We start from the raw sequence: 112,708 nt of genomic DNA, 5'->3' as shown, positions 1-112,708 counted from the left end.
AATTAGTGGTGCTAGAGATATGGTTACAAATACCTACATAAATGCTACTTCGTAAAGCCTATTTTAAAACTGTAGTTGCTCTGTAATTACTTACAATCAAGTCTTTGGCAATTATCCAGTATTTAATTAGAGATATAATGATAATTAGTGTAAATTTAGTAAAAGTATCTGGAATTGAAAAGAGATATATACGTTTGGTATATTACCGGCCTTTTTTTCGCATCGAAAATAGTATCTACGGCTATTGTGTACTAAACGAATACATGCTATACCTATAAAAGGATATTCTTAATCAGTTCTGTACTTTCAGAGATTACTCCCAACAAACTCACAAACATATCTATGCATAGACTAAGTACTTACATTTCACTAATATTGACACCAATATTCGCTCATGGTTTGTTTAAAACTGAGTATTAAACATGTTAGAGCCTATATCATGCTTGAATAAACATTATGGGTTACGGGCATGAGCGACGCGGACGTGTTCGCGATTTTACTATAGAAGTTGTTTAAAAATGATTCTTTGTGTGTTGGTTTGGTTATAAACACTTAAATGAGGATTTATATATTAACGACATACAAAAACAGAATACTAATGACATTTAAAGGGAAACATTACAATTAGAGTAATGAATGACTACAATAAGAATAAACGACAATTACGAAATTAAATATGGTTTCTGAAGGAATATATTTCTTCTTTGCAATTATTATTCATGACAAAATGGATCTGTCTCGCATGTACTGAAAGATTGGTTTACTGCAGATACAGATCTGTTTAGAAGAGTATTACACATTACAAAAAAGGACTGGTTCTTGTGTTCATCTTCAAGAAACACATCACTGTATTGTATTTGACGGCGCCACTATCAATGTTTTGTAAAACAACGTGCAACGGGCGATTAGTCGAACGATCGTACGATGTGTCACTCGATCCCCACTACGGAACCAATATAAAGCAGCGCGCGCGCACAACTCAGGCAGTAGCCCTCTATGCCGATGACACCGCTCTCTATACCACTCACAAAGATGGAGGTGTCATCGTGGACAGACTCCAGACCGCTACCACGTCGTTAGGCGAATGGTTTCGGAAATGGGGCTTCCAAATAAATCCCGAGAAAAGCGTAGCAGTTCTCTTTGCCAGGGGCAACCCCGGTGCTAACGCTAGGGATAAATTTCACCTCAAGACAGAGGTAACCCTATACGGGCAAGCCATCCCATGGCAAAAGTCCGTTAAATATCTAGGAGTCACGCTCGATAGCGGCATGTCTTTCCGTAAGCACATAGCCGCCGTTCGCAAGAAGGTCTATTTTGTCCTCTCTCGCCTCCATTTCCTTCTAAATAAAAGGAGTCACATGTCTCTCAGACACAAGGTGACCCTGTACAAGGCCTGCATCCGACCGTGCATGACATACGCTAGCGTAGTCTTTGCGCATTGTGCCCCTTCCTATATTCACCGGCTACAGATGCTTCAGTCGCGATTCAAGAGAATCGCGCACCGACCGCCGCACGACCGGTGCGCCCTTCTATGTGAGAAACATCGATCTCCACCACGACCAGGAGCTCCCTACAATAGCCCAATGGATGAAGTTGGCGTCCACACGCCACTTTGACAAGGCTAAACACCATCCCAATCCGCTGGTGCGTAATAGCATCAACTATTACCCCTTCCCGACAAAAAGGGCTCGTAGGAGACCCCGACACATTCTAACGGTTCCGGACGATCCAATTACTGTAGCAAACAATAAATTAAATGCCGCCCGCGCGGCTAATAATAAAAATAGAAATTCACAGATTAGGGTAAAAAACCGCCTTCACCGGGGAAGGCGAGGACCTTTACTTCGCACTTCGCTCACTCCAGTGAGCTTCCGTCCTGCCCTTCAGGCGATTGACCACCCCGCGACGGCCCAAGCCGAGGTTCGAGTCTCACAGGAGACGCCCTTGCGCTAGCCGCGGCATAAAACGCCATTCTGGCCGAGCTACGCTCGCCAAAACAGCCCGAGCTGAGCTGTAAAGGCCCTTAAGGCCAACAGCGAGATTCCATTAAAAAAAAAAAACTCAGGCAGTCGTTCATCGACCATTGCCCGGTGCACACGTTACGTAATTACCGAGTAGCCTTTATTGAATTAAGAGACTGAAATTAGAATTGGAATAAATCAAGTGATTGGGAGAAAACTTTGTGTTTGTTATCTTAACAATGTCGGGGCCTGACGCTACATATTCAACAATTTAGTCTACGACTACGATTCATATTTGTGCACCTTTATCTTGTGACAAAAAGAAATACATTATATATAAAAATACAACTAGTAGCCATACAAATAGTAAGTCAAGTTTTAGGAATAGTATTCATACCTTAAAGACCGATCACAGCCGTAAACTCTCTAGCGTTACAAATATCGATGAGCAGTGATTAGCATTTTATTTTAAGCATATGGCCATCCAATTTGGTTACTGTCCTAATATCTCTAATTTTCGCGTCCCATATTTGTTTGATGTGCATCTATATTCTCTCAATTAAGACAAAATAAAAATGTAGAAAATAAAAATGTCAGAGAATGAACTCGCCCACTAACGTGTCTGTTTCCTTAATAAAGGATCGTATGGGTGTTCAATGGTGCATGTACCCGGTGAGGCGGACATGTGTGACCTACTTGTTGGGGTCTGGACTCATGATAAGATTTTATTTATTCACAGGTCATAAGCTATGAAAGACTCAATCCGACCTCCGGAGATACATAGGTTTCTTTATCATCATATCAATTAACGATTTTATAATTTCTTATGCGATGTTCCAACAGGTACAAGCGAAATGCTGCACGACGAAGACACTTTTCTCCTTAACTCTCATTACAAAATTTTCAGAACGTAATTAAAGTTCTCTGGCCTCGGCTAAGAGTAGAATTAGGACAAAGTACCTATAATTCAGTTCTTGATTGAAATAGTTTTAAATTAATTTTGTAGTTTTTTTTTATTACTGTTGTTTGTGCTTGGTTTCGCTTGTCGTGTCCGCATGTTGTAAGGACTCACCACTTTCATATTTTTGTATGTAAGTCAATTTGTTTATTTGTCCTGATTTTGAAGTCCAAATAAAAAATAACCTTCTGTGTAAAATATGTCGTCTGTTAGGATCTAGACCGTGCCGTATACGTCACGTTTTTCCACCGTGCGTTAACAAAAATATCCAAAAGTTTTCAAAACATACAAAGAAACTTGCCTTTATATACCGAGGGATGCAACACTACTGTTGTTCCGTGCATGCTCCACCGCGATGTATACAAAAAATTGTTACGCCCTGGCTATAAAACTGTTTAATCACCTTCCTAGAAGTTATAGATCCCTGCTATGTAATTCTTTTAATTTAACTTTGATATTATAATATGTTCTTAATTGTGAAAATTGATATGACATTTGCATGCCTGTTTATATATGGCTGATTGTGCGATGTAACCACTGTACCACTATCTTGGCAAATAAACGATTATTATTACTATTATGGGGTGTGGTTCTCAACTCCAGCACGCATTTCTGAATCTAAGCCCCGCAGAGCATGTCACGATGCGTGTGACTCAGCAGTCATAGGTCATCTGCATAATTCAAATCTTCTAAGATGTTGGTTAATCCCCACTCCTGTGCGATGGAAAATCCATTCGAGAACAACCAGGAGTGGTGATTAACACAAATATTTTGTACTTATTTCATAACGCATTTCGAACATGCTCAAAGCGGAAAATATCCAATCTCAAATTCCGTAATTATGCAACTGAAAATTAAATATTTATTTTTGTATAGTTATGTGATGGTAATACGCCCCCATATTACCATATTACGTGATCAGAAAGTTGTTGTGTGATGTGCGAAATGCCAAATTTGAACAACCTACAATCCGGGCAAGATTTGTTTGTACGTTGTAGGCATGTTGCGTCATAAAGAATAACAAGCGTTTCTAGGCCTCGGGTATACTTTTTTCTTTTTATAGAACAGGAAGCAAACGGGCAGCAGGCTCATCTGATGTTAAGTCATACTAGATACTAGAGATATTTTGCCTTTAAAGAATTGGTACACTCTTTTCTTGTCTTGTCTTCACCTTCCTTCCATCTCGTCGAATTAGTCCGGAAATACTTACACCGTTTAAAATTCTCAAATCAACAATTATGTAAACATTTTTAGAACAATACATGCTTTGAAACCATGAGGTCCACTGCAATTTCTGAGAAAAACAAGACATTTTCCGATATTTCATTTAAACCGCAAATTTCTCACGTATTTGACACGAATATTGTATGAGAAATTAATAGTTATGACCTTATTTACGTTCAGAAGTCTTGTTTATATGCTTTTACTAGCTTGTGAACGGTGAACATTGTTTAATCAACTATGGTTATTCATAGGATTATTTTTTAATACGAAATCAGAATTGTTAGGTATGGTAGGTTAAGAACCAAGTATACGACTTACTCTCCTAGCCTATGTTGTGTACACATTTTTTTAAAATAAAAATCGGTCATTCTGTGACAGAGGAGTTTTAACACTGTGACACGAGAATTGTATATTGATAGTTTCATTATTCAGATAAATAAATTCTGTTTTTATTCATGATAGGTAAAACAAAGATTTCTTGATTTATCTAGCAACATTATGGCCAAGTTAACTCTGTATATTTTAAGCTATTGAACGATTTTAATGTAATAAATGGTAATGGACATATTAAGAGGAAAGGCTTATGACAAAAAAATCTGTTCGACATCAATTTTCCGACATATTTTATGTGTACTAACATAATTTCACCTAACCTAACCGAATCTAACCTACCTAACCAGGATCTTTGCTGACACGTACATTGTACAATCGATCCACTTGAGCAACGAAGTAGCGTGTAGGTAAATATCATTATAATGTCAACCGTGTAAATTACTCAGCCAATATACGTAAAACTTTCACTCTCAAGGCCATAGGGCGGCTTTCACTTTGAGATGAGTAGGGTGAGTATCTTGGCGAGGTCAAGTGGACGACCTTTTAGGTTTATGGACTCATACAATACAATCTAGAATTTTTTTTATAAGAATATTTATTAGAAGAAACAGAGACAGAGAGCAGGCGGAAAATAATAAATAACTCAAATATAAAAATATTTCCTCCAACTTTGATGTTGATCCCTTTGGACTAGAGATTCTTGGGCCGTGTTCAAGTGCTAATCAACAGCTAATTAAAGATTGTAACGCCTGGTAGATAGTTAAGGTGACCCCAGAGCTGGTGCTTTCTTCGCTGAACAAATTAGTATTTACGGAATACAGCGAGGAAATCCTGCCAGAGTTAAAGATACACTGCCACAGGAACCAAACTATTAAATTTTTGTTTTAAATTTTCTTTTTAATGTTTCTTAATAATTTTTATTTTTACTTTATATAAAATTTCATTTTTGTATCACGTATAGCTTAAAAAGTTTCATGAAGGTCAAATCAAAAGGTGCAAATTATAGTAACTAGACAAGGAGTTTTAAAAGAATTAAAATGCTGCTCTGTTCATTATATCTTTTTTCTATTTCGTTAGTCCAGAAGAGATGAAAAGTTAAAAGAGAGCTTGGTGTTAAAATATTAGATTTGAAGCTTAGAGAATAATTTACTAATTTAATATATAAATCGTTTGTAATTTTTACTAAAATAACTTTATCAATTACAAAAGTCTTAGTTTCTGAGAGATAATATAATCTTCTGGATCCCATGGTCACACTACTATTGCATAAGCACATTCCAAACTTATGAGCTCGTTATATTCTCTCATCTTTGACAAAAATCAACAATTCTTCTAAAATTCTTTGCGTTATCTGTGTCGACAAAGACCTTTTCTGCTCTCGAAATTATATAATCGAAAGTTCTTGTACCACTGAATTGATAAATGAAATTGTGTTTATTTTATTAATTTTATGTGTCCATACAAATATTATGAAATACATTATTATTTCTGGTATTAAATTTAATTATAACCCTTAGACAATACTATTATAAACCTTTTCAAACTTATCTATTTCAAAAATTCACTTAAGTATACAATTTTTACCAGGGATTTAAAAGAATCTTCACGACACAAAGAGTTAAACGTATTTCTTCCTTAGGACATGGTTCACATAAGAGATGCCATTGTGGGTTTGATTACGGAAAATAAAATTTGTTGGCAAGACAGTGACTACTCATTGCTTGGGCCTTGAATCAATATTTATTTTATATAGATAAAATATAATTGTACATGTTAGTCTGAAGTGCTAAACATTTCCTTTACTAAAGACGTGAGTAGTGTTATTGGACACTTTCTTACGTTAAATATCCTTTTTAGTAAATTAGGTTAGATTTAAATTACGTGTTACTTAAGTTAGGCGAGATAGATATTAGATTCCTTTATCATTCCTTTCTTGATATATCAAATTCGAGTTTGCAGGTTAAGAAAAACAAGTTAGTTACGTTGAAAATGCATTTGCGCCTGCAGTAACGTACATAATTGACTGATTCGTAATTTCAATAGTCAATATATTAAATACGTACCCAATCATATGTGTAGCACACGCCTCGCCAGTTTCAGTGATCATCAAAAACACATATTTGTTAAAACGTGTTCTTTGAAAGTTGACAAATACTTTCCCTCGGTGACATCATTCAATATTTAAATAATTAAAATCGATATAACATTTTTGTGGAAAGTCGTGTAATTAGTATGTTTCGTATATAATCAAAAATAGCACTGTTTTGTGTCGAACGTAAAAACCTGAACTACGTGGTATCTTAATATAATTGATGTACTACAAAATTGTATTTAGTGATAGTGTTAAGTGTTTTTAAAAAAGCTCTGTTACCTTGACAAAATATTTTAAATCGTAAATGCTTAGCTGGGCAGGCCCTAGCGGCCTATAATTTATCTCGAAGAAGGCTGGAACAACTCAAATATTTTTTTATTTAAGTCCAAGAAGTAGTAGCATAGCAAAAATGGTAGGATACTAAATTAAGTCGAATAAAAATTCTCGGGGCAGCAAGTTCTCAATAAATGTAATTTTTACCTATATAGCAATAAACAGAATGATATTTGCGGGTTGAATTCAGCACTACTGATTGTCTCGTTAAACCAAATAAACGAAGAACAGCTGTGTGTACACCTGACTCGCATAAGTTTCGCTAATTTCTAATTATTGAAAAAAATTGAAACAACGTTGCACCAGAGCTCTAGCAAACGATAAGGCAGATCTGTCTATGAACTTAATAAAAATTAAAAATACGTCAAATTCTGCACATAAACATTTACGGCGAAAGAATGAAGAGTGCATAAAGAAATAGAGAAGAATAGCTAACACTAAGAAAGGGTTCTGGTTGGGTGTGATTATGAAGATGATTTCTATGAAGGAAAAGAGAAAACTTATCGTATTTTGTCGTGCTGCACAGGTCAGATATCCAAGACATTGACAAACAACTGGGAAGTGGAATAAAAATAATCAAACCAGTATTGTGTAACAGTAAAAACGAAATACAAAAGAAAATTAAGGGATATTCAAATATAAAAATTTAAAATGCATACATAATCCGTTCCACGACTGAGCGTTTTTCAAGGCAATTTTTGCCGCGCACCACCGCTATGTGGAACCAGCTGCCCACTGAAGTATTTCCGAACCAATTCGACTTAGGGTCCTTCAAGAAAAGAGCGTACAAATTCTTAAAAAGCCGGCAACGCACTCGCGAGCCCTCTGGCATTGAGAGTGTCCATGGGCGGCGGTATCACTTAACATCAGGTGAGCCTCCTGCCCGTTTGCCCCCTATTTTATAAAAAAAAAAAACAATTGAAGAGGACATGGATATGGTGAGAGAGAAGAAAAATGAAACAATAGTAACTGGGTGGTACCCACGAAATGAGGAACGAAAGAGAGGCAGGCTAGTAGATGGGAGATATAAAGAGTCAAGCTTTGCATCGCTAGAGAACACCAAGATTGGAAGTCTTTACCAACAATGATGAACAATGATGTTTTATTTTTTAAGGAATATTACCGTACATATTTGCTTTGTATGTTTGATGTAACCTGCATTCTCTCCACGGTCGGTAGCTCATGTCTGAGCGTAGTGATAAGTAAGGAAACCTCTGGAGCTGACCATCTGTTTCTATCCAGCGCCTCTCATATTATGTAATGTATAGTTTTGAGAAGATACAATGTGCAGAGGCGATGGGAACTTGGAAAAACTGATCGTGGTTGGTAACACCGACACCAACCAAATGGATGATGAAGCGAATGACTCATCGTGCTCAAAACAGAATCAAAAGCTTATTTATTTATTTTATTTTAGATGAACCCTATATATATATAAAACAAGATTTTTGCTAGATTAATAATTATCTACGTACTATGTGTTAACTTAGGTTTTATTTAATTTGTTTGTTAGTCTGTGGATAAGTCATTTACATTTTTATTCGACGTTTTCTGTTAGAACATTTTGGATTATAAAAGAAATAGTGATTGTTTTCAATTAAAATAACAAACTCTAAATGTCTTTTCTTAAAATACATATTCAGCAACATATTTGAGTTAGATTAGAATAACTGTACACTCACGTGTTAGAAAAAAACTATGACGCAAGCGCTAAGATGTTCATTATATTTCAGTGAGCGCTTTCTTCAATTATGTAAATGGACACGCCTTTACATCCTGCTGACACACTTGTGTGTGTGTCATACTTTAAATTATTGTTTTTTCGTATTCTCATAACGATAATAGTGATAAAGATATCAATAAAAATCACTGAATCACAGAAGTCTGCCAAATTTAAACAATAACTCATTAACCCATTTAGTTTAGATATAAATCGAATTGTAAATAACCTCTTCCGGTTTTTTTTAACAGTTCACGCACATACAATGCCAGCTAGCTATGTATATGTCACTAATTAATACATTGATAAATCATTGAGATTAGCTCTTTAGTTTTTAATTGTATTATTTTCGATTAAGGTCGGTGATTCCATATTTTTTTACAAGTTTTAATTTTTGCACTTTCCCCATCAATTGCCCTTTTTAGTGCTTGCTTGCTTTCCTTACAATTGTTATTATTTTGTTTTTTTTTCTATTAATATAACTAAGTGTCCACAAAAAACCTAAATAGTACAGTCACATAACACACGACTCCTCGCCAATCATAACATGAATTAAATTCATCTAGAAAAATTAAATTAATTCTAAATTCATTTATAACTCCAAGAAAGTAAACCAAAAACCTCTGAACGCATATAATATACCACCAAAGACAGATTATAGTGTAGTGTATACCGTATTGTAGTGTAGTACTGTTTTTCTGTAATCTCTTACACAAAAAGAGATAATTTAAAAAAAAAGTTAAAAGAAACAAGAGTCGAATATCATATTTCTCTTTTTTTATTTGAACCGATTTTCGAAGATTCCCCTCGATTTGGGATGCCATCATCAGATATTGTTTCCTTATCATCGAATAAAAATCTGTTCCAAAACGACGAAATTAGGCTAGTCAACTTCTCGACACCTCGCCTAGTGAGAAGATTGAAATGGACGAAATTGAATTAGTGTTAGTGGTACGTGAAAAAATAGTACACATGCACAAAGTGTCATCCCCATAAATAATAAATAAGTATTGAACACTTTTCTATGTTAAACAGCCTTTTTAGTAAATTAGATAAGTTTGAAATTACTTATTAGTCTAAAGTAGATCGTAACAATATTGTGTCTCAATGAAGAAACTATATGTTACGCTCTTCCAATAGATGTTTATTGGAAGTTGTATCCCACAGCTCATCCTTCATAGGAAACTCATTTAGGATCTCCGTCATTAAGTTGTGGAGTAGGCCGCCCGACTCCATACGATTGGCTACCTCTCTATCATCTTTTAAAACTCTTCTGTATAAATATTTCTTAACCTTATCCCATCCTCCATCCATCAATCGTGACTTGTGTAATTCTTGTGTTTCCTTTTCTTTTGTATTGCATTTGCATCGCTATCCGCTGTTCATGCTGTTCATGAATCTGTAAGATTAGCTTTTTAATTTTTGGTTTTTTATTAATATTTTGTTTTGTATTACGTTAGATTAAGGATTTAGGAATATTTTACATTTTACATTACATTTGGTTCTGCACTTAACAAGTTCTTTTTTAGTTTTTCTCTTACTAGGGTTGCCTGGAAGAGATCGCTTATTAGCGATAAGGCCGGATAATTGAAATTTTTATGTATTGTGTTACTTTTTTTTGCAACGAACTGTGAATAAATAAAATATAGAGACAATGTATAAAAAAAATATACGTCAAAGTTTTCCGTCGTCGAATACGAAGCCGGCTTAAAAGACTTCTTAAATCGCAGAGAATGTTGTCTTATTTTAATTTAAACTAATAATTTAGTGGTGAAACAATTAAAGATATTTCTCGTGACGCCAGCGACCGATATTCGAATCGATAAGATAAACAAAGTTTCTAACAATAAATGATGTAACTGAATTTATATCGCGAATTGCAAAATATCTTCCATAAGTTTAAAAAGCTTATTCCAACTTTTCACCTCAACCTGTTCCGCGGCGCCACTTTCTATCACAGTCGAAGACGTACACTCATGCAGACAACACGTGAACATATATTAAGTTTCTTTATTTTGTGTTGTGATAGTGTTGTGTTGTGCTAATTGGATTTGCTGATATAATGGTATGTTTTTCTGTTCACGAAAAAAGAACTTAGTTTCGAGATACCAAATATATACACAATCAATATAAATAATAAAAATATGTTTATTTATTACAAAATATAAGATTTAAGAACCCTTTTAAGTAAATACCTGTGTCAGGATAACCAGCTCTTCCAAAGCTACCAAGCTTAACAAACTTAATAGTTATTGCCATGGTTTTTTGTGTTTTCAATTACATTTTTAGCTGCTTACAACACGCGTGAGTGAGGAGAAAAAGTCAATTAGCTATAAGCCTTAATTTCATTTATTTACGTTTGTGATTAGCTTTTTGAATGTAAAAATAATAATTTAATTACTACGCTTTACAATTATTTTATTTTAACAATTAATTTGAATTATATAGTAATTCTAACTCGCCATTTTACGTTTTAATAAACTTTTATATGAAATTTTCAAGATATATTTATCAGAGCGTGGAGATTCTAAAACATAGTTAGAATTTACTTTTATTTTTCTAGAGGCCTAATTAAAAAAATAGTGTGTTTTTTAATATCGATTTTCTAGATAATGCATGATATGTACTTTGCGTATAGTTGCGCAGGCGAATTCAGACTTCTCAAGAAAAACTAACTAACTTATCAAATTGCCTCTTAAGAAAATAAAGTCCCTTTTTAGGAAAGGGGAGATTTTTAGTTTGCCCTGCTGCTTAACTTCTCAGCCACATCTGCCTGATCGCGTGCCTGATAGGCTACTATTAGGGAGCCTATAAATTTAAAAAAAAACAATTTCAACTGCTTAGATGTCATGAAAATATAAATACACTTATAGCTGTATAAAAATACTGTTATTATTATATATTGATATATATATTTCAGTTTACAGACCTTAAGTAACCTTAAGTGCTTAAGAATAATGTATATATCTTAATGTATATATCATAAATCGTTTTTTGCTTCAGATAGATTGATTATAAAAATATGCAAATGACATATTAATTATCATAATGTCATAATAATAAGAACAGTTACATATAATTGTTGTCAAACTTATGGTCTAAATACTCACCCACACTATAAAGGCACTTTGCCTTGAAATTTCATTCCACGGCAGTCTATAACTTCTGGGACAGTATTAAAATAGTTTGATAATCATAGGGTAACAATTTTTTAAATACATAGTGGTGCAATAACACATGAGTTTATGTAAAAATAAGAATAAGGTAAACAGGGGCAAGTGACTTGTATATGAACAATTTGGTGAAAGTTAAATTCTCACTTACGCATTATATTAATAACTTGTCTTATTAATTACACCGTAAATTTTGGTCTCAGTGAATGCCTGTGTATAGTGTAGTGTTGATTCAATTTCCGCTTAGACGCTCATTTGGTCAGTTGTGCATTAAGTCAGCTATTTCCACAAGCTCTGAAGTTTCCTGGGCACTTCGCAGGCTCCACAGCTCCGAAGATTTCTGTTCTTTGGAAAGCATTAGCCACGCATTCCAGGACAATTCATCACCTCAATTAAACTATGAGTCACGGCTTTTACGGATATGGGAACTGGCAATTAGTTAAATGTATGCATTGACACGGAATTAAGTTTCGAATCTTTTAACATAATGGACTTTCAAATCGCGAGATTAGTTTTAGAATGAGTGCGAATTTATTACTATCCAATCTAGAGTATCGAATCACCAATGTGCATCAATATTATTGACTTTTCTTGCATATATGAGATACATCATGAGGCATGTCTTGTGCCACACGGGCGAGCTGGCACCTTTTAAGGAAGTAATCAAAAATACAGATAAAATAACCTTATTCTTTTGTTAAATATTTATGGGTATAAATGCCGGGAATCGACTTAGTTATATGGATACACTTGACACTTGATATTTTAAAGTCCTGAAGTTTTAAGTACTCACAGTAATTGGACAGGGACTCGGTTTTTGCAAGTCAAGTTTCAGATGGAAGCTTATATTTATTACAGATTAACTTTTCGAAAGTAAACTTGCCAAATTGAAAGTATTCACTATCTGCACAATTATAATTACTATAATTTATTATATTGCATTGAGCTTCACTGATTAACCGGCGGTTAAATGAACAAGGTTTAACTGTCACTTTGCAGAATAAGATATATGTATTTAAGTATATTTATGCATTGACTATGAAATTATATAGTTTATGTGTAATTGTGTATAATATATGAAATAAGGCACTTACATTGTAATTAGTATGTAAAAGGCTCATTCCGGAGTCCTAGCTACTGCTAGGGTTTAAAAAAGGTATTTCGCTGTTTCAGCTTCAAATATTGCTTGCGTAAAGCACTATTACGACTGTTTATTATTTTTGACTTCCTTAGGTGATGTACTTCAAGTATAATTTATGCAAATTATACGAAAATACGACTTTTTGAGCAAAATGTTAGTAATACATATATATGAACGAAAACCGTTTCATAATTTCAAATCAGCCACATATTGATAGATTTTAATTCAGTTTTTTAAGTAGGCTTTAAATGTTAGTCAGGTTTTTAGGTAATATTCAGAGACAAGATCGTGACCTATGACTGCCGAATCCGAAATTTTGTTCCGTTTCCAGTCGAACAAAGTGACATGACAAGGTTTTAATATTTCTTTTTCACTGGCACTATGTACTTAAATAAACATTCGGAAGTTTAGTTTTAAATCAGACAAAATTATTAAAACTAAAAATGTACGCATTTCACCTTTAGTTTAAGCACTGTTCAAATCGTTAGTGAGACTCAAAGATCAACGCACAGCTCACAACACTCATATAACTTGAAAATTACTTTCGATTTTTTGTGGTTTAAAGGTTGCTCACCTAAAGGTTAACAGTCTTTAGTTAATATACGGGAGAAAGGCTTCGTGTAGATCTATGTTTTAGGAACATTTGGAACAACTGTTTCTGTTCGATGTCGTCATAAATCGGACCAAAATTATCGACCACGTGATTTGTACAGAAGCTATTTTCTAATAAAATACTTTTTCAATTTTAGCATTGTGCTCTACTATTGTCAAAGGGTAAGAGACTTTCCTCTAGCTCCGATTTTGTTTGCTTTGGAGTGAAGACTCTTGGGCCGTGGGGTTCAAGTACACAGGCGCTAATTAAATTGGCGTCTGGTAGATAGTACCGGTGAACCCACATGTAAGCATTGGTGCAAATCCGGGGATAAAAAAATAGGGAAGTCATTTATGATTATTTTTTAATCGTCAATTGTTTTCGACTAACAGCTCGGTATTTTAAAAGTTGTTAATGAGTTTGTATTTGAAACCTTCAGTGTATCCCGCTGTGCCAGACTTTGAACTATATACCTGTCATAAATTACTTTCTGTGTTTTTTTCCATGAGTTTGACATGAAACATTAACGAAATAATGCTATGAAAAAACTTATTTCTTCGCGTACTTACGGTTTGCACACCGCATTTATTAATATTTGACGTTTACTTGATAAATATATGCTAGAGCGACCTTGACTATAACGTAAACACAAGCATTTACCTTACCGAAAGTCGAACTCAGAACTCTTGGGCTAGTTAACAAATTTTATTTAAATATTTTTTTATATTTTCGTTAAATACTTAAAAAACTACTTGGTTTCCCAATAAATTATTGATTGAAAATCTCGACTGAAAAAAATGTTCTTTTATTTGAAAAATGATTTGTAGCCACCACCACTCCTTTGTTGCCCCAAGGCCTCCAGAACTCTAAAACTAACGACGTTTAAATAGTTAAGCTACAAAGTATATACATTTAATACAAAGACGTTGTACGTACCTGGATTACGAAAATTATTGAATTTTCGTAATCCAGGATGTTAACTGAACATCTTATTAACTAGTCAAAGACAAACTTAAAAAACAGTCCGTGAACTTGCCTATAAAAAACAAATGGGATTAATCTAATTATACTTATTATAAAGATGAGAAGCGTATATTTTTGTATGTTTATACTGAAGGATTCTTTCCCTGAATGCCACATATTTCCTGATACCGATATAGTCAAAATGTCTGTGCAAAGCCGTGTTTTTAAATCAAAACTTTAATTTTTTACATAGTATGTGATTGCCGTAGAACCAATTTCAGCTTTCAATCGCCTGACTTAAAACCATTTAAATTAATTGATATTTTGACAACTTAATAAGAAGATTACGTAACAAATGTTTTGTATGAAACCACAATTTTCCCAATAACCGAGTTTCGAGTCCCAGTGACTTTCTACCATCTTCAATTACAGCATCTTAAGGAGAAAGGTACGTTTTAAAATTATTTAACTAGAAAAATCATCCATTCATTTCGAATCTCACAACAAAATGCATGAGGCTAGCAGTTACCAAAAATATATTATATCGCCGTTGAATCAGAAGGCTTCTGAGGACGTCTACACAAAAATGATTAATAATAATATATTTATTAAAGCAGACATATGGTTACTATTGTGTTAGTTTCAATATAGTCCTATATTAGTAGGTTAGCTTTAAGGTATATTCAATCATATTTTTCAAAATTAAATATAAAATTATCACATCTCACCGCAAAACAGAACACACAGTTTTTTCCCATGTAAAAAATTTAAAAGTCTCTTAAATCATATAGAGTTTGCGGTATTTTTATACTTTTTAGTTATGTAATAAAACATTTATTTTATTATATGTGACGAAGCAATAGCGCTGGTATCAGCTGCAATTGTCATTGTAATTTATTAACATCAAAGTCAAATAAGTTCAAAACCGTTAATACGAATGGTTTATTTGATTTATCCATGTCGATAGAATTACGACTACTCAATGGTCGATTTTAATATTGACTCTATAGTCCTTATTAATATTAAAAGTAATTTATCATAACTTTATAACAATTGAAACAATATAATATAACAATATAATGACAATGACAGATGACACTAACACCATTGCTACAACATTAATAATGAAACTAGAACAGACTATCAAATAGACGTTTATTTGCAGATCTATTAATATTGGCAAGTCAAATAAACAATATAACAGTTTTAAACTAATAATAATAATAATTGAGATTGATGTTATTAAATTACAATGACAATGACAACGCTCCGACATACAAATTATTTTATACTTTAAATCTTCTATTAATTTTAATTCTTTTATTAATTTTATTAAAAAAATTCTCACTAAATGGCCGAATCTTACTTATTATAACTGTGTTCTCTACTAATAAATTCTCAGATGATTATTATTTAATGAAATTCTTTTCATTTAAATTTGTGAGATTCGAAAATAAAAGTCGAAAACTAAATATTAAGTTACCTATACTATGTTCACACATCTCTGAGTATAGAAAGTGGGGAAAGTGACCTGACACCTACCGGTTCTTATCTCAATAGTTCGAATCCCGAGATTTACATTATACGTAAAGCAAGCATAGGCTTGACATCCGGGAAAAAATCGTTATACGACACTGTATATCGAAATTCATTCCTTTATAAAGATGGCTCTTGGAGGAGGCTTTTGCACCTTCCCTATAAATATAAATGCAAGATTTTTATTTTTATGACTTAATGTTAATGTTGTTTTTGTATGGAATTATTATAACGAAATTTTTGATATTTATTACATTTAAAACAATAAAACTACTCCGACTTTTAGCGTGATTTACATAATGCCACGTGAAAAGCTTACACAAAAGCTAATTAAATAAATTTCATCACAGTCCTGACTGACTTAAGTAGTTTAGAATTAAAAAAAACATGAAAATTGATCACAAAAATATCGAGACGAGAAATTTTTGCTTTTAGATATACATTTTAAATTAATAAGTAGGGGTGGTATTAATATTGCTTTTCGCATGTTCGGGATAGTTAAATGTGTAATAGACGTGATGTAAAAGACATAAACGCGGTAACATTTTACCACAAACACACAAGACTAAAAGAAAATCCAACTACAACCTTTATTTTCTTTCGTCCGCTTCATAAGACATTTTCTTTTGCGAATTAGCAAATTGTGGATTCGTGGACTCCCAGTGGCTCTCTTTTTTCAGGAGATACGACCTCAAATGTCGTCCTCTAATGTTTAAAAAAAGAGCATACTTCTCCCTCAAAGGCCGGCAACGCTCCCAATAATGTGTGTTCATGGTTTGCGATGACTGCCATTTTTGGTCTTGTTGACTCGTATCCTAGAAAATACAATTAAAATAATATTTACAATTATAAAAAAATATGATTATAAAAGTCACGTTTGAAATGAAAACGATAGACTCAAGTATGTAGAATTTAAAAACAAAAAATCAAAACTGATTTTGAATTGTCTCTAAGATGTCGATTTCCTCACAATCTTTTCCTTTACCATAATAATAATTAAGCCCTGTACAAATGCACGTTACACCACGATGTATTCAAAAAATTGTTACGCCGTGTCTATCAAAGTATTGAATCACCTTCCTAGAAGTTATTGAACACGGTCGGGTGATGCTTTCAAGGGGAAGGTGATGGAATTTCAAGGCAAAATACCTTTACAGCGAGATTATTTAGACAATAAGTTTTGACAACAATAAAATTTTACCGTTCTTATTATTATAATAATTATGTGACATTTGCATATCTATTTTTATTGTGCGTTTTTCTATAATAAATCAATCTAAATGTACAGTACAATTTAGAACATACATTTTATTCTCTTTTTATGCTAATATATTAACTTTCTTCAGCGCCATTGAGTGGAATCCCTTCACGTGTAAAGACTTCCTCCTTCCAAAAGAACGTGTTAATTGCATTTCACTGTTAAATATTATCTTAATTTTCTCTTTAAAATGGCGAAATATTAAAATACGCCATCTGTATATTCGAAATCGCTTGTGAATACCAAATATAATGTGTTCCGGTCATCTCGCAAGTGAAAGTTACAACTTGTCGTCTCACTTACGTAAGGTAATGTAGTGGGTTATTATAAACTAGCATATGTTTTCATGTTTAAAAAAAAGGTTTTAGTTCTGTGTAGCCTCAGAATTCTGAATAACAGTTACATGTTATGTCAAACAAATAGGCAAGTGATCGAACTCCTGTTCTCATACACGCCGATTTTTTGAGTCTAAGGCAAGCCAACTAGTTTCCTCACGATTTTTCTTCACAATTTGAGCAAATTTTCTAACACATTGACATAAAGTCCATTGGTGCATAGCCGGGGATAGAACCTAAAAGATGAGAGTCGCACGCTGAAGCTACTAGACCAACTGCTCCCAATATTACGTAATTTACATTCTTCTGAAAATAGAATAATGTAAATTTATCAATAAAAATTGACGAAAAATATTTATTCGAACTCGAGAACGGCTGGACCGTTCATCGTTTTTTTTTTGTATCAGTCTCTCTCCTGAATAACTAACAGAATATTAAAAACATTGGAAAATTTACAAAAAATAAAAAGTTCACCTTATTGATTTATTTTTTATTACCACTTTGTTGTATTACAATATAAAAATTGAACATAATTAAATGATAGGACAGGGTGCAACTGGCGGCCTTTCGTTCGACCTCTTCCCGGGAACCGCTGTAAAAAAGCCGGTTTTAGTGGTAATGAAACATGGCGGAAGTGTCACAAATATATTTCCCAAAAGGAAGGAAAGAATAAATAAATAAAGGAAATACATTCTAATACCTAAACCACTTTTACTATATTAAGTAGTCAAAAAAACTGTCAAAATGTCTGAGCGTCGCGGTGGTCATCAAGGAAACATCTGGAGCGGACAATCTGCTTCCGCCGGCTTCTATCCAGCGCCAATCTTACGCAGTTTTGAGGACGATTAGTCTTTCTCTTGATCGGTCAATCTGGTTGGTGAATCTTCGGTGTGATTAACCACGATTAGATTATCCAAGTTCACATCGCTTCTGCGTATTGTACGGCCGAAATAAGATATAATTCGCAGTCAGCTTATTTAATTCAGCGATTTAAATAGTTCGCAATAATTGTTGCCAACATACAAAATACTTCGAAAAATGTGCAGGCGTCGCTGATTAGATTTAAGGCAAAAATTATCACAAAAAGCCTTTTCATCTTGACCCAGTGCGAGCGGAAGCAAGTAGTTCCGCATATTGTACCGGAAAGATGGCCGACCTCAATCAATGGAAAGCCAACCGGTTTTCAGCTAATGGCCGTTAATTGACAACCTCTCGACAAACATTAAACATAAATAGTCTTAGTAGTTAGTAGAATAGATACCATGTTTTATCGTCTTAGGAATTAGATACCGGCCGGCAGAATATGATAAAGCCGGCAACGCACTTGCAATCCGGCATTACTTAACATCATGTGAGCCTCCTATTACATAAAAAATACCACTATGAGTGTACCTGGATTGGAACCTACTCAACAAAATAACTAGTCTAGCCATAAATACTGTTACATAAAAACTTCTTTTCTTTGCTTCAACTTTTTAATTATTTTGAACTTGGAACACGTATATTATTTTAAAAACCTTCTTTCGTTTTCCCGCCATTTAACATATTTTTTCGTGTTCGTTACCAAATTACAATATGGAATGTGGTGTTAAAGAAAATAGGATTCCAGTGATCGCCTTTCCCTAAGTGGGTCATATTCGAGACACTTCAAAAGTTTAGTGTCAGCCGTATGTACGTATATCGTACTACGAGATCAACAGATACAAGAACACTTCGGCTGTCGAAAACCAGAAAAGATCGGGGTGGCCATTCGCATTTACTTCTGGTGAAGCGAGTGTTACAATGCCGAATGACACAGATGAAAGTGAATATTTTCTTCAATATTTTACCAAAATAGTGATCGTCCATTTACGGAATTAACGCGAAAATATTTACAATTTTACTAGTGCAAATCATGATACACAGTACCTTAGACTAGAAACAAGATAAAAGAAAGTTCCCATTGACACAGAACGTAGTAAGTAGGACTTAATTACTGGTACTTAGATTATATATTATTGTATATTTCTGCGTTATACGAATTTATATTTTATTTTTTTTTCATAAATAGCTACATATACCTTTTATATACACTCCTTACCTGTTTTCTGTGTTATTCAATTTAATGTTGTGGGGTTTAATAGGGTGATTCTTTCGCTTCCTTGCAAAGTGTAGAAGACTACTCTAAGCCCGTAATTATCGTGGTGAGCCTGCCCGATAGCTTTGAGATAATCCCACCACCTCGAACCTTTGATCCTACCCGTAGGGCTCCGTCTGTTACCTTGGGTCTCTTAGTGCAGACATCCCGTACTTATTTATATACTCACTATTTAGGTGTTAGGGTACGTCATTAGAGCATAGAGATCCGTTGTTAAGTTCTTACATATCACCCTCTCGTATATTTAGTTATCTAGTGTAGCTTGCTTATACAAACTCTACATATACTATACAGATACTCTTGACATTCAATATATATAAATTTAAAGTCACATCTCACAGCTCACTGGCTAGCAAGCTGTACAATAGGCAAGTAGGTGATCAGTCTCCTGTTCTTGACACACGCCGTCGACTTTTTGGGTCTAAGGCAAGCCGGTTTCCACACGGCTATTTCCTTCACTGTTCGAGCGAATGTTAAATGCGCACATAGAGAAAGTATATTGATCCACCTATGATCTCAGGGATGGGAGTGGCACGCTGAAACCACTTGGCCAACTATTATATCAAAATTAATTCAATTAACATGAGAGCCAAGTTCAATATTGTAAGTGCGAAGTGCTGTATTCACTTGACTGTCAAACTCAAATTTTGAGTACAAATCCATCGGTGATAGGTAATATTAGCGCGACCAAATCTTTATCCAACTCCTGCAAGTTTAACAGCTAAAATTCAGTCATTATTTCCATTCCTTAGAAGCCTTACACATCCGTACCAAAATCGTCGTCTTTGGTTTATTTGAGTTATGATTATTTTATTATTTATTATTAGGAAGTATTTAAATATCTTCTACAGTTATAAAATCGAGTTCGTTACATTATTTAATACTCGATATTAAAGTGATTTTCAGCATCATTTAAAGGAAATACATGTTTTAGAAGTTAATGTCTTGGTAAGCGATAGTTTTTCTATGAAGTTTCATCAGGCAAGTTGCCAAAACAGATCGAACAGGTTTGATTAAAGCAACCGTCATCATGAAACGGGTTGTCTAAGTAAGTCACATAACACTAAACCTTCCCGTCTATTATACAATCTTCAAGCAACGACTACGTTTTTAGTAGGTCGAAAAAGCATGTGCTATTTTCGCACAATGATGCAACTACTTAACATTTTGTTTAGAACAAGGGCAGTTGGGCAGGAGGCTCACCAGATGGTTAGTGATACCCATAGACACTCTCAACGCCAAAAGGCTCGCGGATGCGTTGGCGGCGCTTTAAGAATTGGTATGCACTTTTTCCTAAGTCGAATTGCTCCGGAAATACTTCAGTGGATGGTTTCACATAGTGGTCGTGCGCGACGGACGTTAGAATTACGGATAGAATTCGTATACTGCCTCGACGTCGGATGATGAAACTAAGCTGCAAGAGTGCTCCCACATCTCAAAGGATCAAGTCATACCCCTTTTGTCCCTCTTTTGTGAATGTTCGTTATAACACACTTTTGTATATGTCATATCCGGTTAAATGTCAATGAGCTTCCGTTGAACTTTCCAAGCACCTGCTACTTTCACGGCAAGAATGTGATCAGACGAGCTTTGTTACGTCATAGTGTATATTGCGTCACTGGTTTATAAATTTTGATGGGCTATAGGTGAAGGTAAATTAAAATAACTGAAGCAATACTATTCTCAGAGAAGCGCATTTTAGGCGTGTCTTGCGCATCCTGAATATTGTTGCATGTGACGGATATGTATAGTTGTGTAGCTGAATTCATAACAATCGCATTATTTATAATTAGTTATAAAGACTGATTTATTTATTTACACTTCGTTACACTACAATATAAAAAAATATCTCTTCTCTGAGCTCTTTAATCGAGTTGATATCCTATCGAAACGGTTTTGTTTGAGAGGTTTAAATATTAAATGTAATTTCTAAAGAAATATACAAATTCCCGCCGTGTCATAGTTATAGCCGGTAAATGCATTATTTATTCAAGTAAAATTTAAAATTCGACTACAAATTAAATTATATAATAATAATAAAGCCTTATTTTATTTCCATTTACAAATGTTGTTAGTACTTATAGGTAAATTCTAGTTGCCTGTGGTTATACATCCCTCTTGGGAAAACCACCTCTAACACTTTCCAGATGACTCTAAACTAATATACTGCCAGTCTTTTCCAGCTATTTCTATAACGACATCAGCGCATCGCCTTTATGGCATGGCCATCTGTTGTCATGCATATCTGTTGTCCAGGTATCTTGTTACATGATCAGCCCATGGCTATTATAATTACATAGCTTCAAACCATTATACATTAAGATTATTTTTGCCCTTAATTTTAATAAATTTGAAGTTGGTAATTTTTTCAGTAAATTCTAAGCAAATGTAGGCTTTATTTTATTTAATCACTCGATACTGCAAAACATAATTTAACTAATTGTTGTTTTTAAGGTATAGTAAGATTAATATTATCTTTTTTGTTTCAGTTTATGAAGTGGCGGGCGGTATGTACTTTTTACTATTTGTTTTTTTTTATAGAAGAGGGGGGCAAATGAGCCTATGGGACAGCCAAAAAGGGGCAGTCTTCGCAGCCCATGGACCATTTTTAATAGGTTCGTTGCTGGCCTTAGAGGGAGAAGTGCCAGCCATCAAAGTGATGTTGATGAAATTTGAAGTTTACAGCTTTACCCTATTGGATTAGTTATTACTGCATGTGGGATGCATAAATGTACTATAAGTTGAAGAAGCAGTTCTAGTCTAGTGGTTACAGCATGCTACTCTCATGCCTGAAATCGTAGTCGTCGTGCGCCTGGTCTTTCGCTCGCTCATTCGGTGAAGGAAAACATGTGTGTGGAAACCAACATGCTTTAGACCCATAAAGTCGATGGCATGTGTAAGACACAGAAGGCTTACTTGTTGTCAGAAAAATAAATTATCACGAAATAGATCCAGAAATCTGAGGCCTAGTAGGTTGTAGCGTCACTTGTTATAAGCCTAAGGACATGCTATGGTCTCAGAAAAACCGAGGAACCACGCAGCTGTCTTTCCGAGGGTTACCTATGTAAACTATTGGACAGTTGAACAATCAAAAAAGCAATAAAATAATATAAAGCACCGGATAGAGGAGATTTACAACCCTTGGTTTTGGCCTCATACCTCGTGCCTTGTTTCACAATGTTTTCTTTTACCGTATTAAATGCATTAAAGCAAAGAAGACGAATAAGTTAAAGAATTAACACAACAAGCCTCATATTCCAAAACAACAGTAAATAAGTAAACCGACATTAAGAATTAGCTAAAATCTCCATTGCTGTAATGCCTGGGTTAAGTCTTCCGCCTGCACAGAGTATCTTAACAAAAATTTTAAAAAGGTTTTACGTGTAAAAAAGCCGCTTTCCTCCACTCTGCATACAATGAGTGACCCGAAGTGGAATGAACGAAAAAACCCGGCACACTTCCTACTTCAGTTCCCATTGATATAAAAACTATGTGAACGTATGGTAATTGTTACGGCTGACCTGCGAATGCAACAATGAATCTTAATAACCTGGGAAGTTTAGTGATGTGCTTTAACGACATCGTTAATCTGAAGCATTATTAATCAAAAAAATTAATTAACCGACTGAAAAACTCAGCTTTGTATCGCGCCATACATCGATCACTATTTAAGCCTCGACTTGTTTAAGCTATCGCGGAATATACTTACAATAATACTCCTTGTATTGTATGTAGACGTAAATAACCAATAAAGCTTTTTGTAAATTTGACGAATACTTAAATGATGATGAATGAGGATCCTTGGGATTGATTTGCTCCAGTTCAAACAATTTATATGACTCAATACTTTGCGATTAAAATGTTAATTTACAATTAATTTAACTTCTTTTTGACCTTCATAAGTGTATCACTCATCATCATAAGTGTTCATAAGTGTATCGGTCATTGTTTACCTAAATGAATAAACATATTTTGAGTTTGAATATCCATAACGCTAAATGACCTGCATCATGAGCACACCCCACATACACACCATGGCTTTCACACCATCATACAACACAGTCAAATTAGGTATTAAATATTTTTGATTGATATTTCCCTTTTGTAAATGTTTGAACCACTTAGTAAATATGATGTATCCCATCTTTGGCTATATCTATAGCATAATTGTTTTTAATTATTATATAATTTATATTAGCCAGGATTATGAAATAAATATATAAATTAATTAATCAACTAGTAGGAAATATACTTACGTACTTTAGTGATTAATTTAATTAAAAAAATGATATTTTAATTTTCTTCATTGTTATTTTGGATTCTCGCGAATTGTAATGGATGTATTGGTTACTATTTATTATTAATATTTCTTTAAATTTAATTTATACCTACCAACTAAGGGTAAAATACAACACCTGTCTACATGCTTAACTGTTATTATGTTTTTAAGTTCTTAACTGATATAAATTGAAGACGTGTTCATTTTAATATAATTCGGTAAATTTAACGACAGAGACAATAAAATTTTACTGCACTTAAATCTAGCCCTCGTCAATACCAAATCTAAAGTGAAATTTATTAATTAAAATTAAAATGTTAACCAATCAGTACCCAAAAAGAAGTCTAGAAAATCCTGTCTTGCCAAAATAATGATAATGATGTATTTTTACCAGTAATATTAATGGTCGATATCGCATATATTTATCGATAATTTTTATAGCAGCACTAATTGGTTCACTCGGAAGTGATGAGAGTGACATCGTTAGAATGTCAGACACGCTAAAACTCGGTTTAAATGTTAGAAAACAAATAATATAAAAAATACTTTTTACGCGATTAATAACATTTGATTTAAAGGATATATGATGATGACTTAAACTAATTTAAGTTGAACTATTTAATATTGTAATTGTTTAACTTGAGAAATGGTTTTTAAAAAAACTCTTTAAAAACGGAGTTTGAGGCTATATCACTAATATGGCACTACTCACTGTCAACTGTAAATGTCTAACGCACACTAAGCACTGAGTAGGGAGGATCATTAAATAATGAACCTAATCCACATTCCTATAGGGACATAACCATTTCATACTCATTTTACCCGGTCAGGTATTCTTTATTCATAATAGGTATTTTGGACTGAACTTGGTGTGCGCCGAGAAATTGCGCTTACCATGTATCTAATAAAGTTGTTGCGTGGAAAGGAAAATAATCCGGCAATGCTCCAGTGCCTAGGCTTCAGGGTGCTGATGGTTATGTTAGGAGGTACCACTGTTACTATTCATACCCTCGTTGAAAACTAACCTCTCGAAGAGGGCACACATATACAATGTATGGAAATAATGAAAGTACTGTGAACTGACAAAAGGTTTGATTCTTATAAGTTCCTATATACTGTAAGAAAGAGTCCAATACTGTTCAATGTTGTATTGTTTTGTATATAATATAAATGTTATATAATGGAGTAGTCAGTAAGGGTAGCTTATCTATAAATATAAAAAGGAATCCCTATTTCCCTTGGTCACGGCATCACACAAACGGCTGGACCGATGTCGCTGATTCCTTTTTTGTTGTGTTTGTTATTGTCAAGAAAATTTCACGGAAAATTAGACTTTTAATTTAGAAATTAGAAAATGTCATGTAGTTATTATATCAATTAAAAATTAATATTCATTGTTAAGGCAGGACAACGTCTGTCGGGTCCGCTAGTTTGCTATAAAATAAATATATTTTTTGGATATATAATTAAAGTGTCCACAGATGTATTTTTTTTTTTTGGAATATTTTTAATAAAATCAAGAAACATGCATTTTGAGGCAAAGAATATATCTATCTATTAGTTTATAAAAAAATATGTGTTTTATTGTTATTCTTTTATTTCAATATATGAAGTAAATATTTGTTCATAGTTGGTGGTGCTGTGGCTGGTGGCAGTAGCTGCGGAGGACACGCCAGAGGTTTCTAAAGATGAACAGGATCTTGTAGCTGAAGGTTCCCAAAAAAGTGAGACAATTGGACATTTGGCAATTTAGCATCTGAAATATAGTAAAATGTTGAACAACATCTCACAACAGCAGAAGCAGAAGTTCTACGTTCGATTCCCAGTTAGACAATCATAGTTAAAAAACAATATATGTATGGTTAAGATATGTTTATAGCGTAATTAAGGTAACCCTGCAACTTCTCTTTGTTTCTCAGGCCCCCAAGCGCAAAATAGAGAGGGACTTTCAAACTCCTATGGCGAACCTCTACCTCCCGATGCATATGGACCTCCGAGGGATATTATTAATAGTAGTAAGTATGATATCTTTTGAAATAATGAATTAAACTTTATTTTTTTTAGAATGATTGTGTTATCGGAAGTATCACAATTCAGTCTCGTTTTAAGCTCTGTAAAATTTGCCTAATTCGGATTTGTTTAAGAAAGTGGTATAACAGTACTAGAATTAGATTGATGGACGTTCTTGAACATGTATCTTAGAGTCACTTTCTTAATGTGATTTTATTAAGCTTAATAATTTTGCAGTTCCAGACTCGCCTGTACCAGTCCCGGTCTATGGAGTACCGGAAACGATATTCTTAGACACGCCTCCGGGTGCATACGGCCCTCCTGCCCCGGTGGTATTCCCCAACCAAAACTACGAAGGACCGCCGCCACCGATCAAGCCAAAACCCATTTATGGCCCACCAAAATTTCATCCACCAAAGATCAGTTATGGACCACCGAAACCAGTTTACGGCCCTCCAAAGAAGAGTTATGGACCCCCGAAACATAGTCTCCCAAAGATAAACTATGGGACACCATTCAAACCACCAAAAATCTCTTACCCCAAACTAGTGTATGGAGCCCCTAAGCCTATTTACGGACCTCCTAAACCCGTGTACGGTCCCCCGAAAGTTACATACGGAGCGCCACTCGATGTCCAAAACGTACAATTTCCTTTACCCCAAAGCTTTGGTACTATTGGCATTGGCGCAAACGTTGGTTCAACGTTCAGTACTGTTGAGACCAGTATTGGGACAAACTTTGGTTCAGTCGACCTACCGGCGCCGATATATGGAACTCCCTTCCCTAATCTCCCTGTAAACTTAAAACCGAACTTCCCCGTACCTTCTGATTCCTACGGCCCTCCCGGTCTACCATTAGGATCAATCGGACAGAACGACCAAGTCGTAGTACAAGACTTTGGAAGCATCGGTCATTATGGACCTCCACAACCGGATCCCAATCCTAGACCTCCACATCCAGGTATTCCAGCGCCGCCAACACCCCCTCATGTCTTGTACGATGGATGGAGACCAATCCCTGGAGTATCAAAACCTATAATTGACAACTTAGATCATTCCGTAAATATCCAAGGTCATATCGATCTAGACCAGTACGGACCACCGCCACCACCCCCACCAGTTATTCAATCGTTAGAAGTTCAGTCACTGCCTAGTATTCAATCAGTTCCGCAATTCTCTGGAGCTCAGATATCATCAGGGTACTCTACAGTGCATCAAGACGCTCTATCAAATATTGACTTAAACGCAATTGTGGGAGGGGATTCAAATCACATTGACCAATCTAAAACGGTATTTGAAGCTCATTACACCGAGAAAAATCCACAAGATGTCTCTTTCATTCAAAATCTACCGAACCTGAAAGCAACAGACGCTTACGGCCCACCAGAACCACTATCGTTCCCCGTGTCCATACGTCAGCAAGGAGCTAAAGGTTTAATTCCACCATCTGGTGTATATGGTGTACCACCAGGTAGCCAATATGGAGCCCCACCGCGTCCACTTCCCTCTAACCTACCAATTCCATACGGTTCAGTCTCTGGTGGTGGTCATTCATTAAACACAGGAGGAAATGGCCCCAGACATCCCATTAAATTCAGAGAGTCAGTACCAGAAGGTCTGATTCAGCAAATAGGACAAATATCACAACATAAAGACCATCACAGCATCGATCATTTAAAGGTGGGACCGGCATACTTACCTCCACCAGTAAGAGAAGTCAAAGATATTAATCAGCAGACTGGGAATTTCGGAGTCAATAATCTAGCTTTATCAATAGAGCCCACGAACCTCTACAGCCTTCCTCATGCTGGTAATCCTGTGAACTTCCAAGTACAGCCGAGCAACTTATATGGGTCCCCCATAGATTCATATTCCGTACCACTACATACTGTAGGTGATAATACAGCCTCTGGTTCCAGTACAAATGCTGTAACAGCAAGTCTGGATGGTAATATACTAGCAAATTTGAGCAATTTAGAAGCAGCCGCGATTTTGAAGCACTGTCCATATCATGAAGCCATATTAAAAGCTGCTCAATCAGGAGAAAAGATTCCAGCTGACTTAGCATCGAAATACGTAGCTAGTTTAAGCTCGCTAGGTGCAACATTATTAAAAAATAAACAAGTGCTTCTATCACCACAAAATGCATTTAACACTCCAGCACCTGGTGCTGAATCAGTTTCCTACAACAGTAAAGACTTGTCCACAGCATCCCATTCACTGGTGCAAACAATATTACCCAGTAATCATATAGACAGTGAAAAAACTGTAAGATCCACAGTTCAAAACGGAAAGTCTTTAGACGAGAAACAACACTTCAAACAAAACTCCATACAATCAGTTTCTGATCAAATCTATCAAACGTCTGAGAAAATTAAGAACTTAAGTGAAGAAACAAAGCAATTACAGCAGAAAATATTTACATCAAGCCAGAGTTTAAATCATGACACATTTAATATACCCATTGATAGCAATTCTCCATCATTCTCCGTACAAATCCAGTCATCTCAGGGAAAAGGTAAACCAATTATTCCTCACGAGCAGTTACTTTCCGAAGGTCTTCTTCAGAGCATCCTTCAAGCAATAGAACAACCGCAAATACCAAATCAACAAGTAAATCAGAAACAAGTGTTTCAAATTCAGAATTATCAACCGAATTTCAACCAAGACGGTTTAGTTCTTCCCGCCGGATACGAACCGATAGACCGAACAAAAAGCAAGGATCTTGATACACAAAGCTCGAATAAAGTACACATTAAAAGTGATCACACAGAGTGCGATTTAAGAACAGATAACTCCATACGTCATGAAATAGTCGTACCACCACCGGGCGTGAGTTTGGATAAGGTTGACGATGTCGATAATGATGTAGCAATATATTTTGATCAGAAGGACAGAGAGACAGTGACGGAAATATCAGTAGCAACGAGTATAAGTGAAGATAAAAACGAGAAAAAGTCATGAAAAGCGGTGTATAAGTCTCTAGTCCTATTTACCAGTGAGCTTTAATTGAACATACTAAACATAAAATAAATCTAGGTCTTTAAAACTACTTTTAAAACATTATGGCATCTGATTTCTCTAAAGCTATTTCACACATCATTATGAAAATGAAGAACATAAACGAACAGGAAAAGACAATATTTGCTCACTGCCGCCATTTCACTGTTAAATATCTTCACTTAATATTTAATTTTAGTTAAGTTCATATTTAATTATTGTAATCAACGCCATCTATTGATTTGAATCCCATTCACACTATCTTCTTGTATTTTAAGAATTTGTTGATTGGGCTTCAAATAAACTAGATTAATATTATTTATTTAATCCTAATTCTAAGTAGTATTGGATTTGGTATTAATTTATTTCGAATAAATAAGCTAAGAATATAAAATACCGTATTTTCATTTTCTAGGCCTACACTGCTGTGTCCAATTTTAAGGTTAGGCTTTTCAATATCTTTAGAGTATTCAACAGAATAACTTTCTCTTATTGGGGCAGGTTTTAGTATAAAAATACAAGTCTTCTACTGTAAAATAAACTCATCCCGCTTCAAGTTTTCTTATACCCACTAAGTGTATATGTTTGAAAGTTATTTTGACAAGCTGTAAACTGTCAGACATCAACGGCAAATGACAAACGACAAACCAACAAACAACAACAAACTATGTTTTAACTTTTACTGCCAACTGCCTAGTTATAGTGCCAAGTTTTTGCATAAAATCTTCGAAATAATAATTCTTGTTTCCTTTATAAGATTTTTAGTTAATATGAATGAAAACTCCTTTATAAGAAATATATGTGATGGATGTTTAAGTAAAGATCGTGTCCTAAAAAGTTTTAGCTATGAATTTTTGTATTTATACTCCCAACTACTTGGAACTCAGGTAATTTCCAAAACTTGTTTTTAATAAACCAAAATGGAACACATAGTAAAAAGACTGAAGGCTTAAACTCCCACAATTCTAATAATTTGGTGAGGTAAAAGATGATTCTAAAGGCAAAGAAAGCAAGTTTTTTTTTTTAAATTTAATATATTTATACATTAAAACTGAAATAATGATTATTTTGCTGGCAACGGAAACCCTTCAATACTAAGCCCATGAATGTATACTTGACTAATTAAATATTATTTTCTTAATCCCAGTTGTTGAAATTATAGATTGATGTGAAGACCATAAAGATGTGTTGGGAATGTTGTGCTGTGTTAAGAAAGGTAGAGGAGTTTAAAAAACAAATTATAAAAGCACAGAAGTGTATGCTAGATTTGGTTAGTTTATATATGTTTCTCTTTGCTATCATAATATCTATTATCTATTATGTAAATAGTATTGTTTAAATTGCAAGACTAATTTTAGTATCACAAGTATTTCCAAATCCATTTTTTTACATATAGAAAACATAGTAAGTCTTATTTCTGAATCTTACCCTTAGTCTTGCCTTTGAATACAATTTTGAATAGAGGGATTATACTTTAATGCATTCATTTTTAGACCTATAATTCTCAGTTCTGTATGACTCTCAAAATTATTTTAACTTTACATAGATTATATATAGTGTTCTCAGTGCAATGATGTCAATATATTAAATATTTTTTTAATAACAATAATTATACTATTATAGATGGAAAACCACTCACTATCAAAACTAAAGCAAACTAAATGCCTCATAATTGATTATTCAAGTCATGAAATAGAGAACAAAGATGTTAAAACTGAAGATGAATCTCTGTATAAGTCACTAGGAATGCAAGATATTTCAAAACAGGATATTTCTCATAATTTTTATAACAATAGTGAAACTGATTTACATAAAAATAATGATGTAAAGTGTGAATTATTTAGCCATAATTACGAGACTGAATTTGATTATGTTGATACAGAGTGTATTGATGTTTTAAGTGTAAGTATCATTCTTCTCTGATTTTTAAATATAAAAAAGCTGGTTATTAAAACAAAATTTTTTATAAGTTCAGGGGAGTATAGTTCAGTTATATAATTCCTAAAGCTTCATTTTGTCATCGAAAATTGAGACATAGCACTGAATTCCACATGTACCATTAATGACACTGTTAGCCACTATGATGAACCAGCTGTCTATTAAACTTACAATCCTCAAATAAAGAAAGCTAATTTGCTTTAAAATTAAGGCTACTTAGGGTCTTTATAAATATTTCTCACTCACTCACTATATCATGAAATATTGTTAATCTACATATCTCTCACAACCTTCATTTTCAGGTAGATGAAAATATTGTTAAGACTCTTGAAGAGTTTGATGAATCAGATGAGGAACCCCTGCGGAATAAAAAGATAAAGACAAAGGAGAAAATCAAGAAAGAGAGTGAGTCAGTTTTGGCTTAGTAACAAGTCTTAGATTAGTGATTTGGGGTACAATTTCCAACACTGTTTTTATTATACTTTATAACTTGTGGTAACTAAGTAACCATAGTGAGGAAAACTAATATTTTCTTTTTATGCTATAATAAATTCCTCAGGCAAAGGTAACTTTTTACTAAATTAAAGAATAATCATTTTATCATAATATTTGCCTTCTAATAGATTTATTGGTTGACCACTCAAAGCGAAATGACACTCTTTAGGTTTAAACAGATTTTTTTGTTAAAAGTTAAATGTACATGTTGCCATTTGTGGTACGCGAATATTTTTATTTTTGTATAAATTGTAGAATAAGAATAGATTTATATTATAGCCAAGAAACGAGAGAAAGCATCTGGTGTTGTGATAAATTCCCGAGTGATGAAAAAGCTTCAACAACTGAATGTCAATAGTGATCACCTCGAAATGGTGTTGCTAAGTTGGGAAGAGGTATATTTATTGCTTTTACCACACAATTGGTGTTGTCATTTCATAAAAATTCAGAAAGTTCAGAATGTACATTTCTGAACACCAATAAAAGGAGGCTTTTAAAAAATGCTTCTAAATATTAAAGGACGAAAACACAATTAGGAGCCTTTTTTTATAGAGCTAACCTAACCTCAATGCCAAAGAGCTTGTCGCCTTTTTAAGACTTTGTACAATCTTTTCTTGAAGGACCTAAGTCGAATTGACCCTGCTGGCAGTATAGTGTTCATGAGCGGAGGTATAACTTCACATCCTACTGTATTATAAATAATAAATAAAAATACAACAAAATTATCCAAATCGACAAAAATGTAAGAAAAATAGAAATTGTTTTTTATTACTACATCTATATTGTATGTATGTATAGCTATATCTATATATACATCTGAAAAGTTTGTTTAGTCAGAGCGTTTGATTTTTCTTTTAATACACCATGTAAGGCAGACCTGATTTTGTTCTATATATTATTTATTATATAACTGACTCTAAAATGGACTAACAATAATTAATAATATTAATTGTTCATGTCTTGTCTGCGCAAATTAAAATTTGCCGAATGAATTTGATGAAGTCGGTTAAAAACGGTTGTACGCTTTCAGGTGGAAAGTGAGCGTCAAGCGACGTTACAGAATCCGAAATTCGTGCGTCACGCCCACAAATGCCACCAATGTGCACTTGGCTTTAACCATGCTTGTAAACTAGATGAACATATGAAGAAACATCAACCGGTGAGTATTGCGTGCATTCAATTTCTTAACTGTCACAGTGACATTTGACATTCGTCGCCAATTGGTAAATTGGTATTACCGTCGCCATTTAAAAAATCTGGTATTTAGAGTGTCCATAAAAGGCGGTATCCCTTAACTAATAAATATAAATAAATTACAATCTACCATGAACCAACTGTTTTTCTATTATGCAAAGTCGTAATGAAAAGGTAATAATAGTTTAATAACAGAGGGTACTTTAAAATATTAAATTTTCAGTCCGTGGGTAGTGTGGAATGTGACTCGTGTCATATTCAATGTAAAGACAAACAGGCGCTGGCCTCACATCGGCGAAGACATCGAGTAAGGTAGGATTTAATATCCGTGGTAACAATTATATACCGGGTTTATGAGGTGATAAAAAAGATAGCCTATTTTATTGATGTCAAAATCGAATACATATTTAACATGCGGAAGTGATAAACGCGCTGAATGCCAAGCTAAATGTCAACTGACAAAATGACCAAATACTTATCGCACTTGTCAAAGAAATCAAATACTATATGTACATTCTGTCCTGTTTTATCGGATTTGATTTTGTATAAATAGATGGCGTTGCGTTGTATGCGGTGGTAGTTGGTCCCGTGCAAGCGTAGCCGCGGATCACGTGCACAGACATCACGCGGGACCGACGCCAACCCACACGTGTAATATGTGCGGACATCGGGACACGTGAGTCTGTTCTATTGTCTCTGGTTTACGCGAGTTTTTAAATAATACTTTTAGAGTAATAATTATTATTTCAGGTAACACTTACAGTTATGCCGATGAAACTAGTGTTTTTACATTAACACTAATTCGTATTAGCAATACTGTCTAATAGATAAGGGAGCATTCAAGTATTACGTAACGAATTTGGCAGGGGGGTCCCTCTTGTAAAACGTTACGATGCGGGGCGGGGATTGAATTACGCGTTATTGTTAATATTATTTTCCACTTTCCAGTACTTTATACCACATAATGGTAAGCTTTAGGTATAAAGAATCACTGGGGATGGTCACGAAACGTTTTACTATTGGATACATAAAACTTGAACGGTCCCTTAGTTAATTTTCATTACAATCACTAGATGGCGGTTGGCGCATTTAAAATGCGGTATTTATCTACCTAGCGGATTGTATATACCGGGTTGAAGGAATAGTATTACCAAATGGAGGATCTTCGACGACTAACCTTTGACTGGCCCAAAGCCTTCGCGGCAAAGCATAGATTAGGATTATAAATCCCTTCGTAGTGAAGTACCCTTTCCTCCCCGGTGGAAAGGGTCCTTCACTACGTACTTCGCTCACTGCAGTGAGCTGAGCTTCCGTCCAGGCCTCCAGGCGATCACCACCCAGCGACGGCCCGTGTCAAGGTCCGAGTCTCCTAAAAGACGCCCTTGCGCCAGTGGCGGGAAAAGCCTATTCCGGGTAGCTCAAAACAGCCCGTGCTGAACTGCAAACCCTTCAATTTAAAAAAAAGCATTGTTTTTTCCTATCTGATACCTAATCCGCTGTTTTACTAGGAATTTTTCTTCTATTTTTATTTTTTAATTGTTGGTAACATTTATGTTGACCATATTATTATTGTCATGTATTTAAAAAAAGATAGCGTGTAATACTTTAGATTCATTATATATCTAGATTTTTTAATTTCATTTTTATATATTTAATGTTACGTGTTACCAAGCAACAAAAACGAATATTTACAGGACATTAGGCAAACTACGAAATCACATCAAAAAGGTCCACTCCGGTCAGCATAAATGCGAACTTTGTGATAAAGTATTTCGGGATAAGACATCTCTCAGAAAACATTTGTTGTGAGTTCTGATATATTTTACGGATTTGAATCAAATTAATTAAACCTGTTTGTATTTCTCAACTATACTGCTTGACAAGTATATGAAATTACAGAAATATATTGATAGTTTTTTTTTAAAATCTATCAATATTTTTTTTCACACAATTTTTATTGTTTTTTAGTATCCACAGTGGTGTAAAAGAATATTCGTGTAGTGAGTGTGGGAAGCAGTTTTTATTTAAGAAGGCGATGGAAATACACCTAGTGACGCATCAGTCGCCGGCCTATATGTATTGCTATCAGGTATAGAAACCGCTATAGAAATTATGTGTTCTGTTATTAATATGTCCAGTGTACTTTATGTAGGCAAACAATTTCCGGGTGGACTAACTTTGATATTTTAAAAATAAAATTATTTTTCCTTAGTCATGAGAACTAAATCAGCGTAAAGTAACGGAAAAAGCTTGCAATAAGCTATTTGACAGTCCGATGACACTTATATCTTTATAAATAAATAAAAAAAATCTTATTGTCTAAACATTTATGACAGTCACTTGACACGAAACGATCACAGATTAGTCGCATCGACGATGACGTACTCTAAATAATTTGTCTTAGTCTGTCTAATCCTCACTCTGTCCTGGAGTTTGATTTCGATCATCACTTCTCCATAAGTCACAAAAACTAAATCTAAACTCAAAAAAGGGGGTTTTTGGGTTCTTTTATCTCAAAGATTTTAGACAATTTAATATCGTACTCCTAAATCAAAGATCAAACATTAACAACAGTTTAAGGTGTTGAATTAATTGTGGAATAATATTCCAGTGCGACATGACGTTCAAAAATCAAATGTCATACAACCAACATATGAAGTACAATCTCAAGCATATAGATCCAGATAAGCTCAAGTAAGTTTACTAGGTATAATATTGTGTAAACTGAAGTATTTCGGAACCTATTTGACTTAGGGTCCTTTAAGAAAAGAGCGTACCAATTCCTAATAGACCTACGTACTCCCGAGCCCTCTGGGATTGACAGTGTCCATGGGCGGTATAACTTACATCAGATAAGCCTGAAAAAATAATACTATATATAAAGCCAGTTCATATCCAATCTATATAATTGTTTGCAATATAGTTAAATTATTTTGTTATATTATTTTTGTTACGCCTTTTTAGAACTTCTTCACGGGTTCTCTATCCATTGCTTTTCTTTATTCGCTTCCCGTTAACGCCACTATATATTCTTATAAATTCAAATTTCTATGTGAAACTATGAGTATTTTTTAACGATTTCAAAACCAGGTTTATGTGTAGTCATGTATATATTTTTTTTAGGTACGCTTGCAAATTGTGCGATAAAAAATTTGTAAAGGCAAAGCGACTTGAAGAACACAACATGGCGGTGCATTTAAAGATAACACATATACAATGTCCCGTCACTGGGTGCACTTTTGTAAGTGAAACTATCAAATTAAAGAAAGGGCTACAAAAATATCACAAGGATTGTTATGATTCTTAAACTTGTGTGCCACCGGTGAATGAAGTCAAACAATAAATAGATTTGTTAAAAAGTAAAACCTTAACAAAATGACCTTAAACTCATACATGTTTCCAGAGGGTTAAATGGAATCCGAAATCAATAAATAGATTTTAATGAATTTGTATCGAATAAATGTGTGACCATATACAGTTTAAAATCGATATAACCATATCGATTTTCAAATTCTCTGAATCGTCAAAATGTTACTCGATTTTTTCTGGTTTCTTCCCTTATTACGCCAACTATAGCGGGATGTACAGCCCCTTCATTCGTCATAAAGTTATTAATGTATTTAACAGGCGTGTTCGTCCCGTGCCGTGCTAAGGTCCCACCGTCGAGCGATACACGCGCAACACGTGACGTCACGGAATCACGTGTGTGATATGTGCGGGAAGGCTTATACTGTGAGTAAAACTCAATATATACCTATATATATATCTATGGGTAAGGTATAAAAGAAGGTCAAAAGCTGAACGACCATGACAATACCCGTAGTTATAGTCCCTAATCAGCTAGTAGTTCTATACATACCTCATGATTATGAAATAATCAAATTTAACAGAAAAGGAACAATATAGTGAGATTTAAAAAAAATACTTTTACCCAGTTAATATGTGTTGGATATTTTAATGCGTTTTTATCTTGTAAAAGTGTATTTTAAATAATCACTAGGTAGTCAAAAGTATTTATTCGTTATTATACTTTTTAGACAAAGAAAAGTCTAGAAGGCCACTTGCGCATGCACAGCGGTGAGCGTCCGTTCCGTTGTACGAAATGTCCCGCCGCATTTGGCTACGAGAGCGCCCTCTATAACCACAATAAGCTCGTACATTTAAAGCATAAGGTAAGAAATATATTTTGATTAAAGAAAAAATCGCAATTTATGTAGTGTGGTAGGGCTACTGTAACATAACATAACTAATTATTTATCGTGAACATTAATAAATATTTTTTCATTCTATCTGATACGCCCGTAATGAAAAAATTCAAGTTCAAACATTACGTAAGCAAATTCACTACAATTATTTAAGAATAATCTAATAGATTGGATTTATTCTTATCTTTAATTCTTTTGACTGACAGTGTGTTTTCATATTTGTAAAAAATAAATAATTACTTCTGACGTAATCTAGATGTCATCATAACCCCCACACCCCATGTCATCAAAAATAAGAAAATCAAGGACCCTCCCTGCCCCCCTATAACGCTAACGATATAAAGTAACGGCCCCATGCAAGTTTTACCAATCCTTTAATTCCTGCTTTATTTTCAGCTAAACCGTAGCCGAGCCCAGGCAAACTCAAACTGGATCGAAGTTCCTACAGATTAAAACTTTATTTTAACATTGCGTTTTATTTAAAACTAAAATCCAAAATAATGAGATAATATGGTTCGGCAGATAATCTATGTAGAATTATTAACGTTTGTCAATATTTGACAATGATACTTTATGTTAGTGACAGCCAGGCGACACTGGCAACAATTTCTCAGTCAAAACAAACCTAACCCCAAAAATGTATTTTAGACTTAAAAATGAGTCTATCATTTGTTTTACGCCACTTAAAATTATCAACGAAACAAATTCGCAATTACTGCGATTACCAACCCAAAGCTTTACGTAGTTTGAAGCCAAAGTCAACTCGGGCAACAGTGCAATTTTATGTAGATTCGTGTAGAGTACGAGCTGTAGCGGGTAAGGGTGGCGATGGTTGCATATCTTTCTTGTCTTCATGGTGCAAGGAATATGCTGGGCCTAATGGCGGAGATGGTGGGCATGGAGGACACGTTATATTTCAGGTAGGGATACAAAGGAAGTATACATAAAACATTCAACAACTTTTTCAGATTTAAACAAATACTTTTCGTATAATTAATTTACCCCTTGGTAATAATGTTCCGCATTTTCAGGCAACTCATACAAAGAAAAGTTTAAATCATTGTTCTTCAGTTATAACAGCTAAAGACGGAGAAAAGGGCTATGATAAAGACTGCAGTGGCAAGAATGCTCAACATGTTATCATAAGTGTACCTCTAGGTAAGATTGAGTAGTGCTGCTCTCTACTACAGTGTAAGCAATATCCCAGTTAGGAGACATTTCAATGTATGTAACTTTATTTTTAGCAAAAATTTAAGTTGTATTTATTGTGCTCTTCATAATTGTTTTTTATTAGGACAAAGTGACAATGTAAGCCTAATTTATCTATCATAAATGTTCTGTTATGATTTACAAATATAGTTTGTTTTATATGTTTAATTTTTTTGTAAAATTTAATTACAGGTACTCTAATAAGAGATAGCAATGGGTCTGTGGTTTGTGACTTGGAACAAGAAGGAGCAATGTTTATTGCTGCTAGAGGTGGAGCTGGAGGTAGAGGAAATAAGTTCTTTTTGACAGATACAGAACAGGTATTCTTAGTTTTGTTTTGTTTAAGTGCCCATCTTCAGCATAACTTAATATTTCCAGTTACCAGATACTCCACACTCCAAACTGCCCACAGAGTAACAATTATTATTTAACATTTTAAAAACTTTTGTTTGTGTATTTAAAATATAAACAGTATTAACAAAAGATTACCTTAAATTAACAGGCTCCAAATGTAGCTGAATATGGAGCCATCGGTGAGACTGTCCAATATTTCCTCGAAGTACGATCAATGGCCCATGTGGGCCTTATAGGCTTCCCAAATGCTGGAAAGAGTACTTTATTACGAGCAGTGACAAGAGCTAGACCCACTGTAGCACCATACCCGTTTACTACACTAAGACCACACATTGGTAAGAGGAAGATTCACCATGTCTTTCAAATAGACTTCTGGATATAGGCAAAGGCTACACAATTAAAAACTTATGTAGTGGACCCATATTTATCACATCCAAAAAATTATATATGAATGTTATTTCTAATTCTGTTCCTGTATTTTTTTCACTGTTTAGTGGTGTAAAGTGCTCATATTATGAATACTTACCAGGTAATTAAACAAAGAATAGTTTCAGCTATGTAAGCATTCCAAGTGTGTGTATCACAACGAAAACTACTGTATAGTTTATCACCGCAGAACAGATTCTTATATAAAATTCTACCAAAGGAATAAATAAAATTTATGTGTTTGGTCAGAATTAAATATCTAATTATTTATATCACAGGAATGATACCATATGATGATTACGAACAAGTAGCAATCGCAGATTTACCTGGACTCATTCCCGGTTCTCATAAAAATAAGGGATTAGGTATGTCATTATGTTATGTCTGATATTATAATTTATTATTTAATTTGGATATATTATGTCCAATGGGACATATACAATTTCTTTTTATAACTGTTTTGCAGGTATACAATTCTTACAACACATTGAAAGATGCAAGGGTCTAATTTTTCTCCTAGATGGAAGCAACGATCCACTAGAACAATATCAAGCATTGAACTATGAGCTTACTCAATATAACGTCAGTTTGAACGAAAGACAACGGTGTGTTGTCATCAACAAAATAGACCTCCCTGAAGTTAAAAAATCTCTCCCCAAAATTAGGGAGAAATTCAATGTCATTGGAATTTCAGCGAAAACTGGGTTAAATTTACAAGAATTGTTAGGAATCATCAGGAAAATGTATGATTCGGTATAAATAAATTGATTGTATGTAGGAAATGAGTGGTTTTATTGAGCACATTTACTAACTTGAATTATGTATTTACTGGTTTATATAAGGCGCTTATTGTAGGAACTCTGGCAAAAAATGTTCTTATAAGCAACTTACAATTAGACGATCAGCCATCTGCGCCTGACAGTTGTCGAATTTTGAAATTTAGTTTTAACAGTTGCACTATCACACTCAAACACTAAAAAACCGATGTTAGGCAAAGGACCATAGATTATATAGAAAAAGTATATATTTCTTTAAACATCACAGGTTAAAATGAGGACAACAATCAAATACTCATAGGTCCACCAATCGTCCGCAAATATACAAAGTAAAATAAACAGGGCAAAAGAAAATTATAATATTAGCAAATAACACAGCAAGGTTGTTAAACCGACTCGGCGAAAGGACTTTATAGAGTTTATCTTCACAGTTGTAAACCAGTGCCGGAATAAGCCAGCGCGTGGCCTGTAGCAAATTCTGTCAAGGGACCCTTGGTTTCCTTTAGGTCCTCAAGTTTAGGGTATTAAAAAACAAAACCGTTACAAATATTTTTTTCTGGATTTAATATCGGCAAAGTAACACTTTCAATATAGCCCTCGTTAATCAAAACATGCTCTATATTCATCAACAAAGTAACATGATTAAGACGTTCTTATAGAGAAAAAAATCTGGCCGCTTGAAATGTCGATTATAATTAAACATTTCCGTAAAAAGATTGTAAAATGCCTACTTATTTTTGGATTAACGTGACGAAATCGAGTTTTAGATTTTTAAGTGGAGGTGATGTTTACTTGCGGTTAGGTTAGGTTGGCCCGTACCATTTGCTACAGTTTCTACGTGGTAAATTCGGCACTGTTGTAACCCCGACACAATCAGTTAACAGGACTATTAAACGATGAGGAATAACGTAGGGCAGGCGTGTTAAATGGATATTTGTTTCTAGTCAACCGTGCACTGCAGTGGATAAGGATTTTAGCAAACAATTCCGTATGAATACTATAGTTTAGAATATTAGAATGTATTATTATTATTGTCGCTTAAACAACGCAATATGTTTTACTGTTACATTTGTAAAAAAATGGCTCTATCAAGGTTTTAAGCAGACTTGACTTTCAATGATGAGGTCGTTCATGGCACTGCAGATGTTGTAACAAACAAAATTAATTAAGAGATTTAGAAAATGCTGATTGTTTAATATATGTAAAGGCAATACTTTTTCTGCATACAAAATAATACTAGTTTTGTAATCAAAAATCAAAATGTCTTTTGAACAGGAATTGCAACAGACTAGCGGACGGAGGCAAAGGAACTAAGGTCCCGGGGCTTCCGAGGGTAGCGGAATCAATTCTTGCAACTGTAATTTTTTATCCTTCTTACTTTTCTTTGCTTGAATTTTCATCTGAAAATATATTGAAACATGAGTAATGTAACCTAACATTAGTTAAGTCACATATATATTTTAGAAGGGCAAACCAAATGTTAGCAATGATCGCACGCTTGAAGCCAAAACGAGCCTTTTAGTTTTTTCCACACTCATAAATAACGTCCTCGTTTCCGGTAATGTACATATTAAGTCTCACTTAGATTCACGAACTTTTCAAGAAGTCAAATTAGTCTTTGTTAACGTCGCAACCCCACAACCGCCCAATCGTATATTAGTATAAGGTCATATTTTACAAGATTAAAGTCAGTTGTATTCCAGCTTCAAACAATTTGTTTCATTTCACATATATTTGAACATCCCTTCAATATTCGACACCGAACTTAACTCATGTCAAATTTGATTTTTTAATGATTACCTTGTTCGGGTCTTGGATTCAAATTCGAGTATAAAAACAGGTGACATTTTCTTCAAGATGTATTTAATGATGTCGAATTTTTTTTGGAAACATTGGGAATCGTGATTTCAAACCGGATGCAACGGAAAAAAAGAGACAGACACATAAATTCATAATATTTAACAGGGGAGAAAATGAGATTTATGAGTATAAGCAACTTTATCAGTGTGCTTTTCATAATTTTTTGAATTAAAAAAACATACATGTGCAAAAAATTAAATAAGTAAGTCAACTTAGTAGTATAATTATAAAATTAGATGAAATTTATTGTTTCTAATAATTAATTACAGTAACTTTTTGATGTGGAAACTTCTTACTAGACTTCATTAAGTTTACTTAATTTAAAGTTACGTTCAATCTTATGAATTTGTGTCTGTCTCTTTTTACTGTCGCTTTTTCATTTCATCGAAAAGCTTAATGTTAAGCTTAATTAAAGGAAAAGCTTAATTCTACATTTAGATAGTGAAAAAAGCCTAATTTACATATTATTAATTATAAACACTTTGTTGTTTCCTTGTATTTGCCCCGAACCCACCTTGTAATGCACTTCTCGTATGTGCCGGTACAACGAGGAGTACCACCCAAAGGCGGCGTCGCAGTCCGCGCACTGATATGGCGTCTCACTCGTGTGCATCGCCACTATGTGGTATTTTAATTTTGCTGCATTCTGTATTAAAATTATATTTTCTGTTTATCAGACGAGTAACGTTAAAATTATGGATTGTCAATAGGAGAGCGCTGGAGACACGCTAGTTATTGTATTAACAAAAACCAGTGACGCTACAACCTATGACCTCAGCGATGAGAGTCGCACGATAAAGCTACTAAGCCAACCAAACCGTACCAAATATCCGACTTACATACACCTGAAGTCTAATGAGACTATCCTCCATACTTTGATCCTCTCTATAAAGTAAATGTGCCCGTGGGTTAGTTACAATTTGAAGTTCTAGGTTTTTGATACAAGAATGCATAGACCAGAGAAATCAATAGTAATAATCATGTTCTGTGCCTAAGCACAGACTATCATTAATTCTATAGATTGACAGTAGTCAGAGGAAATATCATTTTCAGTCTGTGGTGTATTCTAGATAGAAATAAATATGAATAAAACTGATTTAAAAATTATTATTGATTAGTTGTTTAAAGCACTTATATGTTTTGAGACATACAGAAAATCATTTATATAATCAAAATGTATTTATTATTATTTTATTTTATTTATCAATTGTGTTAAATTTTTTAATATGTTTTAATTCAATTGTAATGTGTTTATACAAGTTATGTTAAATGATACAGTTATAAATAAAATTAACGAGGAAGAGATGGAGGAGATGGAAAAGGCTACCGGGGAAAAGAGAGGTGATGTGTTTTAAGAAGTCAAAAAAGAAAAATGCCCAAGATAGGGGAGCATTCAAGTATTACGTCACGCAATTTTTAGAGGTTCTTGCCCCTCCTCCCCCCAACGAAACGCGCCGTAACGCGCTGTGAGTACAGAAAGTACTCAATAGTGAAACGTGACCACCCCCAATCGAAACGTTTTACAAGAGGGAAACCCCCCCCAAATTCGTTACGTAATACTTGAACGCTCCAAGGTAAATCTTGTGATTTCTGGTCAATAACAATACCTGATATGATTTCCCACAAACATGGCACAAGTTGTCTCTCCTTTCTTTATTCCTGTGCACGTTCTGAAGGTGTACGTATAGCGACGTGTGGCACTTAAACGGCTGAATCGGTTTCGAAAAGATTAATATAACATTATGAGTGTATTGCAAACTTTGACTAGGTTTAGGAAAAATGGGAAACTAGCTTTTACTCGCAACTTCGCTCGCGTGGATGCATGCTTCATTTGCATATTAAGTCTAGACATAATTGGAGAATATTGCGCACATACAGAATCTTCTGAAGATTTCATTCGTGTTTAAGAAATAAAAAGCGGTACGAAGCCAAACTTACCTTATTACACAGCTGACAGCGGAATTTAATTTTATTTAGATGTTCCCAATCAACATGGTCACGCAAGCGTGTCTTGCTCACGAACTTCTTTCCGCACTCGTCGCACGTGAAACTAATAAATAAATTTAAAATACATATACGTTTATTACATATTACAAATTTATGTAAGAATTTTGCTTGACACTCACGTAAATTCACTTTCCGACACATGTCGCCTGGACACCCGTATATGCTGTCTGTACGTCGCCACAGACGCAAAAGACTTGTCGCATTTCACACAATACAATTCACCACTATCACGCGCCTATAAATATAAAGCCACCAATCAAACAAAAACTAGCACTGGGGGCAAATTAACTAAGATAATTACAACACTAACTATAGTCAGTCAATCAGGGTTTTGTGCTGTTATAACGACTTCAGCGTGCGACTGTCATCCCTGAGTTCGTAGATTCGATCCCCGGCTGTGCACCAATGGACTTTCTATCTATGTGCGCTTTTAACATTCGCTTGTAGGTTAAAAAACACCGTGAGGAAACCGGCTTGCCTTAGACCCAAAAAGTCGACGGCGTGCGTTGTAGGGACACTCAGTTATATTTTTTATTTATGGACCCGCAGGCTCCTTGAATGGAGACCTTGGCAGAACAAAAGACCGTGCGGCCGACCATCGACTAGGTGGATTGACGACATCTCCAAGACGGCTTCCAGTGGATACAGAGGCCAGTACATGATGAAGAAGGTCTACGTCCAAAAATGGACCAAACAAGAAACGGATGATGATGTATAATTGCACTGTTTGTCTCCACTGTGCGTCTCTTTCTATCAAATTGTGTTTACGCTGCGATGAAAAGAGAGGACATTAACATATTGCGTACTTCGTGCTGAAAAACCTAATAATAAAAAGAGTTAAAACGACACTAAGGAATGGATTTTAAAATAGTGGAGTCACTTTGCGCTGAGTCTCGAACGTTATCCTACGAATCGCGTATAAATACTAACCTTATGACTTCGCATATGTCTTCCCAGGTTCGATTTCCATTGATACACTTTACCGCATTTCGGACACGGGTGACGATTCTGCCCTTTATGTAATACACTGCAAACATTATTAGAACCTATTTACTAATCCAACGCAATAGTTTAAAATGAAACTATTTTCGGGATGAAAAATAGATGTCCAATTCTCTATATGCATAAAAATTTCATAAGAATAGGTCGAGTTTCGGAGGAGTATACGAACGAACATTGTGAAAAGAGAATTTTATATATTAGATAATCCTTAGTTAGGTCCCTACTGTTCATAAGTACAAATAATCTATAGTAAATTTTCAAATTATAATTTAGTACAAAAACATGCAACTCCATGTTTTTTTTATGAAATGGGGCAAACGGGCTGGACGCTTACATTGCAAGGCTCACAAGTGCATTGCCGGTCTTTGACCAAGTGGTATGCTATTTTCTTAAATAGTCGAATTGGTTCGGAAATACTTCAGTGGGCAGCTGGTTCCACAGTGGTGGTGCGCGGCAAAAACTGCCTTAGAAAACGCTCAGTTGTGGAACGACGGATGTCTAGGTGAATATATATATATATATATATATATAGAACCTATAGAACAAACTTGTTCTGCTTGGCTTGAGATCGCCCATCATTGAGTATAAAGATAGCTTAAATTGTATGAGTTTTCAAGAGAAACATAGAAAATTGTTTCATATTAACATGGATATACTAATACTATACTAACTTTAGATGATAACGATATGTCTTTCTTGAACTGAACACTTTCCCACATTCAACACATTGAGGCCTCTCGGGTAATTGTTCTCTATTTCTTACATTCACTTTCTGGAAAATAGTTATATTACATAAACAATACAATCTTTTAATGTTTTACTAAACATCACTTACGTTAAGGTTCAAATATTATTTATTTATCCATAATTTATTATATAATTGAAGGTAGAAATATAAAACTTCTTGCTTAACATGAAACTTGAAAAAATATTTTTTATCAACAGAATAACGGCATATCTTTGACCCATAAACCCGTCCATAGACCCGTCTGGCTCAAACACTCAAGCATTTGCTTATAAAGAAAGATTTAGAAAATTATTAAAAATCAGAGGCCATCCCTAATGAGTTTTCAGATTATATTTTAAAACAATTCATAAAAGCAAAATCAGTCTAACTGCATTGATTTTAACTAAAGTACACATCAATCATTTTTTATCACAGCGTAAACACTATAAGATAGATGAAAATGAGTTAAAAAAGTGTAGTTCAAGTGATTAAACTACACTATGATAGCTTCTTAATTGATTGCTGCAAATGAATGTATTATTCATACACAATTTAATAGAACAACATTCCACATAGACTCATGTAAACACTTTGTCATTATGTTTGTGTGAATTCTCATGTATTTGAGAAAGACATTCAACTAAAAACCATTGACAATAGATAGAGAACTCCTTACCACTGAAACATCATTCCTTATGTCAGGTACATCTTCATCCAACTCAACCTGTGTTTCATTTACTTCTGTCCCTGATTGCTCTTTGTCCTTAGTTTCGTTCTCCAAATTTATTTCATTTTTATCTAAATTTTCCTTTATAACATTTTGGTCTATGTCTTGTTCAATATTTTGATCTACTTTTACATCCTCAATTTGAAAATCAGTCTCATCATTGTCAAAATCATGGTCACTCTCAGATGTTTCTTTTTTTAATTTAGTTTTTCTTTTTAATTTAAGTCTCTTTTTCTGCTTTTTCTTTGTCTGTAAAAAACTTCTATTATGAAAACACATTAAAATATCATAATTTATTATAAAAGTATTTAGATAGATTCTCCTATTTGTAGTTAATTAAGGATTTCATATTATAATAAATTGAATAGAATAATGGATGAATTTTGGCTTAATTTTCTTAATTTGTGATTACATGACATTGTTACTATGTATTTAAGTAATATTTTCACATTATTGATATTATAAAAATACATACTTTGCCTTTAAGATTTTGTTTATTTTCTGCCTTATGAGCTTTCTTCACAATGTCTTGACGTTCACAGGGTAGCACATCCTAGAAATATTAATTTAACATTCATCTCAACAGAATATTGTAAATTATAACATTAAATATTGGCACTTTCTTTTAAAATTAATATTTTCTAGGAAACTGAGTACTTACATATTTTACAGGAATTTTAGCAAATACTTTGAACTAAATAGATACAGTTGAGTCAGTGGCCTCTTTTAAAATGTATTTTAACCAATTTATAAATATTATATATCTATTTCGTTATTACACTAATTAGTTTCATATTCAGAGGTTAATTATTCCAAGAACAATATTTCTATTTTTGATGCAGCATACATACTTACTTTTTCTAAATTATCTCCCCAAGTTAGCTGATTAACAAATGTTTCTGGTTCACAATGAACTTCTTCTGTTTCCTCTTTAATCTCCACATCTACTTTCACTTCTGGAAAGCTAATAGTGACTGCTGACTGACATTGAAGGTGTGATGGTTTTGATAGTGATTGTTGTGAATTCTGAAATTTTAATAGTTAAGATAGCATACATTCTGTAATACTTTTATTACTTACAATACTCAATATGTATATAAAGTAAATCATCAACAATGTCTTTGTTTGCTAGAAATAATTTGTGTTTGTCTGTTGTAAACTCAGATCATTATTTCTATGCGGGCATGTTGAATATTTACATTAAAATATTCTTTAATCATACATACCTGCTGTACACACATTAGTAACTCAAGATAACAGCACTTGACTTGCTGTTGGAAACATTGGAATCGACGGAGCAACGCTGTACATTCCCAACAAACCTTTGAAAGTTGCGGTAGCACTTCTGGAGCCTAAAATTATTCATTAAAATCATAAAAAAGTATTTTTTCAAGACTTCTGTAAATTTAGTCAATTATAGAAGCATATGTAAGAATAACTTACAGCAATTTCATCAACAATTTGTTTGTAAAAATAGTAAACAGACGTTCCGCTAATGTAAGTTAATTTTCTTCCTGAACAGAGGCAGCCGGGACACAATTCTTCCATTTTATTTAAAATGAGGGCAATATTTTACTCTTTATTTCTTCTTTTATTCCTTTAGTTTATTTAAGTTATCAAGTAAACAACAACATAATAAAACGGCGTCCTTACGCCTTAGGGTTTGTTTCTATTTTTTAAATTGAAGCTGCGAATTGTCAAAATGCTGTCAATTTATTTAGTGCTGTTCTAAAAAGTATATAACCGGTAAGAATGCAAGATCTATAATTAAACTTTTAAATTGCTCGACTGCCATTCTATGCTTTACAGAAATCTTTTAAAACTATTGAAAGACACGAATCAATGAAACGAAGCATTTTCTGTTCACGTATATTACATAAATATTGGGTGAAGTTGTTTCAGGTAAAGAGAATACGATGTAAGACAGATATGAAAACGAATTATTTATTAAACCCTATAATCTTTATATTTCACACCAACTATATATTCCCTGTCAAGATCATCACATGCCGCCAATAGCTCCTCTTTACTCCTGTATTTATACACGACTCGGTGGGACTTCCACTTACTAGAAAACTGGGAATCGCTGAAGAAAGGCTCTGCCGTTTGAATGTCCAACGGTTTATGTGGCAGCGGTAATACTAGCCTAAAATAATAAAGATTAAAATTAATGAAAATAACTGGGTGTGACTAAAGTGAATTTTGTACAATACCAGAATAAAATAGGTCACCTAATAGCATGCAAAAACATTCTATGTGGAGCAGTGTCAGTACGGTCACTGTAGGTGTAGTCTCCAAGAATGGTGTGAGAGGCCGAGTGGCAATGGATGCGTAATTGATGACGGCGACCTATGACAGAAGTCACATAATTATTCTTACAAGTTCAATCATGCTATAGGATGATAAAATTAAATCAGTATTGTGTTAGTTACAATATTGTCCTAAATATTATATTAGAAGGTAGTTTTAAAGGTACATGGATTAATTAAATTTTTATTTTAATTTCATCATCAGGGTAATACCCGTAATTGGCTTTAAAAGTACAACAGCCACAGGTTGTCCACAATAATATCCAGTTTCAAGTAATAACAGCCGCGTGTGAGCCGGTCGAGCATCACCAGCGATACTCGTCTTGGATACAACTGACATACGATGCCCGTGATCCGGTGTTTGATCTACACCTGAAAAGAATGAATATGATAATTTTATAAACCTAAACACTAAATTCTTAATATCTTTTTGCCTTATATATAAATTATGTTTACATACCCACAGCGTATCGTATTTCGGCCACTTGAAATTCTGGGTGACCTCTCACAATAGCCAAATAATACTTCTTCGTTAAACGTTTTTCAAAGAGTCTTAAAAAAAAAACATTACATACTTAAAATAATTAATAAGCACGTAAAAATTCGATTAAACTTAAGAAAATCGTTTTTACTTTCCAGCTAAACCAGCGGTGGTTTTGTTCTTAGCAATACAGAGAACACCACTAGTTGAATAGTCCAGTCGTTGTATAAAAAACAGCGGGTTTGAAGAAGTCGATAGATGGGAATCGTGGGATGCAATGTGACAGGTCACTGTGTTCTAAGAAAATAAATTAAAGATTTAAATATGTAATAACTTGTCATAAAATATATTTGCTTCTAACATAGGTGAGGACTTGGAAACAGTTTACACTTTATAAAGAGTTAGACTTTGCTATCTTTTAAACGATTTTTAAAATATGAGAAACTTGTTCACTAAAAAAGACCGGAAATCAGGTGTAACCGACGTTACCGATTTTTAAAGAAAAGTTAGGCGTTCCACTACGATAAACATAACCTAAATTGTTAATTTTTTATACCATATATTACCTTAATGATTATATAACTAGAACTATGTCAAACATACCTTTTCATTTTCGTCATCTGAATTTATATACATATCGTATGGTTTATTCACTACTAAAAAGTCGTCACATTCGTATAATTTATCGACGGCCATTTTGTAAACAGATATTAAGAAGCGCGAAAATTAAAATTGTTTATCGTTCAGAAATATCGAGCTTGGGAACTGTAAGAGATTCTTACAAACGCTGGTCTCTTAAACTTGATATTATCACCTTTTTTTATGCAATGGATGGGTATGATATGATGAACTATATTCGGAAAAAAAATAGAAATAAAAGCATGAAACGCCGCCTGGATACCTCTGTCCAAATAATTATTTAAAATTTCTTCTAACTGCGGCATTTCACTCTTTCTAAATTTTACATTATTTTTGTATAATTCGTATTCATTTTCAAAATGAAATCTATCAAATCATCCAAACAGATACAATCTATGGAAAAATAACAAAATGTTTTGTGAAATAAGTTGTATTAAATACTTTCTTCATAATAGGTGTCCAGATTCTCGTTGAATTAGATTGACGAAATAGTGCTGTCTGTATATTAAAAAAGCAATTCAGTACAGCTGCGACCTAAAATCCCACGACGTATCTCTTCCTACAGAGACTCTCAATAATTAACTATTTATTTTATTTATTTAATAATTAATTAATTATTTATGTAACTACTTATTACCGTACATTTTTAAAGGTGAATTTTAAATTTTCTGAACGACTGTTTCATCGGTTGATGGTCTTGACAGCTAGTTGAAGATTTATAATTTTTTTTACAAACCGTGCAGGCCAAGAAAGGGAAAAAAAAAATTGACTTGACAGGTAGTTCGATACTCGGTCCTCGTCGATTCGAGGGAAAATATAAACAAGTAATAAATTCTTCTATTTTTTTATTATATATTTTATATAAAAAATAGCATGAAGCGTGTAAAAAAACATAGGATCAAACGGGAAATCCCAGAATCGTCCCAAATAAGAAACGAAGAGCACGATTTAGCGTATTACATACATGATAGAGTCGAGCTGATGCATCAGGTTTTTTCGGTTTTGAAACACAAAGAGCTAAGAGCAATGGCACCGGAGTGTATCCGACATATATCCCTTGATGATTTGCAGGAGCTGTGTACTGAAGAGGTAGGTTACAGGAATTAGGGTCTGAAAAAATGGTTAAGTAAGCCGTAAGATAATTTTTAAAAACATTTACTTTTACATACAATGAAGGTTAGGTAAACACTGGTTATACTCATTTAAAAAAATCGTTTACTAAGACTGTTTTTAGAAAATGATTAACAATTGAACTAAAGCAATGCTTACAGATTTCTATTACTTCCTATCATAATATATTAACTTGAATTTGTTGATTTGCTTAAAACAAATGGAGTTAAAATTATTTTTTTGTAGTTTATGATTAATGGACGTTGGAGTTAAAATTGTGTTAGTTACCTTGATTTATACTTAATTTGGGTTTTATTTAAAATATTTAATTTAAATCTCATTTCAAATAACTGAATCAATCAAGTAGAATATACAATATATTTATTTCATGTTTCAGCTTCTTGGTATTAGTTCAAAACGTCTTTGTGCCATCTTAGATGGAGCTGATCCTCCTTCCAACACAGAATCTTCTAGCTCATCTCCAGAGAGGTTTGAGACCATATCCCTGGACAGCATCTCCTCAGATGAAGAAATATTAAGTCAAGGTAGCTCTAAGAAAAATAAAAAAGTAAGTAGGCAAAAAACTAGATCTTAGAGAGAGATTCTTCAAAGTGCAATAGAAAAAATTAGAACTTGTAGTTTCTATATTGGCATGACTGTATAACAATTGTAAAGGAAAAATAAAATAAAATTCCAGCATAAACATCACCGCCACTCTAAGTCCAAGCATAAAGATAAGCATAAAGAGTCACAGAAACCTGATGAAGATGAGAATAATAAGGCATCTCGAGCTGGTCTCACTGTTTTAGAGCTATTAGAGTTGCAGGCCCGAGCCAGGGCCATTCGGGCACAGCTACAACAACATCAAGCTTTAGGTAAATAAATTCTGTACTGTAGTGTTGTTTTCAGGCTGACATGAATTTAATTCAAAAGGATCACATAGGGAATGAAGGGCAGCTTTGTTTTCTAAGAAATACTGTATGAAACTTATTAGTAAACAGTAAAGTAACTGTGTTAAAATCAATTTTAGGTTAACCTAAGTCTCATGCAGTAAGTATATACTGTAAATAAGTATTTTATGTATGTTTCAGTACCTGCAGAGCAAACAGAAAATCAAGCTTCATCATCAAGTGATGACGACGAGGTGGTGATTAAAGAAGAGGCTCCTGAGGTTGTAGAGATCAGCAGTGAAGATGAAAAGCCAAGTGCACAGGAGTTACAAAGTATGTGCATAAATTTGACAAAAATTAATGTAATGTGTTTCAAAAATGAATCAATTTTAATACACTTTTGTATCTTAGACAATAATAAAGCACAACTTGTAAATGCTTTTGTGGTCAAACTGAATCAGTCCAATTGCCTGTACAATATTGATAATATTACACTAATATATATTCAGTGATGGTGTTGTAAATGAATGTTTGCTATAATTGTAATTCTGCAATCACAATTTATTATAAATGATCAATGAGAAAAGTATTGGGCAAGTCTTTTATTTAATGATATATTTATAATTTCCAGGAATAGTAGAAAGTGCTAAAGCCAAGGATACACCAGTCGAAGAAAATACCAATACCGTAACAAAAAGAATTAATGATCTTATTATAACTGTACCTCAAACAAAAGCAACTAGAAAAATTAAACTTAACAGACCTAAATTGACTAAAAAAGATGACATAGTCTCAAAAGAAAAAGTGACAGAACCACCCAAAACAGTTTCTTTACCAACTGGCAAAGATATAGCAAAGGACAAAAAGAAAAAGAAACAAAAGAAAAAAGATAAAAAAAAGGATGGCAGTGATCACGACGAAATTACATTACAACTATCAGACTCCGAAAAGATGGATCTTTTAGAAGACTTTGATAGAAACAGAACTTCAAGTGAAGATTCTGAGAGTAGTTCAGAAACAAGTCAATCAAGTTCAATGTGTAATGATAAATATTCTAAAAAGACAAATAAAACAACTAACTCCAGTCATCTTAATATGAAAGCGCCTAGAAGTCAATCTATTGAAAATGATGCTACCATTCTTGACCAAAGTAAAACAATGGAAGAAGCAAAAGAAATACCAGAAAAGGATAAGAGATCTGAAGATAAAAGCAAAACTACGAGGGAAAACAAATCTGAAACAGAAGTTTCGGAGTCTTGTGAGGATGACAGCATGGCGGTTGAAGAACCCGAAATTACATTTGTTAATCAAGAAAAAGAAGCCGTTGCAGGCGTAAGCGGTAATGAAAATATTGAAAATGTTTCCACTGAAATTGAGAAAGAAATTTTAGATAAAATTAATGCCAAGGAATGCCAAGCTACGCAAAACCATGAAATTGTGGCATCTGTAAGTGAGAATAAAAATAGTATTATTCAAAATAAAGAATGTCAAATATCGAATGGTGTAGCAAAAACATTAGAACTAGAAGAGACAAATAGCGCTGAAGATGGGGAAATAGTAAACAGGAATTTGTCCGATGGCGAAATATCCGAGCGCAGCATCGCCGAGCAAAGTATTGAAACTGAAGTAGTTTGCATTTCTGATGAAGAGAGTAAAAGTAAAAAGAAAAAGAAGAAAGATAAGAAATCGAAAAAAAGTAAGAAGTCGGATTTTCGCGAAAGCGCTGACCAAAACTTTTATAAAATACAGACAACTGACAATATCGAGGCTAAAAGTGCAGTTGTTCATAAATCGAACATAAAGGAGATATTAGATACAGATGAATCTATAGATGATGTTTTTGAATATTTAGAACTATCTGACGATTCTTCTTGTTTTGAAGTGGAAGGAATTTCTATTTTATCAAAAGAACCAACTGCAAAAGAAATTCTTGCTCTCTCAGCTAAGATAGATGATATAAAAAGAGAAGATGTGATCACTGAAGAGGAGATACGAGAATACGAGAGATTAGAACAAGAAAGAAATGAATTTGAAGAAGTTGAAAATATCTCGTGGAAGGACAGATATTTAGAGAGTAAAAAAGTTAAATCTGTTCTATCCACAGCCAATATTCTTAATGCAATGAGAAAAAAGAATAAAAAATTAAAGAAACACATAGAAGAAACGAAAAATCATCTACTAGAAGTAACCACCGAAACTCCTTTGTTAGCTAGAAATGATCAATTAATAGAAGGATCTATTCAGCACTATAACACATTACAAGGATCTACGAAATTTGTTGACCCTGTTAAGGAAGACAAGGTCGTCACTGAAAAAGTTTCTAAAGAAATGGAGAAAGATGCTAAGCAATTATTAAAAATGTATAAAAAATTATTGAAATACAACAATATGAATAAAAAGAAAGATCCAAATAAAAAGAGAAAGAAAAACAAAGAGAAGCATAAAGATAAGACTATAAGTTGAATGAATGGAATTAATAAACTTGCTTTATTTTTTATTTATGCATATTAAATTTATTACATTTCTTGTTTTATTCCGATTCGTGCTTAAGGTGATACAAAGTAATCTGCCTTATTGGGAGATAGTGTTATCAAACACATGATTATAACTCATCAGTATTTAGGAAAGTGCTTCGATTTAGTAACAAATATGCCCACTGAGCACTGCTCAAAATATAATTTACATGTAGTTCGTAATCAAGGCTCTAGGCGTTCCTTATCACAATTCCATTCTAAATTTATACAGAACTAATGGTTTTTTATGAAGGACTTTCTCATTTTTATTTGATAATGCTCATCCATCCATCATACAACATCGATGGACTAAAGGAAAGTAAATGTAATCACTTTCAGTATTTTTAGAACCGCCAATGGATTTCCTTGCAACGAGAGAATAGACAAAATTAAGTGTTTTTCAAATGTAATCTTCATTTGATTACGGTTATTGTGCCGGTTGTTAGTAACCGGCTTCTAGCAATTATTTACTGCTAAGGGATCTTTTAGAATAATAGGTGCAAAAAAACACTTAAAACTTTTCCATTTATTATATTACAATCATTGTATTGCTTGAGGTTTATTACTAGTACATTTGACTCAGGGAAGTACAAGGGCTAACTTTAAATTTATAAAACATTACCATACACACGAAATGATTCAATACAATTGTATGAATTTTCATCATGTGGTTCTTCATTCTACAACCCTAGTTAAATTTAAAAACAATTTGAATACATAGCAAGTTACGGTAAGCGCTATCTAGAGACGAGAAAAATATAAATTGGAAGGAGTTTTTCTTTCTAAGGATAAAGATAGGAATTTCAAAGTGAACAGTATTGCTGTGTATAGTCTTTTAAGCACGACAATCTAAGAAAAACGAAATTAAAAAATCATCAAAAGCTTGTATTCTAAAACAATCAAACTAAAATCTTGTGGTCGAGTGCCATCAAACCACCATTTTCTCTATGAAGTTTGACAGTGCTAAGACAAGATTTTGACTTGATTATTATTATTAGGCATTAGTGTCAATCCAGGGAGAAGTCAGTGACCATGTTCACGGTACATTGACCAATCCCTAATTTCTCTTGTGGACAAGGTGGATTGTACCTATGTCTGATGACTTTTACCGTGATAGTGACCTTAGAAAAAAGAGGTGTGTAATTAGCCTAATAATAATCGTCTCCATTGGCATCTTCAGGATTATATTTATTCTCGTCTTCAGGCTCCTGCTTGATCTGCATGTCCAGAGGTGGCAGCGAGAACTCTGGATAATCTGAAATATGAAATTTTGATATAAAAATGTCACATATTTTTATCCTAGACATTTGTTCAAGGGCTGTTTAATAAATAGTGATAATGCTTTACATTATCCCTGTTTAAAAAAAATAGAAGTAACTTTTCGTTTAATTGCAAAATAAATGAAGTTTTCTATAATAAGCGTTCATAATATTATACACAACCATGTGAGTATGAAAATTGGCGTGCCATGTCTAGAATGCTTTCTTACCGAAACAAACGAGACTGAGAACTTCTCACAGCTTTTAAGAGTTTGTTACAGATTCTTGGCTAGAGTCAGATATGATATATTATAGGCGAAACATGTTTGCACCTATAATATATCATCAACTCCAATAAAATTTCAAGGGGTGGCGATGAATGAATACCTAAATAATGGAGCTACTATTAAGGGGACTTTGTAGACTAACACCAAAGTTTCCTGAGGAGATACGCAAGCAACGGTCGTGGATAACTCTCTAAAGTAGTTTTGTTTCACCAAGTAAACTCCCCACTCACACAACAAGTCTAGGCTCAGGGAGCGGGAGAAGAGGTAGATATATCTATCTCTTTTCATGATTAAAGGAACATCTCAGTGGCCTAAAATTTGAGCATTTACTACTATACAAATAAAATTGGTTTCTTCAACAAAATAATTGAGAGAACTAAAGTACACAGTACAAGAAATTTTAACAAGCAACTGTCGGTAAATTAAGTTTCAAAGGCACTAGTTTAATTTTAGTATTTTCAAAAGTAGGCATCAATTTTTAAGAGTAAGTCAATAATAATCAACAAAACTAATGCAATCCGATCCCAATGCTTATGAATATTATTTTATAAAAAAAAAATCATAAGTCACTAACCATCCTGAGGCTCCTCCTTGATCTTAATATCCTCCGGCTTGACTTTCGTCTCCTTCCTGTCCCGGTCTCTCCTTCTTCTCCTGTCCTTATCCTTATCTTTATCCTTTTCCTTGTCTTTGTCCCGGTCCCGGCGTTCGCGACGCCGTTCGGAACGAGAGCGAGAACGGCGACGACGTCTGGTAATCATTCATTTAAATTAAATTCATATATTATATTACAATATTGAATATATTTTTCTCGGAAACAGTCATATTGCGATGATCTTATTCAGGTGTATTCCAACAACACAGTCCAAATTTCCTCAAAATCGCGTTCTACTATATTATTTTTACATTACCATAAATTCAAATACTAATTGTGTTAATTTTACAAACTAGTCAAATCGCAATGATATCAGATCTTAAGAGCTTAAGGAGGGTTTAAGTCCCAAAATATCCTATTTCTTGTTTTTTTAAACAAAGAAATAAAAAAATATATAATAAAATTTATCTAAGTACGACATAAAAAATCATAACAGTTCATTATATAAGTAATAACATATTTTTTTTTATATAGAACAAGGGGGAAACAGAGCTCTTTTCTTGAGTTCGGAAATGCTTCAGTGGGCAGCTGGTTTGATATACTATATATTCAAATTAACATAAGCGTACTAACCTCTCAGCTGGTTGTTCTTCCTCTCTCTTTTCTCTTTCCCGTCGTCGAGTACGAGACGTAGATCTTCGACGAGAACGAGACCTTGTCCTACGACGGGCAGGACCTGAAAATCAAAATAATTTCGTTTTAGATTTTTCAGAAAGGGCTGAAACTGCAAGTTTTATAGATCTTATTTATGGAGTAGTGTTTAGGAATTATGAAGTGCCTCCGATATTTAGTAATCTAATACACCATATATTTTTTCCTAATAAAATACGAGACTCACGTTCCCGCTCTCTATTGGCCCGCTCGTCCCTCTCCCTGTCTCTGTCGCGCTGTTCCAGCCGGTATCTCTCCCTCTCTCTTTCGTTGTCCTCCCGTCCCGAGTGCTTTATATTCACATCATTGCCACCGCGTCTCGTTCCGCCAAGTCCTCCGCCTAAAAACATCACATTCATTCATAATAATTATACGATTTATTTACCCGGTGGTATGTGGCCGACCAAATAGTCTACCTATTCAATCAAAATAATGTCATTTAGGATACAACTGCAGTCTTAGGACAGAGTATAAAGGTTTCCGCAGTATGTGTCCATTTAACCTGGATTCAGGAACTAAAAGATGTTCAAACTACCAAAAACATATTGAATTAACATATACAGTCGACACTCGCTACTTCGAAACTGGAGGGCCTCTAAATATTACGAATTATCGAGTGTCTGAAATATCAAATGTCAAAAGTTTAGAAGAACATTTGTGTACATACATACATCTATTCATAATGTGAATTCATTAATCTTTCAAAAGAACTCTGATATACTAGTTTTCTTCAAAGCATTGCTGCAGATAAGACTGCTCAATAACTTTTTTTATTAGAAAAAGTGAAAAAATATTTTCATCACTTTCGTTATGTAGACAGAAGCTGTATGAGTTATCACACGAGGATCTTGCTTCCTTAGCTAACACCTCTGCCAGAGGTTCTGATGTATCGTTATCATCTCAATCATAACAAAACCTAAGACTCGTGTACGTTGATACAAGTTTTAGCTTGTCTCAAAATGTACATACAATCTTTCCGCCTCTTTCTCTCTGCAACTTTGAATTGTCGAGTGTGTGGACGCCGATGGGATTAACGCGTCGTTTTGTTATATAGCAATGATCTTTTCGTTTGAATTACCAAGTGCATAAAAATGTATTTAGTTCGTTATAAAGAGATTTTGTATTGAACTCGTGATAACGTTAACGAGAGTCGATAAAACCGTTGGGTTAGTACTATTGATTAATTCATCTAACTTACCAAGCCTTCTCGGAAGCCATCCTTTAACGGTACGAGCTCTCTCCACATCGACAAGGACCCGTTTTCCATCAATCTTCTTTCCGTCCGCGTGTTTGTAGGCCGCTGTAAAATAATAATTGTTAGTGAACGAAAGAAAGCTAATTTTATTACGAAATTTAGCAAGCTATTCGGACAATTCGCTATTAATCACAGCTGTGATACTGTTGGTATTTGCACATTTTTTAAGTTTTTGATGGACAAATAGTTAATTATCACTTGTACTAAAAATTAATTCGATATTTAACAACTGAATTCACTATTTCAATATAATTTAGTAACGCGTAACTTCGAAGTCTTATTTTACCACACTGTAGAGGGATTGTTCGATAACGTATTCGATCAATCACAATGCAATGTGAAGTCTTAACACACTTGTGATTTGTACCGGATTGTGTGATTAGCTTCTGCTATATTCCGTAATTATTCTACGTCTCTCTTGCGTGCCTCTTAGTAATGAATTTAACTAAACACTGAGAGGATCAGGATCTAAGGTTTCTTACAAAGGATTTTAATATATGTTGAATATTTTTATCTATATCGCCGAAAGATATGTTGACAGAAGAGGCACACACAAGAGACAACAGTATGACAGTGCTATACACATCAAAACCCAAGCCAGGTTGGCCGATTTGACAAAAGAGCTGATTTATCAAAACGAGATAAATACAATCCATTTCATTAGAAACCATCAAATCGGCCATCCTAGTTTTTTGGTCAGCTGAAAAAGAAAAAAAAAAATGCAATAAAATCGCAACAGACATACCTACCGACCAAGCCGTATCGAAAATACCTACCTTAATTTTTTTACGAATACCCACATTTACATTTTACTTACTTTAATATAAAAAATTCCGTTCGCGGCGTGTGAACCATTACCTGGTGCGCATACTACTTACGTTTCCATTGCGCTTTTAATTAAATGAATTTAATAATATTTAATAAAAACCCATACTTAGCCTTTCAGTGTTCATTATTCCCAATTGATTTGCTGATTGGCGTAAGTTATGTTCGGAAAATTAACCAATGTTGACATACCAACTTTTAAAATTTGATAAAATAAGGCAAGGTTTCACGACGACTTTGAACTTATCACAGAAAACATTTAATTACGCCTACACTTTTAAGTTTGGAATCATTAATCATTTTGAAAAACATAATTTGTGAATTATATATTGTAACATAACGATAGACGAATCGTGTTTTATTCTTACCGTGCCTATTGAAATCAAATTCCCTCAACACTTTGTTAAAAACTACCCTCATACACATTCATAGAATATTGTATCAAGATATGTCCTACTTAATTGACGGTTGACATTATAATTTGTCTTATAAGGATAAATGATTAATTTCTTAGTTAATATACGTTGTATGTTGGCGTCTTACCACATACAAACCTAATAACTGGGCCGGAATCGAGTAGCATTGGTCAAAACGGCTGGGTCTGTGGTGCGAATAGAGAAAACGACTCATTAATCATGTCATCATACAGCCCAAAGCTGTAGTACCATCTTGGAATTGATCTCTACTCGTTTTTCTATGAGAAAATTATTTAACTAACTAGTATAACGAAATCTACCGACATGCAATTACAGCTTGTTATATATAGTTTTGTCCTATTTTGAAACCAAATGAGATTATATATTGGCCTAGTATTTATTAAAAATCATTATTTTAATATCACATTTTACCTTTTTAAGTACATACATATTTATGAATGACTACAATAACGGCCATCTTAAAAGTTAATTTAATTTTTAATTAATTAATTGCTAGAATGTTGATTAAAATTATTATGGAATGTTTGGTGTAGTTTTGTATGTAAAATTTAGTTAGTTATGGTATGTGCACTGTAGAATGGTGTGGATGACAGTTTCAGTAATGTTTCATTTCATTCTTGAAAGTTGCCACAATTCACATATTATGACTTAGTATTAAATCATAAATAACTGTAGTAACGTAAATGTAACAAAGCCAGAATGTACTTACAAATAAAATCAAAATGAAGCACTTGTCCTCCGCACCATGCTACAGCGCACATAGTATAAACATTTTTTGTTTAATTTTATAATTTCAATATGTAAATTGGGAGCAAGGTGGTATTATTGGTAGGGCCAAAACTAGATTATTTTATAATTTAATAGCACAAGTGTGGGTCTAATAATTTTTAGATAATCTCTCACAACAACAATTCCAAGAAGGGTTTACAGCACATTTTTGCTAAATAAGATAAATATTTTCTTAAAGCTGTAGATACTTTTTGACTGTGTTATATTCTTTAATAATAAGAAAAGGTCCTATACAAAAAGTATTTCATAACTCTTAATACATCATCCCACCATATATTTATGCCCACTATTAAGCTTTGAAAAAGTAAAAATAGTATGTAACTAATGCTGAATATTAAGAATACATAAAGTCTATTGTCATATCAATTTAAAAACATGTTTCAAAAGAGTATATAAATTTAGCAGTAGAAATTTGCAGAGTATTTTCTTAAGGCAGTTCTTAAGATATCTTTCTTTGCTTAACCGCACAGTGAAAAAGCATCAACTGAATATGAAATATAAATTTAAAAACTTACAGTGCATGTCCCGTTCATGTTCATACTCGATAAAGGCATAACCACGTGGCTTACCATCTTCTTTATTGAAAACAAGGTAGATCTGAAAATATAAAAATAATTTGTACTCATTTATCTAAACCATATAATGCAGTTATTGAAACTCAGCTTTTGGTTGTGGACGGGGTTTTAATTGAGTGGTAACTATACCATCTCAAGCTTAGACAAGTTTCTGGCTGAGCCACTTTATTCCTATTACTTTAAAATTTCCCAAGAAAAACTTTAATTATTAGATTAATTTGATATCCACTAGCTGGTTAAAAACAGGTGTTGAATGACAGACTTTGTTACATATTATATAGTTTGTTATTATTTATTACTTAAGATGTCATGTGGAACATGGTGTAATGGTTGCAGCTCCATACCAACATTGTGTAAAACAAAAAAAACTTAGCATTTACAGAGTTTATTGCCAGTTCTTCTCTTCTGTTCTACGCCCTTGATTTGAGAACTGGCAGTAAATGTAAAATTAGAAGCATTCAATGTATATTTCGTTTTTTTACATTCATAAGTGTACATTGAGTTATTATACCTTATATACCTATTTGAAAAAATGATATTTGACTTTGATTGACATGTATGATGGTGTTGCTTTAGTTTACAATTAAAACTAGTTACCTTTTTAATAGGCCCATAACCTTCAAACTCTCGCCTAAGTTTTGATTCTGATGTGTCATAGTTCTGAAAAAGATAGTTGATGATTACAAAATTAAGGCAATACAGTTAAGGTGTACACAGGTAGTATTATAATAAAATTAAAGTAATTATAACAATAACTTTTCCATACTTTACTTCTTAACCATATTTTAGTTAAAATGATCTTTTGTGCCAATTTCTGTCAGACCATAACTTTGACACCAATTGTAAATAACTTAATTTTGTATAAAAATTATTCATAAATAGTAAACAGTATTTAATAATGCTTTTACTCATATTTGTGTTGTCTGTGCTGTCTCAAAACTAACAATCCAATTTCAACTATTTTTTATGCATATTCAAAATTAGCTTAATTATATTTTTTACCGATCAATCTCCTTCGTGTCTTCTCCATCTACACGAGACTGGTGAAGTACCTTGTGCCCAGTTGGCATAGATAAAAGCCATAAGAGGAAAAAAAAAACTTAATTTTGACATTATGTTAATGTTCTTATTATATGATGTTGTAAAAATTGATATGAAATTTGCATGCCTATTTATAAATGGCTGATTGTGAGGATATTTGTAGTTGATCAATCTAATTGCACTATCTTGGCATATAAATAATTTATTATTATTATTCTTGGAAGCCAAAATAAATGTATGTAATCTTACAACTCTAGCCACAAACAGGGTCTTGAAAGGATCACCCGTGGCCCTAGTGTTGATACTGGGATCCCACAATGCTATCTCCTGCTCCAATTTATAAGCTGTCTGCTCGGCTCTTTCACGACGACGTCTTTCAATGCGCTCCTCACGTGTCTCAACACGAGTAGGTGGAGGGGTTTCTGATGGGTTCTAAAAGGTAACATTAAAAGTATTTCTTAATATGCAGGTCTACTTTAATTATTTATTTTTCTAGAAAAATAGAAAATGAAACAAAATTATTCAATTAATTGATTTACTTGACTATAACATAGCGCCAAATCGTGAGTTGAACCTTACCCATTGTGCTGTTAAGTCATGAACAGTTGATGATGAAATACCATGTTCATACATTTGTTCAATTTAACACAGTTAAATATAATTTATAACACACAGTCATAACATGAATATAAAGATTTGATGACTTATTTTTCTTGTATATTAATAGAAAGATTGGAAACTAACCTCAAATATATTAAGAAAAGCGCCGACTCCATCGTAACCTTTCTGTTTCTTTTCGTGTGGTAATTTTGCGGCCGGCGGCAAGTATGGGATGGGATCCCTTGCCGCAAATAGCGCAAGTAAATTTGGTGGCAAAAACTGCGTCATTGTGCCTCCATGCGATGAATTGAATACATTAACACAGTCCCGGATCACTTATTCAGCAGAACTTAGTAGCAAATTCATTGAAATTTTAATTATAAATAGTTTATCTGTCCACACTTGAATATACTAATGAATTAACGCGTAGCACGACTAAGATCAAATAAAAACAATGAACAATCAAAAGAAGCTTGGAGGTCCTTTCTCAGCCATTTTGTTTTATATGTTAGTAGCGTCGTCACTGACACTCGCCCGTCGCACCACGAAAATTACTATGCAATGTCAATTGCCACATTTCAATCATAGATCGTAGATGTTGATTTTTTGAACATTTTTCCACAATTAAGACGAAATAAAAACATAATATATATTAATAGGTAAGCTGTTGATGTTTGAATATTCTAGCTCCGATATTTTTTTACAATATATCACTTAAATATCGTATGTCAAAATCATCAATTCTAAACCGGCGTACGAATAACCAAAAGACGGTTAGTAAGAAAATCAAAATATTGTCATTTTTAATTAATCTCACTCATCGCATCATAACTATAACAAAACATACAATTGTACCAATTATAACAACTATTATAAGAGTCACAACAATTGCACAATAATGTCTTCCTAAACAGCTATTTTCCCCGTGAATCGGGCCTTGCACTCTAAACGCATTCATGAATGCTGGTCCTTTGGGCTTTGAAAAGCGTTTGTCCATATTACTTTCGAACACCGACTTTCACCATGTATGTTATGTCTGGAAATAAAAATAATTATTTGTCTTTATAATAATTGATAAAAATTATTAATAAAAGCAAACTATAACCTTTTCCTTTAAATTCAAAAAGAATAACTATTCTGTAAATTAGTTTCTAGACCTAAGAATATGAATAAAATGGGAATTAAGAAATGATAGAAGAAAACAAAAACCTTTTATTTTGTATTTAATGCAATTGACTCAAAAATTTTGCTAAAAGAATTACAAAAGCAAATATGGAACCACTCAGGCCTAGAAAGACGAGCCACCAAACACCGTTTTTAAGAAAATGATTTGATTTTCTTCTGACTCGATATTTATGGGAAGTTGTCGCTTGTTGACTTTCTTTTGGGGCTATAAAGTTTAAAACATCGTTAATATAAATAGGTATGTAAGTGGCGAATTACCTATACGATATCACGGTTTTTGGGATATCCGGTCATTTTATGTTTTTATGGTTCGAGTTCTACAAACTACGGGGTTACAATTTTATATGACGGTAAGTAAAAGTGTTCAAATAGTTTCGACATCATTACTTATCATAATGCTTAGTTCAAAACATAACCAAGTTATTTCAACAATAATTAGGACAGATTATGCGTGTTAAGTTCGCACAGTAGAAAAATAAACTAAAAACAAAAACAAAGAAAAAAAAATTGCTCTATGATCTGTCTGTAGTCCTTACTAAGGGGCGAAAGCATCAGCCACACTTTGGCGCTTGAACACTTTGTTCTTAACTACTAAATTGTAAAGCCGGCATCACACCCTCAGTTTATTAAGCCTCGGTTTATTTTAACACTCTGTATGCGAGAGTCTGGAGCCGGCTTAAGAATCAGAAATTTTACTTACAGATATTAATCATATTTGTTGTATTTTCTTCAGGAACACTAAAAAATATTTTTTTTATTATTAAGAGTATTTGACCTAGAATTTTTACTCCTTCGGTTCAAAGTTAGATTTTTATCATGAAATATCCCCGTAAGGCTTCTATATGGTAAAAAATAACTGTTATATTTGTTTTATCAGCGGGAAGATTGTTAATTTTTAGCAAAGTTTTGTTTCTTGTTTTTAATAGATGTTTTCAGTCATGAGGATTTCTTAATAAGTTTAAAATCCCGTAATAGTTAATGACTTACATATACCGTATTTGCCACTGCCAATATATTATATATCTTTATACACACATACTTACTGGACAGGACTCAGTTTTATTTCGCATTCTTTCATTAGATTATCAATCGTCGTCCCTTAATATTAAAATACTTTGACATATGACAGGGATATTTTGGTAGGTTCGCTGTCAGTTTTTATTCTTCTATGAAATGCCAAAGAGGTAAACTCTTGCCGTAGACACGTTAAATATTTTGATGTTCATACAACTGATTGGCTGTTGCCAAAGACAATTATAGTAAATAGACAAAACATTACTAAGGTAAAGCCGTAACTCTCGTGGTAAATTTTTTAGATATTGGGGTGAAATAGAAATTTCATTGTCTTTGGTAATACACATTATAGTCTATAACCATTTCGGGTAGTTTTCCACGCGTCAAGGCCGCGTTAGAGGTAGCACGCGTCCGCGGTAGTAGCATATTCGTTTCACTGTTTATGCTATCTACCGATACGTATTTAAGATTTTATTATTTATTATATGTTTGTATTTTTATCCGAAGTCTATTTATAAATCCTTATTTACTATTTATTTTGTGGATAAAAAGAGGCCAGCGAAGGATGGACCAAATAAACAGGGCTGATAATGACAATTTATTTTGTAAAGATGTGAAAGAATTTTTAATGACAGTCTCTTGATTTATCCTTACAATAAATGCTACAAAGGACTTCTGCTTATCTGTGGCATCGCATTATAGATAAAATTTTCGGTAAATTTTTTTGCATGAACATTGGTGGTCTATTACTTTAATTGTGTTTTCTAATACAGATCAAAACCACCTCGGGTAGTTCCCAGAAAGCCGCATTAGAGGAACAATCTCTAGACTAATCTATCGTTCATGTAGCATATTAAAGAATAACAATGATGCCTTCACACTAACCTTTTGTATCGGTCAAGCAGCGTATTATATCTCATTTAAGTATTTGGGTACTTTAGAAACTGATAAGAGGATTCAAGTTTACAAAGAATGTCTTAGGTGGCACTTGCCTTCCAGGAATATTGTGTATTATCAGCTGTTCCAAGAAATTTGTCTTATAAATTAATTCTAGTCAAACCGTTGAGAATATTATTATATAAATAAAATTTTAGGTCTGGGATTAGATTTCTGTAACTGTTTTATGATTTGTCAATCTAATAGCCAAGTAGGTGATCAGCATCCTGTGCCTGATATAAGTCGACTTTTTGGGTCTCATGCAAGCGGTTTTCTCGCGATGTTTTTCTTGTTACGAGCGAATGTTAAATTCGCACATAGAAGGAAAGTCTATTGATGTACAGCCGGGGATTGACCGACCTCAGGGATGAGAGTCGGCACTAGGCCATCACTGCTCTTAAATTATAAGAATATCATGACAGTACTAATATGAGTAAACATTTACTGTACAGGACTAATCCATTTGCAACATACCACACGACACCTTGCATTTATTAGTACAGGATTTTCTCATAGCAACCGTAACATCAGCGACTAATCAATTTATTATGATAACATTGTACGATCGGAGATCTCTAGCCGGTGTTTCGTATACAAATTATTAAATGGTCAAATATAGTACAGTAACCTCTTACAGGACAGTCATTTCGTTATTCATTCCCAAGGTTCAAAATCAGCAGAATTTTTCAAGTTTCGTATACAAAATCAACACAGGAGTTCAGGTGACGTTTGAATTCCTCGCGAATATAACCTTATATACTGCATATCCAGCTTGACATATGTATTTGTTAGTGGGCTGATCAAAAAGCATTGTTAAGTGCCATTATTATTATTATTATTTATTTACAATACACATTTACACACAAATCTTCCAAGAGTTCAATACCTATTTTATTTTTGTCTAATATTGTTATTACATTCTATTTTTGCGTTTGGGACACATGTGTGTGTTGTGCATTACACACTTAAAATGTACCTTATTCCTGTATTTTGTTAGTTTTTCTTTTTTGTTTAATATTATTTTGTGTGTTCTGTAGGTGTTTCGATAGTAATAAATGTTATGTCTATTTGATATAGAATTCGCAATCTTAAAGGAATAAGTATTTTAAATAAATAATTACCAGTAGAAACTTTAATTGGAAATGAAATTTTTAACTGTAATTTTATTACATTTTGCAAAAGATAATTTGTAACATATACTGTAGATATGCGTTATATGTGATTAAATAAATAAACTTAAATACATATAAAAACAAAATAAAAGTTGGTTGAATTTTATAAGAAATAGACCTAAAAATTTGGAGTACGAAAAGCTTATTAATGATGGTAGAAAATATTTTTATATAAACGAGCCATCGGGATGCCCAAAAAGGGCAGTTATCCTTTGAGGGAGGAGTAAATATATTATTGTTAGGTCAATCTCTTCAACCATCAATATCTTAGCAACCGCTGTTCGCACAAGAAAATTAAGGAGTTTTGATATTTTGAACAAATTTCCCACAAAAATCAGATACGGTATTGAAAAAAAAATTCGTTTGTTTATAAATAAATTTATAAAATAAAGAAGTTTTTAAGCTGAAGTGGACAAGTTTAGCAACAAAGTAATGATGTCAATTGTACGTTAAAGTTAAAGTATGGCCGAGATATACGGCGACGCGATATGGGCGTACGTGTACATGTACGTAATGTGGGTCCAATCAAAATCAAAAAATCAAAAAAAAAAATCGGTACCAGTCCGAACATAAATTGAATATTGATAAATAAAGGGTATCTTTTAATTATGAACTCATCATATAATATTTTTTACGATTATAAAGCAATATATGCAAAGATGAAGACAAATGCTATTGGAACACATAGACGCAAAACTGATTATATATATATATATAGCGTCAGGCCCCGACATTGTTAAGATAACAAACACAAAGTTTTCTCCCAATCACTTGATTTATTCCAATTCTAATTTCAGTCTCTTAATTCAATACGATTTTAATAAACAAATTCAATAGGTAAATATTTCAAAGGCTACTCGGTAATTACGTAACGTGTGCACCGGGCAATGGTCGATGAACGACTGCCTGAGTTTTTTTTTTTTGAGAATGGAATCTCGCTGTTGGCCTTAAGGGCCTTTACAGCTCAGCTCGGGCTGTTTTGGCAAGCGTAGCTCGGCCAGAATGGCGTTTTATCCCGCGGCTAGCGCAAGGACGTCTCCTGTGAGACTCGAACCTCGGCTTGGGCCGTCGAGGGGCGGTCAATCGCCTGAAGGGCAGGACGGAAGCTCACTGGAGTGAGCGAAGTGCGAAGTAAAGGTCCTCGCCTTCCCCGGTGAAAGCGGTTTTTTACCCTAATCTGTGAATTTCTATTTTTATTATTGGCCGCGCGGGCGGCATTTAATTTATTGTTTGCTACAGTAATTGGATCGTCCGGATCCGTTAGAATGTGTCGGGGCCTCCTACGAGCCCTTTTTGTCGGGAAGGGGTAATAGTTGATGCTATTACGCACCAGCGGATTGGGAAGGTGTTTAGCCTTGTCAAAGTGGTGTGTGGACGCCAACTTCATCCATTGGGCTATGGTAGGGAGCTCCAGGTCGTGCTGGAGATCGACGTTTCTCACATAGAAGGGTGCACCGGTCGCGATTCTCATGAATCGCGACTGAAGCACCTGTAGCCGATGAATATAGGAAGGGGCACAATGCGCAAAGACTACGCTAGCGTATGTCATGCACGGTCGGATGCAGGCCTTGTACAGGGTCATCTTGTGTCTGAGAGACATGTGACTCCTTTTATTTAGGAGGAAATGGAGGCGAGAGAGGACAAAATAGGCCTTCTTGCGAACGGCGGCTATGTGCTTACGGAAAGACATGCCGCTATCGAGCGTGACTCCTAGATATTTGACGGACTTTTGCCATGGGATGGCTTGCCCGTATAGGGTTACCTCTGTCTTGAGGTGAAATTTATCCCTAGCGTTAGCACCGGGGTTGCCCCTGGCAAAGAGAACTGCTACGCTTTTCTCGGGATTTATTTGGAAGCCCCATTTCCGAAACCATTCGCCTAACGACGTGGTAGCGGTCTGGAGTCTGTCCACAATGACACCTCTATCTTTGTGAGTGGTATAGAGAGCAGTGTCATCGGCATAGAGGGCTAGCTCCACATTTGGAGCCCTAGGGATGTCGCCGGTATACAGCGTGAACAGAAGGGGCGAGAGGACCGAGCCCTGAGGGACTCCGGCCATGATGGGGCGAGGAGACGATAACGTTCCTTCTACGCGATAGCGCATTGAGCGGTCGGACAAGAAGTCGTGTACGATACGCACGAGTCTTAGTGGCACATTAAGGTGGTAGAGCTTGTAAACCAAGCCGTTGTCCAACCAGACCTTGTCGAAAGCTTTCGCTATGTCGAAGAAGAGCGCACCCGTGGCTCTCGGTTTCAGGGAGCTATTCATCCCGGAGAGGATGTGCTCCGTGATTCAATGGACTTGATGAACGCACGAGTAGGCCGGCCTGAAGATAAACTGCTCATCGGGAATGAGCCCCTTATCTAGGGCAAAGTCTAGGAGGCACTGCCTGAGTTGTGCGCGCGCGCTGCTTTATATTGGTTCTGTAGTGAGTGCGTAGCGAGTGACACATCGTACGATCGTTCGACTAATCGCCCGTTGCACGTTGTTTTACAAAACATTGTTAGTGGCGCCACCAGTTTTACAAAACATTGATAGTGGCGCCGGCCACACTGACATACGCTCGTCCTCGAGCGCCTTTTGGGCATCTGGGAACAGACAAAAAAAACTGTTCGTTCATCCTGACACATTTTTCTAATAACAGTTTCAATAATGAACGATTACAATAATGAGCTGGTCCGGTAACCCCTTCAGCGTACTAGAACTCTTAAGCCCCTCTCATCAGTCTTAAAACCGGAGACTGGACAAATACCTCTCATCAGTTTTTAAAACCGGAGACTGGATAAATCCCTCTCATCAGTTTTTAAAACCGGAGACTAGATTGCGCTAGACCAGAAAACTCTATAGCTGTGTTAGCTAGACCAGATATCCCAGTAGCGAATGCTAGACCGGATTGCAATCTCTATAGCCAAAAGGCTAGACCAGAGTGCAACCCCTATAGCCGAGGACCGGACTCCCTGCAATGACTCTTTCCTACATTTTTTGATATAGTACTTCTTTTTTTCTCTTTTTTTTAAAACTTTTTTTATCATTTTAATATCTTTCCCATTTTTTTTCTACTAGCTTTCATCATGGTGTACAATGGCATTAGTCACAATGCTGATAGAATCTGATGATTCTGATGATAAACTCTCTAAACTATTGCTATAGCGCTCAAGGTACGTGAACTAGCCGACATAGTGCTACTATTAACAGATATAGTGTCGCTATCAGAAAGTTCATCCTCAGCGTCACGAATTATAGCTAACTTATGACTATTGCGATCAGTTTCATGAACAAAATTACTTTGGCTAGCATCCGCCGTCACGGCATGATCATTATAAGTTTCGGATACTTCTAAAAAACCTAATGTACCACGGGGTACTTCGCGTAGGTTTTCATGGGCAACTTTGTATGTCCGATTGGACCCGTTAACAAGCTTCAATTCATACCTATCGTTTTCTAGGACAGCAATGATTTTATAGTGGCCTTTATACTTTGGGTCCAACTTAGTTTGATGTCTTTCTTCACTTTTCGCGAAAACGAAATCTCCAATGGCAAAGGGCCTTATTTTGGCTTTACTCCGGTTAAAGCGAATGACATCAGACTGAACCAGTCTCTTTATATTATCTGACGCATTAGACCGTGCCGCTTCCAAATCTAACCTACTAGGATTATCAATATTCGAAGCTATTCTGGAAATAGCTAACGAGTTACCTTGCACTCCAAACATCAACTCGATTGGGGTGAAGCCAGTAACTGCATCGAGTACCATTCAGTGTTAGTTGGATCTCACCTAACTGTTCCTGCCACGACCTGTCGGAATTACCTTCAGCTATTGTAAGTAGGCTCTTAAGAGTTCGCATAATGCGTTCCACTTGACCATTAACTCTGCAGGCTCCCGTAGCGATAAGATGTAACTCAATATTGTTATCTTTACAAAAGTCCCTGAAATCTGCATTGTCGTAAGAGCGTCCACGATCGGTTATTATTCTCCTTGGCGCTCCGAATAAATTTACAGTCTTTCACTGCTTTAATAGCGTCAACGGAATTCAGTGTCATTGTGTGCTTCAGTAAGACATATTTTGTAAATGCATCAATAATGACGGAACAATACTCCTTGCGGTCGCTGTTACCACTGAGTTTTCCTGTAAGATCTAAGTGGAGAGTGTGCCATGGGAGTGGAACCTTGGGAATTGGATGCAGGCGTACTTGTTGGGCACCAGATGGACCCTTTTGAAGACTTGCAAACCACACAGGAATATACAGTGGAAGTGTGTGCGATTTCAGAGGGGAATTGATTCGCTTGTATTTTAGAAATCAAATTTGAAATTTCAGAGTCTCGTTGTTGCTCTACAGATAACCATCCCTTGTCAAGTTTATTTTTTATTAAGACAGCCCCGTATCCATCACTGCTGGCATCGGTATGTAACTCGATGGGCAAAGATGGATCAAAGATTTTGAGTACTGGTTCTGTTGTCAAGTGTCTAACTATTTCACCATGAATTTTCTCATGTTCAGCAGTCCATACAATACGGCCTTTGCCTGTTTAGCTGTGGATGGTTTTGGAGCTTTTTGTAAGGCTTGAACTTTGCGCGGATTAGGTTTGAGAGCTCCTGTTGGTGTTACAAACGCAGTCTTCTCCACTGAATCCTCATGGAGCTTCACCTGGTGAAAGCCTGAGGCCATGTCCACAATACTGTAATAATTCGCTACATGCAATTTATTAATTTGGTCACTGATTAGAGGAAGTGGGTAGCTATCCGGGCGAGTATTGCTGTTGAGTTCTCTGTTATCTATACACAATTGATCGCTACCGTCTTTCTTTTTTACTAATAGGATGGGGCTTGAAAATGGGGATGAACTTTCTCGAATTATATTAGCTATAATTATATTAACGTTAGATCATTTCTTGAATCTTTTCATGAACGATATCAAGCTCTAGAGGAGACAAACCATATGGTGTCCTGTGAACTATCCTAGCAGGGTTAACAAGATCGATTTTAAGTTCACCGGTTTTAATACAAGTAGTTGGCAATGTCTGTATAAAATTATTGGAGTATTTTTTGAGTATACCCAACAACCGCTCTTTATCGCATCCTACGAGGTCGATATCAATCGAGCTTTTGTGAAATGGCGAGAGTGTCGTACAAGAGTTTGATATCTTTTTCTTAACAAAAGTCAAATTATCATTACTAATCTAAACGGAAATCCCTAGTTCTAAAACATCACGACCTAACACCCTTGTAGCAAAGAAATCACATTATTACTACTTACCTACACCTTTTAAAGCTATTTTTTTCATGAAACTGTTCACCCTTAATAAACTTGCAATAACTTTGCTTAATCAAACTACATTCCGAACCGGAATCAAAAACAAAAGGCAATTTTATACCACTTATCTCAATCAATCCATGCGCAGCTCGAGTACACACGTTAACCTGCTTGCTGGAACATACCGAGGCTACGTGGCCGGGATTGGCACACACGTAGCAGGCGACAGATGGGCGAGGATTCTGCGAAGTGGCTGAGAAACGTGGCTCTGTCTTGGCTGCCACTGAAGAGTCCCTTGCGACGAATCTATTTCTGTCGCGGCAATCTAGGCCTCGATGACCGTGTCTCGTACCGTTTATAACCACTGAATTTAACTCTCGACGAAACTTTTCATCGCACTGAGACAGCACAGAGATTGCAAAGCCAGTGAACACCTTCTCGGGCATATTCACTTCAGGAATTTTCTCAATTAATTGCCATAATCGCATTCCCGCTTCAGCAGGCCTCTCTTTGCCATCTAACTGAAATTTAATGATCTGATCGAAGTAGTCTCGAGTCATCATGGGCTTAGCAAATCTTGATACCAGCATCTCCTTGATCGTCAGCCATGATATTTGATCTGGTTTGATATTCGTCAGACAGGTTGCAGCACGCCCCTTGAGAGAATGTGTTAGGGCAAGTATTAAATCGATTCCTTTTAGGTTTTTCTGTTCAATTATCATTTCGCTGAGTGTGCACCAGTTGATGATGTCAGGTTCAGGTTCATCCGGGTCATAATTGACTAATTTTATCGGTGCATGCTGAACAGGCTGACAAGGTGTCATATTATCAGCGATTTTTTTGAAGATCACTTCCATACCAGTCGAAAATAACATCATTTGCTCCATTACTGTACACCTCGGCGCATTTGGCGATGATGGTTGGTGTGGGGGTGGATCCCACTTCTGATGTAGCGTCAGGCCCCGACATTGTTAAGATAACAAACACAGAGTTTTCTCCCAATCACTTGATTTATTCCAATTCTAATTTCAGTCTCCTAATTCAATACGATTTTAATAAACAAATTTAATAGGTCAATATTTAAAAGGCTACTCGGTAATTACGTAACGTGTGCACCGGGCAATGGTCGATGAACGACTGCCTGAGTTTTTTTTTTTTTTGAGAATGGAATCTCGCTGTTGGCCTTAAGGGCCTTTACAGCTCAGCTCGGGCTGTTTTGGCGAGCGTAGCTCGGCCTGCCTGAGTTGTGGGCGCGCGCTGCTTTATATTGGTTCTGTAGTGGGGATCGAGTGACACATCGTACGATCGTTCGACTAATCGCCCGTTGCACGTTGTTTTACAAAACATTGATAGTGGCGCCGTCATATATATATTTCGAAGCGCATACCCACACTAAATAAATAAATATTGCCTTTATTGACAATCTTGTAAGTTACATTTCATCTTATATCTACTTAGTTATTAATTAAATTTAGGTAAAGTAAAAGTAAATATTATCTTTTTATTTCTTATTAGAGATCGGTTTCTTGATCGTCTTGCTTGCATCTTCCAATCTACGATGTTGTCTACCTTTACTTCTTGTTTTATGTCTGGGGCTCCATTCCACAACTTACCCACACTAATAAATTGTAATACATATAAAATAGTATTGTCTTTTGTTAACATAGCTTTTACACGTGGAAAGAAAACACCCTTTAACCGGATTCAATCCGGTTAAAAGGTGTTTTCTTTCAATATATATAACATTCTCGTTTCCGATAAGGTCACTTAGATTTAAGAATCCTTAAACCTCTAATTTTTGTTAGTTATAAGCTCATGTTTTAAACGTCATTTAAAATACATTTGGAAGTCCCAACAACCAGTACTGTACTTAACTCGTGTAATTTTTAAAAAAATTTAATACTGTCATAACATGATAACGTTATAATCAGGCGCCAATTAACAACAAAACAATTTTATCTTTGATAAAACATTATGACTAAGTACATCTTTATAAGTTATCATATTCTATAAGTATATTTCAAAGAAAAAAGATTATTTTTGCGCTTGCAGTATATTAAAGATACTGGACTTATTTAAAAAATTAAGCGCTAGTATCCTCATTTGGAATCAAATGAGCATACGCAAACCGCGCTATGTCCAACTTGACGCGGTGAATGTGGCTCTTGGTTTCAAAGCCCTCTGCTATTCAGAGCTTTCGACCCTACCCACTCAAAACACCTCAGCCCACACGCCCTTCAGGGGGCCCTAGGGGGCTAGGCATTCCACCCAGGCATAAGCCTGACATAGATCTCAGTCAAGACCTGCGGTTCTGGGCAGATTATCAACCCCAGACTTCTCCCACAAATAAAGCTTCTACTTCTTCCTGTTGTTACTCAGGGAACAGGAAAAAGTAGAAGTTTTATTTTAAAAATTAAATAACTAATATATAACACATAAATATAACGTATAAGAAGTAGTCTATGTATAATATTATTTGTGTATTTTTTAATTTATTGATATTTGTTAAATTCATTAATTGTTAATAAAATATCTAGAGCATGTACGAAATATATTGTTTATTCTTATACAATATCCGTGTCCCGGTTTCGCACGGGTGGACATTATTTTTTTTATAATTTTTTTGTAGATATTGATATGTTGTGGGACATTTTTTCGTTCTATAATCAACAGTTTTCGTAAGGATATTGTATAGGATTTTTTTTACATATTGAATAACATTATTGTAGTTTTAGTAGGGTTCCTTATTTATTTCTTGCAATCGAAATTATCTAAAAAAAGTAAAGTAGTAAAGTAAGTTTGATGTAGATTATCATAGTTTTACAGAATAGAAAACGTCTAGATCGTAATTGACCTATACATTAATTCTAAGAAAACTGTATGGTGACGTGAATTTTTGAGCTAGAATCTATCCCATTTGTGGACTTCCACAGAATACGAGTGTATCAATTCGATATTTAAAATACTTTGCAAAAAAAGGGAAATTTAATTGTTTAACTTCTATCTTCTTCTTCTGTCTATTTTAATTTTGAATACCGCTGCTCAGTAAGCACCAAGCTTTGACCAAACCTGTCTAAGATTCTTCAACCAAGACGTGAGTCTGCGGCCAGGTCTAGTTCTATCTGCCACTTAAATTAATACGATGTACTCGGCCATAAAGGCAAGAAGATTTTTTTTTATATATAATAGTGGGGCAAACGAGCTTGCGGAACGCCCAAAAAGGGCTTTCATCGCAGTCCATAGACAGTCATCTTTAGTTGCCGGTTTTTAATGTTACAAATGTAAAAACCTAATAACGACTGCAAATTAAATAAATTAATCTTTCCTGATGAATCGATAAGGGCCTGTAAAAAGTTTTAAATAGGGAATAAAGTGGAACACGATTGACGACAAGATTGACCATCTTGAGCGAGACGTCGGATAATTATTTTTTGTTACAAAAATACATACATTATGCTTCGTAAGCCAATAGAATATTGTCGAAATTAAAAAGAACATGTACCTATCTAATATTAAATAGGCAATACACACAATATCGTTGAATGAACTCACTGCGAACATATAAAGATATCGATAGTGTTGGAGATTAGTAAGAGCAACGTCTTTGTTAACGCGGATCTTTATCGCAAACAACCTTGGCCTTACCCACGGCACGTACAGTACAAAGAAACAGAGTTCTTGGAGAACACTTGGGTTGGTCACCAACTCCTCTAAGACGTTATAGTATCTGCTCAAAAGCCTACGGTGCCAACAGCAATCGCTCCGACGCAGGACACGGTAGCAGCATAGCCTAGTCCACATCCCGCACCGCGATCATCCGTTGAAATCACGACCCTCTATGGCCACGCATGATGTGGAATAGCGCTTTCACATCGGCCAATTCGCGCTGATTTTTAATGCTGAGGTCGGGTACAATGCTCGCAGGGATGCGTCAGCATAGCGTTGTTGGTGTAAAACCAGCCAGTGTCATATTTAAAGTGACCATTTATTCTTTGACTCAAAACGGGACATACCTAGGTTCAATTTAGGTCAATAATCAGTAGTCAATTTAAAAAAAAAAACACTTTTTAAAGTTATTTATTTAGATAAAAATAATCAAAATATACATATCCAAAATGTTTAGTAGTAGGTACCTATTCCTATTTATGGTGACGATTTCAAATATGAATGAAACTTTTGTCACGATTTTTTTATATTTTGCTGCTCAAATTGTCGCGCTGTTTTTAAAAACGGAACAATTTTCCGTCCTACAGTTCATTTCGGGGACACCAGGACTCGTAGTTTGAAAAAGGGACAGTTCCGTTAAAAACGGGGAGTCTGGTCACATTAGTCATATTGCTTGCTTTTAGGACATTATTGTACCTCGGCATACCGAAAACAAATAATGTTGATTTTATAATATATAAATTTGCTTCTTATAACCGTTAATAAAGTATTGATAATATGCTTAAAAGAAATGTTACAAAATTGATTAAGCATCAAAAATAGCTAGCCAGATGAAGCAAGTTTATGCATGGGGATTTCCCGAAATCAAAACGAGCAACAGCCATCGGAAACAAGTGTTGCCAGTATAAAAAGAAAATAAATACACTATTTTAATTTTTATATTGATTTTTTTATTGTATCGTTTTCTTCGTTTGCTTCGATCAAATACATAAATATTTCACCGATTTCCTAAAAGAAACAATGAAATCCTATAATAATACTTTTTAGCCTTAAAAAATATTATAGAATCAGAAGTGTTACTCTGATCTTTATTCTTAAACCTGAGATCCTGATTCTTTAAACTTTTTTACAACTGTTTTAATTTAAATTACGTAGATAGCAAGCATTGCATTGCTTTAGTCAAGCAATAAATAAAGAAAAATTTGTATCAATAAATATTTTGCGTCCGATGTCCTAAAACAAATATACTTAAAATATACAAGAAACAGTGACTACAAATTTTACACATACACATCAATTATATTAGAACATAAAAAATTCACAACAGCATATAAAAAACGAAAACTAAATAGAACCTAAAACAATAAAATTACGGTAAGTAGTAAGATTTAAAAAAAAACCAAAAAATGTGTGCGTGTACACACGTAAGAAATGAAACTTCTCTATGACCTTATTTTTCGAAAATTGATCGCCTATATACAACTTTACAGGAATTGGTTAAATAAAATAAAATTAGATAAAGATTTACAAAAGGCTTTTATTATCATAGACATCAATACAAATAATACAATTATTTCATTTTACCTTATTACTACTAAGATTATTACAGAATTTCATTAAAAGTAATAAATTTATTACTATCATTGTTATCGTTATTATATATTTTAGTTATTAATGGTTTCGAATCAACCGTGGTAGGGACAAGAAAAAATATGACGCGTAACCCAAAAATGTGACGGTAATTTTTTTCTAAGGCCGACAAAGAATTTTCACTTCAAAAAATTTGTACGTTACTGCCAATAAAAATATACGCGAAATATTGCAAACTTTATTTACTGGTAACACCTTTCAATTCAACTCGTTAATAACCGCTGGTTCAAGCGCTTCAGCGTCTGTGATTTTGTTTTTTTAGAAAGGACAACTAAATAGTATAATTCCCAATGCAATCGTCAGTTAGCAATAACAGTATTTTTTTTTATGGATTATAGAATATTTATAACATACCTGACCTATCTTCGTATAAACAAATTAATGAAGCTATTTATTTCAGCGCTTGTTCGCTGAATGATCCATAAGTTTTATATAAATGCATCGACATCATACGTACGCATCACAACGTTGTAAATCTTGCAGTTAACAGTTGTTATTATTTGCTATAATTTTTAATTCAAAATGCCAAGAATCTACGCTATCGACTGCGAGATGGTTCAGAATAACATGAACCAGGGCATGCTCGCCAGAGTCTCCCTTGTCGACGAAGATTTGAGGGTTGCTATGGACGAATATGTAAAACCTACTCACCCTATATCGGACTACCGGACCTGGATATCTGGAATACAGCCTGGATATGAACGGGACGCTAAACCGAAGAGTGAAGTTATTAGTCGTTTGGGGAATATTATCAACGGGCACGTGCTGGTTGGTTTTGACATTCAGAAAGACCTGGATGCGTTGGGAATAACTTACGGGAATATAAAGGACGTAGCGACATACGGTCCTTTTCTAGTAAGTACTATTTATTTAACAATAATGAAATACTTTTAAATATTACATATACAATATATTGTTTTTTTTTTCAGAAATTCGGCCAAAAACAGTCGCTTAAGACTTTGACCTATCAAGAGCTCGGTTTAAACATTCAAAATGGAGCTCACGACTCCATTGAAGATGCGCGAGCCGTTATGAAGATTTACAAGAAACATCGCTTTTAAGTTTTAACTGTCTAACAAAATCCAAATCTAAGTTTTTATTCTTAAGTAAAATTTAAGTTCTATTTGGTAAAATAAATTTATTTTTTATGATGAAGTTTTTATTTCAAACCTTTCTGTCAGTGATATGATATTAATATATCGTTTATTTGCAAAATAAGCATTGATATTTATTAATTATTAAAAAAAACACACACAATTAGCCACATATAAATAGGTATGCAAGTGTCATATTAATTATCATACTGTCAATAATAAAAACAGATATTTATAATTGTTGCCAAAACTTATGGTCTAAAATTCTCTCCAGCATATAACGATAACTTCTAGGAACCATGGCGTAACAAAAACAGCCGTGTTGGAATAATATAATCTGTGGTGAAATCACATAAAATTTTTAAAAGCTTAGTTAACGCCAAATTTTAATTAATTACACTACCCTTAGGAAAAGGTGAGGTACTGCTTTCAAGCGCCTTTTAAAATTGTTGTATCTTATGTGTTTGTACTATAAATTGCTGTTTACATTTTCGTGTCTAATACAGTACTTTTTTAATTTTAGTTGTAATTTATATAACCTAACAATACTTAAGTTACATATATATATTTAAGTTAATAATTAGAAGCGCAAATGTTAACAATTATCTTACAATGAATGAGCTTTATCTTCGTTAGAGTCGTTTCCGATACTGTACAAAATGTGTAAATTAGATTTAACTCAAGTTAGTTTTTTGTTAGCGTCGCAACCACCTAAATTTATGTTAGTTATAAGCTCACGTTTTCAACCATTAAATATAGTTGACAAAATGTTTAATTAAGTTGAACATCCCTCTAACAACCGCCACCGAAGTTAACTTGTGTTACTCATACTTTTATAAAAAAATATCTGTAAACCAATTTAAGTGACACTTTACTTCAGTAACACTTCGTGTGGTGACAGTCATCATGAGGTGTCTATAATGTTTCCTTATACATAGATGTAACCCAAGTATATTTAAAAACACTGTTAAGACTTTCATTGTTGATCGGATCCATAGTTGCGGAAGATCTTATAACAATGGGATTTTTAACTCCAAAAAGCGCCAGATCAAGCGAGGCAAGAGGAAATGGGTAGACATACATATATCATTGGAAGGCAAGAAAGCGGAAGCGTGGCCGTCCCAAGCAAACTACAGTAGCAGATGAGGCTAAGAGAGCCGAAAAGACCGATCGCGATGCAGGATTTACTATGGATTTACCCATCTAGGGGTTATAAGGCAATAGGTCAATAATACTATATACCTAGATATGAAACAGCTTATCACATTACATAGTACATTGTAAACAAGCATCTTATTCGAGTCTTGGATCGAACTAATGAGTCCCGTATGACATATGTTTTAGTATTGATTTAAAAATTATTATTATAAAGTTCTATGAAACTATGATATAGTTTGAAGGTGCAACGGTCATGTTTTGGTTCAGCTGAACAGTTATGGTACGCATTTTCATAAAAATTGAATGAATGAAATCTGATTACGGCTACGGTCACGTGGGAACATAAACTGTCTCGTTTTTTCTGTCATAGTACGAATAAGTGATGCATCTCAGTTGTAGGTTGTCAATAGGCTGGCAATAAGAGCTCATGGTAGGCCTCCTTGCAATAAGAGTTCATGGTAGGCCTCCTTGCAATAAGAGCTCATGGTAGGGATCCTTGCAATAAGAGCTCATGGTAGGGCTCCTTGCAATAAGCGCTCATGGTAGGCCTCCTGGCCTTAGAAGTGCATAACTTTATTAAAAACTGCCTATTGTTGTTATAATCTAGTATTAAAACACAATTACCTTCCTTTTTGGCAAAGGAAACAGAAGTGAGTGAACTGTTTCTGTGACACAGACTACGTTACATGCACATAATAATTTTCCTAAACAACAATTCCGTCATAATAGTTAGTGATCTGTGCCTTTCGCGTTTATATTTATTTTATCATGTCACAATAAACCTGTAACCTAAATACCTCCTTACAAGCTCCTAGAATGGTTGAAATTTTATAATTTAGTTTGATTTCAGAACTAGTAGTTAATCTGAATTTGTTTATTAAATTATATATACAGTTAATTTCTTAAGTTTGAGATGTTGATTCGGCCGTGATTAAAAAGGCCACTTGAAAAGTAATTATAATCTATTTAATTTTCAACCTCGGGTCCTTCACCGGCAATATTATTGATTTCTGAACGACATTATCCAACTATAGATGCGATAACGTTAAAAATACTGGAACCATTATCTTCTTATCTACCAGTGCATATGTAAGATAAATAAAATAAAAGTAATATAAACAATAGCAAACAAATGCGTTTAGCGCGTTTTTATTTTTACATAAACTTCTTTTTTTAGTTGATTTTATTGACGGCCAGCAACATTTTCCTATTGAACTCTTTGGTTCGTTCAACATTGTAATAATATTATATTCCAAATTCAAATAATTATCCAGAGGCTATAAATATTGTTCTAGAACTTGGGGCAATCACATTTTATATACGGTTTTTTTTTAAATTGGTCGTATCATAAACTAAAATTGGTCATATTTATAGATACTGTGAATTACGATCAGTAGCAATTACGCATGTTATCTATGTTATCTTGCACATATCAGCATTGTCTTCAACCTTGTCTGTCTTTTTAGTTTCATCGGCCTGCAAGAGAAAGTGTATTAATATACTTTAAAAAATTCAAGTAGTATTAGCCATATAGCAATATGGGTTGGGTTTGGATCTATGCTTTTACGGTTTCCAGCACGACATGCTCGCTTTAGCATGTTAGCATAGGTGCAAACCCACCCTACCACATCCTTCTGATGGGTAGGGAGGCGTGGTCTTGGGGGTAGCGCAGGTCGCTGTGATCCCCAAGGCAAGTTTGGTGGACTAACCTTCCCGAGGTTGCCAACCCTGTTTTTGGTCTAATACCCTATGTATTAGACGTAACTAAAACCACCAAGCGAACTTTTGCAGGGATGTAGAGGTCATGTCCTTGCGAGTTCATCGTCCAAAATAAAAGGACGGTGGACAGTAAATGACCTCCCGCGTGTTTGTGCCGTGCGCGGGGACCCGTACGGGGGGATGAAGGAGTCCTGGAGGTTGAGTGGAGTAGTGCGCCGGTACAGTTGTGCGCTGCACACAACACACCTCTTTGGTCTGGATTTCCCCTCACACGGGAGGCCGTGGATTAGCTGACCACGGTCAACCGGCTGTGGTATCCCGTAAGAGGGCTACCAAGCGAGAGTCGGGGTGTGGGTGGGGGGGGCGTCGGCGTGGCACGGGACTCGGGGTGAGTTTGCGTCATCGTCTCGGGATGCGAACAGCTCCGTACTCTCTTGCGGCGTGCGGACGCGCCTGCCCCTCTACACGCTGACTCTATACCGAAGGAGTAGCTCTGACGTCGCTTGCTGAGCAAGGGACGTCCCCGACTTGAGGGCTCCGTGGCGGGTGGAGAGCTCCGACGGTGAATCTATTTCATACCACCACATGGATAGAGAGACAAAACACACAAACCAACAAAAGGCTGCATCCACAGATGCGCCTAAAACTAACATAAACAGGGTTGCGTCGCAGGACGTGTTGAGGTGCAAGTCACCAGTGACACGATACTCTGATGCCCCTATCTCGCAAACGGATGCACCCAATAGGGCAGCGTCCGAGGCACCAAAGGAGAGGGCAGCGGCTGAGGAAGCGCCAAACCGGGATGCACCCTTAACCGTGCCCACTCCAATGGTATCTCATACACCACCACACAAGGATGCGTCCACTGTTGCGGCCAGGCTGACTGCGTCGGTCGAGCAGAAGATAGCAACTCCGAAGGATGATACAGCAATGTCTGCGTCCATAGGGGGGGCATCCGAAGCAAGATCGATGCGGAAGACCGAGGCTGCGACGATGAGCACGTCCAGTGCACAAACCTCGACCATGGACATGTCGGCCCTGAAATCAGCGATTCAGGAATCGACTCCCAGGATGGTCCTAAGCTCCTCAAAAAGGCGACGGCTCAGGAAGGCCAAAAGAGCGACGGAACAGCAACAGCTGATTACCGGCTCTCAGAGGATACCTGAGAACCCTGGAACTGCCCCCGCGGTTACCACAACTGCAGGACGCGGGAAAAGGGCACCGAAGCCGACTGGGTCCTCTGCCGCGCTCAAGCCTATTGGCTCTAGGTGCGGTAAAGGACCTAGAGGGGGGTACCAAACCAAAAACCCAAACCAAACCAAACAACAAACAAAGGGCCAGAAACGCGATCGGCCAGAGGAAACCGTGACACCGACTGGGGAGAGTAAAAGGGTTAAACCTAACAAACTCCGGCTGGAGTCAGGGACCTCGGCCAGTTACGCGGAAGCGGCAGCATCCTACAAAGCCAACGAGCTTTGTGTTGCCATGATGACTGAGCCCTTTATAGACATGACACAAGAACAGGCAGATAACATCCGCCTACAAATCGAGGGTAAAATCCAAGATGAGCTCATGGCGGATCTTGAAGCTACCCTAGCAACTGAACCCAACGACATCAGATTCCGGGGAAGAGCCCACTTCTCAGATGGTGTCCTCAAAACTTGGTGCGAGGATACCTACACGCTGGGATGGCTTACCGGAGCATGCGATGTCATCAATAATCCGATACCGGACACCAAACTGGTGGTACGGCCTCAGTCAGACATTCCGAAGAAGGTGCCGTGCTTACTGCATGTTCCAGGGTTCACTGGTAGCACGGAAACTTTACGGAAACTGATCACCAGGCAAAACCGCCACCTAAACATCAGATCTTGGACCCTGACTCACGAACGTAGAACACAGGACCCGACAGGCGTATCTTTGTTCCTTCGTGTTCCGGAATATGAGATCTCAAAGATCAAGGCTCACGAACGTCGCATCTACTATCTGATGGGGAACATCTATATCCGAATTCTGGAAAAGGATGAACCCTCAGTGGTAGCTGCCGCCACAGTAACTACTGCCAGTACATCGGGGACGGGATCCTCGGGGCCAAAGCCGCCCTCGTCAACGACGGAGATAGCCGCGGTTGCCGAGGTAAACGTCCCCATGGAGACAGCTCAACAACCACCCTCACCGGTGCAACTAACCTCGGATGACGAGTTCTTTCAGGAGACAGGGGGGAGTGAATTCAGCGACAGCTGTTTGCGCTCCTCCCCCTAACCGGACTGACCTTATCCAGACCAACCTCCAGCACAGCCAAACAGCGTCGGCTTCACTACGCAGACTGCTGGAGACCAACCCGAAGACCATTGCCGCGATCCAGGAGCCGTGGATCAGGAATGGCAAGGTATGCGGCCTGGGTAACACCGGTGGTAAACTTTTGCTGGATACCTCAGTAAGTAACCCAAGAACCTGCATTATCATACCTAAACATGTACCAGCATACCTAATTAACGAACTGTGTTCAAGGGACCTTACAACCATTAGGTTACCTAGGGACGCACATCCAGACATCGTCCTGGCGTCCGCCTACCTACCGGGTGACGAGGACGTGCCCACTCCAGAACTCGGCCTTCTGGCTGACTACTGTGAGAGGGAGAAACTGGAGCTTATAATCGCAGCAGACTCCAACGCGCACCACACGCTATGGGGTAATGCAAATACCAACGCTCGAGGTGAGAATATGCTTAACTTCATTCTTAGCAATAATCTTATCTTAGCAAACAGCGGCTCTGAACCAACCTTTATCAACGCACGCTCGCAAACCATAATCGATCTAACAATGGTGACCTCTGGTCTGTCAGATCACATACAGGATTGGCATGTCTCCAGAGAGCTATCATGCTCAGATCACAGGTGGATCCGCTTTACAATCAAAGGGGAGCTACCTAAACCACAACCACGACGCATACCTCGGAGAACTGATTCAGTAAAATTTTACAATATAATCGACTCAGAGGTAAGCAAACTAACAATACCAACCACCATTGATGTACAAGACATAGACAAACATGTAAATAACCTAACGTCCCTACTCCAGACCAGCTTTGAACGGTCGTGTCCCCTTACCATGCCTAGGTGGGGGAGTAGACATAACTGGTGGTGCCCCGAACTGGAGAGACACCGAAAGAAGGTCAGGAAGCTGTTCAATAGAGCAGGAAATACCCGTTTACCTGCCGACTGGGACAAGTACACAATCGCGAGAAGACGATTCAAAAAACTTTTACGCTCTAGGAAGCAAGAGTGCTGGAGACACTTCTGCACCAGCATTGAAAGCAACAACCAGGCAACCAGAGTGAAATCATGCCTCTCTAGTGAGCCTTATCACTCAATTGGTTGTCTTAAAAAACCTGATAAATCATTTACAAAAACCGATGCAGAAACATGTGAACTACTGATGGAAACACACTTTCCAGGCTGCATAATTGCCAACGACCAAGCATGGCAACCCTACTCAGAAAGTGCCACCACCGACTCAGACTGGAATGTAGCTCACAAAATAATCACAAATGAAAAAGTAACATGGGCAATCAACTCCTTCCTACCATTCAAAGCGGCTGGCCTGGATGGCATCTTCCCAGGCCTACTAAGATGGAGTAGAAACCTTTTGGTGGACTATCTTGTCTCAATCTTCCGAGCATGTATAGCCCACCGCTACATACCCTTGAAATGGAGGGAAGTGAAAATAATATTCATCCCAAAACCAGGCAGAGAGGACTATACCCAGGCAAAATCCTTCAGACCCATAAGCCTCACATCTTTCCTGTTAAAAACAATGGAGAGGCTTGGAGATCTGGAAATACGTAGCCAGGTATCGCTATCCAAATTCCTGCACCCAAATCAGCATGCCTACAGCCCAGGCAAGTCAACGGATTCATCACTCCACAACGTTGTGTCTCGCATTGGCGACTCCCTGAAGTTAAAACAGTCAACCCTTGGTGCATTTATTGACATCGAAGGCGCTTTTGACAAAACAAACTTCACGAGCATTACCAGAGCACTCGTTACATGTGGAGTATCATCAACCCTGATAGGGTGGATAAACAACATGCTAAAACAACGAGCTATACAGTTCACTGTTAATTCCACGACACGGGGCATTGTCAGCAGAGGCTGCCCGCAAGGTGGTATCTTATCGCCGCTACTGTGGAACCTCGTAGTTAACGAGCTCATCACAGAACTCAACGCTGGCAACCTCTACACAGTGGGTTATGCGGACGACATAGCTATCTTGATATCGGGAAGCTTTGAAAGTACCCTATGCGATCTCATGGGAAGGGCTTTCAAAGTAATTGAGAGATGGTGCATCAAGCACGAGCTATCTGTCAACCCATCAAAAACAGAGCTAATACTCTTTACAAACCGGAGGGTTCTGGGACCACACAGGCTTCCAAAACTCTTCAACACACAACTCAAACTCAAAAATGAAATAAAGTACCTGGGTGTGATTCTGGACAGTAAACTGCTCTGGAACAAACACCTAGAACACAAACTGAGCAAAGCAACGATCGCCTTCTATCAATGCAAAAAGATGCTAGGCGTGAAATGGGGCTTATCGCCTAAAATAACATTATGGCTATACACTGCCATAATCAGGCCAATGCTGGCCTATGGAGCCCTGGTTTGGTGGCCAAGATCTGAACTTCAAATGGCGATCACGAAACTGGGACGCTTCCAAAGGCTTGCCTTGTCCGCTGCTAGCGGTTGTATGAGAACAACTCCGACCGCAGCAATGGAGATAGCCCTGCAAATCTTACCTCTAGACCTACACATACAGCAGGAGGCGGCACTTGCGGCCATCAGGCTTATGGTATTGGACCTATGGGGAAAAAACCACTATAGTTCACACACAGTGATTCTCAACAGGGCAATAGAGTACCAACCTCTTATAGCTGCGCCATGTGACAGAATCACTAATCAATTAATATTCAACAAGAAATATCTTATACAACTGAGAGAAGAGGAGCAAGATCAGTCGCCCCTGAATGAGCTACGTATATACACTGATGGCTCAAAAACAGGGTGTGGCTCAGGCGCTGGTATTTTCTCCTTTGATCTCAACATCAACATACACCTACCTCTGGGCACACAAAGCACAATCTTCCAATGTGAATGTGTCGCTCTAACCGAAGCAGCCAGAGCCGTACAGCGGATGGGAGTCAACGACTTTCACATTAAGCTCATATCGGACAGTGCATCCGTGCTGATGGCGCTCGGTAACGAAAACACAAACAGCAAACTAATACTGGAGTGTCACGAAGCACTGGAGGCAATAGCTCTAACAAATAGAGTTACCTTACAGTGGATTAAGGGACACAGTGGCTCTCTCGGCAACGACGCAGCCGACGAGCTTGCGAGAAGAGGCTCTGGTATGATACCTGCTGGCCCGCATCCGCTTCTCCCCTTGCCCTTCTCGCTAGTTCGAACCTGGATTCGCCAGAGATCCACTGTACTCCAGAATCAACGATGGTCGCGAAGTGTAGATTGCAAACAGTCCAAAATAGCTCTGCCGGCTGTGAACCCGCAACTTACTAAGCGACTTCTAAACCTGAACAGAACCAATCTCAAAACAATCATAGGGACAATCACGGGCCATTGTCTCCTTAACAAACATCTTTTCGTCCTAGGCGCAACAGACAGCCCCTTGTGCAGAGGCTGTTTCAGCGCAGAGGAATCAGTCACCCACGTAGTCCTGGAATGCGAGGCTGTGGCTAATCAACGTACAAAAATCCTCGGAACAGTGAGGTCGCTCCGCGAAGCCTGTGAAGTGCCCGGGAGACTTCTGTGCTTCTGGAAGGAGTTGGGCTGGCTAAATTAGCCAGGGCTTCTACGCACAACGGACCGACTACGTGTCTAAGTGCGGAAACTGAGTCCACCTACCTAAACCTAAACCTAGCCATATAGCAAGAGTAGCAAATGCTACCTACGAGCCCCGCGAATTTGGGGGCCCCGTCCTCCAACGTAATCGTAATAAAAAACATAATACATAGGAGCCTTATATATCTTGCTTCACTTCCACTTAAAAATCTAAAACTCGATTTCGTCACGTTATATCGTAAAAATAAGTAGGTATTTTACCGGAATGTTCTAATCTTTAATTATAATCGATATCTTTAGACTAACATCTATACCACATCTGTTTTTCAAGTGGCCAGATTTTTGTTTTTATAAGAACGTCTTTATCATCTCACTTTGTTGAATATAGAGCAGTCTATATTGTAAGTGTTACTATCTCTCAATTTACCGATCCAGAAAAAATTATTCGCAACGGTTTTGTTTTATTCAATATCCTCAACTTGAGAACCTAAAACCAAGGGCCCCTTGATAGAATTTGCTACAGGCCCCGCGCTACGTTAATCCGGCACTGACAGGTAGGTGCCATGTGCCCCGCCCATGTCTACTTAAGTTTATTCATTTTTATTGTACTACGTTCTATCATTGCAGGATTTAATCTCAATAAACTGTACTGTACGATAATTATTCAAACATATAACAATACAAGTTTATGTCAACAGAGACACAGACAGTGACTAGGCCTACTGCCTGATAATATTCGTATCCTCATCGAAAACCAACCTCTCGACATGTCACACAATGTCTGGAAATAATGAACTGCTGATTAACATACATTTTTAATTGTCCGTTGAGTGGACTGACAAGAGACTAATTTATGTTAGATCCTATACTGGACGAAATAGTCTTTTAAAATTTGTGATGTCTATGTAAACATTGTAGTTTCTGTAATGGTGGCTTATTTTGTTGTTAAAAAACTTTTAAATGTGTGGGTGTGTGTGAATAACAAGAGTTTATAACTTTCACTATTCCGTTTAAAACGGGGAGTCTGGTCACATTAGTCATATTGCTTGCTTTTAGGACATTATTGTACCTCGGCATACCGAAAACAAATAATGTTGATTTTATAAAATATAAATTTGCTTCTTATAACCGTTAATAAAGTATTGATAATATGCTTAAAAGAAATGTTACAAAATTGATTAAGCATCAAAAATAGCTAGCCAGATGAAGCAAGTTTATTCATGGGGATTTCCCGAAATCAAAACGAGCAACAGCCATCGGAAACAAGTGTTGCCAGTATAAAAAGAAAATAAATACACTATTTTAATTTTTATATTGATTTTTTTATTGTATCGTTTTCTTCGTTTGCTTCGATCAAATACATAAATATTTCACCGATTTCCTAAAAGAAACAATGAAATCCTATAATAATACTTTTTAGCCTTAAAAAATATTATAGAATCAGAAGTGTTACTCTGATCTTTATTCTTAAACCTGAGATCCTGATTCTTTAAACTTTTTTACAACTGTTTTAATTTAAATTACGTAGATAGCAAGCATTGCATTGCTTTAGTCAAGCAATAAATAAAGAAAAATTTGTATCAATAAATATTTTGCGTCCGATGTCCTAAAACAAATATACTTAAAATATACAAGAAACAGTGACTACAAATTTTACACATACACATCAATTATATTAGAACATAAAAAATTCACAACAGCATATAAAAAACGAAAACTAAATAGAACCTAAAACAATAAAATTACGGTAAGTAGTTAGATTAAAAAAAAAAAACAAAAAATGTGTGCGTGTACACACGTATAAATGAAACTTCTCTATGACCTTATTTTTCGAAAATTGATCGCCTATATACAACTTTACAGGAATTGGTTAAATAAAATAAAATTAGATAAAGATTTACAAAAGGCTTTTATTATCATAGACATCAATACAAATAATACAATTATTTCATTTTACCTTATTACTACTAAGATTATTACAGAATTTCATTAAAAGTAATAAATTTATTACTATCATTGTTATCGTTATTATATATTTTAGTTATTAATGGCTTCGAATCAACCGTGGTAGGGACAAGAAAAAATATGACGCGTAACCCAAAAATGTGACGGTAATTTTTTTCTAAGGCCGACAAAGAATTTTCACTTCAAAAAATTTGTACGTTACTGCCAATAAAAATATACGCGAAATATTGCAATCTTTATTTACTGGTAACACCTTTCAATTCAACTCGTTAATAACCGCTGGTTCAAGCGCTTCAGCGTCTGTGATTTTGTTTTTTTAGAAAGGACAACTAAATAGTATAATTCCCAATGCAATTGTCAGTTAGCAATAACAGTATTTTTTTTATGGATTATAGAATATTTATAACATACCTGACCTATCTTCGTATAAACAAATTAATGAAGCTATTTATTTCAGCGCTTGTTCGCTGAATGATCCATAAGTTTTATATAAATGCATCGACATCATACGTACGCATCACAACGTTGTAAATCTTGCAGTTAACAGTTGTTATTATTTGCTATAATTTTTAATTCAAAATGCCAAGAATCTACGCTATCGACTGCGAGATGGTTCAGAATAACATGAACCAGGGCATGCTCGCCAGAGTCTCCCTTGTCGACGAAGATTTGAGGGTTGCTATGGACGAATATGTAAAACCTACTCACCCTATATCGGACTACCGGACCTGGATATCTGGAATACAGCCTGGATATGAACGGGACGCTAAACCGAAGAGTGAAGTTATTAGTCGTTTGGGGAATATTATCAACGGGCACGTGCTGGTTGGTTTTGACATTCAGAAAGACCTGGATGCGTTGGGAATAACTTACGGGAATATAAAGGACGTAGCGACATACGGTCCTTTTCTAGTAAGTACTATTTATTTAACAATAATGAAATACTTTTAAATATTACATATACAATATATTGTTTTTTTTTTCAGAAATTCGGCCAAAAACAGTCGCTTAAGACTTTGACCTATCAAGAGCTCGGTTTAAACATTCAAAATGGAGCTCACGACTCCATTGAAGATGCGCGAGCCGTTATGAAGATTTACAAGAAACATCGCTTTTAAGTTTTAACTGTCTAACAAAATCCAAATCTAAGTTTTTATTCTTAAGTAAAATTTAAGTTCTATTTGGTAAAATAAATTTATTTTTTATGATGAAGTTTTTATTTCAAACCTTTCTGTCAGTGATATGATATTAATATATCGTTTATTTGCAAAATAAGCATTGATATTGATTAATTATTAAAAAAAACACACAATTAGCCACATATAAATAGGTATGCAAGTGTCATATTAATTATCATACTGTCAATAATAAAAACAGATATTTATAATTGTTGCCAAAACTTATGGTCTAAAATTCTCTCCAGCATATAACGATAACTTCTAGGAACCATGGCGTAACAAAAACAGCCGTGTTGGAATAATATAATCTGTAGTGAAATCAGATAAAATTTTTAAAAGCTTAGTTAACGCCAAATTTTAATTAATTACACTACCCTTAGGAAAAGGTGAGGTACTGCTTTCAAGCGCCTTTTAAAATTGTTGTATCTTATGTGTTTGTACTATAAATTGCTGTTTACATTTTCGTGTCTAATACAGTACTTTTTTAATTTTAGTTGTAATTTATATAACCTAACAATACTTAAGTTACATATATATATTTAAGTTAATAATTAGAAGCGCAAATGTTAACAATTATCTTACAATGAATGAGCTTTATCTTCGTTAGAGTCGTTTCCGATACTGTACAAAATGTGTAAATTAGATTTAACTCAAGTTAGTTTTTTGTTAGCGTCGCAACCACCTAAATTTATGTTAGTTATAAGCTCACGTTTTCAACCATTAAATATAGTTGACAAAATGTTTAATTAAGTTGAACATCCCTCTAACAACCGCCACCGAAGTTAACTTGTGTTACTCATACTTTTATAAAAAAATATCTGTAAACCAATTTAAGTGACACTTTACTTCAGTAACACTTCGTGTGGTGACAGTCATCATGAGGTGTCTATAATGTTTCCTTATACATAGATGTAACCCAAGTATATTTAAAAACACTGTTAAGACTTTCATTGCTGATCGGATCCATAGTTGCGGAAGATCTTATAACAATGGGATTTTTAACTCCAAAAAGCGCCAGATCAAGCGAGGCAAGAGGAAATGGGTAGACATACATATATCATTGGAAGGCAAGAAAGCGGAAGCGTGGCCGTCCCAAGCAAACTACAGTAGCAGATGAGGCTAAGAGAGCCGAAAAGACCGATCGCGATGCAGGATTTACTATGGATTTACCCATCTAGGGGTTATAAGGCAATAGGTCAATAATACTATATACCTAGATATGAAACAGCTTATCACATTACATAGTACATTGTAAACAAGCATCTTATTCGAGTCTTGGATCGAACTAATGAGTCCCGTATGACATATGTTTTAGTATTGATTTAAAAATTATTATTATAAAGTTCTATGAAACTATGATATAGTTTGAAGGTGCAACGGTCATGTTTTGGTTCAGCTGAACAGTTATGGTACGCATTTTCATAAAAATTGAATGAATGAAATCTGATTACGGCTACGGTCACGTGGGAACATAAACTGTCTCGTTTTTTCTGTCATAGTACGAATAAGTGATGCATCTCAGTTGTAGGTTGTCAATAGGCTGGCAATAAGAGCTCATGGTAGGCCTCCTTGCAATAAGAGTTCATGGTAGGCCTCCTTGCAATAAGAGCTCATGGTAGGGATCCTTGCAATAAGAGCTCATGGTAGGGCTCCTTGCAATAAGAGCTCATGGTAGGCCTCCTGGCCTTAGAAGTGCATAACTTTATTAAAAACTGCCTATTGTTGTTATAATCTAGTATTAAAACACAATTACCTTCCTTTTTGGCAAAGGAAACAGAAGTGAGTGAACTGTTTCTGTGACACAGACTACGTTACATGCACATAATAATTTTCCTAAACAACAATTCCGTCATAATAGTTAGTGATCTGTGCCTTTCGCGTTTATATTTATTTTATCATGTCACAATAAACCTGTAACCTAAATACCTCCTTACAAGCTCCTAGAATGGTTGAAATTTTATAATTTAGTTTGATTTCAGAACTAGTAGTTAATCTGAATTTGTTTATTAAATTATATATACAGTTAATTTCTTAAGTTTGAGATGTTGATTCGGCCGTGATTAAAAAGGCCACTTGAAAAGTAATTATAATCTATTTAATTTTCAACCTCGGGTCCTTCACCGGCAATATTATTGATTTCTGAACGACATTATCCAACTATAGATGCGATAACGTTAAAAATACTGGAACCATTATCTTCTTATCTACCAGTGCATATGTAAGATAAATAAAATAAAAGTAATATAAACAATAGCAAACAAATGCGTTTAGCGCGTTTTTATTTTTACATAAACTTCTTTTTTTAGTTGATTTTATTGACGGCCAGCAACATTTTCCTATTGAACTCTTTGGTTCGTTCAACATTGTAATAATATTATATTCCAAATTCAAATAATTATCCAGAGGCTATAAATATTGTTCTAGAACTTGGGGCAATCACATTTTATATACGGTTTTTTTTTAAATTGGTCGTATCATAAACTAAAATTGGTCATATTTATAGATACTGTGAATTACGATCAGTAGCAATTACGCATGTTATCTATGTTATCTTGCACATATCAGCATTGTCTTCAACCTTGTCTGTCTTTTTAGTTTCATCGGCCTGCAAGAGAAAGTGTATTAATATACTTTAAAAAATTCAAGTAGTATTAGCCATATAGCAAGAGTAGCAAATGCTACCTACGAGCCCCGCGAATTTGGGGGCCCCGTCCTCCAACGTAATCGTAATAAAAAACATAATACATAGGAGCCTTATATATCTTGCTTCACTTCCACTTAAAAATCTAAAACTCGATTTCGTCACGTTATATCGTAAAAATAAGTAGGTATTTTACCGGAATGTTCTAATCTTTAATTATAATCGATATCTTTAGACTAACATCTATACCACATCTGTTTTTCAAGTGGCCAGATTTTTGTTTTTATAAGAACGTCTTTATCATCTCACTTTGTTGAATATAGAGCAGTCTATATTGTAAGTGTTACTATCTCTCAATTTACCGATCCAGAAAAAATTATTCGCAACGGTTTTGTTTTATTCAATATCCTCAACTTGAGAACCTAAAACCAAGGGCCCCTTGATAGAATTTGCTACAGGCCCCGCGCTACGTTAATCCGGCACTGACAGGTAGGTGCCATGTGCCCCGCCCATGTCTACTTAAGTTTATTCATTTTTATTGTACTACGTTCTATCATTGCAGGATTTAATCTCAATAAACTGTACTGTACGATAATTATTCAAACATATAACAATACAAGTTTATGTCAACAGAGACACAGACAGTGACTAGGCCTACTGCCTGATAATATTCGTATCCTCATCGAAAACCAACCTCTCGACATGTCACACAATGTCTGGAAATAATGAACTGCTGATTAACATACATTTTTAATTGTCCGTTGAGTGGACTGACAAGAGACTAATTTATGTTAGATCCTATACTGGACGAAATAGTCTTTTAAAATTTGTGATGTCTATGTAAACATTGTAGTTTCTGTAATGGTGGCTTATTTTGTTGTTAAAAAACTTTTAAATGTGTGGGTGTGTGTGAATAACAAGAGTTTATAACTTTCACTATTCCGTTTAAAACGGGGAGTCTGGTCACATTAGTCATATTGCTTGCTTTTAGGACATTATTGTACCTCGGCATACCGAAAACAAATAATGTTGATTTTATAAAATATAAATTTGCTTCTTATAACCGTTAATAAAGTATTGATAATATGCTTAAAAGAAATGTTACAAAATTGATTAAGCATCAAAAATAGCTAGCCAGATGAAGCAAGTTTATTCATGGGGATTTCCCGAAATCAAAACGAGCAACAGCCATCGGAAACAAGTGTTGCCAGTATAAAAAGAAAATAAATACACTATTTTAATTTTTATATTGATTTTTTTATTGTATCGTTTTCTTCGTTTGCTTCGATCAAATACATAAATATTTCACCGATTTCCTAAAAGAAACAATGAAATCCTATAATAATACTTTTTAGCCTTAAAAAATATTATAGAATCAGAAGTGTTACTCTGATCTTTATTCTTAAACCTGAGATCCTGATTCTTTAAACTTTTTTACAACTGTTTTAATTTAAATTACGTAGATAGCAAGCATTGCATTGCTTTAGTCAAGCAATAAATAAAGAAAAATTTGTATCAATAAATATTTTGCGTCCGATGTCCTAAAACAAATATACTTAAAATATACAAGAAACAGTGACTACAAATTTTACACATACACATCAATTATATTAGAACATAAAAAATTCACAACAGCATATAAAAAACGAAAACTAAATAGAACCTAAAACAATAAAATTACGGTAAGTAGTTAGATTAAAAAAAAAAAACAAAAAATGTGTGCGTGTACACACGTATAAATGAAACTTCTCTATGACCTTATTTTTCGAAAATTGATCGCCTATATACAACTTTACAGGAATTGGTTAAATAAAATAAAATTAGATAAAGATTTACAAAAGGCTTTTATTATCATAGACATCAATACAAATAATACAATTATTTCATTTTACCTTATTACTACTAAGATTATTACAGAATTTCATTAAAAGTAATAAATTTATTACTATCATTGTTATCGTTATTATATATTTTAGTTATTAATGGCTTCGAATCAACCGTGGTAGGGACAAGAAAAAATATGACGCGTAACCCAAAAATGTGACGGTAATTTTTTTCTAAGGCCGACAAAGAATTTTCACTTCAAAAAATTTGTACGTTACTGCCAATAAAAATATACGCGAAATATTGCAATCTTTATTTACTGGTAACACCTTTCAATTCAACTCGTTAATAACCGCTGGTTCAAGCGCTTCAGCGTCTGTGATTTTGTTTTTTTAGAAAGGACAACTAAATAGTATAATTCCCAATGCAATTGTCAGTTAGCAATAACAGTATTTTTTTTTATGGATTATAGAATATTTATAACATACCTGACCTATCTTCGTATAAACAAATTAATGAAGCTATTTATTTCAGCGCTTGTTCGCTGAATGATCCATAAGTTTTATATAAATGCATCGACATCATACGTACGCATCACAACGTTGTAAATCTTGCAGTTAACAGTTGTTATTATTTGCTATAATTTTTAATTCAAAATGCCAAGAATCTACGCTATCGACTGCGAGATGGTTCAGAATAACATGAACCAGGGCATGCTCGCCAGAGTCTCCCTTGTCGACGAAGATTTGAGGGTTGCTATGGACGAATATGTAAAACCTACTCACCCTATATCGGACTACCGGACCTGGATATCTGGAATACAGCCTGGATATGAACGGGACGCTAAACCGAAGAGTGAAGTTATTAGTCGTTTGGGGAATATTATCAACGGGCACGTGCTGGTTGGTTTTGACATTCAGAAAGACCTGGATGCGTTGGGAATAACTTACGGGAATATAAAGGACGTAGCGACATACGGTCCTTTTCTAGTAAGTACTATTTATTTAACAATAATGAAATACTTTTAAATATTACATATACAATATATTGTTTTTTTTTTCAGAAATTCGGCCAAAAACAGTCGCTTAAGACTTTGACCTATCAAGAGCTCGGTTTAAACATTCAAAATGGAGCTCACGACTCCATTGAAGATGCGCGAGCCGTTATGAAGATTTACAAGAAACATCGCTTTTAAGTTTTAACTGTCTAACAAAATCCAAATCTAAGTTTTTATTCTTAAGTAAAATTTAAGTTCTATTTGGTAAAATAAATTTATTTTTTATGATGAAGTTTTTATTTCAAACCTTTCTGTCAGTGATATGATATTAATATATCGTTTATTTGCAAAATAAGCATTGATATTGATTAATTATTAAAAAAAACACACAATTAGCCACATATAAATAGGTATGCAAGTGTCATATTAATTATCATACTGTCAATAATAAAAACAGATATTTATAATTGTTGCCAAAACTTATGGTCTAAAATTCTCTCCAGCATATAACGATAACTTCTAGGAACCATGGCGTAACAAAAACAGCCGTGTTGGAATAATATAATCTGTAGTGAAATCAGATAAAATTTTTAAAAGCTTAGTTAACGCCAAATTTTAATTAATTACACTACCCTTAGGAAAAGGTGAGGTACTGCTTTCAAGCGCCTTTTAAAATTGTTGTATCTTATGTGTTTGTACTATAAATTGCTGTTTACATTTTCGTGTCTAATACAGTACTTTTTTAATTTTAGTTGTAATTTATATAACCTAACAATACTTAAGTTACATATATATATTTAAGTTAATAATTAGAAGCGCAAATGTTAACAATTATCTTACAATGAATGAGCTTTATCTTCGTTAGAGTCGTTTCCGATACTGTACAAAATGTGTAAATTAGATTTAACTCAAGTTAGTTTTTTGTTAGCGTCGCAACCACCTAAATTTATGTTAGTTATAAGCTCACGTTTTCAACCATTAAATATAGTTGACAAAATGTTTAATTAAGTTGAACATCCCTCTAACAACCGCCACCGAAGTTAACTTGTGTTACTCATACTTTTATAAAAAAATATCTGTAAACCAATTTAAGTGACACTTTACTTCAGTAACACTTCGTGTGGTGACAGTCATCATGAGGTGTCTATAATGTTTCCTTATACATAGATGTAACCCAAGTATATTTAAAAACACTGTTAAGACTTTCATTGCTGATCGGATCCATAGTTGCGGAAGATCTTATAACAATGGGATTTTTAACTCCAAAAAGCGCCAGATCAAGCGAGGCAAGAGGAAATGGGTAGACATACATATATCATTGGAAGGCAAGAAAGCGGAAGCGTGGCCGTCCCAAGCAAACTACAGTAGCAGATGAGGCTAAGAGAGCCGAAAAGACCGATCGCGATGCAGGATTTACTATGGATTTACCCATCTAGGGGTTATAAGGCAATAGGTCAATAATACTATATACCTAGATATGAAACAGCTTATCACATTACATAGTACATTGTAAACAAGCATCTTATTCGAGTCTTGGATCGAACTAATGAGTCCCGTATGACATATGTTTTAGTATTGATTTAAAAATTATTATTATAAAGTTCTATGAAACTATGATATAGTTTGAAGGTGCAACGGTCATGTTTTGGTTCAGCTGAACAGTTATGGTACGCATTTTCATAAAAATTGAATGAATGAAATCTGATTACGGCTACGGTCACGTGGGAACATAAACTGTCTCGTTTTTTCTGTCATAGTACGAATAAGTGATGCATCTCAGTTGTAGGTTGTCAATAGGCTGGCAATAAGAGCTCATGGTAGGCCTCCTTGCAATAAGAGTTCATGGTAGGCCTCCTTGCAATAAGAGCTCATGGTAGGGATCCTTGCAATAAGAGCTCATGGTAGGGCTCCTTGCAATAAGAGCTCATGGTAGGCCTCCTGGCCTTAGAAGTGCATAACTTTATTAAAAACTGCCTATTGTTGTTATAATCTAGTATTAAAACACAATTACCTTCCTTTTTGGCAAAGGAAACAGAAGTGAGTGAACTGTTTCTGTGACACAGACTACGTTACATGCACATAATAATTTTCCTAAACAACAATTCCGTCATAATAGTTAGTGATCTGTGCCTTTCGCGTTTATATTTATTTTATCATGTCACAATAAACCTGTAACCTAAATACCTCCTTACAAGCTCCTAGAATGGTTGAAATTTTATAATTTAGTTTGATTTCAGAACTAGTAGTTAATCTGAATTTGTTTATTAAATTATATATACAGTTAATTTCTTAAGTTTGAGATGTTGATTCGGCCGTGATTAAAAAGGCCACTTGAAAAGTAATTATAATCTATTTAATTTTCAACCTCGGGTCCTTCACCGGCAATATTATTGATTTCTGAACGACATTATCCAACTATAGATGCGATAACGTTAAAAATACTGGAACCATTATCTTCTTATCTACCAGTGCATATGTAAGATAAATAAAATAAAAGTAATATAAACAATAGCAAACAAATGCGTTTAGCGCGTTTTTATTTTTACATAAACTTCTTTTTTTAGTTGATTTTATTGACGGCCAGCAACATTTTCCTATTGAACTCTTTGGTTCGTTCAACATTGTAATAATATTATATTCCAAATTCAAATAATTATCCAGAGGCTATAAATATTGTTCTAGAACTTGGGGCAATCACATTTTATATACGGTTTTTTTTTAAATTGGTCGTATCATAAACTAAAATTGGTCATATTTATAGATACTGTGAATTACGATCAGTAGCAATTACGCATGTTATCTATGTTATCTTGCACATATCAGCATTGTCTTCAACCTTGTCTGTCTTTTTAGTTTCATCGGCCTGCAAGAGAAAGTGTATTAATATACTTTAAAAAATTCAAGTAGTATTAGCCATATAGCAAGAGTAGCAAATGCTACCTACGAGCCCCGCGAATTTGGGGGCCCCGTCCTCCAACGTAATCGTAATAAAAAACATAATACATAGGAGCCTTATATATCTTGCTTCACTTCCACTTAAAAATCTAAAACTCGATTTCGTCACGTTATATCGTAAAAATAAGTAGGTATTTTACCGGAATGTTCTAATCTTTAATTATAATCGATATCTTTAGACTAACATCTATACCACATCTGTTTTTCAAGTGGCCAGATTTTTGTTTTTATAAGAACGTCTTTATCATCTCACTTTGTTGAATATAGAGCAGTCTATATTGTAAGTGTTACTATCTCTCAATTTACCGATCCAGAAAAAATTATTCGCAACGGTTTTGTTTTATTCAATATCCTCAACTTGAGAACCTAAAACCAAGGGCCCCTTGATAGAATTTGCTACAGGCCCCGCGCTACGTTAATCCGGCACTGACAGGTAGGTGCCATGTGCCCCGCCCATGTCTACTTAAGTTTATTCATTTTTATTGTACTACGTTCTATCATTGCAGGATTTAATCTCAATAAACTGTACTGTACGATAATTATTCAAACATATAACAATACAAGTTTATGTCAACAGAGACACAGACAGTGACTAGGCCTACTGCCTGATAATATTCGTATCCTCATCGAAAACCAACCTCTCGACATGTCACACAATGTCTGGAAATAATGAACTGCTGATTAACATACATTTTTAATTGTCCGTTGAGTGGACTGACAAGAGACTAATTTATGTTAGATCCTATACTGGACGAAATAGTCTTTTAAAATTTGTGATGTCTATGTAAACATTGTAGTTTCTGTAATGGTGGCTTATTTTGTTGTTAAAAAACTTTTAAATGTGTGGGTGTGTGTGAATAACAAGAGTTTATAACTTTCACTATTCCGTTTAAAACGGGGAGTCTGGTCACATTAGTCATATTGCTTGCTTTTAGGACATTATTGTACCTCGGCATACCGAAAACAAATAATGTTGATTTTATAAAATATAAATTTGCTTCTTATAACCGTTAATAAAGTATTGATAATATGCTTAAAAGAAATGTTACAAAATTGATTAAGCATCAAAAATAGCTAGCCAGATGAAGCAAGTTTATTCATGGGGATTTCCCGAAATCAAAACGAGCAACAGCCATCGGAAACAAGTGTTGCCAGTATAAAAAGAAAATAAATACACTATTTTAATTTTTATATTGATTTTTTTATTGTATCGTTTTCTTCGTTTGCTTCGATCAAATACATAAATATTTCACCGATTTCCTAAAAGAAACAATGAAATCCTATAATAATACTTTTTAGCCTTAAAAAATATTATAGAATCAGAAGTGTTACTCTGATCTTTATTCTTAAACCTGAGATCCTGATTCTTTAAACTTTTTTACAACTGTTTTAATTTAAATTACGTAGATAGCAAGCATTGCATTGCTTTAGTCAAGCAATAAATAAAGAAAAATTTGTATCAATAAATATTTTGCGTCCGATGTCCTAAAACAAATATACTTAAAATATACAAGAAACAGTGACTACAAATTTTACACATACACATCAATTATATTAGAACATAAAAAATTCACAACAGCATATAAAAAACGAAAACTAAATAGAACCTAAAACAATAAAATTACGGTAAGTAGTTAGATTAAAAAAAAAAAACAAAAAATGTGTGCGTGTACACACGTATAAATGAAACTTCTCTATGACCTTATTTTTCGAAAATTGATCGCCTATATACAACTTTACAGGAATTGGTTAAATAAAATAAAATTAGATAAAGATTTACAAAAGGCTTTTATTATCATAGACATCAATACAAATAATACAATTATTTCATTTTACCTTATTACTACTAAGATTATTACAGAATTTCATTAAAAGTAATAAATTTATTACTATCATTGTTATCGTTATTATATATTTTAGTTATTAATGGCTTCGAATCAACCGTGGTAGGGACAAGAAAAAATATGACGCGTAACCCAAAAATGTGACGGTAATTTTTTTCTAAGGCCGACAAAGAATTTTCACTTCAAAAAATTTGTACGTTACTGCCAATAAAAATATACGCGAAATATTGCAATCTTTATTTACTGGTAACACCTTTCAATTCAACTCGTTAATAACCGCTGGTTCAAGCGCTTCAGCGTCTGTGATTTTGTTTTTTTAGAAAGGACAACTAAATAGTATAATTCCCAATGCAATTGTCAGTTAGCAATAACAGTATTTTTTTTTATGGATTATAGAATATTTATAACATACCTGACCTATCTTCGTATAAACAAATTAATGAAGCTATTTATTTCAGCGCTTGTTCGCTGAATGATCCATAAGTTTTATATAAATGCATCGACATCATACGTACGCATCACAACGTTGTAAATCTTGCAGTTAACAGTTGTTATTATTTGCTATAATTTTTAATTCAAAATGCCAAGAATCTACGCTATCGACTGCGAGATGGTTCAGAATAACATGAACCAGGGCATGCTCGCCAGAGTCTCCCTTGTCGACGAAGATTTGAGGGTTGCTATGGACGAATATGTAAAACCTACTCACCCTATATCGGACTACCGGACCTGGATATCTGGAATACAGCCTGGATATGAACGGGACGCTAAACCGAAGAGTGAAGTTATTAGTCGTTTGGGGAATATTATCAACGGGCACGTGCTGGTTGGTTTTGACATTCAGAAAGACCTGGATGCGTTGGGAATAACTTACGGGAATATAAAGGACGTAGCGACATACGGTCCTTTTCTAGTAAGTACTATTTATTTAACAATAATGAAATACTTTTAAATATTACATATACAATATATTGTTTTTTTTTTCAGAAATTCGGCCAAAAACAGTCGCTTAAGACTTTGACCTATCAAGAGCTCGGTTTAAACATTCAAAATGGAGCTCACGACTCCATTGAAGATGCGCGAGCCGTTATGAAGATTTACAAGAAACATCGCTTTTAAGTTTTAACTGTCTAACAAAATCCAAATCTAAGTTTTTATTCTTAAGTAAAATTTAAGTTCTATTTGGTAAAATAAATTTATTTTTTATGATGAAGTTTTTATTTCAAACCTTTCTGTCAGTGATATGATATTAATATATCGTTTATTTGCAAAATAAGCATTGATATTGATTAATTATTAAAAAAAACACACAATTAGCCACATATAAATAGGTATGCAAGTGTCATATTAATTATCATACTGTCAATAATAAAAACAGATATTTATAATTGTTGCCAAAACTTATGGTCTAAAATTCTCTCCAGCATATAACGATAACTTCTAGGAACCATGGCGTAACAAAAACAGCCGTGTTGGAATAATATAATCTGTAGTGAAATCAGATAAAATTTTTAAAAGCTTAGTTAACGCCAAATTTTAATTAATTACACTACCCTTAGGAAAAGGTGAGGTACTGCTTTCAAGCGCCTTTTAAAATTGTTGTATCTTATGTGTTTGTACTATAAATTGCTGTTTACATTTTCGTGTCTAATACAGTACTTTTTTAATTTTAGTTGTAATTTATATAACCTAACAATACTTAAGTTACATATATATATTTAAGTTAATAATTAGAAGCGCAAATGTTAACAATTATCTTACAATGAATGAGCTTTATCTTCGTTAGAGTCGTTTCCGATACTGTACAAAATGTGTAAATTAGATTTAACTCAAGTTAGTTTTTTGTTAGCGTCGCAACCACCTAAATTTATGTTAGTTATAAGCTCACGTTTTCAACCATTAAATATAGTTGACAAAATGTTTAATTAAGTTGAACATCCCTCTAACAACCGCCACCGAAGTTAACTTGTGTTACTCATACTTTTATAAAAAAATATCTGTAAACCAATTTAAGTGACACTTTACTTCAGTAACACTTCGTGTGGTGACAGTCATCATGAGGTGTCTATAATGTTTCCTTATACATAGATGTAACCCAAGTATATTTAAAAACACTGTTAAGACTTTCATTGCTGATCGGATCCATAGTTGCGGAAGATCTTATAACAATGGGATTTTTAACTCCAAAAAGCGCCAGATCAAGCGAGGCAAGAGGAAATGGGTAGACATACATATATCATTGGAAGGCAAGAAAGCGGAAGCGTGGCCGTCCCAAGCAAACTACAGTAGCAGATGAGGCTAAGAGAGCCGAAAAGACCGATCGCGATGCAGGATTTACTATGGATTTACCCATCTAGGGGTTATAAGGCAATAGGTCAATAATACTATATACCTAGATATGAAACAGCTTATCACATTACATAGTACATTGTAAACAAGCATCTTATTCGAGTCTTGGATCGAACTAATGAGTCCCGTATGACATATGTTTTAGTATTGATTTAAAAATTATTATTATAAAGTTCTATGAAACTATGATATAGTTTGAAGGTGCAACGGTCATGTTTTGGTTCAGCTGAACAGTTATGGTACGCATTTTCATAAAAATTGAATGAATGAAATCTGATTACGGCTACGGTCACGTGGGAACATAAACTGTCTCGTTTTTTCTGTCATAGTACGAATAAGTGATGCATCTCAGTTGTAGGTTGTCAATAGGCTGGCAATAAGAGCTCATGGTAGGCCTCCTTGCAATAAGAGTTCATGGTAGGCCTCCTTGCAATAAGAGCTCATGGTAGGGATCCTTGCAATAAGAGCTCATGGTAGGGCTCCTTGCAATAAGAGCTCATGGTAGGCCTCCTGGCCTTAGAAGTGCATAACTTTATTAAAAACTGCCTATTGTTGTTATAATCTAGTATTAAAACACAATTACCTTCCTTTTTGGCAAAGGAAACAGAAGTGAGTGAACTGTTTCTGTGACACAGACTACGTTACATGCACATAATAATTTTCCTAAACAACAATTCCGTCATAATAGTTAGTGATCTGTGCCTTTCGCGTTTATATTTATTTTATCATGTCACAATAAACCTGTAACCTAAATACCTCCTTACAAGCTCCTAGAATGGTTGAAATTTTATAATTTAGTTTGATTTCAGAACTAGTAGTTAATCTGAATTTGTTTATTAAATTATATATACAGTTAATTTCTTAAGTTTGAGATGTTGATTCGGCCGTGATTAAAAAGGCCACTTGAAAAGTAATTATAATCTATTTAATTTTCAACCTCGGGTCCTTCACCGGCAATATTATTGATTTCTGAACGACATTATCCAACTATAGATGCGATAACGTTAAAAATACTGGAACCATTATCTTCTTATCTACCAGTGCATATGTAAGATAAATAAAATAAAAGTAATATAAACAATAGCAAACAAATGCGTTTAGCGCGTTTTTATTTTTACATAAACTTCTTTTTTTAGTTGATTTTATTGACGGCCAGCAACATTTTCCTATTGAACTCTTTGGTTCGTTCAACATTGTAATAATATTATATTCCAAATTCAAATAATTATCCAGAGGCTATAAATATTGTTCTAGAACTTGGGGCAATCACATTTTATATACGGTTTTTTTTTAAATTGGTCGTATCATAAACTAAAATTGGTCATATTTATAGATACTGTGAATTACGATCAGTAGCAATTACGCATGTTATCTATGTTATCTTGCACATATCAGCATTGTCTTCAACCTTGTCTGTCTTTTTAGTTTCATCGGCCTGCAAGAGAAAGTGTATTAATATACTTTAAAAAATTCAAGTAGTATTAGCCATATAGCAAGAGTAGCAAATGCTACCTACGAGCCCCGCGAATTTGGGGGCCCCGTCCTCCAACGTAATCGTAATAAAAAACATAATACATAGGAGCCTTATATATCTTGCTTCACTTCCACTTAAAAATCTAAAACTCGATTTCGTCACGTTATATCGTAAAAATAAGTAGGTATTTTACCGGAATGTTCTAATCTTTAATTATAATCGATATCTTTAGACTAACATCTATACCACATCTGTTTTTCAAGTGGCCAGATTTTTGTTTTTATAAGAACGTCTTTATCATCTCACTTTGTTGAATATAGAGCAGTCTATATTGTAAGTGTTACTATCTCTCAATTTACCGATCCAGAAAAAATTATTCGCAACGGTTTTGTTTTATTCAATATCCTCAACTTGAGAACCTAAAACCAAGGGCCCCTTGATAGAATTTGCTACAGGCCCCGCGCTACGTTAATCCGGCACTGACAGGTAGGTGCCATGTGCCCCGCCCATGTCTACTTAAGTTTATTCATTTTTATTGTACTACGTTCTATCATTGCAGGATTTAATCTCAATAAACTGTACTGTACGATAATTATTCAAACATATAACAATACAAGTTTATGTCAACAGAGACACAGACAGTGACTAGGCCTACTGCCTGATAATATTCGTATCCTCATCGAAAACCAACCTCTCGACATGTCACACAATGTCTGGAAATAATGAACTGCTGATTAACATACATTTTTAATTGTCCGTTGAGTGGACTGACAAGAGACTAATTTATGTTAGATCCTATACTGGACGAAATAGTCTTTTAAAATTTGTGATGTCTATGTAAACATTGTAGTTTCTGTAATGGTGGCTTATTTTGTTGTTAAAAAACTTTTAAATGTGTGGGTGTGTGTGAATAACAAGAGTTTATAACTTACACTATTCTCTCTATCTAAGTAAGGCACTGGTCTACCGAAAAATCGGGCAAAGCGAGACTTTTCAGTTTTAATTTTCTTATCTTCTGAAATCGGCTGAAACAAAATTTCGAATACATAATTGCATTTAATACACAACAGACTGCTGCCAAAATAGAGGAGCTTCAATTGGTATGAGACATCCACCGTACTCCCCGGACCTTGCTCCAACAGATTACTATTGTTTTTTTCGAAATTTTGATCACTTCTAGCAAGGTACTTCAACTCTGATGGGGCAGTCGAAATTGCTTTCAAAGATTTTATTTATTACTGTCCGAATAGTTTTTTTTGTGGGTTAAATGAACTACCTATAGGATTAAGAAAAACACTTTTAGGAACGGATTAAAGCTATGTATTAAAAACTTATAATTACTTACATAATTCTAAATTTAAATTTTTTTCCGAAGTTTAAAAAGTGTTTTTCTTAATGTGTAAAAGCTATTTTAACAAAAGACAATACCTATAGGATCGCAAAAGTGCAGACACAGCAATGGTACTATGATTAATGAAATATATTCTATATAAAAACTACGGTTTGTTCCATACAGAACGCATATGTTATACATATGTTTAATATAACATTTTAAACAGAGTTTTAATATCTAAAGACTCTAAAACCTTCAGGTTTTCAGATTGTTCCGTAATCATTAATAGGTAACGAGGTGATTAGCCTTCTGCGTATCAACGTTTTGGGTGTAAGGCCTGTGTACTCACGATTTTTTCGTTCGAAAATAATGTTAAATGCGCATAGACAGATAGTCCATTGGTACACAGCCGGGGATCGAATCTACGACCTCAGAAATGATATAAATTGTATAGGTTAAGAAAGTTCTTGAATCCTGGACATCACGATTCCTCCTACATTTGAGGGCATTACTGCGTTAAAATGATATCAAAATTACCTCATTTTGACATTTATCACTCTCCTGCACTCCATTCTCCAGGTTAGAATTTGTAGCGCCATCAACACCATCTGAAATGGTAGATATTAAGGTACCAGACCCTGTGACGAAGCATGATTGTAAACAAGTAACTAATGTCAATCGTCTTTTGTTAACATGGCTTTTACACATTGAAAGAAAAGTTTTTTACCGGATTGAAGTTTATAATAATGCTTTAATCCGGTAAAAAAGTGTTTTCTTTCAACAAATGTCAAGTTGCCCTAGTAGCTTCAGGGTGTGACTCTCATCCCTGGGGGCGTGGGTTCAATCAGACTGTGCACCAATGGACTTTCTATGACATTTAAAACAAGCTCGTCTGAAGGAAAACATCGTGAGGAAACTGGTCGCAGACCCAAAAAATCAAGTGTGTCAAGCGCAGAGGGCTGATCACTGACTCGACTATTAGATCACAGAAATAGAAATCAGAAGCCCAGGTCTTAGAGGTAGCGCCATTTGTAATATTATTTGTATTCAGACATATTGTTTACAAGCATCCTACGTCATTATTGTTCCAATACCCATGGAAACTCACATTGAGCACAGCAGGCTCGCAAGTGCGTTAAGAATTGGTACGCTCTTTTCTTGAAGGACCTTCAGTCGAATTGGTTCGGAAATACTTCAGTGGGCAGCTGGTTCCACATAGTGGTGGTGCGCGGCAAAAACTGCCTTAGAAAACGCTCAGTTGTGGAACGACGGACGTCGGTGATATGTATGGTATTTTGTATTCTCCCTTGATGAATTTAAAGTGACTTTTATAACACTTTATTTTTAATGTTGACGACATTTACAGAAGGGTTCGTCTAAGCAAAAATAAGCCAAAATATTTTTTTTTGCAGACGTTATGATACGCGACTGCGTTGCCGGCCTTACAGAAATTAGTAAAAATTCAATGCACTTACTAAAGTCATATGTATTCCCCGACGCAGCACCTACGCAACAGGCACTTCGCCCTATCACAGGAGGCAGGGCTTCGCTCCGTGACACTATTGGTATTTGCTGTTGCGATTTGACATATCGCATTATTTCTTCCGCGCGCTCCATATATCTAAAGTTGAATTTGTAAGAGCGTTAAGCGCTAACAATAACTTTAGTATGTCAATAAATATTGGTTTTTGACAGGAGTCATACGTCAGGGCTAAGCCCAGATTCTGAGAGCTAAATAACGAATCCATGCAAAAAATAAAGCGCTTTTCGACAGACCTAGCTAATTGCCTCCAGCAGTATTAAAGTGCTAACAAATTTAAAGACCGATTACAAAGAAAAAAATAAAGCGCTTTTCGCTAGATCCAGCTATTTCCATCCAGCGGTATAAAGCGCTAACAAAATGTAAAGATCGATTCCAAAGAAAAAAATAAAGCGCTTTTCGACAGATCTAGTTATTTGCATCCAGCGATGCATCTCTCTGCAATTTTCTTTACTATATTACCTGGTTAGTTTAGCAGTGAGGGCAGTGCGTCTCATAGAATCAGTCTCCACGTGCACGACGGGAACCAAGTACTGGAGCCCCTCGCTGTAGCAACGCAGCGCTGGCTCCAACGATCCAGCGCAATCCAACTCAATTGCTTGCTTTATAAGGCACACTGCCTAAAAAAAATGTGTGCGTGTTAGTACACGTCAGAAGTGAAACTTCCTTATGATCTTATTTTTCGAAAGATGATCTACTATATGCAACTTTACAGAAATCGGTTAAATAAAGTTAGATAAAGTATAACAAAGGGATTTTATTAACATAAACATGAATACAAATAATACAATTATTTCATTTTACCTTATAATAGATAATTACAGAATTTCATTAATTGTAAAACATTTATTACCATCATTGTCATCGTTTTTATATATTTTTGTTATTAATGGCTTCGAATCAACCTTGGCAGGGACAAGAAATATATGGCGCGTAACGGAAAAATGTGACGGTAAATTTTTTTATGACGCCGATAAAGATGTTTCACTTCAAAAATTTCACCGCCAGTTTTTTTTTATTAAGTACTTAATTGTAATTTAACAGGGATTATAATATTCGTTTATAATATAATGTAGATGTTTTTAGCAAATTTCATAAATATGACTATATACTATTATTTTCGGACGTCTAGGCAGAATACGGAATACCACCCGTATCTACTCGACGTCCGTCGTTTCACAACTGAGCGGGTTCGCCCCTATCTGGAACCAGCTGCCCACCAGCTGTACCATTTTTAAGGGACAACTAAGCACTCACAAACCTTTTGGCATTACAGGTGAGGCCTAATCTCGCGTAAGCCATAGATAAAAGCCCACTGTCTAAATTCATTATTACATTTATTTATTTAACAACAGATGGCGCTGCGCATGTGTAAATCGCGATATCAAAACGACGTCCTAAAAATATACAGTGCTTAGAATTTAATTGTTCAGTGTTGTTCAGTGTTGTTCAGTGTTGTTCAGTGTTGTTCAGTGTTGTTCAGTGTTGTTCAGTGTTGTTCAGTGTTGTTCAGTGTTGTTCAGTGTTGTTCAGTGTTGTTCAGTGTTGTTCAGTGTTGTTCAGTGTAATAAAATAGTGTTTGGTGCCGTACATTACATTAGTTTCGTTTACCACACACCTTATCATAATTCTCTTTGCTTGGCATGTGCTCCAAGTCCAGGTACTCATGATTAAAGAACTCTACATACGAGATACGTTTGTTCGGGTCGTGTTGTAGTAAACGAATTAAGAGATCACAACAACCCTGAGATATTGAGGAATTAGGTGGAATCTGAAATATCACAACGATTAAATAACTAAATTGTATACAGATATATGATGATGATGAACCAAAGCATTATGTCTCTTTTCATCACAGCGTAAACACAAATTGATAGAAAGAGACGAAAGAGTACTTTTAGGAGTGCAGGTGAGGCTTCTGCCCATTTGCCCCCTATTATATTAAAAAAAAAGTTTTTAGGAACATATGTTTCCGAAGACGCAGCCTTCTGTACCTACCCATAAATAGGCTGGCTTTGACGGCATTAACATTAAAGTGTTATACTAATAAAAACATTAAATTATCAAAGAATCACCAAGCAATCTATTAAGACAAAACAGCAAAGAAACAAATGGTAACTAAAGCCAAGGGTTTGTAGCACTACTGTCAAAGAAAACAACACAAATAAAATATATTAGTATCATTACCTGTATGGGGTCCTTTCTTTGTATTTTTTTCATAAGCTCATGTAGAGTATTCGACGCGTAGGGAGCGCGACCAAACAAACATTCATACATTATCACACCTTTAATACAAATACATTAATGTGCGCTTTTAATTATTCAGCATGTGTTTTAGTATAAATAAGTAAAGACTTGTACCATTGTATTTTGATATACTCATGTATATCAAAATACATCGATTTGTACCATTGGGATATATCTAGTAAAAAAAAACCGAGGTGTTGCTGGCACTAGGGGCTTATTAAAAAAAATCAATGGCGCTACAACCTTTTTAGGTCTGAGCCTTAGATTTCTGTATCTGTTTCATGATGATGAAATAAAATGGATGGATGGATTGAGGATTGGGTTGGAAAATGGCGAGGATGAGAAACAAGTGGAAGAATTTGGAGGCCTTCACTCCGTCGGAGGTTCTGTACTAATGTTAAATGTGACATGGAATTAATGTAATCCTAGATATGTACTACAGTATTTTTTATTATTATATTTAAAATTTCTATTATAATAATGAAATAAATGATTTTTATAAAATTTATACTTAAATATTTATTTTTACATTTGATATATATTAATGTAATAATATATATTAAATACTATTCTTATAGTAGGTAATTGAAATGTACCTTTTATTCTTACTTACCAGTACTCCATAAATCGACTCTTGCATCATAGTCTCCTGCTATCATCTCAGGGGCCATGTATAAAGGCGAGCCGCGAATACAACGCATGCGCTCTGAAGTAAGGTGTTGGGCGAAACTGTTAAAAGTATTATAAATAAAATAGCTTTATTCATTTAGTTAAACAAATACACTTATGAACGTCAATAGAAAATGTGTTAAATTGATTCTAAATTTACATTTACTACCAGTTCGTATAGGCCGCCACACTTTTTTATCGCCTAGTTTGGAGTCATATAAATAATTTGAACTGGAGCAAATTAATCCTAAGTATTATGATCATTTAATGTAATATAATATAATAATAGAGGTGCCATCCATCCACCATTATTCTTGTATATATCGGACGTCGAGGCAGAATACAAAATTCCACCCGTTTCACTTCGACGTCCGCCGTTCCACGACTGAGCGTTTTTCAAGGCAATTTTTGCCGCGCACCACCGCTATGTGGAGCGAGCTGCCCACTGAAGTATTTCCGAACCAACTTAGGGTCCTTCAAGAAAAGAGCATACCAATTCTTAAAATTCTTCTCTGGCATTGAGTGTCCATGGTCGGCGGTATCACTTAACATCAGGTGAGCCTCCTGCCCGTTTGCCCCCTATTTTGTATAAAAAAAATATATATCCTAAAAGAACAATGTCGGCTTTCAGTGGGAGCATCTAACCAATTGTTACCTCCCCTTTGTACAATTTTTAATACTAAAAAATTAAGTGTTCACTTAATAAACTTAAATTTTATAGGTTTAAGGAAACAATCACTAGGAAATAGTTAATGAAACAAATTAAGTAAATTTTTGAAAATCATGTACCTATAATTCAAATCCCAAAAAATGAGCCGCATTTCGTTGTGACACACTTCTCTAACATAACGGTTGTGCGTTTGAATTTATTTCTTGTTTCAAATAATACTTCTCCAAAATATCCCTAATATAGCATTATTGATTAATAAATATAACAACTTTACTTTACCCAAAATCACCAACTTTCAATAAATATTTCCCATCAGATCGCTTATGTAACAGCAAGTTATGTGGCTTTAAATCCATGTGAGCCACATCTGAAATGATATTGGGTATTTCAAAAATAATAATTAAAAATGAATTCAATTATCGATATGGTACCTTTTTCTCTAAGAAACTTCAATGCTGACGCTAGTTGTTGAAGAAAATATAACACCTGAAAGCCGCATATACATAAACATATATTTAATAAAATAAAGCATAGCAGCAAGGTCACAACTTGACTTGCTTGTTATGTTTTTCATATAGTATTCTAATGTTGCTTTTATATTGCTATATCTTTACAACTTTGTATATTGTTAAGTAATATCGCCATACATACTCATATACTTTAAGATCTAACCTTTCAATAATAAGAAAGGTTGTTTCTATGGGTAAGAAATGAGGCTTAACACAAACTATGACTCTTGTATTTTTAATTTCAAGTTAATAATATACAAGTCATAGTTAGAGATTCTGAACATCAGTAGAAGTGAAATTGATTTAAAATATTTTGATAGATAGCAAGTTTCTAATAGTGTAAATGTAGTAGACAAGAATCCAGTTCTTGCTTAAATACCTGTTTTTCAGGAACTCTGCCATATCTTTGAATATATTTGGACAGATCTCCACCACAGCAGTATTCCATTATTATATAAATATTTCTGCAATTAAAAAATAAATTGTGAGACAGACTAATATGACTGCCCTAAACTCGTTTAGAAATTATTAGCATTTTATTTTAGGATATAATGTATCACTTTCACAATTTTTTTTTAATTCTTACTTAGTATCCCAAGTGAACTCTTTCATATGAACAATGTGAGGATGGGATAAGGACTTCATTAATCTTATTTCTGTGATAAGATTATCCACCGCTACTCCAGAATGCTTCACACTGGACTTGTCTATACATTTTATAGCTACAATTGTACGGGCACCTATCTGAAAAAAAAAATGAGAACCATGCATCTAATCTAACTAATTTTCTACCTATGTTAAAGATTTGAATATCTATATATATATATAAGATATGGATAGCTTATTTGGTTAATCACATAGTTTCCAGAAAGTTTACATGGGAATGGTACAGCAAGGGAGGCATATACAAATTCTCCAAGACAATGAAAATAGTATTAGGAGGCTTATAGAGCCAGCTTCAACCAACTTCAATCAATTTATTTAAATTTAAAAACTAGACGTAAATAGGGAAGGTACACTTTTCATTAGAGAAAGTAGATGAGATGTATGATGAGAAAGTAGATGTTATCTTAACATTACTTTTTTATTACCTTTGTGTAAGCTTTGTATACAGTTGAATAGCTGCCCGAACCCAGCTTCTCGGTAAAAACATAGCCTTCTACTTTCGGGAAAGACATTTTTCATTATTCAGACATTATTCTCGGATCTTCAATATTCATGTTTTTCGGAACACTATACCAACATTTGTAAATATTGTCTACTGAACCTTTTCGTTTCTTAGTTCTTACTCCTTGTTTGTCACTCTTCAAATGTCAATGCACCCAATGCCTTTTGGTGATTTGACGATTGACGCGTACCGTGGCAGATTATTGTAATTCTACAACCGTTCTACAACAATAAAACCGTGCAGGCCAAGAAAGGGGAAAAAAATGTCCAATAAATTAATTAAGTCAAGTTGTATTATTATATAAAATATGTATCTGTACCTTTCTTTGACCCCATAATCCACATGGTTCCATCCTTGC

At 34.9% G+C, this 112,708-nt stretch overlaps 12 protein-coding genes and 1 long non-coding RNA gene across 14 annotated transcripts; 8 read left to right on the top strand and 5 right to left on the bottom strand.

Annotated features, from left to right (window-relative positions):
• The first annotated feature begins 25,560 nt into the window (after positions 1-25,560).
• On the top strand, positions 25,561-29,278 carry LOC123715079 (atrophin-1-like). Its single transcript, XM_045669898.1, has 4 exons — positions 25,561-25,572; positions 25,666-25,759; positions 25,955-26,050; positions 26,283-29,278. The coding sequence occupies exons 1-4, from the start codon at positions 25,561-25,563 to the stop codon at positions 29,006-29,008; spliced, it is 2,928 nt and encodes a 975-aa protein (XP_045525854.1). The 3' UTR covers positions 29,009-29,278.
• Positions 29,279-29,739: 461 nt separating this feature from the next.
• LOC123715308 (zinc finger protein 675-like) lies at positions 29,740-37,342 on the top strand. 2 transcript variants are annotated; one of them, XM_045670269.1, is made up of 15 exons: positions 29,740-29,931; positions 30,207-30,260; positions 30,668-30,946; positions 31,285-31,387; positions 31,757-31,872; positions 32,508-32,636; positions 32,895-32,983; positions 33,225-33,347; positions 34,366-34,476; positions 34,640-34,760; positions 35,283-35,365; positions 35,795-35,912; positions 36,299-36,403; positions 36,709-36,843; positions 37,273-37,342. In XM_045670269.1, exons 1-15 carry the CDS (start codon positions 29,815-29,817, stop codon positions 37,327-37,329), a joined length of 1,740 nt encoding a protein of 579 aa, XP_045526225.1. In that variant the 5' UTR covers positions 29,740-29,814; the 3' UTR covers positions 37,330-37,342. The 2 variants fall into 2 exon arrangements, with proteins under 2 accessions (XP_045526225.1, XP_045526224.1); XM_045670268.1 differs by having other exon boundaries at positions 30,207-30,314.
• Positions 37,343-37,451: 109 nt separating this feature from the next.
• Positions 37,452-39,647, top strand: LOC123715309 (mitochondrial ribosome-associated GTPase 2). The gene is made up of 6 exons (XM_045670270.1): positions 37,452-37,796; positions 37,908-38,034; positions 38,278-38,405; positions 38,588-38,774; positions 39,144-39,230; positions 39,332-39,647. The coding sequence occupies exons 1-6, from the start codon at positions 37,533-37,535 to the stop codon at positions 39,622-39,624; spliced, it is 1,086 nt and encodes a 361-aa protein (XP_045526226.1). The 5' UTR covers positions 37,452-37,532; the 3' UTR covers positions 39,625-39,647.
• A 1,023-nt stretch (positions 39,648-40,670) lies between these two features.
• Positions 40,671-47,651, bottom strand: LOC123715676 (zinc finger protein 136-like). Its single transcript, XM_045670899.1, has 12 exons — positions 47,408-47,651; positions 47,191-47,316; positions 46,820-46,990; positions 46,440-46,517; positions 45,914-46,213; positions 45,182-45,282; positions 44,439-44,535; positions 43,628-43,743; positions 43,440-43,551; positions 43,109-43,210; positions 42,016-42,147; positions 40,671-41,041 (listed from the first exon to the last, which is right to left on the bottom strand). Exons 1-12 carry the CDS (start codon positions 47,510-47,512, stop codon positions 40,952-40,954), a joined length of 1,530 nt encoding a protein of 509 aa, XP_045526855.1. The 5' UTR covers positions 47,513-47,651; the 3' UTR covers positions 40,671-40,951.
• A 237-nt stretch (positions 47,652-47,888) lies between these two features.
• On the bottom strand, positions 47,889-49,911 carry LOC123715848 (RNA pseudouridylate synthase domain-containing protein 1-like). Its single transcript, XM_045671194.1, has 6 exons — positions 49,358-49,911; positions 48,906-49,051; positions 48,734-48,825; positions 48,487-48,645; positions 48,196-48,313; positions 47,889-48,110 (listed from the first exon to the last, which is right to left on the bottom strand). The coding sequence occupies exons 1-6, from the start codon at positions 49,448-49,450 to the stop codon at positions 47,912-47,914; spliced, it is 807 nt and encodes a 268-aa protein (XP_045527150.1). The 5' UTR covers positions 49,451-49,911; the 3' UTR covers positions 47,889-47,911.
• An 87-nt stretch (positions 49,912-49,998) lies between these two features.
• LOC123715846 (histone acetyltransferase KAT6A-like) lies at positions 49,999-53,913 on the top strand. Its single transcript, XM_045671191.1, has 5 exons — positions 49,999-50,482; positions 50,901-51,071; positions 51,201-51,378; positions 51,595-51,726; positions 52,025-53,913. The coding sequence occupies exons 1-5, from the start codon at positions 50,267-50,269 to the stop codon at positions 53,854-53,856; spliced, it is 2,529 nt and encodes an 842-aa protein (XP_045527147.1). The 5' UTR covers positions 49,999-50,266; the 3' UTR covers positions 53,857-53,913.
• A 499-nt stretch (positions 53,914-54,412) lies between these two features.
• LOC123715847 (U1 small nuclear ribonucleoprotein 70 kDa) lies at positions 54,413-62,814 on the bottom strand. The gene is made up of 9 exons (XM_045671193.1): positions 62,425-62,814; positions 61,930-62,112; positions 61,237-61,299; positions 60,580-60,661; positions 57,957-58,058; positions 56,946-57,098; positions 56,681-56,783; positions 56,027-56,202; positions 54,413-55,161 (listed from the first exon to the last, which is right to left on the bottom strand). The coding sequence occupies exons 1-9, from the start codon at positions 62,566-62,568 to the stop codon at positions 55,055-55,057; spliced, it is 1,113 nt and encodes a 370-aa protein (XP_045527149.1). The 5' UTR covers positions 62,569-62,814; the 3' UTR covers positions 54,413-55,054.
• Positions 62,815-63,058: 244 nt separating this feature from the next.
• On the bottom strand, positions 63,059-64,570 carry LOC123715561. Its single transcript, XR_006754448.1, has 3 exons — positions 64,509-64,570; positions 64,166-64,203; positions 63,059-63,316 (listed from the first exon to the last, which is right to left on the bottom strand). It is a non-coding gene; the product is annotated as an uncharacterized LOC123715561 (long non-coding RNA).
• A 13,037-nt stretch (positions 64,571-77,607) lies between these two features.
• On the top strand, positions 77,608-78,308 carry LOC123715220 (RNA exonuclease 4-like). The gene is made up of 2 exons (XM_045670149.1): positions 77,608-78,012; positions 78,087-78,308. The coding sequence occupies exons 1-2, from the start codon at positions 77,680-77,682 to the stop codon at positions 78,216-78,218; spliced, it is 465 nt and encodes a 154-aa protein (XP_045526105.1). The 5' UTR covers positions 77,608-77,679; the 3' UTR covers positions 78,219-78,308.
• Positions 78,309-89,459: 11,151 nt separating this feature from the next.
• LOC123715639 (RNA exonuclease 4-like) lies at positions 89,460-90,160 on the top strand. Its single transcript, XM_045670837.1, has 2 exons — positions 89,460-89,864; positions 89,939-90,160. The coding sequence occupies exons 1-2, from the start codon at positions 89,532-89,534 to the stop codon at positions 90,068-90,070; spliced, it is 465 nt and encodes a 154-aa protein (XP_045526793.1). The 5' UTR covers positions 89,460-89,531; the 3' UTR covers positions 90,071-90,160.
• Positions 90,161-95,179: 5,019 nt separating this feature from the next.
• Positions 95,180-95,880, top strand: LOC123715637 (RNA exonuclease 4-like). Its single transcript, XM_045670834.1, has 2 exons — positions 95,180-95,584; positions 95,659-95,880. Exons 1-2 carry the CDS (start codon positions 95,252-95,254, stop codon positions 95,788-95,790), a joined length of 465 nt encoding a protein of 154 aa, XP_045526790.1. The 5' UTR covers positions 95,180-95,251; the 3' UTR covers positions 95,791-95,880.
• Positions 95,881-100,899: 5,019 nt separating this feature from the next.
• LOC123715397 (RNA exonuclease 4-like) lies at positions 100,900-101,600 on the top strand. Its single transcript, XM_045670387.1, has 2 exons — positions 100,900-101,304; positions 101,379-101,600. Exons 1-2 carry the CDS (start codon positions 100,972-100,974, stop codon positions 101,508-101,510), a joined length of 465 nt encoding a protein of 154 aa, XP_045526343.1. The 5' UTR covers positions 100,900-100,971; the 3' UTR covers positions 101,511-101,600.
• Positions 101,601-102,260: 660 nt separating this feature from the next.
• Positions 102,261-112,478, bottom strand: LOC123715398 (serine/threonine-protein kinase ULK3). The gene is made up of 13 exons (XM_045670388.1): positions 112,274-112,478; positions 111,769-111,926; positions 111,562-111,646; positions 111,105-111,159; positions 110,953-111,040; positions 109,948-110,063; positions 109,275-109,372; positions 108,706-108,858; positions 107,550-107,707; positions 107,023-107,168; positions 106,085-106,155; positions 105,147-105,239; positions 102,261-104,175 (listed from the first exon to the last, which is right to left on the bottom strand). The coding sequence occupies exons 1-13, from the start codon at positions 112,358-112,360 to the stop codon at positions 104,113-104,115; spliced, it is 1,371 nt and encodes a 456-aa protein (XP_045526344.1). The 5' UTR covers positions 112,361-112,478; the 3' UTR covers positions 102,261-104,112.
• Positions 112,479-112,708: the final 230 nt, after the last annotated feature.

The sequence above is a fragment of the Pieris brassicae genome, chromosome 10 (assembly GCF_905147105.1).
Source record: "Pieris brassicae chromosome 10, ilPieBrab1.1, whole genome shotgun sequence".
Taxonomy (NCBI): domain Eukaryota; kingdom Metazoa; phylum Arthropoda; class Insecta; order Lepidoptera; family Pieridae; genus Pieris; species Pieris brassicae.
This window is presented reverse-complemented; position numbering and strand designations above follow the sequence as displayed.

Coding starts and splice junctions, on each gene's coding strand:
- LOC123715079 (XM_045669898.1), top strand. Junction 25,760..25,954: donor AGCTGAAGGTTCCCAAAAAA/GTGAGACAATTG, acceptor TTTGTTTCTCAG/GCCCCCAAGCGCAAAATAGA. Junction 26,051..26,282: donor GAGGGATATTATTAATAGTA/GTAAGTATGATA, acceptor ATAATTTTGCAG/TTCCAGACTCGCCTGTACCA.
- LOC123715308 (XM_045670268.1), top strand. CDS start 29,815: ATGAATGAAAACTCCTTTATAAGAAATATATGTGATGGATGTTTAAGT. Junction 36,404..36,708: donor TGTGCGGGAAGGCTTATACT/GTGAGTAAAACT, acceptor TATACTTTTTAG/ACAAAGAAAAGTCTAGAAGG. Junction 36,844..37,272: donor TCGTACATTTAAAGCATAAG/GTAAGAAATATA, acceptor CTTTATTTTCAG/CTAAACCGTAGCCGAGCCCA.
- LOC123715309 (XM_045670270.1), top strand. CDS start 37,533: ATGAGTCTATCATTTGTTTTACGCCACTTAAAATTATCAACGAAACAA. Junction 38,035..38,277: donor TATCATAAGTGTACCTCTAG/GTAAGATTGAGT, acceptor ATTTAATTACAG/GTACTCTAATAAGAGATAGC. Junction 38,406..38,587: donor TTTTGACAGATACAGAACAG/GTATTCTTAGTT, acceptor TTAAATTAACAG/GCTCCAAATGTAGCTGAATA.
- LOC123715676 (XM_045670899.1), bottom strand. CDS start 47,512: ATGGAAGAATTGTGTCCCGGCTGCCTCTGTTCAGGAAGAAAATTAACT. Junction 45,283..45,913: donor TAAGGAATGATGTTTCAGTG/GTAAGGAGTTCT, acceptor ACTATTTTCCAG/AAAGTGAATGTAAGAAATAG. Junction 44,536..45,181: donor ACATATCGTTATCATCTAAA/GTTAGTATAGTA, acceptor TAATGTTTGCAG/TGTATTACATAAAGGGCAGA.
- LOC123715848 (XM_045671194.1), bottom strand. CDS start 49,450: ATGGCCGTCGATAAATTATACGAATGTGACGACTTTTTAGTAGTGAAT. Junction 48,826..48,905: donor ACCGCTGGTTTAGCTGGAAA/GTAAAAACGATT, acceptor TTTTTTTTTAAG/ACTCTTTGAAAAACGTTTAA. Junction 48,314..48,486: donor ACTTTTAAAGCCAATTACGG/GTATTACCCTGA, acceptor CTTCTGTCATAG/GTCGCCGTCATCAATTACGC.
- LOC123715846 (XM_045671191.1), top strand. CDS start 50,267: ATGAAGCGTGTAAAAAAACATAGGATCAAACGGGAAATCCCAGAATCG. Junction 51,072..51,200: donor GCTCTAAGAAAAATAAAAAA/GTAAGTAGGCAA, acceptor ATAAAATTCCAG/CATAAACATCACCGCCACTC. Junction 51,379..51,594: donor ACAACAACATCAAGCTTTAG/GTAAATAAATTC, acceptor TGTATGTTTCAG/TACCTGCAGAGCAAACAGAA.
- LOC123715847 (XM_045671193.1), bottom strand. CDS start 62,568: ATGACGCAGTTTTTGCCACCAAATTTACTTGCGCTATTTGCGGCAAGG. Junction 62,113..62,424: donor CTTTTCTTAATATATTTGAG/GTTAGTTTCCAA, acceptor GTTACCTTTTAG/AACCCATCAGAAACCCCTCC. Junction 57,099..57,956: donor ATGGCTTCCGAGAAGGCTTG/GTAAGTTAGATG, acceptor TGATGTTTTTAG/GCGGAGGACTTGGCGGAACG.
- LOC123715220 (XM_045670149.1), top strand. CDS start 77,680: ATGCCAAGAATCTACGCTATCGACTGCGAGATGGTTCAGAATAACATG. Junction 78,013..78,086: donor CGACATACGGTCCTTTTCTA/GTAAGTACTATT, acceptor TTTTTTTTTCAG/AAATTCGGCCAAAAACAGTC.
- LOC123715639 (XM_045670837.1), top strand. CDS start 89,532: ATGCCAAGAATCTACGCTATCGACTGCGAGATGGTTCAGAATAACATG. Junction 89,865..89,938: donor CGACATACGGTCCTTTTCTA/GTAAGTACTATT, acceptor TTTTTTTTTCAG/AAATTCGGCCAAAAACAGTC.
- LOC123715637 (XM_045670834.1), top strand. CDS start 95,252: ATGCCAAGAATCTACGCTATCGACTGCGAGATGGTTCAGAATAACATG. Junction 95,585..95,658: donor CGACATACGGTCCTTTTCTA/GTAAGTACTATT, acceptor TTTTTTTTTCAG/AAATTCGGCCAAAAACAGTC.
- LOC123715397 (XM_045670387.1), top strand. CDS start 100,972: ATGCCAAGAATCTACGCTATCGACTGCGAGATGGTTCAGAATAACATG. Junction 101,305..101,378: donor CGACATACGGTCCTTTTCTA/GTAAGTACTATT, acceptor TTTTTTTTTCAG/AAATTCGGCCAAAAACAGTC.
- LOC123715398 (XM_045670388.1), bottom strand. CDS start 112,360: ATGTCTTTCCCGAAAGTAGAAGGCTATGTTTTTACCGAGAAGCTGGGT. Junction 111,927..112,273: donor TATACAAAGCTTACACAAAG/GTAATAAAAAAG, acceptor TTTTTTTTTCAG/ATAGGTGCCCGTACAATTGT. Junction 107,708..108,705: donor GCAAAGAGAATTATGATAAG/GTGTGTGGTAAA, acceptor CATTTTTTTTAG/GCAGTGTGCCTTATAAAGCA.